At 42.3% G+C, this 134,269-nt stretch overlaps 1 protein-coding gene across 9 annotated transcripts; it reads left to right on the top strand.

Moving 5' to 3' along the window:
* The first annotated feature begins 18,988 nt into the window (after positions 1–18,988).
* EVA1A (eva-1 homolog A, regulator of programmed cell death) lies at positions 18,989–75,987 on the top strand. 9 transcript variants are annotated; one of them, XM_087863615.1, is made up of 5 exons: positions 18,989–19,246; positions 21,348–21,704; positions 52,427–52,549; positions 59,624–59,793; positions 74,702–75,987. In XM_087863615.1, the coding sequence occupies exons 4-5, from the start codon at positions 59,748–59,750 to the stop codon at positions 75,073–75,075; spliced, it is 420 nt and encodes a 139-aa protein (XP_087719741.1). In that variant the 5' UTR covers positions 18,989–19,246; positions 21,348–21,704; positions 52,427–52,549; positions 59,624–59,747; the 3' UTR covers positions 75,076–75,987. The 9 variants fall into 9 exon arrangements, with proteins under 9 accessions (XP_087719741.1, XP_087719739.1, XP_087719738.1 ...); XM_087863613.1 differs by lacking the exon at positions 18,989–19,246 and adding an exon at positions 19,442–20,464; XM_087863612.1 differs by lacking the exon at positions 18,989–19,246 and having other exon boundaries at positions 19,442–21,513; positions 21,608–21,704.
* The last annotated feature ends 58,282 nt before the right edge of the window (positions 75,988–134,269 follow it).

Raw genomic sequence — 134,269 nt, 5'->3', positions numbered from 1 at the left:
AAGTTCTTAAAATACTCACCCTTCATTTAAATTGGGGTTGGCCTGGATGTCTCTGATGCCCCTGGACCAGGCTAATGTGTGCACATAAAAGGAAGGAATCCATTAATCATTAATGTTGTTCACTAAACATTTATGACTTTCTCCCCTTGTAATATAGTAGGATTGCATTTCCTGGATCCCTGTGATAGAGTGGGACCATATAAATAACTCTGGTTAATGAGCAGAAGTGATATGTGTCACTCCTGGGCTAGAGCATTTTATGACAAGTGCAGAACCCTCCAGAATCCTCTCTCTCAAACTGCACTGTGAGTGACAATGTTCTGGATGGTGGTTGTTACGGTAGCACAGTCCCCTGAGTGAGAATGATGTATAGGGCCTCCTTGCTGACCTACAACAGACATATGGTATTAGCAAGAAAAGAATTTTTATTGTTTGAAGAAATTGAAATTTGGGGGAAGACTGCATTATATCATAATCTAGCTAGCCAAATGATAGAGCCAGAGATGGTGGGCTTATCATTCTGAAGCCTCTTCTCTCTGTGTCTCCTGGGAAGGATCATGTCCCATAGCCAATTTGATTTTTTTTGTTTTTCCTCTTTAAAGACTTATTAATCACAGGGGCGCCTGGGTGGCACAGTGGTTAAGCGTTTGCCTTCGGCTCAGGGCGTGATCCCGGCGTTATGGGATCAAGCCCCACGTCAGGCTCCTCCACTATGAGCCTGCTTCTTCCTCTCCCGCTCCCCCTGCTTGTGTTCCCTCTCTCGCTGGCTGTCTCTATCTCTGTCAAATAAATAAATAAAATCTTTAAAAAAAATAAAGACTTATTAATCACAAAGTTCTATTCCCGTTCTTGCATGAATGAACACTTTCCTCGCCCCAGTAAACTTGTCAGTATTCTCAGAACAGCCAGTAAGTGTTGAAAACATGACGTTAACCATTGAAAGGAAATGGCTTTTGTTTGCCTATCATGCAGGACTCTGATAATGATGAATCCTGGGGCATAAACTCATCTAGTGAAAAGTCTACTTAAATGTATAAAATACATTGTGTAATATTATCTTTTCAAAGGGCTGTCTTACAAAAATAAAAAATAAAAAAAAATAAAGGGCGAGGCACCTGGGCCGCTCAGCCGGTTGGGCGTCTGACTCTTGATTTTAGCTCAGGTCGTGGTCTCAGGGTGGTGAGATGGAGGCCCGTGTTGGGCTCTGTGCTGGAGGCTGTTTGGGATTCTCTCTCCCTCTTTCTCTGCCCCTCCCCCTGCCTCCCTCTCTAAAAGAAATTAAAAAAATAAAATAAAAGGATGTCTTACAAGGCATGTTTCTTGACTTTTCTGCAAAGCCGCTGGTGTGAGATAATCTTTTTGTCAGTGAAATGAATGTGGGTTTCCTATACTCAGCAAAGCTGTGCTCTATGTTAAGACTTGATCTTCAGAGATCGTTTCTCTTTTGTTTGGTAGTAGAGAAGCTGAGAACCCCACTATTCAAAGAGAGGCAGTGCTGCCTTGTCTCCTGAGCCAGCACGTCGTGCCGCACGTAAGCAGCGGCAACTGGCCCCTCATCCGTATTCCTTTCCTTAGGAGGAAAACGGGAACCTGGTAGGTGCTTTCTTTCATCTTGTTTGCAAAGAGTGTCCAGTGAGTCTTGGTATCCTAGGTGGTGGGTTTATATAACTGTTTAACAAATAATTAAGTATCTCCTTATTTGATCTATTTGAACTTGCTTTCTGAATTTAGAAGCTTTAATGTTTTATTCAAGGAATATGTGTATATATTCTGTTAATAGATAATTCAATTATTGCAAATAATCCGGAAATCCCTCCTTGCTAACTCCCATTTCCCATCCTCTTTTCCAGGGTGGGTTGCTGTTATCAAAATTATACGTGTATCCCTTCAAGTTTGCATACACGTGTTTACATACATACATGTTTCTGCAAAATTTGTAGTATTTGTGCATTTTACTTTTTTTTACATACATGGACTTTAGTGTACCTACTGTCTGCAGATTTCTTTCTTCACTTAATAACATATCTTAGAAAGTTTTCCATGTCAGTAAAAATAGAGAAATCTAATGGTTTTCTGTAACATGGATGTGCCATAGTATATTCAATAATTACTCTATTTAATGTCTATTTAAAGACATTAAGGTCATTTCCAAGATTTTGTATCCCAAATAATATGGCCACAAGCATCTTTATATGTGATTTGGGCACATATGTGAATGTTTCTTTAGCGTTCATACAGAAAAATGGAATGGTTTTGTCAAAAATTCTGGAACTTTCAAAATTTTTTGGCTTATTTATTTATTTAGTTTCAGAGGTAGAATTTAGTGATTCATCAGTTGCATATAACACCTAGTACTCATTACATCAAGTGTACTCCTTAATGCCCATCACCCAATTACCCCACACCCCCACCCATCTCCCTTCCAGCAACCCTCAGTTTGTTTCCTATAGTTAAGCCTCTTATAGTTTACCCCCTTCTCGATTTTCATCTTATTTTATTTTTCCTTCCCTTCCCCTGTGTTCATCTGTTTTGTTCCTTAAATTCCACATATGAGTGAAATCATATGATAATTGTGTTTCTCTGACTAACTTATTTCACTTAGCATGAGTTGGAACACCTAGTTCCAACTACGTCATTGTGAATGGCAAGATTTCATTCTTTTTGATGGCTGAGTAATATTCGTGTGTGTGTGTGTGTGTGTGTGTGTGTGTGTATACGCCATATCTTCTTTAGCCACTGATCTGTTGATGGACATCTGGGCTCTTTCCATATTTTAGCTATTGTGGATATTGCTGCTATAAACATTGGGGTGCATGTACCCTTTCGAATCACTGTGTTTGCATCCTTTGGATAAATACCTAGAAGTGCAATTGCTGGGTCGTAGGGTAGCTCTATTTTTAACTTTCTGAGGAAACTCCATACTGTTTTCCAGGGTGGCTGCACCAGCTTACATTCCCACCAACAGTGTAAGAGGGTTCCCCTTTCTCCACATCCTTGCCAACATCTTGGCATTTTAATAGATACTTTTCATTTTAATAGATACTCTTCAATTTCTCTCCAAGTGACCAGATCATTACAGGAGAAAGGCCATATCCCACTATTTTTGCCATCATTTATATTAAGAAACTTTTATCTCAAAGGTGAAAATGATATTTTATTTGCACTTCTCCAATTAACAGTGAAATTAAACTTTTTATATTTTTATTTCTCTAAATTACTTCTTTAAATCTTTTCTCATTTTCCTATTGGACTGCTTATCTTTTTCTTATTGATTTATTGGCATTCCTTATATTTTCTGCATACTCTTCCTTTATCTGTCATATTCATTGCAATAATTTTCTGAGTATTTCTTTCAACGTTGTTTGCAGGGGTTTTTTTTTTTGTTTGTTTTGTTTTTTCTGGATGCCTCATTCCCTCACTTGTTCATTAGTCAGGTTCTTGTATTCCTTGAGTCTGGTGGCTCTTTTTTTTTTTTTTTAAGATTTTTATTTATTCATTTGACAGAGAGAGAGACAGCCAGCGAGAGAGGGAAAACAAGCAGGGGGAGTGGGAGAGGAAGAAGCAGGCTTCTGGGATCATGCCCTGAGCCGAAGGCAGACGCCTAATGACTGAGCCACCCAGGCACCCCTGGTGGCTCTTTTTGAAGGTGTAGCTTTCCTCCAGTGTTTGATGTATTGTGACTGTGAGCAATTCTGTGTAGATGCTCTTGTTTGTTAACTGCGATGTGTGCGTTATCTGCTTCCTAGCCTGCATAGGACAGGGTGAGAGGTAGGAGAGAGCGTCACTGCATGCTGCTTGCCGTGTTCATACTTGAGCGTGCCTACGGCATGCCCAGGGAGGAGCAAAGGTGTGTTACCTTGATAGTTAGACTCTTAGGCAGAAGTGCTCCTCATACTTAATGGGGGCTGTGAGTTGCCCAAGGCGAGAGTCTGCTTCTCTCCCCAAGCATACATGCTCATTGCTCATCCATAAGCACAGAGAGCTCTGTTGTTTGCTGTCTGATCTGGTGGATCCATCAAGGTGGGAGGCATGCGCGGAACAAGGGAAGATGGAAGGAGAGGAAGGAGGAAGGATTCCATACGTTTGGTGGCTCTTACTGTGAAAGCTATGGACTCTGGGAAACAAACTGAGGGTTTTGGAGGGGAGGGGGTAGGGGGATGGGTAACCCGGTGATGGGTATTAAGGAGGGGATGAATTGCATGGAGCACTGGGTATTATACGCAAACAATGAATCATGATGGAACACTAAAAAACAAAACAAAACAAAAACCAAAAAAACCCTGTTAGTGATTGTGGGACCCTCCTTCTCTACCCGCCTGGTAGGTTCTTGCTTCACCTTTTGCAGGTGCCCTCTCCTGTGTGCATTTTGGTTGTGGTTTTCTTCTTCAATCCAATCCTATCTGTATTCCCTGTTTTAGTGACTTTTTTCCTGATTTCTGGTCCACTAATGGTCCATCTTATTTTTCAGAGTGGACAAGACCTTCTAAGAATTCAGGGTGAAAGGTTGCCATGTGAAATCTGTCAGCTGTCTTGAATTAGAAGATCAGAAGTCATCCTACCTGATTTATATGGCATTATTCTGTCAGATACTTCTGAAATGGTAAATGCTTCTCTCGCACACAAGAGAATGGGGGAAGATGGGAGGGTTTGTCTCATTAATGTAAATATTCTCATCTAGCCGCCCTTGCGCTAGACTATTTACATAAACAAAACAGTGTAGATAGAAGGAAGGAACCCAGACAGTGTTAAAAAAAAAAAAAACAACCCAAGCCTATCTTCAGATTTATCTCTGACAGTATTGTCTACTGGAATTTCCCCAAAGGCCCTATCCTGATTTATGAGCTGCACGTGTCCATTGTTTTTGAATATAATTTACATATTCATATCCTAGTCAGTGTTCAAGTTGCAACACATCTACAGCCCTCACTAATAAGTCCCCTGGGAACAAAAGTGTCCTCCAACAAACCTGGCGGAGTGAAGTGGAAACGAACAGACCGTAAAGCTCCCAGAGCAGCCTTGGCTTTGTGGCTTGTGGCTGGGGGCAATATTTTTGTAAGTTGCTCATGCCCATGACAAGTATGTGCCCTTGCAACTTTTCCTCGACTAGGCCTTGCCTCTGGTGACCAGGGAAAATCCTGCTCATGGACGGTGGGCCTCGGCAAGCAGCCCTTCCTCTCTTCTTTCCCTCGTCCTCCTTTTCCAGAGCCCTGGCTCTGTGTTCCCTCCTCTCACCTATGAGCAAGGGACAAGATGAAAAAGGACCAACTCTGTATCTCAGTGAATTTCAATGTGTTATTTGATCGTGGGTGACACTGGGTTTTGCCCCTCCCTACCAATCTACACAATCTTTTGGGAAAATACAGTTCACGTGTCACAGAGGGGCCACTACAAGGAAAAGTAGAACTGGCATCTACATTTATATTAGAAGAGAAGGTAGGTGACTGCAAGATAGTTCCCATTAATTTATCTGGAAATTTTCTCCTGTGAATGTTGGTATCTGTGTTCTTACGTGATGAGAAAGAGAATATGAACATGAACAAGGCTGACTTTACTTCAGGACTGTAGTTTGAGAGATATTTGAATAAGTTGAAGCAGAGAATAAAAGTTTATTTTATTTAATGTAGTCAGAAGAGGTTAACTGACTTTGTTCTTAGATGACCAGTTTGAGGAAATTGAATATATCCTGAGAGATCCCATTTATCAGGCTTTCAATGGCTCAGAGAATTTTACATCCTTGGTGAAATGACAAGACATAACACACTAACCTTGAAACTGCAGGGAGAAAAAGTCAAGAGGACCTCTAATTTATTGAAGGAAGTAAAGATTTAGATTCAAATTGGACATATTTTCCTTTATCAAACTGCCCTGAATTCAGAAGGAATACAGATTTGTGGAAAGTGCAGATATTTGATGGAAATGAATTCACAGTATTAAAGGAAAGTCTCAGGTTTTTAAAATGCATATGAATTACCCTTTATGTTTCTGTTGCTGCTTTTGGAATGGAAACTTCAAGATATTCAGAACTACTGAACATTAGCTCCCAGCGTCTGACTGTTTGGGGGTTAAAAGTGTATTGTATCCACTGGGAAGGAGTCATAATCATGAAGTTTTGGAGACAAAGATATACATATTAGGCTGAACTACAAATATATTCCTTAGGTTTGATAACAACTAGCCTATTGATACCAGTTCCATAATTAACAGGGATGAAATTGAACTCACACTAGTAACAGGCCTTTAAATGTTTTATGGGAAACAAAATTTATTAAAATATGTTTTGAGGGAAAAATATGTTTTGAAGGGCACCTGGGTGGTTCAGTTGGTTACATGACTGACTCTTGGTTTCAGCTCAGGTTGTGATCTCAGGGTCCTGGGCTCTACCCTGCGTTGGGCTCCGTGCTCAACAGGGAGTCTGCTTGTCCCTCTCCCTCTGCCCCTCCCCTGCTCCTGCACTCTCGCTCTCTCTCAAATAAATAAATCTCTAAAAACTAAAGATTAAAAAAACAAAATATGTTTTGGTTCGTTTTGGTATTAGAACTAAAAAGCCCATATTCCTGGCTAACAAATGGATTATCAGTAACACTTGCAAGCCGTTCACATCCATCTGTGGCCCATCAGTGGGCAAAGAAAGTGCCCAGCTGGATGGGGTCTCTTCGGAGGGATTCTGACTCATGGCTGCTCGCCACAACAGTTTCAGGACTACTAAATGCCCAAGGATGATTGTGCAAGAGCTGGTATCATTTGGCCAGACTTTTCCCCATATAAATGGAATGATGCTCTCTTTCATCTCTGTGCCTGAGGTTTGTTTCCATCAGCCTTCTGTAAGGAGCCCGCATCGGGGGAATGACCGGCTCATCCCAGCAAAGGCTGTCCGTGATCCAATGCAATCCCTGCATGCTTTGTGCTCGGTGTTTTGCCTGTGGCATTTCAGCTCCCTGACTTGGATTTTTCCTTGGTCTTTTTGGGATGGTTGCATGACGCATTGCTGGTAATGAAACTTAAATCTTTGTTCTGGATAAATGCCATCCTTAAATATACGCTTTTCAGCTTGGATTAGTGCCACACTTATTTTATAAACATTTGTCTGCCCTAAAATGTAATTTTGGTTTTTTGTCCAAGATCTGTGACAGATTCTAATCCCCCTTGCCCCCGGCTTTGTTTTCCATCTTTATATATGGGACACTCCTCTCCAGTTGAGATATCTTTGGCATACTTTTCTATCTTCCTGGCTCTCTTGCCTCTAAGCCATTTGTGACTGCTTAGAAGCATGCAGACTTTTTTTTTCCAGCTCTAATGGATTAAGCCATAGTTCATGTTCTAAAAAAAAATCCTTAGGAGTGGTTTTATGCTGTGCAATCTTCAGACGTTAATTTGCAGCCCTTTGACATTCTATAGTCAGGCAAAGCCTGGGGGAGAGAGGGGAGAGGTTGGCCTCTAAACTGTTTACATAATGAAACTAGCTTAAAACTTTTTATGGAATTTTTTTATTATGAAAGTAATACAGTACCTATTACAGGAAAAACTAGAAATAGAGAAAAAGAAAAAGAACCCAGTATCCAGAGAAAACGTGTATTCATTCTGAGTGTCTTTTTTTTTCTATTCACTTAAATTGCACAGCAGTTGGGGCTACAACTCAGATTTGTATCCGCTTTTACATTTCATATTACAACATAAATATTTCCTTATGGTAATACTAACTTCATAAACATGTGTAATGGCTTCAAGACATGTAATCATAGAGACATGCCATAATTCAACAGCTCTTATATTATCATTTCCAAATTTTCAAGAGTATATATAATGATGTAATGGACATCTTTGTGCATATGGCTTTTAAGCTACCCTATGACCCAGCAACTGCACTATTGGGTATTTACCTCAAAGATACAGATGTAGTGAAAAGAAGGGGCACATGCACCCCAGTGTTCATAGCAACAATGTCCACAATAGCTAAACTGTGGAAGGAGCCGAGATGACCTTCAACAGACGAATGAATAAAGAAGATGTGGTCCATATATACAATGGAATATTACTCAGCCATCAGAAAGGATGAATACCCACCATTTGCATCAACATGGATGGAACTAGAGGGGATTATGCTAAGTAAAATAAGTCAAGCAGAGAAAGACAATTATCATACGGTTTCACTTATATGTGGAACATAAAGAATAGCATGGAGGACATTAGGAGAAGGAAAAATGAAGGAGGGGAATCAGAGGGAGAGATGAACCATAAGAAACTATGGACTCCAGGAAACAATCTGACGGTTTCAGAGGGGAAGGGGGTGGAGGGACGGGCTAGCCCGATGTTGGGTATTAAGAAGGGCACGTATTGCATGGAGCACTGGGTGTTATACGAAAACAATGAATCATGGAACACTACATCAAAAACTAATGATGTAATGTATGGTGACTAACATAATAAAAAAAATTTTAAAAAAATCTCAGGAAAAAAAAAAAAAGCATGTGACCTTTCTTCCATTAAAAAAAACAAAACAAAACACAACTATGTTCCTACGCTGATAGCTTGCTGCCTAGAACTAAAAACTCCAGAAAAAGTCTCCCCAACATGAAATTCAAATATTTAAAAGAGGAAAACAGGGAAATCTGAATAAACCTCTTACAGACGCACGGTACCTTTAACAAAAGAAACTGACATAGGTGACATACATTGACTAAAGTATAGACTTTTCCCAGATGTCTTTTTTTCTGTTCTAGGGTGCAATCCAGGACATAGCTTTTAGGATTCAACTTTAAAACATGGTGATAGTAGTTTATTCAGAAAAAAAGCTGAGTTGTATATTTTCTGGGTCGTTGCCTAATGCATAATAAACGTCTTCCTGACTGACTCATAAAATGTAGCCTTGTGGATGGGATTCTTGAGTCACAATTCCCTTCCCCTCTCCCCCCGTTTTCCTCCTTTATTATTATTATTATTATTATTATTTTTTAAAGATTTTATTTATTTATTCGGCAGAGATAGAGACAGCCAGCGAGAAAGGGAACACAAGCAGGGGAAGTGGGAGAGGAAGAAGCAGGCTCACAGCGGAGGAGCCTGATGTGGGGCTCGATCCCATAACACCGGGATCACGCCCTGAGCCGAAGGCAGACGCTTAACCGCTGTGCCACCCAGGCGCCCCTCCTTTATTATTATTTTTAAAAGATTTTATTTATTCATTTATTTGAGAAACAGAGAGCAGGAGCAGAGGGAGAGGGACAAGCAGACTCGGTGCTGAGCACGGAGCCCAACACAGGGCTCGATCTCACGACCCCAAGATATGACCTGAGCCAAAAACAAGAGCCGGACCCACAACCAACTGAGCCACCCAGGTGCCCCTGTTTTCCTCCTTTAAATATTTGGATATGATTATCATGTTCCTTTTACATTTCTTTTTCTTCAGTCTGACCCCTCTGAGTCCCTTGAGTTTTTCTCCTATGATCTGGTTCCTCATATGATCTCGCTCCTTGTGTGATCTTCGGCGAGGCTTCACAGCTCTGATTGCTTGCAGCTTCTCAGAATCTCACTGGTGGTTTTCCGTCTAGCACTGAATCGAAACTCAAGCAGTCTCACCGACACAAAACACGGTAAGGTCGCGAATACATCCGTCTTCAGCCCTTGGCTTCCTGACACAGCCCATGGTCACGATCCCTCCTTTAGCAGCTAGATCACTTTGTTGCCTCATGCTGAATGTATTCCAATAAAATGTTAATACCAAATAAAAAGTTGCTAATAACGTGAGGAAATGCTTATGGTATCATATGAGTTTGAATATTGCCTGTTCAAGTAAAATAAAATGCATGGGTTATTGATCTTAACCCCTGCATTCTCAATGGGAGGGATTAGTGGAAAGATCTCTACATTACAATGGTTTGTGGCTCTCCAAAGCTCAGTCTTACCCAATAAAATTTTATTCTTATCTCTTTTAGGGAGAGATTAAATCAAATTAAAATATTTTCCTTAGGGGAGGTGATAATGAAAGCTATACAGTTGTTATCTTCAACGAAATACAGATTTCCCCAACCTGGTAAACTAATTTCAAATCTAGGGAGGCCTAAATGTATAAATATCTTTACTATGAATTGACCCAAACCACCAATAAACAAAAAACTATTAAACAAAGCAGCACCTTGGTCATAGACAAAATTAGTGGCTTGGTACTGTTATTAACAGACCAAAGATTCCTCCTCATAGATAACATGGTATCAGTTTTGAATATAAACATACAGTATAATGAAAGACTTTGCTCTAATAAAATGAAGACAGATTTGGGTATTATCTTGGTTTATCAAATTAATGACCCAACTTAAATAGTAAATGAGATCAGTCTGGAAAAACTATTAATATATCTTTCCCAGTCCTTAATGATCTTTGCATTCTCTCTCAATGCTTATAAATAACCACCACCATCATCATCATCACTAATTTTTATTGAGCAACTGGTATGTGTAGATTTAATGCTTAATGTCTTGCATTTATTACCACTTATAATCTTCACAAAAAATCCTGTGGAATAAGTATTAATAACCTCATTTTACAGAAAAGGAAACTGAGACTCATGGAAGATAAGTTGATTTTCAACTTTATATTTCTCTTAAAAGGTGAAGCTGGCCTTCAAGCTCTGCTTGATTCCAAAACTCATGTGAACAGTGCCTTTCATTTATATTGTCATATTTTTATTTTCATAGTCACTAATAGGTTCTCGACTCCGTCTAATTGGTATCAATTTCCCCCTGTTTTAAAACTTTGGGTATTATCTTATCCATCTCCACTTCAATTTCTTGGGAACTACTAACTACTTCCGTGATCACAGCTTGCCCGTTCCTTCAGCACACTGGCCTGGTAGAGATTTGGGCCTGGAGAATTAACTTTACTCAATGGAACCAGCTTACCATTGCTAGCGCAACTACGACTAGCGTTTAGTATAGAAAGAGTTTGGGAACCATCCAGATTAGGTAATGAAATCCCTTGGGGCTGAGCTTTTGCTAAAGAAAAAAAGCCCCCTTTACTAATCCTGGCTCTGAGGGAATTCTTCTGGGTGAATGCATGTTCTAAGTTTCAGAGTTAGTACGGCTGCGAATTTTATGAATCACTTGGCTCTTTCCTATATGAAGCTCTGGTCAGGTTTTCCTAAATTTTGCCCAGGGATTGACCTGGCCATGGTCAACGTGTGAGGTAGATAGGTTCTGGGGACAAGAAGACTCCTTTAAGGCAGCTGAAGTTGACAGGCTGGTGGCATTCAGCATGGCTCTTGCAGAATGTGGAGGCTTCTGACAACCTCTGGGTCACCAACTCCATTATGGTGGTCTTCTCTTACAACCGGGGCCTTCTTGGTCAGCCAGCTTCAATGCCTCTCAGTGCATCTTCAACATAGGAACATAGGAAAACTTTAACACATTTTGATGGATTCACATGTTCTGATAGAAAGGGCAATAGGTCTTTGATTTCTTAATTGGGGAAAAAATACAAAAGAACTACAGAAGGTGAACATTAATGTGCTGAACTCCAAAAACAAATAAATGGAAACTTTTCATCCTATTTGCTTTAGTTTCTTTTTCTTTTTAAAGAAATAAAATATGGCAATAAAGCTGGACTGTCTTCTGCTCACATCTCCAGTTCCATTTACCTCCTTTCCTCTCCAGAAGCAAGGACTTTCACAAATCTGTCATGCATAAATGTACATACATATATATCCACAAACAATATATAATTGTTTTCCATAAAGTGTACAGAAATGGTCTCGGGGCGCCTGGGTGGCACAGCGGTTAAGCGTCTGCCTTCGGCTCAGGGCGTGATCCCGGCATTCTGGGATCGAGCCCCACATCAGGCTCCTCCGCTAGGAGCCTGCTTCTTCCTCTCCCACTCCCCCTGCTTGTGTTCCCTCTCTCGCTGGCTGTCTCTATCTTTGTCAAATAAATAAATAAAATCTTTAAAAAAAAAAAAGGTCTCATACGGTACACAGTGTTATACAACTTTCCCATTATATTGTTGAATTTTATATTCATTATATTGTTAAAATTTATTTTTGCTGATATATAAAATATATAATTCAGTCACGAATTGTCTTATGATATTTTATTATTTATATCAGTACTTATCTATTTTCCTTCTGATGAACAGTTAGGATGTTTTCGATATTTTATGATTGCAAACAGAGGTCTTTTCTAGAGCATAGGGGCAGGACTTCACCTGAGGTATTAACCTACAGTTAATATGACTGGGTTGCCAACTTCCAGGTTCCAATTTTTACAGAACAATTCTCCAAAGTGGTTGAATCAAATAGTATCTGGGTTAGCAGTTTTGACAATTCCTGTTTTTCTTTATCCTAGCCAACAGGAATATGTCAGACTTTCAGCTTTTGTCCTGTTGAGAAATGTTAAACGGAAGCTCAGTGTTACTTTGTTTCATTTTCCCTGTACTGGTATTTCATATGTTAATCATCCATTCATGTTATTCTGTGAATACAAGGAAGGAACGCTCGTCCCTCTCAATAAAGTGGACTTTATTATACTAAAGCTTTAGTTTTGACTTAATCAAATTAATCAGGCTTCTATGATTTTTGCTTTTTGTATTTTGTTCAGGAGTTCTCTCTTTTTCAAAGGTCATACAGATACTGTGATTTTTCAATCAATCTGGAATTTATTTTTTGAATGCTGTTAAATGGAGATTCAATGGTGTTGTTATGGCTATGAACATTTCCATATGGAAATTAAGTTGTCTCAGTTCCATTTATTAAATACCCTTCCCCCAGTGATTTATAATGCTTCATCTACTTTATACATCTACTTTATACTGAGCCTATTTCTGGGCTCTTTATTCTATTCCATTGATCTGTTTGTCCAACTCTGGGCTGTTACTCTTGCTGTCTTACTTTACAGTATGCCTATATAGCTTCTAAGGTAAGTTCTTTGTTCCAGAATTATTTGGGCTACACCTTGGCTTTTGTTTTTCCATATGCAGTTTAGAAATGGACAAATTTCAATGAAAATGCCTATTGAGATTTTGATTAGAACTGCATAGAATTTATAGGTTAAGTTGATAAAAAATATTGTACCAGATATCATCGACTTCTTCCTTCAAATTCACCCTTTTAAAATAAGTAAAACAGGGTGCCTGGGTGGCTCAGTTGGTTAAGTGTCAGCTTTCAGCTCAAATCATGATCCCAGGATCCTGGGATTGAGCCCTGTATCAGGCTCCTAGCTCAGCAGGGGAGCCTAGCCTGCTTCTCCCTTACCCTCTGCCATTCCCCGCCCCCCAATTTGTGCTCTCTGGTTCTCTCTATCTCTCTGTCAAATAAATAAATAAAATCTTTAAAAAAATAAAACAAATAAAATAAGTAAAACATTACAATAAATTTGAATTCCTTTCTCTCTTACTGTCTTCCTTTGGAAGGCTGACTTTTACTCAACTACCATTCCATTATAAGTTATAGATACCTTATAATAATATATGCTAGCCCTATATATAGGTTATTAAATAAATGAATACAATATCCAAAGAGTTAAGGAACAGAATAATATCCACAACGAAGAACAAGGAATTGTGAAATGAAAACAATTTAGATGAGAATCCTGAACATAAGAAAATCTTGACATAGAAAAAAAAGACTCAGAAATCCTGGAAATGTCAGTACATTCTTTGAAATTTAAAATACAGATCAATACATAGAATAAGCTCTAGACTGGGAACTCTTCAGAGATAATTGATGAATTGGGGTATAGTATGGGAGAAATCATGGAAAGCTATAGAGCTAAAGAGATAAAAAATATGAATGTGATGACACGGAAGGCAGGCAAAAAGGTTCCAACACAAATGAAATAAGATATAAAGAAGTACAAAATAAAGGAAACGTCATATGGCAGAAAATCAATATTAGACACAATAGTAACAGAATGTTAGAACTATAGAAAAATATGAGTATTAAGACTGTAAGAGCAGACAGGGTTCTGAGCAGGATGAAATAAACTCACAACTAGACATATTAAGGATGTAAAGGGAAATTGTTACCAATTAATAGAAAAGTAAAACCCAGTTAGACTGACAAAAGACATTTCATTAGTAGCAGTAGATGCCAGAAGACAGTAACACTTTTAAAGTTATGAAGGAATATTTCTGTGGACCTAGAATTCTATACCCAGTCAAGCTATTGCACAAGAGGAGAGAAAATAAAGATATTTTCAGAAAACTAAAAGGTATGAGCACTAACCTTTCATAGACCCTTGGAGAAAGTTACTAAAGGATGTACTTCAGCAAAAAGACATGGAAATTCATACTGAAGACATGGGATGTAAGAAATGAGGCAAAGCTAGTAAAATTTATTGGTAAATCTAATAAAATAATTTGCGGGAGTTAAGAAGATGAAACTAATCTAAGAAAGCTGTGGATTTCAGTGAGGAGATAAAACAAGGAAGGCCTTTTTCTTCTTCAAGATGTGGATGGGTGACAATCACTTGGAACAAGGCCATAGACATGCCACTTTAACAAGCCACAGTCCTGAGTGTGGTCTCAGCTTCCAGTAGCCTTCGTTCATGAGGTGAGCCCAGCTCTGGTCTCTTGTCAGGCATGGGGTACTTTTAATTCCCATCACCCTTCAGGAGTTGAAATTCCTTGTCTTAGCTCAGACTGCGATGTTAAAACACCATAGGGTAGTGGCCTAAACAACAGACATTTACTTCTCAGAGTTCTGGAGTCCAAGATCAAGGTGCCGGCAGATTTTGCTCCTGGAGAAGCCTGGCTTTCTGTCTTCGGAAGGCTGCCAGCTCATTGTATGCTCACGTGACCTCTTTGTGTGCTCCTGGAGAGACCAAGCACTGGTTTTTCTTCTACTTGTAAGGGCACTAATCCCATTATGGGAACTCCGCCTTCATGGCCTCAGCTAAACCTAATCGCCTCTCAAAGAGTCCATGCCTAATCCTATCACGTGGGGATTAGGGTCCTAACATATGAATTTTGAGGGGATACATTCAATCCTTAACATCCCTAAAGGGGTAGAATTCTAACCTTCTCTGTCCATTTCCGAATCCAGAGGTTTAGGGCTTCAGCCCCTGTTCATTGCTCTCTCATTCATGGAAATGTTTACATTGTTTGTGAGCATACCTTAGCTTACTTAAAAAAATTTTTTAAACTGTTTTTACTGTCTTTGAAGGAGAAGGGAGAATCTCAAGCCAAAATGCATACTATTATGCATGTTTCATTGACAGAAGCCCCCCTCCCCAAAGTTTCCAGAAGACTATCTGTGGTCAACTCAGTGTCACTATCACCTGCTCTCACCCACAGATTGCCTGCATCATGAAGGAGAGGCCAGAAATGACATTCCCCAGAGTTGCCTTCTCTCTCTGATCCCAGGGCAGTGTCAGTCAATGAAAGGCATTGGCATGAGACTGGAAGGCAGAGGAGTGGGGGCGGCCATGCTCACTGGAGGCAGGCGTGGGGTTCTCAGTAGCTGCAGGGTATTCCCCCATGAACGAACCTCCTGGAGACAGTAGTCAGCTGAAATAGCCGACAGTAGCCTCTAGAGAATCTCTTGCTTCAGAGTTGCTGGCCAAGCTGGACGGTAGGAATTTCTCAAAGGTTTCTGATATTTGTAGCAGTTTCCAAGTAAGCTCTTCAGACCCTCTCATGATGGTGATGCAGGCTGAGATCATTGAAAAATAGCCTCCTTGACCTTTGCTCCCTTGTCCTGCGAACAGATGGGAAGGCCTCAAATGTCCTGTTTTAAAGTCTTTAGTACTTAGATTAGATCAAGGAATGTCGTAGCCAGCCCTGGAGACAGCCCCAGTGATTGCGTTCTCCTGGTATTCATGTTGGTGGAGTCCTTGCCAGCCTGAATCAGGGATGGCTCTGTGTGACCCGTGCAGTCAGGTGGGAGGGATGGTGTGTGACTTCTGAGACCAGGCCATAAAAGGCGTTGTGGCTTCTGCCTTGGTCTTCTGGAAGACTTGCTCTGGGGAAAGCCAGTATTCAAGTCATAAGGACACTCAAACAGCCGTCTGGAAAGGACTGTCTGATGAGGAACTGAGCCGCCCTACCAGCAACCAGGAGCAATCTGCCCACCGTGCGAGTGAGCCGCCTGGGGGTAGATCCTCCAGTTCCAGGTGAGTCTTCAGATGACTTAAACCCCAGTCAGCCTCCTAAGAGACCCCAAGCTAGTATTTCCCAGTTGAGCCACTTCCAAATTCCTGGCCCTTGGGAACTGTGACAAATAATAAATGGTTATTGTTATTATAAGCCACTAAGGTTTTTTTTGGGGGGGTGATTATGCAGAAAGAGGTAACTTATACAAATAGCTTCTATTTTCCTGACCAAGCCCTTATTTAAAAACTTTTCAGTCGTGTGCTTCCTAAATTGTCTTTTGTGCCTATGCAGTCACTGAATAATGGAGTTAGACTCACGGCCATTTTTTGGCCTGGATTTTGACCAGCCCACGCAGCTTGTGTGTGTGTGTGTGTGTGTGTGTGTGTGTGTTTTAAGTAGGCTCCATGCCCAACGTGGGGCTTGAACTCACAACCCTGAGACCAAGAGCTGCATGCTGTATTGACGGATCCTGCTAGGCGTCTCGGCTTGTGTTTTTCAAACTGGTTGCCAGTTTCCAGCTCGAAGTGTCGTTTGTATCGCCCCAGATTAGCAGCATGCCAATTGCCTATTCTTCCTGCAGCAAGAAGATGGCAGGTTTGAGGGTGGACAGACCGGACTGGTTGAGTCCCATCTTTACTATTTGATGGCTGTATAATCTTGAGCAAATTTCTAAAGCTTTCTAAATTTTCATTTGTTTGACTTTTAAATATGAATAATAGTACCTAACACACAAATTTAAAAACAGGTTACATTTTAAGACTGTTTTAAGAATTTATAATGTAGTGTCTGGCACATGGTGATCATTTACTAATAGTTTTGATGATGATGATGATGATGATGATGATGACAATGAAGTATATACACTCTGGTGTTTGACAGTCAAGGCCTCCCACAAGTACTTTCCTCTTTCAGTGATCTATTGTTATATAACATACCAGCTCCAAATTTGTATCTAGCAGCAAGGACCATTTTATTGTCTCTCACGATTCTGTGGGTTGACTGGGATCACTTGAGTGGATCTTCTGCTCCATGTGGTATCAACTGCAGTCATCTGGGGGCTTGACTGGGTTGGAATATGCGAGATGGCTTGCTCACATGGCTAGTCTTCATACTGTCTGTTGGCTGGGAGCTCTGTTGGGGCTTTGATCAAAGAGCCTACACATGGCTTCTACAGATGGCTTGGGCTTCTCACAGCATGGTGTCTGGGTTCTAAGAGACAGTGTCTCAAGAGCAAAAGTTCCAAGAAGCAGGAAGCAAAAGCTACTGATTCTCTTACAGGTGAAGTCCCAAACTGGCACCTCATGTTTCTGCTACATCCTATTTGTTAATCAGTCACAGAACCAGCCCAGATTCAAGAATAGGAGAAGTAAAAGTCTACCTCTCCCTAGGAATAGTGACATAGAATTTGCCATCATCATATTTCCCAATTTCCTTTCCAAATATCTCCCAAAATTCCCCTAAGGGGATCCTAAGGAGTGTAAGTCCTAAGGAGCATTAGCGTTTCCAAAATATCTCTGGTTGTTCTTTTCCTCTCTGTTCAGAGCAAGCCCATTCCTCTCCATAAAGCTTTCCCTCAGACACTTCTATGCTCTCGGGGACCCTTAGAACTGACTGTCAAGATCAGGCATTGATTAGTGTCTCCTGTACAGTTTTATGACAACACATGTACCTGTTACTTGACACTTCCAGACGTGAATACTAATGTTGTTCATAGCTTCCCAGTGAGTGGGTTTTTCTACTTTGTGGTTTTCTTCGTCAGCTTGGTACGAGTCTTACCATTATTCAGTGCTTAGTAAGTATTGTCTTATGTGAATGATACACAGTGTGGAGACAGTGGTGGAAGGAACGGACATTTACTGACCACTTAGAGTCAAGCGTGCTAGGTGTACACGCATCACTTCATCCGTGTTCCCTGACTAGCCTGTAAGGTGAGCATTATCATTCCCATCCGACAGACGAGGAACCCAAGTACTAACCTCACTTCACACCGAGGAAGTGGGAGAACCAGAACCCAATGCAAGTCTGTTTGACGCCAAGGCTTGCCTTCAGCTTTCATTGGTATTGGCCTGCCTACGACTCCCTCAAAATGAAGCTATCTGGGAAAAGAGGGGGAAACTATGTAACTACGGACTATGGTTTTGAGAGCATTTGAACCATAAATCCCCACGGCAAGGGCATGTTCTCATCAGCCTCTCTGCGTGCAGGCATTTACCAGGCTAAACATTAACCCACACCAGCTCTGCGTGTTCTCTCCGTTTGCAAACCCTCACGGCTCCCAGTGGCTTTGGTCCTAGACCCTCTCCGTTATTATTCCCTTTTAAGCAGCTTCTGGACATCATGGTGATATGTTTGGAAACACCGCAGCGTATCTGTGGTGATTCAGTGTCACTGAAATGCCTGGACCCTCCGCTTCCACCGGCCTCGCGCTCCAGCAGTACCTGGGAGCCCCTGCTTCTGCCTCTGCTTGAGGAATCTCGAGAGAGTGCTTCGGGCTCCTTCTCCGCAGCCTCGCAGCCTCAGAGGGGAGAAAAAATGCTGGCCACGCATTTCCAGAGGGTTTCAGGGGATCAAAGAGAGAAAAGCAAACACTGAGGGAAAATGTGCTATTTATTCTTGGAACAAAGTTACATTGGCAGCATTCTCCTCGCCAGTAATGCTAGTTTTCCTGAAAGGATTACACACGCATTTGCTTCCTCCCATAGGATTTAACCACCACTCAGCTCCTGACCTGCAACTTCTATCTCCCGCCCCCTCCCAACCATGCTTTCAGTTTTCTCACAGGCTGGGCAAAAATTAAAGAGATTAAAATCATCCATGAGAGAAAGTGGGTTAGTGCAGCTGCTGTAAATGCCCGCGTCAGCAATCCAAGTCAGCAGCTCCAATAAACTTGGCCATGTGAGTGGTGTCCTGGGCCACAGATGGGAGGATCCCAGAGACTGTAGGCCTCCCTCCGGGAAAGGAATCAGGAGGCTTCGTCTGAATGAGGAGGGCTGCCCAGTGGAGGTGTCTTTCTTTGGGAGAGCAAGTTTATTCTTACTGTTTTTCATGGACAATTCTGCTTTTAATTGAGCGATGAAACAAATTCATTGAAGGTTATGTGGCAGAATAATTTATTGAGATATTCTTTTATACATTGTTCTTTTTGCTGTACTCTTCTCTCCTCTGCCTCAAGAAGGTAGGAAGACCCGGGGTGTGCCCTTGTTTTGGGGGGCCCTTGTCCTTGAAAACAGACTTTCCAATAGGAGAAGACATGCTTATTCCAGTTTTTGTTTAGCTATGTTCTTTGAGGGGAATCAGTGTTGTTCTGTGCTGGGCGTGGGGGTGGGAGGATGGGGGAATACGGTGGGGGGGAGTACGGTGGGGGGAGGGGTGGCTGTGAGTTTATGAGGCTGTGCAACCTAACTGGAAGCTAAGGGAGTCCCTGAACAGGAAGCAAAAGATGGGATCACTGGGGTGTTCATGAAGTGTGAACCCACGATGGGTGCTGCTTGGGGCAGGAGGGGTGAGGGGGGTATAGAAATAACTAGACATTCAGGGCTGTGGCCTTGAGAACATCTGTGGGAAAAAATTCCAAAGCCCAGGCCTCAACAGACAGAACCTGCCTCCTGGTTCCATGCAGGCTTGGGCGATAAACCTAGATGTGGGGACGAGTATAGACCGAGTCTGGAGGGCCCTCTTTGCATCCTCCTTATGGTCTAAGTTACCAGGGACCTTCCCCTGACCCTGGGGAGGTGGCATGCCCCAATAACTGAGATTACATATCCCCATGGAGAGAGTAGGAAGCTCAGAGTAAATCAAATTCAATGTAAAGAAATAAAAGAAGTGTGTGATGTCTCTTGCACCCTAATCATGTAGTAGCTCCTACTAGGTGCTAGGCACTGTGCCAGACTCTGGAGTCAGATGGACGAGCACCTACTGTGCTGGCAGGCCTGGGATTCCGGTGCAGCAACGGCGCAGAGCTCACGATGGAGATGTGGCCCCGATGCTGCAGGTTCTTGGGCGGGAGCACTGCCTCACTCTGGGGGCAGGGAAGCCTTCTCAGAATGGCTCACCTTTGTTCTAAGTCTTAAAAGATGAGCTGGAATTCCTCGGGGGAAGATGGGGGTGGAGTCGAGAACATTTTGTACAAAGGTACAGAAGCGTGAAACAGCAATGACATGTTTGGGAGACTGTGAAGAGGCTGATACGGTGGAAGCATGACAGGTTGTTACTGGATGAGTGGGAGAAGCAGGCAGGGGCCGCCCCGGAGGGCTTGGCATCCCAGCCTAAGCAATCTAGACTTCATCCTGGAAGAGGTGGGAGACCGCGCAAGGATTTTAGTGACAAGGATAGATGAGTTCGTGATGAAGCAAAGACAGCTAAGGAAGGTCACAAAGGAGGAAGGATCACAAAGGTAGGAGGGGGCAAAGGAGGTGGACAAGCACGGAAGTGAGAGGGGAAGAGTGTGCAGACGATGGAAGGGGCCAACAGTGGGCAATCCTGCAGGAAGGTCAGCAACATCAGCTCAGGGGCAGCCCCTGGAGTACGACATTTGGGGGCTATTGGTGACGTGCGTGAGGGCAGTTTCAGTGGAGGGCTGGGGACAGACCAGATGTCAGTGAGTTGAGGACTGAATGGAGGTTAGGAAAGTAATGATAGTAAACACACCCCTTTGATTGAGACATTCGGTTATGAAAAGAAACATATGGAAAAGTATCAATGCATGGGTACATAAGGTAGAAGGCTTATCTAATAATAATTTGTTTAAATGACGGGGCAGTTCAGGCATGTTCAGGGTTGAAGGGAAGGAGGCAGTGGGAAGATCAAAAACAAGGGAAGAGGAAGTTGCGTGAGGAAGAAAGTTCTGGCAAGCGAAGACCCCTGACCTGACCAAACTTCCCATGTGCCCAGGGGGTTGAGGTCACACATCTGTGTGGAAGCTCTGTCACCCTGCACATCTCGTCACAGTGCTTCTGAGAAGTGCAGTAAACCATTAAAAATAAAGCAAATGGATCGTATGGTAAATAACATTAATCAAACTCGCTAATTTAAAGAATGCTAGGTGTGGACTTTCAAGTGAAGCAAATGAATCAAGCCTTTCATTTATTATCTCTTCTTCTGTTAGGACCATAATCTTAGACTCCTGTTCACACCCGAAGTAGATCCCAAACTCCATCTGCTGTGCCCAGTCATGGAGGGCTAATGGGTCGCTGGTGGCAGATACCAGTTAATAATGGAAATCACTCTGATTTAAGCACTGGGGTAATGAACAACTGCCATCCCTTTTGTTCGATTAGATCTAGCACACCCGTGCATAAGGACACCATGTTCCAGAACCTGCTACCATGAAATTTATGACCAGAGAATGGATAAAATGGACGTGCTGTGGGCTGTGCAGAAGTTTGGGGCCCCCTCAACCATCCATCTGGCTAGTGCACTCTTTTAGGGGAAATGAATAGTTGGGTACGTTTTGTCGTCTGTCCTGTATTTGCCCATTTATCTTGCAGACCAACTCACTCTAATTTGTCTCTGAATTTCTCAAGCTCACACCTTTCAGTTACAGGAAACAAGTCTTGGAGGAATTTGGAACCACTGAAGGCGGTCTCGTAAGGGAGCACTGAAAAGAGGACTCAGTGTCCAGTTTAGTTATGCTGGTAGGTTGAGTACTTTCATTGAAATTTTTAAAAAATTTACTTATTTGAGAGAGAGAAAGAGAGCGCACATGAGCGGGAGAGGCAGAAGGAGAGGGAGAGAGAAACTCAAGTCGACTCCGAGCTGAGCACAGAGCCGGATGCCAGGCTCAACTTCATGACCCTGAGACCATGACCTGAGCCGAAACAAAGAGTCAGATGCTTAACCGACTGAGCCACCCAGGTGCCCCTTTAATTTAAATTTTATATTTTGTTCGGAACTCTAGTGTTTTCTATTCCTCTAAAAATGTGACTTTTTATTTGTCACATCTGAAGTATAATTTTTTAATAAGTCACAAGAATAAAATTATAGTAAGATGTCTCCTTTTTATAACGAGTCCATGGTATTTTCAATAGAAAAGTAGAAAGATATTTATCTTCTAAATAACTTTTTAGGGTCATATATATTGTGGCCAAAAGATCTAACTTGCGTTTTCTTAGAGATTAACTATTAGCAATTTCATTAGGCATGCTTCATAGTTCCATCTTTTCACGTTTTTATAATCGAAACCTCTCACTTTCACAGGGGCTTCCTATTGCTTAGAGAGAGAGTGTTTGTATGGATGATTTATTAAAGTTCCGTTCATGTTTATTTAACCCCGTTGGCCGAGATGAAGAAAGGAAAGGAGGTGTCAGCCCGTGCGTGAGCATCTCCCTATGGGAAATGATGGGGGGAGAAAGACGCAAAATTTATACTAAGCTATGTTTATAGTTTAACTGGTGGGTATGTTTTGATTCAAGACCCATCATTGATCAGAGGCAAGGCTGTATTGGGCAGCAGCAACTGGCTAGAGAAATATTTTGATTTCTCCTCCAGTACTCTGAGTAAGATAAGCAGTTGAGCCAAGAGCATTTAGACTTCAACTCTCTGACTGGGGCCTGGGAGGAAATAATTCAATGAGAGATAAGCCTCCACTTTGAAACAGAAGAGAGACCATGCTTTTGAGCACATATTTTAAGAAAGGTGGGGGAGGTGATTAGCACGCTGGCGGAACTCATCTGTACGGCTTATATTCCCTGGGTTATTTCGTTCTATTAAAATTTATTTGACACCCCTAACTGGTGTGCCCAGCATCCCCTCACATTCCTGGGTACAGGTAAACTTCACTTGGAGAAAAGGGAGAGGAAGCCTGGGAGCGTGGATATTATAATTTGGTTGTCTACATCTGGAAACTAGAATTTCAGAGAGGACATAACCGTCAACATTGGTTGATTTGGTGATTAAAGGTCTCCATTAGACCTTGTACAAAGTTGGTGAAAGGTTGGCCTATACATGTTCGGTACTGCATTCTCCGACCTTCCGTGTCTGGGAGGTGTTAGTAGCTAATACTATCAAAGGAGTGGTTACATCGCACAGGCTGTCATGGGATGAATGAATTCAAAGGCCAACTGGTTAAATGACAGTCCGTGGGCCTTCACAGAAATCCCATTACTTCGCCAGGGAACGTAATGGCAAAAGCGAGACTCTGAGTTCAAAAGAAAAAGAAAGAAAGAAAGAAAGAAAGAAAGAAAGAAAGAAAGAAAGAAAGGAAGGAAGGAAGGAAGGAAGGAAGGAAGGAAGGAAGGAAGGAAGGAAGGAAGGAAGGAAGGAAGAAAGGAAGAGAAATTGTCCTGCTTCTCCAAACTAACATTTTAAACAAGTACACATTTTCTTTTCAAGCTCACTTTTGTGAGATGAGTAAATATGAAATGACCATAGGGCAAAGAATTAAAAAAAAAAATCTCGGCCTCCCAATTTTCCCGCAGTGACATCATTAATGGTGACGCATTGGTGTCTCTTGTCTGCACATCCATTAGCCTCTCATTGGGCCATGAGGCAATTTCCTTTGTCTTTCATTGTTCGGTTTACATGACTGCCTTGCTCCGATGCTCCCAGAGATCATTTACTACTTCTGGAATTCATAAGCGCTGGGCTTTTGAAGGCTTCTTGTAAATAGCCGTGCTGTAGCAGAAGGGGCAAGGACTCTGGCTTCAGTCATTTGTACTTTCTTGGGATGGAACCAGATTTCCTACCCTTGACCATGTGGGGATGACCTCACTCACTCGAGGTGGAGATAAATCTAGGGATTTTTGTCCGTTTGGCATTGTCTTAACATGCTTCAGACAAGGGAGTGATTTCCATATTTTCTTTTCCTGATGACTTTTAGAAACCATCCACTACTCTACTGAGCTCCTTACTGTTTTGTAAACCTCTCCTCTGTTAGGACCTAGATTTTGTCTCCACATTTCCTACAGAAGTGGTTCTTGAAACTGACTGCATATTTTAATTAACTGTAGAAGTTAAAAAGAAAAAAAAAAAGTCCCACCCCCAGAGATTCTGATTCAATTGGTCTGGTCTGAAGCCCAGCTTGTTATTTTAAAACACTCTCCGAGTGAGGACTGAGTGTCAAGTGTAGGTTGTCTACAGTGTCTGAACAATTTCCTGTGAAGGGCAGGTAGTCTCCAGGAAATGACAGTTAACTGAACTGCATTGATAAATGGGCTTCCTGGGGCCAATCGGTTTGGGGTGAGGACATATCTGGACATACTTCAGTGCAGCTCATTTTGGGGTAGAACCATAGGGGCCTGAAGGTCTCACCTTAGGTCAGCTGGTAGCTTGGCTTTATTTTGGTGTCTGCCTTTGGGTGTTGGGCCTTAGTTTCCTTATCAATAAAACTGGGATAATCAAAGTCTGAGGTCATATTTTTGTTTGAGGCAACACCAGTAGTAAGAATTTGTCACAATGAACTTTGTGTAAAACGGTCATATTGCTGTCATAGAAACATGGATGGGAGTTTGGGAAGTGGCCGCAGCAGGAACGTGTCTGCGGGCCTGGTCAAACAGAAGCGAATTCATGGGGCTCAGCGAGGACGTAGACATAGGGACCCTCCTACACAATCCTGGCATCACGATGTTGCTGAAGGAATGCCACGGCCCCCCCTCACTGATGGTTAAAATGACCACCTCTCCTCTGACCGAAGGGACCTTGTCTTGGTTGTGCTGTAGCCCACAACATCGGTGTGTGGGGTGGTGAGCACCAGCGCCGTGGGGACCCTGCATCCTCCGCAGGGAAGACCAGGCCTGCTGGCAGCCACATCAGCAAGGCGGCTGGAGCCCAGCTCATAGCCCTTGGGCCTGGACCACACCGTGGTTACTTCAGGTCCTGGTTTCCCGGGATGGGAAAACCTTTTTCTTTCTCTAACTCCCACCCCTGGCTGGAGCTAGGGCTGCACACTGTACCTTGCACACGGACTCCCTCCTGCCTCGCCCCTGCCTGGCTAGGCCTCTGAATCTCAACCCTGCCTGTGTCCTCATCCACCTCCACCCTTCAGGCCAGTCCAGCAGACCCTCGGGGACCAGGGGCAGCAGCTCTGCAAGGCAGCCATGAGGCGTCTGCCCTGGCCTGGCACTGGGGCTTGAAGCCCCTTCCTTGAGTCTGATCTTAAGTCTGAAACGCTGTGCTGTGTCATGCTCTTCTTCTTCTTTTTAAAAGATTTTATGTATTGATTTGAAAGAGAGAGAGAGAGAGAGAGCACGAGTGCTGTGAGGGGCAGAGGGAGAAGCAATCCCAATGCGGGGCTCGATCCCGGAACCCCAGGATCATGATCTGAGCCAACAGACGCTTCACTGACTGAGCCACCAGGGTGCCCGGCTGTGATGCTCTTCTTTCATTATGTCCCCCTAGAGATGGAAAATAGAGCTCTTCTTTTATGATAGCTGTGCTATTAGTGAAGTTCTGGATCTTCTCAGCTCGGGATAAATAGCCCCAGTTACTTTCAATTTCTCTTCATCTGTAAGTTATGTCCCCTCACCTCCTCTCAGGCTAAGGGGTGTCAAGCCACACACACGGGACCTTAATAAGAAGACAATCACGGACAACTATTTTACAGGTGGGAAAACGAGGCATAGAGAGTTTTGATGCCATGTAACCATACAATGAATGGGACTTGAAGTAAGGACTCTCTTTTCCCTGGAAGGGGCAGGGTGGGGGGCAGGGGCAGTGGGGGATGGGGACAGCGACAGTAGAGGAGCTGTAGGGACAAAAAGAGCTTCCCTTCATTATGCCTCAGTCTTCTCATTTATAAAAGAAGAAAACAGGAGCACTTCATCTGTCAAGATGCCGTGAGGATGAAAAGAAATGCATGTGAAAAGGCCAGGCACAGGGTCTGGCCACTGAGAGGCTAGTCCACATAAAATGCACGCACATGCAGATGCCCACGTGTGGCCACAAAGCCCACAGCTTCCAGAATCCATTTCCAAGGCTCGGCCATAGCCCATGGGCTGCCTGACATAGCTTCTGGGTGCATCTGTTTCTGTAGGACCCTGGGGCAGTCACTCCAAAATGATTCCTTCAAAGCTGGTCTCTATGCAAGGACGTATGTTCTGGAGAACGACCCACGGAAGATGCCCAAGAGGGCTCTGGAGCCTCCTACATTGAGCTGCACAACCAGAGGCAGGGGGGTGCCTTGGATGGCAGCTCTCATCCCTCGATATCCCTCTATACCTGTGGTGCTGAAAACCAGCTGGGGTGCAGGGGCTCCACAGTACCTTCTTCATTATAGTGAAATGAGGTGATCCCAAGCAGGGTATTTAGACCAAGGCCTTGTGTGCACTAAGTAGTCAACCTATGTTAGCCGTTCTTAACAGCAGTAGTTTTAAGTCCAAAGCTAGGTTCATGGGGTCAGAGCATTTCCAAATGTCCTTCCTCCAGTTTAGGGGGACAAATGGCATTAGGGCCAGAGTATGGTAAGTCTATGCCATCTCTTGGCATCAGTGTACTTAATTATTTATTCGTATATTTGGCACATATTTATTGAACACCAATTATGTGTGTGGCTCTGTGCTCAGCACACAATCCTTGGATACCTCGTGTTCATGCATGGCTGTGCACGGGGCCACCGTACATAATGTTAAAACCAGGACAACCCACCGGTCAATACCGCCTTCCATCTGCCTGCTGATAAAGCTGGAGAGTTAGGAGAAGCTCTGACCGTGGCACCTCGCAAGCCAGGGGGTGGAATATGGAGTTACTCAGGTGTGTATTTTACAGATAAGGAGACTGAAGCCTGAGAGGGGAGTACGTGCCAAAGTTCAGAGCGTAATTTAGGGGCCATCTGAGGCTAGACTCTGCTTTTCTTTTTTTTTTTTTAAGATTTTTTAAATTTTATTTGACAGAGATAGAGATAGCCAGCGAGAGAGGGAACACAAGCAGGGGGAGTTGGAGAGGAAGAAGCAGGCCCATAGCAGAGGAGCCTGATGTGGGGCTCGATCCCAGTATGCTGGGATCACGCCCTGAGCTGAACGCAGACGCTTAACCGCTGTGCCACCCAGGCGCCCCAAGACTCTGCTTTTCTGATTAAGTTTAGGAAACAAAGGCCCTTTCCAGCAGACTACTCGCCTCTTATGAGAGTGAGATAACTAGTCTTTACGTTTTCATTTACACATGGGTATTCTTTTCCTCTCTGAAGAGGTGCATTTCAAGGTTAAAAGAAGTAGCTCTCGAATAAGTCTAGAACAGTGGTTCTCAACTCTGTATTAGATCATCTAGAAAGCATTTCAAAAATACTGATGTTGGAGCCCTACCCCAAACCAATTAAATAAGCATCTGTGGGGGTGCAGCAGGGGCCTCATATTGGTTTTTAAAGCTCCCTAGGTGTTTCTAATACATAGGAGGGGCTTCACAGTCTAATATACAGTCATTCCAGGATACGGTCAGTGGTCTAAAGAGCAATGCTTCCAAAATTCTAGTGCATATTTGAATCTTTGGAGATCTTGTGAAAATGCAGATTCTGATTCGGTAGGTCAAGTGGGACCAGCAAGTCCCTATTTCTAATAAGCTCCCAGTTGATGTTAATACTAGCCAGTCTCTGGAACACACTTGGGTAGCAGCACCAGAAGGCAACTTGGATTCTGTTCATCCACTGGTCATTGGTTATTCCAGCCTGAGGTCTGGAAGTTACGTTCCTTCATCCTCTCCTCATCTGCCCCCAGCTGCTCTTGTCACCAGGTCCTGTCAATTCCACCCCACTGGCTCTTTGCGGCTCCTATCTTTTCTTAACGGACTGAGTCAACATTCTCTTCCCTGTTTCCCCACCACCGCTCCCCATTCTGGCCATGTTCTCTGCCAGACGGCCTCCTCATGGGGCTTTCTCGTTCCTTCTTGCCTCTGCCCATGCTGTTTCTACTCCATAGAACGCCCTTCCAGTCCCTGATCTCTCTCTTAAGAGACCACCACAGCCCTGGACCTCCTCTGTGCTTGTACTCATCACCGACAACGACTGTCTAGCAACAACATGCCCTTCTGGTTCACTGCTGTGTTTCCAGCGCCCAGCTCAACACCTATCAGGCTCTCAATATATAGTTGTTGAATTTAACAAACAAAACCTCAACGCTGAACGAGCAAGGCCAAACAAAGACCTGAGCTGCTCTCCTGATCAAAATGAACATTCCTTCGAGATTATGTATCAGGCTTTAAACATCCCACTGGGAAAAAAAGTTGATCAAATTTAACAGAGTTAAGTACTTATATCCTGTCTGGGTTGGGTGGTTTAATAGGGGCTCAAAGCTGGCGACGGGACAGGAATGAGAGGATGGATGCTGGCAAGAGCTTGGAGATCTGCTTTCAACTCTGGACTCGTCCCAGCAGCGGGAAAAGGCTAGAGCTCTGGGACAGGGTGGAGACGGCCGATGGGGAATCTTCCGGGGCCCTGGAAAGGGTTGGAAGCGCCCGGAGGCAGGCAGGAGTTGGAGAGCGTGAACAAACTTGGCGTGGAGGGAGGCGCCGCACGCCGCAGCCGTTCAGGTTTCGAGTCTTTCCAGCGCCCACATGGGCCGCGGGCTTGGGGAAGGGGGCGGGGGAGAGGGAGGGCAGGTCCGGAGTCGAGGGGGTGGAGGAGGGGGGAGACCGAAGGAAATGAGACAACCTTTTCCTCCCACTGACTCGGGCTCCTCCAGCGTCTGCGGGGCTCGGTGCGACCTCCCGTGAGCGCCGAAGCCAGGACCCCGCGCCCCGCGCCAGCCCCGGCGGCTCTTCCACTGGGATTTCTCTCCGAGGCGTCAGTGCCGGCCCAAGTCCCGGGCGCGGCTTTGCCGCTTCCTCCCCTCGGCGATCGGCTCCGGGTGCCCCGGCTCGGCCCGGCGCGCCCCGAGCGCAGCCCCCGGAAGTGCGCGCCGGCGGCCCCGGCGAAGGTAAGCGGCGCCCGAGAGCGCGCCCTGGGCGCAGGGGCGCCGGGCATCCCTAGCCGACCTGGGCCTCCCCCGAGCGCCCTCTCTTCGGAAACGCCCAGAGCACTTCTGACCTGATGCCGCTGCTTTGTTCCTGACCCCCTGCCCAGGTGTTGTAGGCTGGGTCCTCCAGGGAACTCTGCTTCCCAGCGCTTTCTTTTTTGCCTCTTCCTATTTTCCAGTTGCTTCCCCCGCCCCCAGCTTCTTTTTCTCGATCCGCAAACTTAGTTCTCTGCCTCTGCAGCCTGGCTTGGGAGAGCGGGTCCTGCCCAAATCTCGGCGCTTCTCTCCTCCTCCGCCTCGGGAGCCTGGGCTGAGCGGGCCGGCCCGCGGCAGTGACTGCCTTTGACCCCGGGCCTGCCGGGTGCGGACCTACCCGAAATTTCTGTGGCGCGCGTTGAACTTACGGATCTCGCTCCTTTCGGAGGCACCCAGCTCGCCGTGCGCTTTTGGCGACCCCCAGGACCCCGAAATCAGAGCGCATTGGGGGAGTGGAAAGGCTGTTGGCGCCCCCTAAAGCCTCAGTGGGACGCTTTGCTGGTGGAGAGGGGCGCAGTCAGCTCCTTGCCGCTCTGTCCTGGTTCCCCAGGATTAGAAGGATCCCTGGCACGAGTGAGGCGGGGAGGTAATGAGAATGGCTCTCTGAGGGAGAGGCGGGCCAACCACACGTGCTAGCTTCCCATTTTGCTCTTAATAACTGCCTGAGTTCTCACATCAAGCCTCTGAGTAGGGACTCCTCCCCCTGTTTTACAAACGGGCAAAATGAGAGGCAGAGAGGTTAAGTCAGGTGTCCAGGGCCACACAGCTGGGAAGGGGCCTAGCCAGGATCTGGGTACCAGCTGGTTTATACCACACATCCCATGTCCAGCCCTATAGAGGGTTCCTGGATCCAGAGTGAGCAGGAACCCATCATCTCCCACTGGCTCATACCACGGAGAATCAGGCTTTTTTCTTTTTTGAGCAAATGTATCTTGATTCTATTCAAATCCAAACGATTTATTTACTACTTGCTATCTTCACAGTTCAGTGGCAAGCCCTGACATTTCACCTTTGAACCTCATGCTTTCATTCTTTTCTCATCATCCAGTCTCTCAAAAATATATATAATTCTGCCCCAGAAGGCCGGCCTGAGCTTTTTTCGGAACAGGCAGTTCAGCTCAATGGCTAAAAGCCCAGGCCCTGGAGCCGGACCACCAGCATGTGCATCTGGCTGAGGCCTGTACCTTTCCTTCTGCGGCTGGAGGTCCTCATCTGTAAAGTAGGGATGGGAGGATTTAAAGCAGTTGTTCTCAACTGGGATTTCCATTTTTGCCTCCCAAGTGACATCTGGTAATGTCTGGAAACATTTTTGGCTGTCACCATGTAAGGGGGGAGGATGCTGTTCATCTGGTAGGCAGGGGCCAGGGATGCTGCTATTCAGCCTATAGTGCACGGGACGGCCCCCCACAGCAAAGAATTATGCAGCCCCACATGGCAGTAGTGCTGCGATGCAGAAACCCTGGCATAATGTATCAGTTCATGACGGGTGCTGTTATTCCCAGCTCTCATCCTCTTATCTGCTCCAGTTTGGCCGATTATACCAGCCTCTGTCTCCAAATCTCTCAGTCCAGTGCCAGAATTCTTCTGTTCAAACCACAGCAGGCCATGCGACTGGATTGTCTTAATACCGTCGTTGGCTCCCTGGGGCTGACAGAAGGGATGGGAAGCTGTGTATGTTTTACAAGCCCCAAAGCTAGATCCTGCGCACACTCAGGTTTGAGCATTGCCGTCTTGCAGGGTAACATCCTACCTCCGATGTTGGATGTGGCTGTTCATGGTAGGGCCTCACCTTACCTTCCCAGCCTCGCCTTAGTTCACATCTTGAGATGCCTGTCATACCATCCAACTTACTCTTTTGGTATTCTAGGTCCTGACTTTTTGGAATGCCCTTCCTCCTCCTTCACAAATTCCCCATCGTTCTTTGAGACTAGATCTCCAGTTCCCTGCAGAGTGAGAGTGAAGCACTCTTCAGTTCTCGCAGCAATTCTGTTGCTCCCTGCTGCCCCAGCTCGGGCCCTCCTCTGCCTTTTTCTTCCAATATCTCTTCCCTATGGTGGTGATTGCAGGGGGATCCCTTGCTCATCCTCACACTGGTCTCTGGGTACCTCGAACCTAGCACAATGCTGGACTCATCGTGGTGGTTAAGCTTGTGGGCTTTGGAGCCAGGCTGCATGTGTTCAAATCCCAGCTCTGCCACTTATTAACTCTGTGACGTTGAGCAAGCTGATTCAGTCTCTCAAAGCCTTTTTGGTAAAATAGGAAGAAATCATCTGTCCTCCCTGCAGACTGGTGTAGCGAACTAATGGGATAATACTGACTGCCACTCCATGCCAGGACAGGGTTCAAGTTTAGCATTTTATGTTTTTACTCATTTAATCTTCACAATGAACCTTTAAAGTTTGAACTGGTATTTCCCTGTTTTCTCAACAAAGAAACAGAGGCAGAGAGCGGCTAAGTGGTTTGCGCAAAGTCACACAGCTAATGCGTGGTAGGGCCAGGATTCATACTGACATCTGGACTGTATAGAGTAAGCTCTCAGTAAACAGGAGCTGAAGTTTGTGGTGTGCATTGATAAGAGCCGAAGTCCATCGGATTTCCTACCTCACCACCCCTGTGATCTAAGACTGTGCCATGATTTTCATGGCTCCTGTTCTTTTCCTCTCCTCCTTGCCCAGAGCCCAGACTCAGAGGGACAGCACATTGGGGTCAGTCCTCCGTCACAGCGCCAGGTCAGTACCAGTGAACCTGATGCTAAATGGAGCCTTAAGTGTGCTGTAGGTTAGGGTCAGAACAGCACTAAGGGGGCGCCTGGGTGGCTCAGCCATTAAGCGTCTGCCTTCGGCTCAGGTCATGATCCCAGGGTGCTGGGATCAAGCCCCGCATTGGGCTCCCTGCTCTGTGGGAAGCCTGCTTCTCCCTCTCACATGCCCCTTGCTTGTGTTCCCTCTCTCGCTGGCTGTCTCTGTCTGTCAGATAAATAAATAATATCTTAAAAAAAAAAGAACAGCACTAAGTCTTTGGGAAGGAGGGCATGGAGTCAGTACCCCTGCCTGGGGGAGAGAGATGCTGACTTGGGGTCAGGAACTGTCTGACTCCAGCTTTGTCCTTTCCAAGCCCGTGCCCCTTGCAGTGTGCACCTAGCGCATAAGTATTGGTGACATCCATCAATGAATGTGTGATGTGTGGGTGAATGGCACCAGCTGGGTCTCCCACCTTATCTTGATCAGATGCAGAGTATGCTTTCTCTGCAAGTGTTATATGGACCATTTATATAGTGAAGGTAAAACCTGCTAAGAGAATTTAATGACCCATATGGGGTTTTGGAGAACCAGGTTTGGAACTGGTCACTGACCTCCTATTTGAGTTGTGTGTGATACTAGATACCAAGTTTACAGGTGATTGCTTCACCAACTTGGAATCTTTTATCTCCCTGAATGCAGCACTGCCTTTGAAAGCTGAGCCCCTTCCTTGCTGTTCCCTTGGCCACTTGTTCGATAGGCCAGATGGCCTTGTACAAGTACCTGCATGTTTGTGTATTCTGGCTTCTTCCACAGCTGACCCACACAGCTCTGGTCCCCCTGAGTTTGCTTGTTTTGGCAGGTTGTCCCCCAAACTTCAGCGGGATGAGGTTACCTGGTATGTGCAAGGCCTTGCATTTTGTTAGGGGTCACAGAAATACTCTAATAAGGTTGCTTTTGAGAATGGAGCAGGGTGAGAACCTCCCTGTCCATCAACACGTTAGAGACCACTCAGATCCCCTGTAGCACCGTCTTCCCTCCTTCAGACACCACACTCTTACTGCCTCCTGACATTAGCCCCTCTCTTGGGTCACCAGCTGGCTGATCTGAGAAACAGAGTCCCCTGGGTGCTAATGATGGCAGTAAGTCAGACCCAGGATTTTGGGGGCACCACCTGCATTTTCACTGAGGTGCAGAACATCACAGCCTGCCTGCCATCGTGAGCAGCACCTCCTTACTGACCAGCAGGCAGATTCTTCAGGAAGCTGGCTCTTGCTTGGGTGTCTGGTTCTAGGAAAAGATACCTCCCCCTGTTTAGGTCTTGGGCTGTGTTCCCTGTGAAATCTACCTCCACTGTTGGCCTCTAGGTGAAAATCTGTTTGGTGCTATAAGGGGCATTTGGTTTAGACTAAACTACATGGGATCTTAAGTGTCAGGGTGGGTTTGGACTACACGTGGGGTGAGTGGCTGGTGCTGGCCGCCAGGGACACAAACACAAAGGGGACATGTTCCTTATCATCATGGTCATAGTCCATGATGTGTGAGGGACACATGAAGAGTGTGTCAAGTGCAGAAGACATAAGAGCAGAGAATTGGGGGCCGAAAGGCAACAGCCAATATGGAGTCAGGAGGGGTTTCAGAGAGAAGAGGATATTGGAGTTGGGTCTTAATGGAGAAGTAGGAGCTTGCTGGGTTTGGGGGGACTAGTGAGCATGGGTGTGACAGACAGGAAACTGCATGTACATGGTACAAAACCAGGGAAGGGCCTCACAGAGGCCAAGATATGTGAAAATGGGTGCTGGTGCCTTGGGCAGGGGGTGTGACTAACTTTTCAGCATCCAGGAGTCTCTTCCTGTTTGTTGGGAGACAATGGAGTGGGCATTTTGAGCTCAGGTATACTGAGCTCTTTGAATGACAGCTCTCCCTCCTGTCTCTACTGGCCTGTTTCCTCCAGGGCAATGGGACCAGAGCCCGGGGGCCGTGGGAGGGACACTGTCTCCAGTAAGGGAAGAAACCGCAGTCACAAACAAACCTGCAAAGTTGTGGGTTGTTTTGTTTTCTTTTCAAAGCCCTGGCTGATGAACTGTGTGGAGGGCCCCTCCTGTGTCTGGGCTTTTGAACGTTACCTTTAGAGCATCCAAAAGTCTGAAACAATCACTACATTGCTCTGGACTTAGAGAGGGAGGGAGGAGGAAAGGAGAGAGAGAGGTGGTGGGGGTTTGTTGATCAGCTCTGTTTTATATAAAATCTAGCACGTGGCCTTGTAAATCAACCACCTGGGCTGCCACGTCCTGGGGGGAACTGTCTTCACACTTGCAGTGGTTTTTGATGCCAAAGCCTTTTGCAGAAGGCTCACCACAGGTGATGGGTACATATGCTTGCTGACTGGACCATGGATATAGGTGTTTCTGTAGGTCATCCTAAGATTTCCCTCATTTACTCACCACTCAGTGACCCCCTGGCACGTAGGAGGCACTTAGTAAGTGAGAAACGAGTGAATGAATGTCCTAGCATGCAAGTCCCCTCCCGACCCGCAAGATGCTCATGCCTGAATGGAGAGACAGACAAGAAACCCAGCAACGGCGCAGTGTGCTAGTGCCGTGACACAGGAGACCTAGGGCAGAGGCAGGCTCCATCACGGGCTCAGGGGAAGGTGCCAGACGGAGGGGTGGGCCCTTCTGAGGAGCAGCATCCCTCCAGGGCAAGTGGCTAGTAGGCGATGATGATAGTGGCCCCCAGGGTAGGTGCCGGAACCGCCTTAAGGACTTGACTTGCCTTCGCAGCAGTGCTCCTCACACCCACCTTCTGAGGTGGGTGCTGGAGGAGGAATCAGGATCCCACCCACCACTGACAGGCAGACCTGGGATCCGATCAGGCCCCCAGACTCCGAGCCCTTCGCCACTGCCCCCAGACAGTTTTGGGCCAGTCAGATGATCATCGAAGATGCTTTTAGGAAATACAGTTTGCAAGAAGGCAAGTCCAGGTATGTGGGTTGTGGGGGGTGCGTTGGGGGTGGAAATGGCTATGACTTCCTGATTTTCCCCCCTTTCCTCTCTCCTGCCTGGTGTCTGAGGCCTTGCCTTGTTGGGAGTTTGAAGCAGTTGTGAGCTCTCTGTTCTGGGGCTCAGCACCTCTGTCCTCCTCCTCTCGCCTCGTCTTTGATCATCCGGGCAGCTTGCACTTTGTCCTCTAAGGTGAGAGGAGGCGGAAATGCTGCTCAGCAGAGAAGTAACCATAAACTTGTGTGGGAAAGAAGGCTTTTTACAAAACACCTGCTGTAACGTAAGCCTCTCCCCTTTGCCCTGTGCCCTCCTGTCTGTGTCATTCTGACGGTCAGTAGCTGCAGGGAACCAGATGTCAGGGATCTTGTTTCTGCACAGGGACCCCTGATCAAAAGGGCTGCCTAAAGCTGTTTTCTCCCAGGCACCTCCACAAACACAGCTGATGTGTCCTTTTATTTGCTCACCTTTTTGGGACAGCACAGGCCACGGCAGTCCATGGGAAAGGGTAGGAAGGGTCTCTTACTGGAAGACACGTGCATTATTTTCCAGAAGCTCCTATCCTCGTGCCACTTGGGTGAGCGCCCTCTGACAGCTGCTCCCTTCCTTGCTTCGGTGAGATGAGATGGTGAACCTGTGGGTGGGCAGAATGAGCATCGGAAGGGGAGTCAGCACTGACACTTTTCTGCTGTGTGGACCTGGTTCCCTCCTCTCTCAGTGGGTCAGTTATGTGGGGCAGGGACGGTTGGTCTGGAAATTCTCCAGCATTAGACCCTGCTCCATGTTGAAGGGTGCACTGTGAGGATGTTGCAGAAATAGGGAAAACAGTGACTTGGACATTTAGAGTCTGGAAAAGACGCCCATGAAAGTGAAGGGTGTCCCTGAGGATGTAGGCTTGCATGCCCACAGAGACAGCTTCGTGGCTTTGTGTCTGCTCAGCTGAGGCTGTCAGTGTTTGCTGACACCCTCTGCACCAGGCACAGTGCTTGGCCCTGGGGACACAGAGAAGAACAAGGTACTCTTTTTGCTCAAGAACTCCAGCAGTCCAGCGTGGACACAGGACACTCAGAGATAGGATCCCGGCATTTTGCTATCCATCTCTCTCATTAAAGCAAGTTCTCTGAATGCAAGGCATATGTCTTGTTGAGTCCCAAATCACTGGAGGCTACCCTGAGCTCTGGCAAACAGTAGGTGCTCCATCAATGACTGTTGCGCCACTTTAAACTTCTGAGCTAGACGCACTCACTGAGTGTGGTAGGCATCCAGAGGAGGGGCACCTACACTCAGCTTGGATAACAGGTGAGTCCAAGAGGACATGCATCCAGGAGGCTGAGATGGAGAGAAGGGGACATCATAGAGGGACCAGGAAGAAGTGAGAAGAGAAGGGGACATCATAGAGGGACCAGGAAGAAGTACCGCCCAGCCAGGTGAACAGGCAGGGTGTGCTCCAAGAAAGCCAGAGAGCGAGGGTGGATGGAAGGGCGGGAGGCAGATCTGTAAATGGGCAAAGGGACCACATCAGGAAGAGTCTTGCTGAAGAATTTGGATTTTATTCTGTATGCACTGGGGAGCTACTATAGGATTTCACACAGAGGAGAGACTGGGTCCGAGTTTCATTGTAAAAATAGACCTCTCTGGCAGTAGAGCAGATATTGGAGAGGAATAAGATAGGCGGCAGGAAGACCAGTTAGGTCACCATTGTAGTTTTAAGGATGGGAAAAGCCCAGGATTTGGAGTCAGACAGACCTCCGTCTGCATCGCCGCCCCACATCTTTGCGTCTTTGTGTAACAGCCCATTTATTAAACCTCTCTGAGCCTCCATCTTCTTATCTGAAGACAGGGACTCCCAATTCCTCCCTCACGGATGGGTGGTGTTCAGAATTAAGTAGATAAAGTATGTCAAGTGTCTACTACCGTGACTGATCCATAATCAGTAGGCGATAATAGTGGTGAAAATTATTTTTAGCAGTATTGTTATTTATTGTCATCCAGGTGAGAAATAATGAGGCTCTAAGGACATTGGCCATAAGGGTGGGGAATTGGGCACAGGCTCAAGAAATACTTTGGCAATAAATTTGACAGAGTTTGGTGACTGATTGCGCGGGGGAGTAAGGGAAGGGCGGGAGTCTAGAATGACTCTGGGATTTTGGCCTAGACAACCAAGAGGAAAGATAGTGGGGCTATTCATTAGGAGACTTAATGGTGAGGAGGAGGAGGGGGGAAGAAGAGGAGGAAGTCAGGGAGGAGGGGGGCGGAGGAGGAGGAGGTAGATGGGGGATGGGAGGAGCAGCATTTTCAGGAAAAGATGATGAGCTCAGTTTCAGACAAACTGAACTTGAAGCACCTTAGGGATGGCCAGGGAGACTTGTCTAGTGGGCACATGGTTTGTAGGTTTGACATTCAGGAGAGAAGTCTTAAAGGAGGTTCAAGGGCAAACTTTTTTTTTTTTTAAAGATTTTATTTATTTGACAGAGATAGAGACAGCCAGCGAGAGAGGGAACACAAGCAGGGGGAGTGGGAGAGGGAGAAGCAGGCTCATAGCAGAGGAGCCTGATGTGGGGCTTGATCTCATAATGCCGGGATCACGCCCTGAGCCGAAGGCAGATGCTTAACCGCTGTGCCATCCAGGCGAAGGGCAAACTTTTAACAAGAGGTAATTAAGTCATGGTATGGCTCAGTTGCCCAAGGAGAGAGAGAGCATGAGAAAGGGAATTACAATGGCTAATGCTTATGAGTCTATACTGTGTGTTCTAAGTACTTTATGTGCCTTAATCCCCTCAACAACCATTGCCAGGGAAGACTATGGTTGTACCTGCTTTATAAATAATAAATGGAGGCACAGGGACAGTAAGTTACTTGCCCAAGGTCATACAGCAGTAAGTAATAGACCTGGGATATCAGCCCAGGCAGTCATATCTCGGCCTGTGCTCTCTGTCTGTACCAGACTGCCTCCCAGAGTGGGTGGCCTCCAAGGGAGGGAAAAGGGAGGACCTAGTGAAAGTGACAGGGAGGGGATGGGAAGAGAGGCAGGAGGAGATGGGAGACTGCCATGTGAAAAAGGACAGTGTCCAGGAGGGAGGAATCAATAACATCAAATGATGTGGAAATCCACTAAGAAAAGAAGTGGGATATCCTTGGATTTGGGAATTAGGGAGCTATTGGTGACTTGGTGAGGGGAGTTTGAAAGATGAGGTGGCTTAGGGAACAAATGTGAGGTGAGGAGGTGGTGATACCAAGTATAGGCAATTCTTTTCAGAAGCTTGGCTTTGGAAGTAACAGGAGAGAGGTTTTGGATAGAGGGAGTGTTTCAGAGATGGAGAGACCTGTTACTATATACAAGGGGAGGGATGGAGCCAGAGTGGGCCCCACAGAGTGGCCACTAATGCACTAATCACACTGGGAGAAGTATCTCTATGTTATTTTTCTTTTCCACACAGATTTTTACTATTTCTCCCCATGTTCTGGACAGCTTCTATGTGGATGGTTGGATATCACTGAAGAAGCTCCTGATAGGTGTTTCAGATCTTTAGCTTTTGTTAGGGGGAGTAGAGAAAATGTTTTTCACAGTGCCCAGTGTGAGTCATCATGTGTGGTTAAGTCCAGATCATATCGGATTCACATGAATACATCATCTACTGAATTTGTCTTTGAAATATTCTGAGAGAGCACAGTGTGCTGGGGCTCCACATTGCCTGTCTCTTGGCCATTTCAAAGCTGGTGCCCCTCTCCATCCCCACACGTGCTGGGAAAGGAGACTGTGGATGAAGGTGAATCTGCAGAAGGAGACAGTTGCTTGGGTCTTATAGGAATTGGAAGACACATTATAAGGTGATTTGCTGGGGTGACAACCCTACACTTAGAATGACCCTAGATGATTTGGCTACTGCCATTGAAGTTCTTAGTAATGGACAAGACTGACATCTCCTTATAAATGCTTTGTTACCAGGCTTAAAGGACACAGGTCCAACAGGCCCTGAGAAGATAACATTTATCTAGAGCCAAAGACAATCTCTGTGTTTTAATACACAGGATTTTTTTGTTGTTCAGACCAGAGGTAGATGCCACAGAGGTTAAAAGCTTGATGGAAACAAGAAATTCAGCTCTGCCTTAGTTCACAGTGCTGACATCCCAGAGGCTCAAGGCTAGAATTAGGGTTCAGCTGCCAACTTCATAAATTTGCCTTGGTTGAAATGGCGTCTTTGCTCTTCTTGGATACATCTCAGAGAAATGCACTTACCTTCACAGAAGGCCTTTATGGATGGGGCTTTCAGAGAGACACTGTCCAGAATCAGAAAGGCCACACAGGAAATGGCCTTGGGATATTTTTTTCCCCACATGAAGCAAGAAGCTCAGCTGAATTATTTGCTTGATCTTGAGCTTTGGATTTCAAGAAAAGTGAACAGGATGTCTTTCAAGAGTCACATTTCAACCTTGAAGGTTCCCTTGGTACTAGAGGACATGGTGTGAGTGATCCAGGGAAGGATCATTCCAGCCTAACCCCCTCCCCATCCTGTCCCACCCGGGTCTCACCCTTTGGCTGGGTATGGGTATGATGAACAGACAGGACACTCCTTAGAGACAGAGGGAAAAAGCTCCCAGAGTCTTGCCCATCTTTCCTCAATAGACAAGGAGTAGAGGATGTCCTTCAGGAGGGTATGGCCAGGATAGCATATAGTTCAGTGCAAACATGGACTCAGTAATATAATTCTACATATGGCTTTCTTCCAATTGCCAGAATCTGAATTTACTGATATGGGAAGGGGCCATGTACACGTTGAACACTGATTCCAAGAATGAAGGTTTATATACATGTGCCAAATATCCACAGAGCTAGCAGTGCTGCTGTTGCCCATCCAGCCTTCTAGGCCATGGGAGTACCTGAAGGGTCTGAGAGGCAGGATCCTGCATGTTCAGAAAGTAACAGCTTCGATGCCTTCAGTTCTTTCATTTGTATTTGATTAATTAGCAAAATCATTTTTTTTCATTTGTCTAATCATTTGCTCATTCAACAAACTGAACAACTACTGTGTGGCCGGCTCCAGGCTACATGATGGTAATGTGGTGGTGAACCCAACAAGTCTTAGTTGCCGCCTTCTTAGAGCTCACAATTGTTAGGGAATAGACATTAAAGAGATAAAGACACAAAGAAATGCATTATTATAAACCTTGGTAAATGCTGTGCTGGGAAAGAACAGGGTGCTCCAGGAGAGAGAGAGAGAGGAGACAGTTTAGCGTGGGGGTGTCTAGTGAGGAAGATCCATAGTGCATACAATGTGCCATTTATTGGTGATATCATTTCCAAGGAAGGAGTGCCTTTGGATAGGGCTGAGGGGACAATGCTAGAAGGCTTCATAAAGGAAGGAATATTGAAGGATAGGTCGAAGTTTTCTAAATGGAAGGGGAATAGAGGTATTCTGGGGGAAGGGCACCTGATGTGTTTGGAGGATGCTCATTCAGTGAGGATGGAGATTAGGTTGCAGGGGGGAATAGTGAGAGGTGAGCCAGGAAAATAGGGAAGGGCCAACTCACACAACATAGATTTTCTCTTGGAGGCAGTTCACTGTAGGGAGTGGTGACTTACCGAGGGGAGTGTTCTTGAACAAGTTACCAAGGGTCCAGCAAAATTATTCTGTAAAAGACCAGAGAATAAATATTTTAAGTTTTGCAGGTCATACAATCTGTGCTATAACTACTCACCTCTGCCAGTAGAGTGAGTGCAAAACAGCCATAGACAGGACATAAACGAGTGGTGTGGCTTTATTCCAATAAAACTTTATACACAAAAACAGGCAGTGGCCTGGATTTGCCTGTGAGCTGCAGTTTACCAATCCCTGCTCTGGAATGATCATTCTGGTGGTTCACTGGAGGTTGGACTGGAGGATGGGGAGAGAATGGAGGTAGGGAGGCCAGTTAGGAGCCATTGCTTTAATTCAGGGCAACTAGATGAAAGAAATGGTTTGTGACATGCTTCGAGGTAAAAGCGACAGGACTACATGACCCATTTGATGGGAACATGTCTCATCATTTCTTTAATGCTCAATGGACTAATTCTTCCAGTGAAGAAAAAAAAAATCTCAGACATTCTGTGTGCATGACTCAGAACCACCCACATGTCCTGGGAGGTCACCTGCTGTTCACAAGACACCATGCTGGGTACATTACATAGATGACCTCATTGTTAAGCATAATTCTTAAGAATATTAAATTGTATTTCCTATTTTCCAAACTGAAGTTTAGAAATCCAAAGTTGTTCGCCCAGAGTCACAGAGCTGGTACATGGTAGAGCTGAGATTGAACCCAGGTCTAGTGTCAAAGCCCGTGCCCTTCCTAAATGTAGTCTCTCCCCTCCTTGCTAGGTGTGGCGTGAAGCCCTACTCCCTAAGTCTCCCAGCTCCCTCCTCTCCGTTCCTTCTGTCCCTGTGAAGACCCATTCCACCCTTTAAGGCTCTCAATTAGCCTCTGGCGCAGCAAGGACTGGATGTGTGTTTTAGCTGCAGAAACTGTTAGGTGTGAGCTGCTTTTTCTGTGTTTGACAAAGGACATGCAGCAAAACTCAAACCCAGACTTGCAGTTCTAGCCTGATGATTTGTGCATGTTCCTGTATGGAGAAGACGGTATGGCATTAGGTTATGGATGAGGAAATCCCTGAATTTAAGTACCTTGATAAGAAGTTGTGGTCCATATATACAATGGAATATTACTCAGCTATCAAAAAGAATGATTTCTCAACATTTGCTGCAACATGGACGGCACTGGAGGAGATAATGCTAAGTGAAATAAGTCAAGCAGAGAAAGACAATTATCATATGGTTTCTCTCATCTATGGAACATAAGAACTAGGAAGATCGGTAGGAGAAGAAAGGGATAAAGAAAGGGGAGTAATCAGAGGGGGAATGAAGCATGAGACACTATGGACTCTGAGAAACAAACTGAGGGCTTCAGAGGGGAGGGGATGGGAGAATGGGATAGGCTGGTGATGGGTAGTAAGGAGGGCACGTATTGCATGGTGCACTGGGTGTTATACGCAACTAATGAATCATCGAACTTTACATCAAAAACCAGGGATGTACTGTATGGTGACTAACATAATATAATAAAAATAATAGTAAAAAAATAAAGTCATGATTGTTTACTCTAAAAAAAAAGAATATTGTCTGATTCATTGCCTGATGTAGATACTCAGGAGACGTTTGTCACATTGAGGTGATAGTATCAGATAAGGGACACCTTGTAGGTTTAAACCCTAGAGGTCAAGGTTAGCCTCTGAAAGGACAAACCTGACAAAGTGTGGTCAAGGAAATCAATTCAGTCACCAGCTCCATCAGGTTGTCTAGAAACCCCACAGATCATTAATTTAGTATCTGTCCAGATTCAGCTAGAGACAGTCTCTGCCTTGAATATTTTAAACAGGACTTTGGAGACAGAGAGATATCTAAGAACAACTGAATTATGTCATGGATACAGCAGTCTTTTAGTGAGACCTAGTGACCGGAATTGGGTCACATGGTAAGTGGAATGGCAAAAGACCACCATGATTAACATGGACCAATCGCATGACCCAGGCCTTGGACCCCGGTGGATAGACACGATCTAAAGTGGGAATCCTGCAGCAAGGAGGAGAGGCAAGTGCCTTCTGGGGATAAACACAGGTGTCTGCTGCAAGTGTTGATCCATTTTGACCACCGGCCTGTATTACTTTGCTAGGGCTGCCATAACCAAGCACTACAAACTGAATGGCCTAGAACAACAGAAATGTATTGTCTCACAATTCTGGAGGCCAGAAACTGTATCAGCAGGGCCATGCTTCTTCTGAAACCGCCAGCGAAGTATTTGTTCCAGGTTTCTCCCTGGCTTCCGGTAGTCAGGTAACTTCTGGTAGCATTTTGTCTTCTACCTGTGTCTTCACATCTTCTTCCCTTTGTGTGTATCTGTGTCCAAATTTCCCCTTTTTATGAGGACACCAGTCATACTGGATGAGGGCCCACTCTAAGGGTCTCATCTTAACTTGGTTAAACCTGCAAAGACCCTATTTCCAAATAAAGTCCTATTCTGAAGTAGTGAGGTTAAGACTTCACCATATCTCTCTCTTTTTTTTTTTTTTTTGACGAACACAGTTCAATCCATAACACAGCCCAGGAGTTCAGAACTGCTTCCCAAGGTCAAGGTGACTGATCCTACTCCAAGGTATCTTCACCTGTGATCATCTTTCTGTTCACTTCCTCTATGTGCTGCTGGGGACATGGATTCTGTGTCTAGTTACTCCTCATTTATCACATTTCAGATGGTTTCCTGTCCTGACGTCTCAGTCTCTGCACTTGGCAGTGTTCTCTAGGCTGTATTCAACTGCATTTGTCCTCTTAGGCTCTGCTTTCCCTACTTTGCCCTTTGCTCATTCGTTTACTGGTTCATATGATGTAAATATTGAGTTCCTGTTGCATTCCAGGCATGACACTAGGCTCCAAAGATGTAAAGATGAAAAAGGTGACAGACAGTTTCTGCTTTCAGGGAGTTCTCGTGGGAGGCCACACAAGCAAATGGAGTGAAACAACTGCAAAGGGAAGTATGTGTGCAGATTCTGAATACTGTGCTGTCCCCAGCATAGCATCTTCTTTGGCTCCCTAGTGCCAACAGGAAAGAGTCCAAGCTCCCTAGCAGAGCACACCAGGCCCGTTCAATAGCATCATCTCTTGCTGTTCCTTTCCTTTCACTTTGTGCTTCATTCCTTTTGATCCTCCTGCTGTTCCCCTTCTCTGTGCCCCCATCCTCTCTTTGCTCCTTGTGCTCCCCTGGGGAACAATACTCCCCTCCCCCAGAGAAACAGTGACTGAGGCTTGTGTATCTCTGTAACCCCTAGCCTCTAGGATCATGCTTGCGTTACTAGGTGCTTAATCAATGAATGAGTGAGTGAATGACTCAATGAATGATTCCTATTCTGTGCTTTGCTTTGCTTACTTCCAGCTGCACTTTTCCTTTGGACTCCTTCCCCCTGCAAGTCATATGTCTGACCACCTCTTCTACCATAGGTCCAGAGACCTCACTGCTCCTGACCTTCTTTCCTTTATGCCGACACCTCAGCTCTGCTGGCCCTGAAGGTCAGTGGCCACAGGTAGCTACCTCTTCACTGTCATCTCTCTGGTCTGCCCTGCCTCAAACAAAGAAAGGCCTGTTTCCTTGCCCTTAGGAAGATGGTTCTTCTAGGACAAGCAAAACTGCCTCCATGGCCTTTTCTGTGTCTCCATTTCCAAAACATCTCCCTTTCCCAGTATTAGGAGTGAGGGATATGCCATTTCTGCTACATTGATTAATTCAACAATCATCTTTTTGAGCCCCAAGTTTGTACCTGGGGCTCTGTGGAAGCACTCCTACTCTCATCTAGTTTCTGCCCTTCTAATGAAGAAGATCTGTTTCTTTAATCCCTTCCTACTGAATATATTGGGTTTCTCCTATGTATGGACTGACAGGGATTTAAAAAAATTTTTTAGCATTAAAACTCTTTAAATGAAATCTTACATGGCATATCAATGAGTGAAACAGAAAAAAACCAATATTTTGTCGTATATGTTATTTTATTTGATAATTGTAGCTTATAATGTACAGGTAATGAATGAAAACAATGAGACTGTTACGATGAATGAACATGAAAATTTGAAATGGAAGGTTTGGAATGACGGTTGAAGCCTCAAAGCATCCTCACTATTAATGCATCCCTGTATTTCGTATTAGCTGTACGGCCTTGAGAAAATTGTGACTGCCTGCCATTGGAAGTAATAACACTTTTAAACAGGATACCTTGCAGATTCAGGATATTCTGATTAAGATGACCCAGAACCTTGAAAGAGGAATATAGGAAACCGGTTTTAATGTTGACTCCCTAACACTATGCGACAACTGTTTGCATTCCTTAATTATAAAGGATCTAATTGAAAGGAATAGATAAACAGGTTCTTCAACCAATTTATATCTTTGTTTGACAGAAAATACTTCCCAAAACATATTGTATCATTATGAAATATTGTTATTAAAATTGTTCTCAGAAGCTTCAGTGCCTGTTTCTCTCTAGTATCACTTAAAGCCTTTAACAAAACAAAAAGGACAAAAAAGAAAGAAAAAGGAAAGGATTAATTTGGCGTGTTGAGCCCAAACTTCATTTATCACTTTCGCTTTGCCAGCTATAGGAGGAATGGTAATAGCGTGGCCCCACATTGCTGATTTGGAATTTTATTTTAAGATTTTATTTATTTATTTGAGATAGAGCGAGAGTGAGAGAGTACAAGCAGGGCAGAGGGGCTGAGGGAGAAGCAGATTCCCCGCTGAGCAGGGAGCCCGATGTGGGCCTCCATTCCCGGACCCTGAGATCAGGACCTAAGCTGAACGCAGATGCTTAACCGACTGAGCCACCCAGGTGCCCTTGAGTTGGAATTTTAAAAGGCTGCCAAGCACTCTGAGAATAAAACAAGCACTAAAGCTACCAGCGATCCCTGGTGCAGCATGTTGTGTGGTCACTCGTTACTGCGTGGTGTATTATTATATCTTTGTATGAGCGTGCACTCAATGGATACTCCTGACGCTCACCTGGCATTTAATTGAGTATGGCCCCCGTGAGCCAGGGTGGTGGTAGCGTCCTTGCATGCATGATTTTACGGCATGAGAAGACTTGCTTGGGTCTGAATTGTTAAAAGACATTTTTGGAACCGTGGCTTTCCTAATTAATTACATGTGTTCCAACATACACATGGTTTTGGCAGGAGAACCTTTATTCTGAAGTGGGCATATTAACCTGCAACTTATGGGGTCTGTGATGGCTCACTTTGGCATATCACACACTTGACTGCTTATGGTTTAAAAAACATTTTAAAAAATATAATTGGACTCAAACATTTGTAGAACCTTTGAAACACATCGGTTGAGCTCTAGTGTATTGGAGTAAGGCATGAGACCGTTGGGATTTCAGGGAGGCTGCGGAGCTGGCTGGGGCAAGCCCTCCTTGTTGCAGTCGGATAGATGTCTGCCCAGCTCAGGAGTTTTCACCTTCCTGATGCTCAGCATTTGTCTGTGGGGACTTGAATTCACATAGAGCAGGTCGTCACTTGTGGCTGTGGAACTAGCTCCCCCTGGCGAAGAGCCATCAGGAGGGTCTCAGGTATAAGCTGCCCATGTCCCCAAGGATCAACACCGTTCTTGCCAAGGAAGGCTGGCACACCCCCTTCCTCAAATTTCTCTTTCCTGCAGCTCCTTGAGGGACTACACTGGACTTCCAGACTCCCTGTCATCAGGGTGTTTGCTCCACCCTTCTGACTTATGCTCTGGTTTTAATAATTGTAGTGGACAGAGAAGTCAGCTTGGGGCCAGGAGACCCAGACAGACCAAAGTCAGATAACTAGGAATGCTTCCTGTTCCCATTTGCGTGCTCCTCGATGCGGCATTGTTACTGTGAGTCCCCACCTTTGTGGATGCTTCAGAGAGACCGGACTTGGGGGACCCCACCGGCGGTGGACCGAAGTCCCTGCTTGAGGAATACTGGTTGGGAATGCAATGGCAAGTGGATCGCCTTTAATGGCCTTGATTAAGAAGCCACAAGTCTGCCAGCCTGTCCGCCCTACTTGCAATTCTCAAGAGAAAGCCACACAGAATTTGGTCAGAATTACTCAAGCACATGTGGTGTGGCTGACCCACAGGGCTGGAATTCTTTTCATGCCCAGTGTGGTACGCATGTAGTGATTCTGTCTGTCCACTTCCTGCCAGTCCCCATGACCACTTCTTCTTTCTCCAGTGGACACTGGGAGGCTGGTTTCCTCCAGAGTTCAGTCATGGGCCTTCTCCTCTCCATTTGCTACGCTCAGTCAGGGCACACATCAGCTGAGGCCTTCCACACACCTGCAGTTAACACTCCAGGATCACAGCATGCCTCCAGCCTTCTTTTCCAATGGGATCCCCCCCAAACTTCTTCACGTGTCCTGCAGTCTGGCCAAACTCAATATTCCTGGGTCTTCCTGTGCCTCCTCCATGAAGGAGAGTATGATGTAAGGCCCCTCTTTTCAAAGCGCGTATAGCCTAGTGCAAAATATAAAAAGCACACACTTTTGGTATATGCAAAAGATTGGCACGCAGGGTTATAGGAGTCCAAAAGAGGGAGCAATTATGTATGCAGGGGCAGATCAAAGAATGTTCTCGCAGGAGGTGATGTGATGTCGATCTTCAAGGATGGGTAGGACTCAGAAATGCAATAATGTGGAGAAGTACCTTCAGCAGAGTGAAACCCAGAGGTAGAAGGAGTTGGGAAGTATACAAGGAAGGGAGTGATTCTGTTTGCTCGGATGTTGGGCTGTACTGGAAAGAATGTGACTCAGTAGGCAGTGATTTTAGGACAGACGAGTGGCATTATTAGAACACTGTTTCCTAGTGCTCAGCCTGGCACCAGTATATGACGTTGGGTAGGGGGTGGGGGCTGGTGGAGAAAAAGGAGGCTTTTCTGAGTTAGGCAAGTGGCAGAGGGCATGGAGAGACACAAGGGACAGGAGGTAGCATTTTCAGGGCAAGGGAGAGGAAGGGACCATGATAGCCCCCAAGTCTGACCCTGAGTGATTGGGAGGCTCAGGCGATTGTGCACACTGGAGAGAAAAGAGGAAACGGGTGGGCGGGGGAATGAATTTAGGACCCGCTGGGCTGGAGAGATCTCTGGCAAATCCAAGTGCAGACTCCCATTTCCCCTCGTCCAACGCAGCATTCCGGACTCCCCTTTGAGGTCAGGCTCTCAGCCCCACTCCTCCTGGTTAGGTCTAGCCCCGCTTTGGCACCCAGGCTTATCTGATCTGAGGCACTAAATACTGACCCTCTGATGGGCTGACCTAGGCCTGATGATGAGCACCTTGGTGTCCATCTCTAGCCCCTCACAGGACCAGGCTTTGCTTGTCTTCTTCTCAAATGCCTGTCCTCTTTCTTATGTTCTTATTCACATCGGCCCTCCTGGGACAGAAGCCCCTCCCCCAGGCTGGTGCCAGGGCCCTGGTATCCTGGTCAGACCAAGCCAGTCTCTACAGATAACTTCCTGGGTTTTCTCTTTGTCTCACCAGCCTAGGGGACACCTTGCTGCTTCCAGTCAGTGACCATTTTTAAGGCCCATAGGACTGGCTCAACTCTGCTGTCCGCAAGGCCCAGTCCTCAGGGTGTGTGTTGTCCTTAGGGCTGGGTCCTGGCCCTCTTTCCACTCCCAGGTGCTACTTCAGGTGCAACACCACACCTCACCAAGTGACTTCTAGGAAATTTGAGGTGTCCAGCAGGTGCACAGCACACTCTGTACCTTGCACCCACCTGGGACCTTTGATGAAAGCATCTTGCATCCTGCCTCCCAGGGTTTGAAAATTCCTTCTGGATTCTCACCCCTCCCTCTGTTCTACCCTGGTTATCCTCCCACAACTGGACACCTGGCCTTCATGCTACCGGGAGGTCTCCACGCTACGGGTGCTGATGTTTCCTGTCTTGGTGGTTTGCCGGTGGTCTCATCTGAGTTCTGGCAGTGCCATCATCCAGTTTCATGGGATCTTTCTCTGTGTGTATGGTTTGGGGCCTACAGAAATAAACTGAAACTGGGGAGGGAGCTGGGAGCATCCTGAGCCTCTGTGACTGATTTAGCCAAACATCTTCAATCACTTTCTTCTCATTCTGAAGACTTCACATAATTAAAACCATTCCTGGCCAACACTAAATAAATTTTGCACATGCTGCTTGAATTACTGTGCAGTCTTACCCGAGTGTGCCTTTCTCAGAGATTAATATTTCACTGAAACTATTCCTCTGGGTAGGCTGAAGCCAGCAGCTGTAGAAATTCAACATTTGCCTTATACAATGAAACTTTAGGACAGGGCTGCTTTTCACATTTCTCAGATATGTAGCTCATTTGGAGGGGAAAAAAAAGCATTCTTGGCAGAGTCCATGTGGCATGAGCCAGATATCCCAGCTTGTATTGCTATATATTTAGATATAAAGTGATGAGAAAATGTCCTTTAAATGCTTATCATATAACATTGGTACACAGAAATTAGAATGACCATTTATTGAGTACCTACTATGTGCCAGGCATTGACATGCTCTGTACCCTCACAAACACCCCAGGAGTGGACCAGACCTGGGCCTATTTGCCTTGTGATCCCTGTTCTGCCCTGGATAGCAGGGGCTGACCTGGAGGCTGCCTTTCTCAGACTCCAGGGTGCTCTGGCTTCCTGCTGGGTTTGGCCAATGGAAGCATCAGTGGGAGGTTAAAGGATAGAGGAAAGGAGGAGTCCAAAGTATTTCTTCCCTCTCTCTCTTCCTCAGGCATCTCCTCTAATAGTGCCCACATTTCTATGGTTCCAGATTCTTCCTGGTGACCTGGCTCCCAGGTAACACTGCCTCCTCCCTTTGTCCCTTCAACCGTCTGCTGCCATGGTTGCTGATCTCTTGGTTGCCTCATCCTTACTCCAACTAATTTCACCTTTTTAAAATGATGTCAATTTGAGAAGTTCTTTAAACTCTTGACTTTATCATCTATCATGTCAGGCTTCATTCCTCAGCTTCTCCATCACCTTCCACCTGTACTTCTATCTTTATCATTGCAATCCATTCCCTGCATTCAATTCCTTGTTGCAAATACTTGAAACAGTTTCTATTTCTCTGCTTAGATGTTGATTGATGGATTGAGGTAGGAATCAGCCTCATTTTAATGATGAGGAAACAGAGGGTCAGGGAAGTCAGCTAACTTGCCCCGTCTTAAAGATAGGGGATGATGGGGCTTGGGTTTAAATTCAGCTTGGGTTTAATTCTGATCAGTTCTGAAGCTTGTGAGCTTTCTCTGACATTAGCCTGTGTTGTTTACTGGCGCCACATGAAACAAATCTAATTTCTCCTGCATAATCCCTTCGTATTCTAGAAGAAGAAAACTCTCACCATCATCTTCTCCTTCCCTTCAACTGTTGCTCATAAGAAAGAATTTTGAATTTCCCCTGATGTCCTGGTTGAGTCTTTTAAATTTGTGCTTCTTAAACTTTAATGTGAAGATTATGATTCAGGATGACTCTGGAGGCAATTTCAGATTTATATGCCATCGTTATAAATAATACAGAGATCCTATGTTCCATTTAACCAGTTTTCCTAAGTGATAACATTTTGCAGGACTGTAGTACAATATCACAACCAGGATGTTGACACTGATGGAGTCAAGATGCAGAACATTCCCATCACCACCAAGATCCCTCTGTTGCCCTTTTATAGCTGTACTCACTTCCCTTCTGACCTCACCCCCTCCTTAACCCCTAAAACCACCAATTGGTTCCCCGTTTCTATAGTCTGACATTTCAAGAATGTTATATAAATGAAATCATACAATACGGAACCTTCTGAGATTGAGTTTTTTTCACTTGGCATAATTTTTTGAAGATTCATTCAGGTTGTTGCATGAGTTAAAAGTTTGTTGTTGTTGTTGTTGTTCTGATTAGTATTCCATGTCATTGATGTACCACAATTTGTTTAAACATTCACCCATTGAAGGAAATTTGGGTTGTTTCCAATTTGGGGCTATTATAAATAAAGCTGCTATAAATAAATATGTGGGTTTTCTGTGAACCTAAGTCTTCATGTCTCTGAGATAAATTCCCAGGACCAATGCAATTGCTGGGTTGTATGATAATTGCATGTCTAGTTTTTGAAGAAACTGCCAAATTGCTTTCCATAGTGGCTGTTTCATTTTACATTCCCATGAGCAATGTATGAGTGATCCATTTTTCCACATCCTTGTCAACATTTGGTGGTGTCACTATTTTTGAAGGTTCTTTATATATTCTAGATACTATTCCTTTTGGCAGATAAGTGATTTGCAGATATTCCCCCCACCCCTGCCTCTATAGTTTGTTTTTTCATCCTCTTAACACAGAAAAAAATGTTTTTAATTTTGATGATGTCCAAATTATCAATTTTCCCTGTTTTGGAATGTGATTTTGGTGTCAAGCCTAAGAATTCTTTTCCTAGTCCTTGATCCCAAAGATTTCCTTTATAAGAAGTCTGAGGTCTCAGAGAGATTCTTTGATTCCAGGGGTGAGAGAAGTAGAAGATAGAAGGTTCTGATGGGAGAGTGGGATTTCTGAGTGTGAGCCAGTCACCCACAGTCATTCAACATTGGCTCTGTGCTTTAACTGTGGGAGGCCCTGGGAACAGAGAGCAGAAGGAAGACATGGTCCCTGCCCTTAAGGAGCACGCAGCCCAGATTTCAGAGGTGGCACCTTTCCAGGTGACAACAAGGTCCAGGATGTGTCCCTGGAAATGGTTTGCTACAGTGGGTTGGAGGGGAAGTTTGGTGAGCAAAGGAAGCCAAGTGGCTGGCAGGCTAGCATGTTGGATGTGTCACCCACCAGTGTTTATCATTCCTGTAGAGAAAAGGAGGTTTCTTTCTACTCAGTGATTTCTCTGAGACCATGTGTATCCTCTTCCCATCCTGTGGTCTGGGAGCTCTTTTTCCATTCAAGCCTTTGCCTCTCACATGCCATGTGACCACATCAGGATCAGCTCTTGCATGGTTTTCACTAGTGTAGAGGGGAGGGTGAGTGGGTCTCAAAAACCTAATTCCATGTCTTGGCGCCTGAGTCTCTAAAGAACTATCGATCCTGTGCTTCAAGTTTCCTTTTAGTTTTTGCCCTTAATTTCTTCACCAGGAAAATGGACATAAGAAGGTGCCACAGGGGCGCCTGGGTGGCTCAGTCGTTAAGCGTCTGCCTTCGGCTCAGGGCGTGATCCTGGTGTTCTGGGATCGAGCCCCACATCGGGCTCCTCCGCTGGGAGCCTGCTTCTTCCTCTCCCACTCCCCCTGCTTGTGTTCCCTCTCTCGCTGGCTGTCTCTCTGTCAAATGAATAAATAAAATCTTAAAAAAAAAAAAAAGGTGCCACAAATCCTTTGTGAGGCTGAGGCAGCTGGGATACGTATCTGTAAGATGTAGAGAAGCAAGCAGAAGTCAGATGCTGCAGGAATCAGCAGGAAGTGCGTGCAGACAAATGACTGTCTGTGTATGCATGGAGCAGGGGACCACTTAGCGCTCCAGGAGCTCCAGGACGGATTTCATTCCTTCTACACACTTTGCAACGAAGCTGGCAACATAAAGAAGCTGTGTGGGATCCAATCTTTCAGAGGTCCCTGCTGGCTTCCCTAGCTGGGTTGAACGTAGCTTGAGGCCTTGAGACTCTGGCTGTGGGAATCCACACATCAGCACTTCTTGGTTTTTTTTGCCTACACAGAGCTGTGTGAGACTTCATTTCATGGCCCATCAGGGCACTGCTATCTGGGAGCCAAATTCCCTCCCTTCCTGTTCCAGAGAGACTGGCCTGAAAACTTCACTGATGAAGGGCCACGTGGACACATCCCACACTAGCTGTCTTGTGGGCTTTGGCTGCAGGGGGGAGGAGGAAGCATGCATCTCTGATCTTTTACCCCTTGCTTCCCTTTCTGCTATGAACTTAGGGGTTTGGTTTCTCTGGCTGGGCTGGTTCGCATTCCATATGAAACTCTGGCAGCAGGCTTTATCCTCTCAGGAGATGCTATCGCATCTTTTCAGAGGTCCAGGTAAACCTCGCCTGGGCTTCTCTGCTAGGTTCACGACGACACTAAGTCTAAGGCATGACGTGATCTCCTGTGCATGTGATGGCTTTCTGATTTTTTTTTTTTTTTGGTGCCATTTCTCTTTTCTTTCAGAGCCTGAGAAGCCAACTGGGGCCAACCAAGTTTCAGAACCTCTACTGCTTGAAACCAACATCACCAGGGATGAACTGTTTTTGCCAGATAATCCTTTGTTCCTGACAGCACATCTCTCCCCAGGTAGCTAAGGGGATAATGAGTTTTTACCACCCTCTGCACACTGTGTGATGAGATAGTCCCCTGCACAGGGGCTTATGCACCAGGGGCTACTCACTGCTGCTACTGAAGTATAAGATGAAATCTGTCATCCTTGGGCACATTTCATTTTATACATTCAGTGATTACACTCAGTATAAATGAGTGGACTCAGGGTTCCAGAGAATATGATTTTGCAGCACTGGGAATGAGGTTACCTCTAAAATGGAAGCCAGTGAGAATAATGTCCGATGCATATAATTAGCCATTCTGTCTAAGAGATGGTGCTGATAGACAGGCTGTCATCTTCATCAAGAGACCAGCATGTATTCAGGGAGACAAAATTATGGGAGGTAAGTGATGGACAGAAGCTGTGTTTTTTCAATTGTGTTGCAGCTTGTCAGTAATTAGTTGAAGGAGCTTTAAGTCAGGGATGAGAGAAAGCTGTCAGAGAGTAAGATTTATAAGAATTGGTGGGTTCTGTCCAAAAAGAGTGCACTATGATGCTGGTTGGCTGGCCCTGGAGTGTCCTCTAAACACAAATTCCCCTAGAGTAGTGTGGGGCTAATCCAATGGATTATCACCAGGAGAAAGCCCTGGCTTTGCAAGTATGCAGCTCTGTAGTTGTAATTTTGTCCTTGCCAAGATCCCCAGGATCCAGTTGTCTAGAAGAGGACCTGATTTAGCTCTGGCGCCAGCTGACTCGCCAGTTATGAGTTAATAAACTTCAATTGGTTGATGTGTTCTCTTGAGAGGCTTGGTTAATGTGAGCTGTTCTCTTGGTTCCTGGGAACATTGAGTTACTGGTCACTTGGACTCGTGTCCTGATCAAGGCCTGCCAAGCAGACCCTCTCCCTGACACCGTCCTAACGTACAGGTGATGCATATGAGCTTCACAAGCACTGAGAACCACTCACACAGGTAAATGAAGTAATGATGTTTGTTTTAGAATAGGGTTTCTCAACCTTGATGCATTCACATTTTGGACCAGATAGTTCTTCGTTGTGAGGGACTATCCTGTGTGCTGTAGGATGCTTAGTATATCCTTCCCACCTACCCACCAGATGCCAGTACTAACCCCCACTGCAACTGTGACAATCAAAAATGTTACTACACATAGCCTAATGTCTCCCGTGGGGGACACACTGCCCAAAGTTGAGAACCACTGATTCTAGGAGCTAGCCAGTAGTAAGCGACTTCCTTGAGGAACAGACCACAAATTGTGGTCTTGGGGATGGATGAATGCTTCATGCCCCTTACTTTTATATTGGTAGGTGTATTGATCAGGGTTCTCCAGAGAAACAGAAGCAGTAGGGTATATATCCTACCACTAGGATATATATGTGTGATTATGGAGGCTGAGAAGTCCCAGGATCTGCCATCTGCAAGCTGAACACTCAGGAGAGCCTATGGGATCGTTCAGTTCGAGTCCAAAGGCCTGAGAATGAAGAGAGCGAATGGTGACAGTCCAAACTGAGGCTGGAGAAGATGGGATGAGATGTCTCAACGCCAAGCAGTAAGACAGGAAAAGGGGGGCAAATTCCTCCTCCCTCCACCTTTCATTCCGTTAGGCCCTGAGCAGACTGGACCATGCTCACCCACATTGCGGAGGGTGGTCTACTTTTGTGAGTCCACTGATTCAAATGCTAACCTCATCTGGAAACATGCTCACAGACACACCCAGAAATAATGTTTAATCTGGGCACCCCAGGGCCTGTCAGATTGACTCATAAAATTAATCATCACAGTAGGAGATGCAGAAAGGTTTTAATGATAGGGCAGATCACCAGTGGGAGGTGTCCGGAGCTACTTGGACTCTTCCATCTCTATTAAGGGAGAGTCGGGGAGAAGGGTTTGGATTTAGAATTTGGCTCTGGGGTTCATCACTCTTCTAACTTCAGCAGTCCATGTCTCATTGGCAGCTGTCCTGAGCAGAATTTCCTCTGCCAAGCCCTGCCCTCTGTCTCGGTGTCCTCACTAAGGTGCCCTGTAACCACCTGGAGAACCTGGCAGGGCCAGTGAGGACTCACCCTCATACCCTAGGTCAGATTTATAAAGGAGGCACTAAGTGCCTCCTGGGCTCGTGCTGTTATAGTATCTTAGTGTTCAGGCTGAAGGGGATCACAGAGGTCAGGTAGCACAATTTTCAAACTCTACTGGGTATTTTATAAAACGGGAATTTGATTCCAAAGGTCTCGGGTGGTGTCCAAGATTATGTAGATCCAACAAGCTTCTGAGTGATGTCAATGCTGCTGGTCCTTGAACCATACTTTAAGTAGTAAGACTTTAGGCCAGAGGTCTGCAAACTATGGCCCATGGACCAAACTGGATCCACCACCTATGTTTGCAAATAAAGTTCTGTTGGAATATAGCCACACTTGTTCATTTACATATTGTCTATGCTGGCTTTCATACCACAATGGCCAAATTGAGTAGTTGAGACAGACTCCATGGCCCCTGAAGACTGAAAGATACTCCCTGGCCCTTATAGTAAAGAGAACTGACCCCTGCTCTAGGCTGACTTGTAGCCATGTGGAGGGACCATGGAGGATCTTCCCGGTCGCTCCTTTGGATGGGCCATCCAGAGGTTGTCTTTCCTTACCCTTGGCCTGTCTTTTTCATCGCTCTTCTTCTCACCTTTAACTCCTGCAACCCTCTCCATTAGTGCCAGGGGCGTGAGGAGACTTGTAGGAATAATTTCTGTGTCTCAGTGAAGTTTCTACCTTGTATGTGATCCTCTCATTGTCCTGACAAAGTGTTCTGCCTGGCGCCCCACTCAGAGCCAGTCAGCCCTGGTATCCGTTGGTCTTCTGGGTGGCTCATGTTCAGAAACACCCTCAGAGACTGTTTAGAAACACCCTCAGAGACTTAATGCCTACAGAACTCATGCCTGAATGCTCTATTTGTTTCTCAGCCAGTCAGCCTTTCCTGAGAACCTTCTTTCATCAGGCACCATGCCAGATTTTTAGGTAACAGGGATACGTCAGATGCCTTTTCAGTCTAGGAGAAAACCTGTAAACTGATCATTCCAATTCCAATATCATGGGTGCAATATTAGAAGAATATTTGGATACTTTGATAGCCAAAGAAAAGGGTCTCAGTGATGTGGAGCTTCACTGCAGTGGACTTCTCATTTTTTCCCCCTCAATCATGAATTTTTATTGAATTTTACACAAACACATTTTTGCATCCAATGGTGTGATATGTTTTTCCTCTTAATTTCTAAATATGATAGATTACAATTATTTACTATCCAATTTTAAAAGTGAAATAACATTTTTTACTTAAAAGTAAGCTACATTTATAGTGTGATATAAATTGGAATTTTATTGACTTCAATTTTAAGGTCAGTATAAAATAATTCTACTACCATTCCTGTTAACTTAAAACCAAAATTTGTTTGCAGGATTCTCTAAATGGAGTAACACTTTCAGAATTCACTGTTGTACCTCATTAACACCTTATTTTTATTATTATTTTAAAACTGTGCTAAAATACATACAACACAAATTTACCAGCTTAACCATTTTAAACTTAGAGTTCAGTGGCATTAAGTGAATTTACACTGTTGTGCAACCATCCATTTCCAGAATACTTTTCATCTTGCAAAACTGAAACTTTGTACCCTGTACCCACTAAACAATAACTTCCAATTCCTCCCTTCCCCAGCTGCTGACAACCACCATTCTATTCTCTGTCTCTATGAATGTGACTACTTTAGGTGATTCGTATATGTGGAATCATACAGTATTTCAGTTCATTACAGTTCTTTTGTGACTGGCTTTTTTCACTTAGCGTAATTTCCTCAAGGTTCATCTATGTTGTAGCATGTGTCACAAATTTCTTCCTTTTAAGGCTGTGAGTAATACTCCATTGTGTGTGTGTGTGTGTATGTATGTGTGTGTGTATATATACACACACCACATTTTGTTTATCCATTCATCTGTGGATGGATACGTCAATTGCTTCTACCATTAGGCTACTGAGAATAATGCTTCATAACAATTGGTGTACAAATATCTGTTTGAGTCCCTGCTTTCCATTCTTTTGAATATGTATGCAGATACAGAATTGCTTGATCTTATGGTAATTCTAGTTTTCATTTTTTGAGGAACTGCCACCCTGTTTTCCTTAGTGACTTGACCATTTTACTCTCCCATCAATAATATGAGGGTTCCAATTTCTCTAAATCATCTCCGACACTTGTTATTTTCTTTCTTTCTTTTCCTTTCCTTTTCTCTTTCTTTCTCCTCCCTTCCTTTCCTCCCTGCCTTCTTTTTTTCGCCATCCTAATGGGTATGAGGAGGTATCTCATTGTGGTTTTGATTTGCAGTTCCTTAGTGATTAATAATGTTGAACATCTTTTCATAAGCTTATTGATCGTTTGTGTATCTTCTTCAGAGAAATGTCTGTTCAGGTCCATTGTCTATTTTTTTAATCAGGTTGTTTGTTTTTTGTTGTTGTTGAGTTTCTAAGAGCTCTTTTTATAATCTGGATATTAACCCCCAATCAGATATATAATTTGCAAATATTTTCTTCCATTTTGTGGGTTGCCTTTTCACTTTGTTGACTGTGCCCTTTGATGCACAGAAGTTTTAAGTTTTGATCTAGTCCAATTTATTTTAACTTTTGTTGCCTGTGCTTTTGGTGTCATATATAAAAAAATCATTGTCAAATCCAATAACATAAAGCTTTTCTCCTGTGTTTTCTTCTAAGAGTTTTATAATTTTAGCTCTTGCATTTAGGTCTTTGACCCATTTCTAGTTAAATTTTAATATGGTATTAGGTAAGGGTTCAACTTCATTCTTTTGCATGTGGATGCTCAGTTTTCTTAACACCATTTGTTGAAAAGACTGTTCTTTCTTCATTGAATGGTCTTGGCACGTTTGTTGAAAATCATTTGACAAGGGCTAAGGGTTTATTTCTGAGCTCTCTGGTCTATTCCATTGGTCCATATGCCTGTCTTTATGTCAGTACCACACTGTTTTGCTTATTGGAGCTTTGTAATAAATTTTGAAATCAGAAAGTGTGAGACTTCCAACTTAGTTCTTTTTAAAGATTCTTTTGGGTATTTGAGATTCCTTGAGATTCTATATGAACTTTAGTACGGATTTTTCTGTTTCTGAAAAATTTCATTGGGATTTTGAGATTGCTATAGGACTTTTGAATTCTCTTTTAAAGGAAACATTTGCCAGACAGATAAGCGAAGGAGGGGGCATTTTTGGCAAAAGGAATAGCATGATCGAATACATGAAAAGATAAAAGAACTTGGTGTGTTTGCGCAACTAAAAGTAAGCTGATAATGTTGAGGCATTAGGCGTACCTACATTTCTGTGTATATGTGTATGGGTGTAGGCTTGAGTAGGAGATGAATTAGGAGCTAAGGTAAGGGTCAGATATTATGGAAGTGGCTGTGTATTGTGCTAAGAAGTGTAATGGGGATTAGCTGAAGGGCTGGGCTATGGAATGAATTAGATTTGTACTTTATAAAGATGACCCTGTTGGTGAGAGTGTGTGCTAGATTGAGCAGGAAGGTGTGAGCAGAAGGATTAGGTGTGGACTGTTGCAAAACATTGAGAAATGAAAGAGTGAAATATGTGCTATAGAATTAGTGGGGATAATAGGAGGGAATGGATCTGAAATAGCTTTGCACCACCACATACTCAGACATTTTCCACGGACTTCACTCTCTTCCTGGGTCCTGAAGTCCTCACATCTGCAGAATAGTCTCTGAACTCAGAGTGGTGGTTCCAACTCTTCACCTGTATCATATAGTTGTGACCTTTTAAGAACTCAGATGTTTGTTGAAAAAGGCCCAGGGCTCTGGCCCAGAAGTGCAGAGTCCCTCAGCAGTAGCCAGCACCTTCTCGGAGCACCTGAAACTCTGACTCCTCATCCTGCTACTCGTGGGCTTCTGGCTGCTCCAAGGACCTTGTGGTCATTTCTCTCTTACCTGTGGGTTGGGCTTGCTTTCCTTGCTTTGGTTTTCCCCGAGCCCATCGGAATCCACCAGGATGTGAGTTGTCATCTCTGTTGCAACCCAGTCCCTTCACCTGCGGAACTGCAGCTCCCCAAGCCCTCTGGTGTGGTCCATGTTATTGAGACCATAACCCACCTGAGAACCTGTTTCTTCTCCAAGTACTGGAATCTTCTGCTTCTTTAGGTTTCCCCAACCGGACATCCCTCCACCCACTGTGACTCAGTTCCCTGTCCTCAGCTTAGAGCAGCATTGAATAGGAGTTGTCAGGGCCTTTGCCACTTCTTCCTCCCTTCATCTCAGCGAGAGCATCACTGAGTGAACTGGGTAATGGTAATGCCAGGTCTGAGCCGTAGCAGCAGCAGCTGGGGAGAGGATGTGCTCCATCAGCCAGAGGCTGAGCTGCCTAACACTGAGATCCCCAGTCCCTACTGTGAACCCTGGTGGGGCAGTTCTGCTGGTAGGCAGGCTATGGCAGTGTGTGTGTGTGTGTGTGTGGTTGCCCATCGTGGTCACAGGTGGAGGCATGGAACTGGGGGCAGACAGTGAGCTTAAGCTCCCAAGCTCTTGTGGGCATTTAAGAACTGGAACCACTTTGGCAGTTCTGGGACTGCCAGCTCTGACCCATTGCCAAAGACACACAATTGGTGACCTGTGGGATGAGGCAAACTGATCAAAGTACACCAGTACTGTCAGTGCTGGAGAAAGCAGAGCCAGGCAAAGAGTGGGCTGCCACTTGGGGGAGTGACTGAAGTGATGATGGGCTGTGCCTCCAAGATGAGCCAGACAGAATGCAATAAAAAGTTCCAGGGAAGGTGAGGGGAAAGTGTTAAAAGGGAACTGGGGAGGAGATGGAGAAGAGAAAGGAGAAAGTCCAGGAAAAACAGAAAAGGAAGGAGTTGCTGCTTCCTTGAAAGTCAAGAAGCTGGCTAGAACAAAGGGGACAAGACCCCGGGTCCCTGGCTGGGAAGTCTGGCTGGCATTTAGGAGACTAGTTCTTTGTTCTTGAGTCCAGTCTACCTGGAACATGGCCTCAGGAAAGGAGAATGTGTTCTCATCACTCACTTTGTGTTCCCAAACAGAAGAGAAGAGAGGAAGGTGCCACCTTGATCCAGCTGAAGCATTTTCGGGAGGCTTCCTCTGGATGCCACGTCGAGGCCGCCCTTCTGCCATAGCACGGAACTGGTGATTACTGAGTGCGTGGACATGGCTTTGCTCAGCAACATCCTAGCGGCCTATTCCTTTGTCTCAGGTAGTTGTCCAATCTTGGCTGGGTCAAGGGCTGAGGGCTGAGGCTCTCTCCTGGGTGGCCATCAGTGGCCTTATTCCCAGGAGAGAAATGCTACTTAGTCATAGCGGAGGGATTTGTCTGTGCTGAATTTTGAGATGAAAGATCTTCTGGTTTGAAGGTTAAGCTTGACATTCTCTAATTTGGCAATGGGTGGTGGTGGTGGTGGTGGGGACTCTAAAAGCTTTATGTTGCTAAAAATGTTTGGTTTCCTTGGGCTCAGTGAGTGAATGAAGTAGCCTGGGGCTACTTTGTATTATGCATTTGACTCCCTGTGAGAGAGGCTCTTGGAGTATCCTCAGCCTGCTCATTTCTGTGCAGTGGTTCTCAGTCCCACCCAGGTGTGTGTGCCTCTGTGTGTGTGTGTGTGTGTGTGGTCTGTGTTTGTGGGACTGTATGAGGTGTGTGATAACCTCCAGGGAGACATGAAGACACAAAGCATGTGAGTCTCAGAGAGGCTGATATTTGTCCTTTCCTTAATTCAAAGTTAAACTCTTAGGAAGATGGCTTACTGTCTCCTCAAGATACTTTCTTGAGAACAGATGCTGTTCATGTAAGAGGAGCCGTTTAAAAATACATGAAAATACACCTCAATCAAGGTGAAATTTAAAAAATACTTGAAAATGCTCAATGACCAAACCAATTTTCTGCTGCTTGAATGAGTTTTACCTTTTTTTTTTTTTGATAGTTTGCTTTCACTATGTTTTGTTTTGCCTCTTGTCTCAGGATGTTGTATAAAAAGGAAGGGGCTGAGGTTCTGATTAGAATTCCTCTAATCAGAGGACTGATTTTACTTTCTGGGTCTCTAGCCAGGGTTGATATGTGGTGACCTCTGAGTTCAGATATAAAACCTGACATTTCTATTTACAGTGGTAAATCTGAGCCAGGGTTAAGGATAAAGGAAGCTCATGGCTTCTCTCTGAGAGAGGATCTTAGATGACATACAACCTGATTTTAGAAAGGAGGACTTCTCAGGGGCGGCAAGATGCAGCATGTGGTCTGCACAGGCCTCAAGGCCAGGCTTCTCCCTTCCTGGGTCAGCAAAGGCCTGGGTCATCGGTCAGCTCCTCACCTCCCAGGGAAGTCTGGTGCCTGGGGCCTCCTTCCCCGGGCACCACACATCAGAGGAATCTCAGCTTTGTTCTTTCTTCAAGGCTGTACTGGCATCATGTTTCACAAACAATTGAATGACGATCCTCTCAACTCTCTAGTGAAGATGTCCCCCAAATGAAGTGGGTGGTGGCAGGGAGGGCCTGGAGGTTCCAAGGCCTCCAAGAACATTTGCAAATCAACTATTGCAAGAACATATCTCGGGTGAGAGCATACAGGCTCCTGGACTTTGGAGTTCTGCTTGGCACAGGAAGTACCTGGCAGTTTTCCATTTCGGCCAGCATGACCCTGAGTTGTGACCATTGAACGTGGTAATTCATTGAATGGTCTGGTGTTTACTGTGTGTCTTGTGATCTTGCTAGGGCTAAAAGAGCACATGTCCCTGTTTTTCTCCCCCCCTCCAACCTTTCTCCTTTCCACCCCATATTCTGGAATTAAATATTGGTTGGGACACAGGAAGACAATGCTCCTTTTAAATAAATATGAGCTGAAATAAAAAGAGAATGCAAGGAAATGGAAAGTAAAGTGGCTAAAATAAAATGGGTTAGATCCAGTAAATAGACCTGCTGGCTGAAAATGAATTCTGAGTGTGATGGGCAACAACCCCTGGCTGTAAAGAAAATGAGTTAAGAGAATTTACAATATGAAGGTGAATATAACAGATACAAAAATAATTGCTTTAAAAGAAGAAAATGGAACAAGTGGATTGAAGGCAATAAAAAGTATGTTAGAAGAAAATTGTAAAAAAATGTCCTAATCTTGTAGCTCGCTCATGTTTTCATTCAGCTATATCTGGTCTTCAGTTACACAGGGGCCCCTTATCCCTCCTAATTTCTTCCAGAGCATCAGTTGCCTCTTATTTTGTCCATGTGGCCCATCATTTCAGCACCATATTTGCTAATGCACACAACTCCCTTCTTCTTTGTCCAGCTCCTGATTAAAACAAGAGGCAAAACACTGACTCTAGGTAAATCCCACTTTCTCCCCTTTCGCCCTCTGCACTGAAATAACCAAATGCTGCTGCGGTTTTGCAGATTGAAGCCATTAGAAATTCATGGTATAAAACCTCAGCTGAGCCTTTCAAGTAGTACTTCAGTCTCTATTTGCTTTTGGAAACATCTTGTTCCCATGCTTCACAATAGCCATTTCAAACTTTGACAATTCAAATGATTTTAAATACCTGTTTATCCAAATGTACCCTAAAATTAAATGGCAAATGAAAACTAAGAGAAAAATGCAGCATTAATGAAGAAGGGTTAAAGTTTATAACATATAAAGAGCTTTTACCAATCAATAAAAGATCAGATGTCCCAAAGAATAGTAGACAAAGAACAAGAATCAGCAGTTTGCCAAGGAAAAATTACAATCTCTGAGAAAACATACATGGCCCGAATTCTAGCAATTAAACAAATGCCAAATAAAAACAATGAAATTAACATTTTTATTTTATAAATTTCTCAAAGATTTGAGTGGTTATGCATATAATTTCAGTTTTGGAGAAAGTGTGGGGAACTGAGTACTTACCGTGTTATGGGATTGTAAATTGCTATAACCTCTCTAGAGAGTGATTTGGGAACATCTGTCAAAAGCCTTAAAAACATGTATACCATTTAGCCAGAAGTTCCATATTTAGGAATTTATCCTAAGGAAATAACTAGGGATAAGGGCAGAAATTTCACTATGAGGACAATTGATCTTAAAACTGTTTATATAATAAAAAATCAGAAAAATGGGGGACTATTAATTGAAGTAGAAAGATATTTATGATGTGTTTTTAAGTGAATAAAGCCTGTTAGCATATAGCATATGCAGTATAGGGCCATTTATGTTTGTATATTCACATGTATATGTAAGTACATTTTATTGCAAAGTATATCTGGATGCTGGGATTTTATGAGTATGTCTGTGTATTTTTAAATTTCTTTTGCTTAGCTGTATGTTTAAGTATTTTATACTTCATTGATACCACTTTTGTAATAAATAATATTATTTTATTGGAATTTAAAATTTAGAATTAGGGCACTTGGATGGCTCAGTGGTTAAGTGTCTGCCTTCAGTTCAGGCCATGATCCCAAGGTCCTGAATCAAGCCCCACGTTGGGAAATCCCTGCTCAGTGGGGAGTCTGCTTCTCCCTCTCTCCTCTGCCCCACCCCTCTGCTTGTGCTCACTCACTCTCTCAAATAAATAAATAAAAATCTTTAAAAAAATAAAATTTAGAATCATACACATATTTTAAAAATTACCAGTCGCTTATTGTTTTCTGACTTCTAGACCTGTGTATCTAAATGCCCTGAACATTACAATTTGGGTATGCCACAAGCATTTCAAATTCAACCTGGCCTGCAATGGAATATTGTCCTTCTCTGTCAGTTGTTCCTTCTTTCATGTACCATGTAGGGCATCACCTACACCAGAAGTATGATTTCTAGCCTTTGATGTATCTTACTCACTGCACATATTCAATTGCTTAGGGTCAGTCCACATGCCTCTCAATGTTTCTCAGATGTGTCCCCTCCATTTTATTCCCACCATCATTGAATTAATTGATCCAAGCCCCATTCCATTTTTGCTTATCTTGCCATAATAGCATTTTCCATGGTCTATCTGCCTCCCATCTTGCTTCATAGCAAAGATTGTGTTTTGTAGCAAAATGATTTTTCCAAACTGCAGGTCTGATGATGTAATTCTTTTTTATTTTTTAGAATACTTTAGTGAATCCCCATTATGTCTGGGATGAAATCCAAACACTTTTGTATGGTTTAATAATTAGGATTGCTTTCAGCTGAAAATAATAGAAAACCTCAACTTGGTGGCCTAAACACATAGGAGTTATCTTACCTTCATAAGAAGAAGTCTGGAGGTAGGCGGTGCATTGGATCAAAGATGTAGGGACCAGCATCTATGTGATTCTCACGTCCTTTCTTTTATGCTTGTCATCAAATGGCTGCAAAGTGGCTGCTGTTGCTCTTGCCCTCATTCAAGATGGTTGAAAAAAGGAAGGACGATCCAGTAGATCTCATATTTCATTGGCCAAAACTGTGTTACATGACCATCTAGCTGACAAAAAAAAATGACAAAGCTTTTTCAACCTTTAGACCAGTGGTTCATAACCGGGGATGATTTTGTCCTATGGGGGACTTCAGGAAATATCTGGAAAAATTTTTGGTTGTCACAACTGGGGTGGGGGGTGCTGCTATTGGCATCTAGTGGTAGAGAAACATCCTACAATGCATGAGAAACCCCTACAACAAAGAATTAATGGCCCAAGAGGTCAATAGTGCTAAGGCTGGAAAACATGCTGTAGAGGCAAGCAAGGAAAACGAGATTTGGGGACAGTGTGAGTTCTTCAAGCTGCGGTTTCTTATGTGGCTTCTCAGGGCTTTTAGTGTCTGAATTTGACTTCTTGGGGGCTCTCGTTTAGTTGTAGAGCTCCCTGATCAAGATCTCACTCCAATTATTCTAAACCACTTGCTGCACCTTTTCTCACCTTTGCTTTTTGCAGCCATTTCCTTTTCCAAGAATTCTTTCGTTTGGTTGTGGACTGGCTAACTCCCTCACAGTCCTTGGGGTCTGCCGTCTTCTCCCCTCACTTCCCCACCCTGGCTTAGATGCCCGCCTATGCACTCCTCACACACGTTTTGCTCCCTGTATCTCAGTACTGGGATTGGAGCAGTTAACATTTCTTGTTTCAACTCTGTGCAGGCAACCCCTTGGGATCATAATATAATAATTTATGATGAGGATAATAATCTCATTAATAGTAATAACCTCATAAATAACTTCTAATAAGGTTGTTAGAAAGATTAAATGGAATGATTGCTCTTTAATTTAATGTTTTGAATTGATAATACATTCTCCTGATCACTCTTCCATTTCATTTCTTCCTTAAAAGTCACTTTCTTAGTTAGAATCCCCCTGGTCACTATCCACCTGCCTACTCGAGTCCCTCCAGCACACATCTGACACTTCATATCCTCCTTCCTATTTTTACTGTTTTCTTCTCCTTATCACCTTATTACCATCTAACATACAAACTGTTTTATTTGTTTATCTTGTTTATTTACTATTTCTCCCAGTAAAATATAAGCTCCCAGGACCACTGAGACTTTTGTTTTTTTCCTCAGCCTCTAGAATAGTGTCTGGCACCTATTAGGTGCTCAACTAATCAGTGACTAAACATGGCTCAATGATCAAACGATATAAAAAGACAAACAGTGAGAAGTCTTAACCTCAGAGCCCCCTCCATCCAGTCCCCATGTTTGAGCCATCATCAAGCCTTTCTGCAACCTTCCAGAGTTCTTTGTGCACAGGTCAGAAAAGATGAACATTCAGTCTCATCCTCGCCCCTTTTATACACAGGTAGCACATCATACATACTCTTTTGTACTTTGCTTTTTTCACCAAACAATGTTATCATGAATATGTGTTATATCAGTGTATAGAGAGCTTCCTCCTTTCAAATGACTATATACTGTTCCTTTGTACAGATGAACCATAATTTAACCAGTCCTCTGTTGGCCAGTGGGAGTGGTTCAACTTTTTCAAATAGGGCAACAGAGTTGCAATAAAAATAACTGTGGGCACACATACATGTTCAAGCACATTTGTAGAATAAGTTCCCAAAAGTGGAATCGTTGGGTCAAAGTGTGTATAAATTATTAGTTAAGGTCAGTATCACCAAAGTGCCGCTTAAGGAGTTTTACCCATTTACTCTTTTTAAGATGCATAAGAAGGTCCTGCAACACTATTTTCAAACTGTTGGATTTTCGACAATCTGATAAGTGAAAAATAATATCTAAATGTCATTTAATTTCTGTTTCTTTAGGTCACAGGTCAGCAAATGTTTTCTGTAAAGGGTCAGATAATAAATATTTTTGGCTCTGTGGGCCATACAGTCTCTGTTCTAACTATTGAACTCCTGTGTTGTTAGCATGAAAGCAGACATAGAGCATAGATGAATGGGCACTGCTGTGTGCCAACAACAAAACACATGGTGGTCAGGTTTGGCTTAGGAGCCATAGTGTGCCAAGTCCCGCTTTGGGTGAGCAGCTTTTCATACACTGAAGGTCCATTTGTATTTCTTTTTCTGTGAACTCTCCATAATCTTTTGTCCATTTTGTTTATTAGTTGTTGGGTCTTTTTTCTTAATGCTCTTTCTAGGTGTTCTTTATATACTAGCCCCTTGTCTCTGTGGCATATTTCAAATATTTTTCATAATTTTGGCATTTGTCTTTTAACTTTGTTTACAGTAATTTTTTTTAATGCAGATATTTTGGGGGATCATTTATTTTTTTCATTTAACCAATATTCTTTGTTTTTTTAAAATTTAAATTCAATTAGCCAACATAGAGTACAACATTACTTTCAGATGCAGTGTTCAGTAATTCATCAGTTGTGTATAACACCCAGTGCTCGTCACATCACATACTCTCCTTAATGCCCATCACCCAATATCCTTTGAATGTGTAACTGTAAGTACAGCGGTATGAATTATGTAGTAGTCAGCCAGAATTTGAATCACATTTCCTATGAGATTGGCTTGGGGGAGGTGGTCTCTTAGCAGTGAGGGAGCCTAACCCAGCATAACTCAATTGATAGTCACAAATTTGGGGTTTGGAGAAAGTACTATAGTTTCTGTTTCATGTTATTCCCCTTTATACTGTGAAAGTTGAGAACCTTTGTGTCTTTAGCCCCAAAGGCACTGTAGACTATCAATAAATTTTTGTGGAATAAAGAAACCATTTATTGACCTATCAGAACAAATTTTAAAAGTTGGACTATACTCTCCTGGAGAGTAGTACTTTCATACGTAGATACATCAGCTGATGGCAAGAAAATTTAATGTACTAATTTTGAAAAGCCACTGGCAATATGTATCAAGAGGTATAAAAATATGTATCCCCTCTAACACAAAGATTCCTTTTTTGAGAATGCATTGTAATGTAACACATGAAATAAAAAAGCAGAAAAGAAAGTAGCATTACAAGCAAAAGTACTCTGACTACACATTTGTCCAAACCCATACAATGTACAACACCTAGAGTGAACCCTAGTGTAAACTATGGACCTTATGTGATTATGATGTGTCAGTGTAGGTTCCTGAGTTATAACAAATGTATTGCTCTGGTAGGGATGTTAATAATGAGAGAGGCTATGGGTATGTGGAAGTGGGGGTTATGGGAAATCGCTGTACTTCCCTCAATTTTGCTGTGAACCTAAAACTGCTCTTAAAAATAGTCTTAAAAACAAACAAAAGAAGTATGCAGATAAAAATATATAAATTATATAAATACAACCAAGTAAATATAAATAAATATGTACACATTTATATGATAGCAAGAAAGAACAGAAGAAAATTCACTTCACTATACCACACAATGTGTAGTTATATTCAGGTTATGGGATTATGGTGATTTTATAAATTTTTTTCATCCCTTACTCTTTTAATGTTGTACCATTATAAACACACACACACACACACTTATATGTATACACACATACATACACATACATACTATATACATATTTATCCACATCTAATGAATTTATTAACTGGACTTTTAGAAATTGTGTATTCATGATTTAATTCAATAAATATTTGTGAAATACACACAATGAGCAAGGCAATGCACTGGATGTTCTGGAAATCCAAAGTGAATCAGGTGGATTCTGCCCTCAAATTCCTCACTGTTGTATGGGAAAGATACTATATAGCTAGTTATAATACAACTATATAAAGTGCTGCCCAGATCAGAGGGGCTAGTTAATCACACTCTTCCTCCCTTCCAGACTCAAGGAGTCAGAAAAGCATCAGAATAGGGTATCAACTGCAGCAATGGTTAAGCCAGAGCAGAGAATATTCAGGGGCTTGTACGTAGCTCCCCTTAGTCCTAGGACCATAGGTCTTTCCTGCTGTAGATGAAGAAAGGTGAGCAGGGTGGGTTAGGATGATGGGTAAGGAAATGGAAGGCCTCTTTTGGGGGTACTTATGGCCTGGACAGGTGGTAAGGGAAGATGAAAGAGGCGAAAGAGAGGGAGTATACTCCAGAGCCAGCCTAGTGGGGCAGCGATTCTCCCACACCCCCTCTTCCTGAGGAAGAACAAGTCAGGGATGCAAGAAGGAGGGCAGCTTTCTCCAGCATTTCAGAGAGGGCAGAAGTGTTACTGGGAGTTTTTGCTTTTCTATGGGGAGGGGCAGAATCCCATAAAGAGAAATCCTTGCAATGCTCTAAGAGTTTGGAGAAGAAATTATGCTGAATACTCCCTGATTCTACAAAAGCCCCACTACTATCTTTAAAACCTAAAATTTGTTAAACATTTTTCTTTCCATTGGGGAACCTGGGTGGCTCAGTTGGTTAAGCAGTTGCCGTCAGCTCAGGTCATGATCCCAGGGTCCTGGGACTGAGTCCCGAGTCAGACTCCCTGCTTGGCGGGGAGTCTGCTTCTCCCTCTCCTTCTGCCTCTGCCTTGTCCCTTGTTCCTGCTCTAAATAAATAAATAAATAAATAAATAAATAAATAAATAAATAAAATCTTTTTTAAAAAAGGGGATTGCAAGTTTTGAGGCCAAGAGTCGAGGCAGAGGAACCAGTTACACTTGCACGGAGACCAGCTGATCTGGCCTAGGCTGATGCTGCTCTTCTCCTATAGAGGCTGCTGGGCATGATCTGGCCTCGAAGGGTGCAAATGAAATTAGCCCCAGGACCTCCACATAGAGCCTCTTCCTGCCCATGAAAACAATGACCCTGCAGGAAGCAAGATACTGCAATACATTTATTTTTATTTACTGAGGGAAAACAACCGACAATAGCCCTCCCCACTCTATTTCCTGGGCAATTAACAGCTGTCTGGATCTGGCCAAGACCAGGGTGGATCATTGGCCAAGAGGAAGTGACCTGGAGCAGAGACTAGAAAAAACAACCACGATAGAGCTACAGTTTCGATTTTTGCAGAAGCATGATGAAGAAAAACAAAACAAATTATATCAGCTGTGAAAATCAGCTGTGAGTCACCTCCTCAGGAACCAGTGAGGCCCAGTAACCCCCCTTGCCCTCTCTCATTGCTTTTACTGGCTTTTCTGGGAATCCATGTCTGAGAAAGCTGTAGGCAAAAGAGTATATTTTCTGGTTGGAGTAGCAGGATAGGATGCATTAGTTAAGCTAGAGGAAGAATAGTAGTTCCCAAGATAAAGTTCAGTAACCATCTTCAAAGTTAACCTATGTAATGGGGGGGTGGTGAGGGCAGGGTGCAAAAAACATGGAGATGCATTCACAGGGAAAAAAGGATGGGATGAGAAAGGAAGGAAGGGAAGAGGAGGAAAACAGATTAGATGGATGGAGGGATGGATGGGAGGGAGGGAGAGAACATGTAAGGAAGGAAGAAAGGGAAAAGGAGGAAGGAAGAAAATAAATAGACTTATCATTTATTGAATGCCTATCTTTGCCAAGATCTTGGATAATCCCTTTATGCTGGTCATCTGTAATACCTTTAACCTTTACCACAATTCAGCAGGGTAGGTAAGTAGTGTTTAAAAGATGACTGAGGGGCGCCTGGGTGGCACAGCGGTTAAGCGTCTGCCTTCGGCTCAGGGCGTGATCCCGGCGTTGTGGGATCGAGCCCCACATCAGGCTCCTCTGCTATGAGCCTGCTTCTTCCTCTCCCACTCCCCCTGCTTGTGTTCTCTCTCTCGCTGGCTGTCTCTATCTCTGTCAAATAAATAAATAAAATCTTAAAAAAAAAAATAAAAGATGACTGAGATGAGACTTCAAATCGATGCTGGTCTGCCTGATGGTTTTCCACCCTGGTAAAGCATGGATTTGGGTGTCTTTTCTAGAAAGCCTTCTCAGATCCCCATTACTGATCTTTAGCTTTTCCACTCACCTTTGTGTTTCTGGAGATCCCTCTTCATGCCTCTATAGAAACTCTTCCCTTTAGTACGGGAATGGGTAGGTTTGCTTGCCTGCTAGACTAACTCCTCAAGGCAAGGACTTATTTATCTACAGGTTGCAAATTTGTAGCCTTAAATAATACACCCCCAATTCTCTCACTCTCCAGCTCTTATTAACCATCACTATACCCTCTTTTTATGAGGAGGTCTTTTTTAGATTCCACATATTAGTGACATATACAGTATATGTCTTGCTTTGTTTGACTTAACCTCAATTAGCATAATGTACTTAAGGTCACAACACATTTTCTTTATCCATTCATCTGTTGATGGACACTTAGGTTGTTTCCGTGTCTTGGTTATTGTGAATAATGCTGTTGCGAACATGGGAGTGCAGATATCTCTTAAACACAGTGATTTCATCTCCCTGTTTCCTTGATCATCTTAATAGATGCAGGAAAAGCTTTTGACAAAATACAACATCCTTTCATGACAAAATCCTCAACAAACTCGGTATAAAAGGAATATACCTCAATATAATAAAGGCCATATACGACGAGCCCACAGCTAACATCATGCTCATTGGTAAAACATTGAAAGCTTCTCAACTGCATACAAAAACTCCACCATTTTATTCCCTTTATAGTTTTGATGTCACCATTTACCTCTTTTTATATATTGCATTCATTAACAGATTGTAATAGTTATTTTTAGTACTATTTTCCTTTAACCTTTATACTATAGTTTAGTGGTTAACACACCATTCTAGTACAGATTTAGAGTTTTCTAAATCAGACTGCATACTTACCTTTCCCAGTGTGTTGTACACTTTCAGATGTTTTCATGCCACTAATTAGCATCTTTTCACTTCTGCTTGATCCTTTCAGCATTTCTCGTAAGGCAGGATCCCTTTAACCTTTGTTTCACTGAGAAAGTCTTTATTTCTCCTTTCTATCTGAAGAATAACTGCCATATAGAGTATTCTTGGCTGGTAATTTTTTCTTCAACATTTTGACTATGTCATTCCACTCTTTCCTAGCCTGTGGGGTTTCTGCTGAGAAATCCACTGATAGCCTAATGGGGGTTCCTTTATAAGTTATCATCTTTTTTTCTCTAGATACATTTAGGATTCTTTTTCTTTGATTTTTGACAGTTTTCATTATAATGTGGCTTGGAGGTCTTTTTGCATTGAGATAATAGGGTGATCTATTGGTTTTGTGAACTTTGATGTCAAAGTCTGTCCTCAGTTATGAGATGTTCTTATCTATTATATTTTAAACTTTCTGGCCCCTTGCTCCTCTCTTCTCCTTCTGGAACCCTGATTATGCTAGCATTTGTACATTTGACTGAATCCCATAGATCACAAAGGCTTTCTTTGCTCTTTGTCATTCTTTTTTTCTCAGTTTGCCTTGCACTGGGTTATTTGAAAAGCACTGTCTTCTAGGTCACTTATTTCGTCTTCCATTTGATCTACTCTGATACAGATTCTCTCTATTGCATTTTTCACTTCAACCATTGAATTCTTCAGCTCCAGAATTTTTGCCTGGTTCTTTTTTATGGTCTCTATGTGTTGCTAAAGTTCTCATTTTGTTAATGTGTTTTTTTCCCTGATTTCATTGAATTGTCTTCTGTGTTTCTTTGTAGCTCATTGTTTCCTCAAAACAGTTACTTTGAATTCTTTATATGCTAGATTGTAAGATTTCATGCGTTTGAAATGTTTATTGAAGGATTATTATCTTTTGATGATGACATGTTTTCTTGATTCTTCATGTTCCTTGTAATTCTGTGTTGCTGCTTTGCCTTTGAACTAAAGACACCTCCTCAACTCTTCACTAGTTGCCTTCAGATGGGGTATTTTGTTCGTTGGTCCTGCTGTACCTGGGATTCTCTCTGACCTTGTATTTATATACCTGCTCTACACTTCTTGCTCCCTCTTGTGGCAGAATTCTTAAGCTTTTATGACTTTTCTGGATATTACAGCTCACCTGACTGGCTGCTGGAAACCTCTCTTTTGTTTTCCAGAAGGTGGTGCTACAGCTCAAGTTTGTGGGTTCTCTCTTGCCTACAGATCCAGGTCTGTTTTTCTGAGAGCACTACATTTTACCTAATTTGTTTTTGCTGCCAATCTTGGAGCCTGAGTAAGGAGCCACTTTAGAGTGGAAGAAGGTATGGGTTTAGCACTTGGGGTGTTAGGGGTGTCTGCCAGCTGGTAGGAAGATCCGTGGCTGAGGTTCTCCCAGAGGTTTGTGGGTGGACTTTCTCCAGACATCCTGAGCTCAGACAGCATGAACTGTGTCCCTTTATAATGCTCTTTGATATTCTTACTTGCCTCTTTCCCAGTTTCTTCCTTCCACTCAATCATGGAGGTCCTGCTTCAGTACTCTGGATGTTGCTGGAAGGAAATGGGTTTGCTGTGCAGCATCCAGCAAAGCTGGGGTAGCTAGGCACTCACACACTTCTCTCCTTTCCCCCCACAGGGTGGTGCCATGGAATAGTTCAGTTCTGTGCTGTGTCAACTTGGGGGGCACTGCTGGAAGAGTTCCTTCAAATTTGTTTTGTTTGCTTGTTTCCTTCAGTGATGTGCTGGAATTCTGTTTCATCCATGGGTGTTTGCCCAAGTCAATACTTTTCAAAATTTTCCCAAAACACAGCTGTGAAAGGTCAGGGTTGGGGTTGCTAGTTCCACAGTCCAAACCGAAGTCTGTCTGCGGTCTGTCTATTATTGGATGATCTGGTGGGCTGGTGGGCGAAACTCCTCCTGGGGTTTTTTGGCCTATGCTGTTGGATCATAAGACTCCCACAGAGACACTTTTGTTTGTGGATGGCTGCTTAATTAGCAGTTTAAAAAAAAGGGACACAAAAAGTTAGGATATCTTACACCGCCATGATATTGATATCACCCCCCTTTCACCACATTTACATTGTTTGTTAACTACTCTTGTATCTGCTATTAGTGTCTTCTATTATCTTCTCTCCTCTCCTCTATGTACCTATAATTTATATCTATTGCATTCACATCACTGTCATTTTGGTAGAAGTTTCAGAGGGAAAGAGATATCATAAATACATGCATTCGATATGCTGTGTTTAGACTGATAGAACCTTTTTTTGGGTACAATTTAGAATGCATAAAACTTCAAAATGTCCATGCCCTTTGATGCAGTTGTCCTGTTTCTATATAACTAACCTGTAGAAATAATTCTACATGTATATAAAGAGATGTGTACAAGGATACAAGCACGTTGACACTAGCATTGCTCATAATAGTGAAAAATTGTAAACCATTTATGTCATAGTAATAAGGAAATGGTTAAATAAACTTTGACATGTCTATGCTACAGAAGACTATGCAGCAGTCAAAAAGAATGCTGTTGGCATATCTGGAAATCTCACTAACAAATATCCTTAAATTTAAAAAACAGATTAAAAATTAAATTAAAAATTAAAAATAAATAAATTAAAAAACAGATATGTATTATATATGATCCCACTTATATTCTTTAAAAACTCACAAAACAATATATGTTTTGATTCATACTAACCAGTGAATAGAGATTATGGAAAACGAATTTGCTGATGGTAACTCAAGATTAAGTCCTGTCAGACTGACCATGCCTTGGGACCCAAGGCCAGGTACGCCCCTATGTTCTCGTACTTACCCACAAAGGGAAGGCTGTTCACCCAAAGACTCTCATCCTACTGAGCACATCATACAGGGGTCATCACCGGGCCCACGAAACATACTGCACATTCACAGAATGATTATTTTCTTTTCTCGCCAAGGAAAACCTCAAATTTCTTCCCCACAAGTCACCTGATGAGGTCATCACAAAATACCTACACGGGTTTTCCATCCGTGATTGTATGAGTTATCGATTGCTGCATAGCAAATTACCTCAAAACTTAGTGACTTGAAACAACACATATTTATTATCTTGTTGTTTCTGTGGGTCACGCCAGGGCTGCACCAGGAGGGCATGATTCACTTCCAAACTCACGCACATGGCCATTTGCACGAGTCAGTTCTTTGCAGGCAGTTGGTCAGAGGCTACTCTTAGTTCCTTGCTATGTGCCCCTCTGTAGAGCAGCTCAAAACATGGCAGCTGGCCTCGTCAGAGCAAGTGAGTGAAAAAAGCCAGAGAGAAGGCATAGGCAAGTTGGAAGTCAGTCTTCTGAAACCTAACCTTAGACTCACTCATCATTTTTCCCATATTGTTTTTTAGAAATAGATCACTGGGTCCAGCCCACTATATCCAGCCCTCAAAGGGAGGGGCTTATGTAAGAGGCTGAATACTAAGAAATACTAAGAGGTGGAGGGCATCTCAGGAGCTGACTACTGTGTTGACTTAGGCCTGTGATGGTATAGTTACAATACAGGAGGCACTGGTCCTTGGTTTTATTTATGAATTTGTCATCAAAAATAAATAAATAAAAGAAGCTGCTTACATCTGTGATTAAAAGGGTCTTCAAGGGTTGCAGGAGCAAATTCAGAAGCCAAGAATCTTCCGCTATAGGCAAAAATAGGCTTTAAACACATATACACCTCCTAAGCAAATGACATCCAAGTCGTTGGTTGCTTATAATACATCCTAAACAATAATTGTCTTTCTTTTTATCTTCTCATGTTGAAATTATTTCAAATTTAAAGTTGCAGGAATATAGGGAAAAAATCCCATATGCCCTATACCCAGATTCACCATTTGTTGGTAATTACGTTTTGAATACACTATACAGATTGTCACATGGGAAGGCAATATTTGTAACTATCGGAGCTTTGAGGTGTGATGAGAGCTGTGCAAGGGGGGCGGGAGCCCTATTTGCTCTCCGCATATAGGGTCGTCATCTCTCACATGCCTCTTCCTCCTTCTCCTGCAGAAAATCCCGAGCGAGCAGCTCTGTACTTTGTCTCCGGCGTGTGCATCGGGCTGGTGCTCACCCTGGCTGCCTTGGTGATGAGGATCTCTTGCCACACGGACTGCCGGCAGCGTCCCCAGAAGAAGTTCCTGCAGGACCGAGACAGCAGCTGCGAGAGCAGCGACAGCGAGGATGGCAGCTCAGACACGGCGTCTGACATCTCGGTCAGGAGACACCGCCGCTTCGAAAGGACTTTGAACAAGAACGTGTTCACCTCGGCCGAGGAGCTGGAGCGCGCCCAGCGGCTGGAGGAGCGGGAGCGCATTATCAGGGAGATCTGGATGAATGGCCAGCCTGAGGTTCCCGGGACCAGGAGCTTGAACCGCTACTACTAGCGGCAGGAGCCGAAGCCCGCACTCTGCGGGAAACCGCCGGCAAGGGCCAGGGTCGGCAGGGAGGGTGGGCACAGAGCTGAATGCAGTTCTGCGGGAGTCCTGGGGGCAGGGATAAGCAGGCCACGCCCATTTTCTAGCCAGGAGGACTGAGCTTTCCTTTTCCACTAAATTTATGGAAAAGTAGAAAAACCAAGTCAGTTCATCAACCTTTCCAGGTCGTGGAATGGTGCTGAAAAATCCTCTCCAACAATGTGGATGGAGACTAGAGAAACGGGACTGTGGTTTCTCTTGATTTCTGAGGATCTCAGAAGTTTCTGCAGACTTCATTGCTATGTGTTATTCCTTTACAAAAGGAAGATTATCATGGCATGAGGGCTAGGAATAGCAGGGTGAACTTAACCCAGTAAATGCAATTTTCTAAATGACCCGATGCTATGGAGGTGATTCTCATCCAGATAGCATGATTTATGATTATTATTTAAGGCTGATTTTTAAAAATCTTGTGTTGCAATGGCAACCTCGTCCATTTTAACTGGCACCTCAGGGATTAAAATCCTATTTTTTAGTATAGTTCCCACCTCATTCATGAAAATTGGTAGAATTAATGTATTATGTGAGATGTGTCAGTGAGCTAGAAAATATCAATAACCTCAAAGGATGAAGGGTTTTATTTTAAATAGTTTATAAAATATATATTAATGTGCATATTTGAAGATGCTGCATAAGAATAAAAGCTGTGTTCTCCCCCTTTTTGGAGAGTAGAAATTTTGTTATGACTCTAGATAATTATGATTTTAAACATTTTGTTAAAAAAAACAAGTTTGGATTTCCAAGAAAAGAATGGGAATGGGAGATGAGGAATAAAGCCAAAGTTAGGATGACATAAAAAAAATAAATGCTACATAAAATCTTTTTTGTTTCATGTCCATCTCTGTGGTTATACTTACTTTAAATGGCAGACCTTTTACATAGGTGGCTACGGTCTTTTGCCAGGCCCTTTCAACAACTGGAGAACTGGGAGAAATGGAAAAACTAAAGAATAAAGAAAATGGCCCTGTGTGACTTAGTAGGGACCTTTCATTTACTCTGTGTTGCATGTTAACAGTTACAATGTAGCTGAGTGGTTGTTAAGTAGGGGATAGACTTGCCCAAGGCTAGAAGTTAGAAGGTGGCCCCCTATGGAGAAGGGAAGTAAGTAGGGAAGGAAGAGAGCAAGGCTGAACCACATTTAGAAATGGGTTACAGAGAAGGAAGTAGCATCCTCCAGCCTTCTATCTCTGTCAGCTACCTTTTCTTCACATGCAGTGGGTTCCTTAGTCAGCCTGTCTGGACGCTCCTGAGCCTTCCTACTGGGAGCATCTCCATTGGCGTCCATCGGTGTCATCACCATGCCTGAAAGGACGGTCAGGAGACTTCCTCTGCTGGGATCTCTATTGCTTTAGCAACCCACTATCTGTGATAAGGGCTTGGAAGGCTGTCTTAATAAGGGAACAATCACAAATCTCTGTTTGCCCAGGGGGCAATACACTTGGCTTGAAACCTTGGTGGCTGGTCTTATTTTACCATTTTGGGTTGCCTCATTGGCTAGTAATTACTGCCAAAAATCTTGTTAAATCAGTGTCTTTGAATCTGGGTTCCCACCCTTGTGATTTCAGTCCCTAGGCAATAATTGGATGAATGGCCAGCCCGAGGTGATTAATATCATCTTGGTCTCTGTCGCTTAGAAAAGTGAAACAATAAGGTGTTGCCTTCATCCCCAGGATTCATCCAAAGCTGATAACAGGGAAGGATATGACCCTTGTTAGGCAGGGGCTAAGGGGGCTGCAGTGATGGAGGTGTTTGGGAAGTTTCCAGGTCATCTGGCTTTCTCACCCCAGTATCCTAATGCCCTTCTACCAAGTCCATAAAGTTCCCATTTTTAGGGTGGTGGTGGCTTTCCCTAAGGCACAAAATACTAGATAATAGTTTAACCCACTGCTTCACTTCCATATACCAAGGATTCCAGCTTTCCAGCCAAAGATAGGGAGACCTCCACTGTTACATTCCTTATCTTGACCCAAGCACTTCCACATTTAGGTCTGTCACTCTGCTTCCAGTTTCTGCATTAGGTCACTTCATTTGCAACAGAATAATACCCAAATTAAGAGCATTTATTAGTTCATATAACTGGGAATAGTAGGGTCGGATTAGGTTTCATGGATGACGGGGTCTAGATGCTGAAATGCTATAAAAAGTTTGCTCTTTCTCAGCTCTCATCTCTGCTTCTCTCTGTTGCTGGTCTCATTTTCTTCTACTTCATTTGAAACAATGACCTATGTATACTGCTACAGTGCTTTGGATTAATTGCTACTAACCAAGCTCCCATACACCTCACAGGTTGTGTGTGTGTGTGTGTGTGTGTGTGTGTGTGTGTGTGTGTGTGTGTATGTGTGTGTGTATGTGTGTTGGACAGTTTCACAGTTTACTTAGCTCAGAAGACAGCATGGAAAGGATGCTTCTGATCCAACTTCCCTGGTCTGGTTCCTCAGAGAAGCACTGACTGACAGTTAAACATCTGAGAAGATGTTTGAAGTACAGTTACCCTAGGAAGTACAGTTACCCTAGAAGTACAGTTATCCTAGCTCCCACCAACTTCCTTGAAGGGCCTCTTCCAGCACTGTGAGGCACAGGTGGTCACCATCCACCCATGGCATATCTGAACCCCCTGAGCTGAACCTTCACTACTGGCAGGGAGTGCACCCTAGGCACTTTTAGACTTAACATCATTCCAATATAAGGACATGAAGGAAAGAGACCTTGTTTCAAGGTCCAAAATTAAAATCACAGGGAAGGACTATTTGGCCTGGCTTGTATAGTGCGAACTTCTAGGAGTTTCACCATTTCAGATTTTACATTTAAGTCTTTTTAAAAAGGATTTATTTACCTACTTTAGAGAGAGAGAGAGGAGCAAAGGGAGAGGGAGAGAGAATCCCAAGCAGACTCTGTGATAAGCGCAGAACCCGATGCAGGGCTGATGCCACGACCCTGAAATCGCTACCAGAGCTGAAACCAAGAGTTGAATGCTCAACCAACTGGGCCACCCAGGCACCCATACGTTTAAGTCTTTAATCTATTTTGAGTTAATTTTTGTGAGTGGTGGATGATGGGGTTCAATTTCCTTCCTTTGCATGTAAATATCCAATTTTCCTAGCACTATTTATTGAAGAGACAATCCTTTTCCTATTGAGTATTCTTGGCTCCCTTGTTAAATATTGCTTACCTATATATGTGTGGGCTTACTTCTAGACTCTCAATTCTGTTCCATTGATCTATGTGTCTGTTTTTGTGCCAATACCAGACTGTCTTGATTACTATAGATTTGTAATACGACTTGAAACCAAGAAGTGTGATGCTTCCAGCTTTCTACTTCTTGCTCAAGCCTAATTTGACTATTTGGGGTCTTTTGTGGTTCCATATAAATTTTGTGATTTTTTTTCTATTTCTATAAAAAATGCCTTTGGAATTTTGATAGGGATTGCACTAAATCTATGATTGGCTTTGGGGAGTACAGACATTTTAACAATATTAATTTTTCTAATCCATGAACATGGGATATCTTTCCATTTATTTGTGTCTTCTTCAATAGCTTTCATTAAAGTCTTACAGTTTTCCAGGAATAGATCTTTCACCTACTTGGTTAAGTTTATTCCTAAGTTTTTAATGTATTCAACGCTATTGTAAATGGGATTGTTTCCTTTACTTCTTTTTCAGATGGTTCATTATTAGTGTAGGGAAATAAAACAGATTTTTGTATTTTAAATCCTGCAACTCTGCTGAATTTATTAGTTCTAAGAGCTTTTTGGTGGAGTCTTCTTGGTTTTCAATATATAAGATCATGCAACCTGCAAACAAAAACAATTTCTTGTTTCTTATTTGGATGCCTTTTATTTCTTTTTCTTTCCTAATTTCTCTGGTTAGGATTTCTAGTACTATGTTGAATAGGAGTGGTGAGAATTTGGCACCCTTGTCTTGTTCCTGATCTTAGAGGAAGAGTTTTTGACCTTTCACTGTTGAGTATGTTATTAGCTGTGGGCTTGTCATATGTGCCCTTTATTAAGTATTTATTGAGAATTGTTACCATAAAAAGATACTTTTAAGGTCTTATGCTTTAATTGGACTTATTCTATAGTCATTGAGGATATCCATCCATCTCCCTTTGCAATAATTCATTTTAGACTCAAAGTTAACTTGTTTCTGCCTTTCCTCTCTTGATGCTAAGTATTTTCACATTTATTTATGTTTCTCATGGTACTTTTTCCCTTTTATCCTAATATTTTATTTACATGTATACATTTCTAGTATTCACTGTGTTGAAGTAAAATGGCAGTACTTCCTGCCTGTTGCCATAGCTTTCACAGCTTCAGCATCATTCTTATCAGAGTGGCTGTTCTGATAAAAACAGCTATACTTACTCTTCTAATCGCCGTGGGCAGAGCAAAATTAGCCTCATTTATTATGTCTTTCCTCATATTCTCAACCTATATTGAGATAGCACATATTAAAAAATGGACTCCTCTTAAAAATTGTGGTAAAAAAATTGTGGTCAAAAAGGGGTGTCAATCTTCTAATTGCCTGCCAGCCCAAATCAGTCTTTATAGATCAGGATACATTCTTTCTTTGCCCTAAATATTGGATTTAATATTTAACAAATTTAGTACTGGTAAATATTAGGCTTCAGGGTAAGAGTCTCCCCAGATCTTGCTTGAGAATCTGCATCATGACCTCACTTTATCCTAATTGTAGATTTGAAAATTCACAAATTTTTAAGTTTTAAATATATGACTTGCTCTTTCACCCTGGGATAAGACTATCTTCCTTACATTTTCCAGATAGAATCAAATCTTCCCTTGTGTCCCCTCTGTTGCTTGCACACTCACACTCTATGTGATTTTTCTGCACCTGCCTCTGTGCCCTAGTCTTTAAGCCCCTGACAGCTGTACGATACCTTACTCACCTCTGTATTCTCAGTGTGCATGCAGGACCTGGATCATTGTAGCTTCTCATTAGCTTTGAATAATAAAATAACACAAAGCCTCAGAGAATGGGAAATAGGGCTAATTGCAGTTTGCTGTTCTACAGAGCTTCAAAGCCTTAACTGTTTGCAACAAAGATGATTTTTCTTAAGTTTATGAAGGTCTGCTTTATCTGCCTTCATTTATTCTTTCCTGTTAACCATTTTCTTGTCTCTTGCCAATTTAGAATCTCTCCCATTTTCTTTTACATTAACTCAGATGTGACCAGGTGGTAGGGCTCTCAAGACACTTTCCACATTTAATCCAGCACTGAGAGTCGTACAAAATTTTCACAGGTTTATAAGGAATGGGCATTCCTTCTTGAAATTGCAATGGCTATTCTTAACCTCACTGATGACCAATTTTCCAGTCCCTCAGGCTTGAACCAAATAAAGGGAAATTTTTATATTAGGCTTAACCACTGGGAGTGTGCCTCTTGTGCCTCCAAAATCGTTACATCATCTATCCTTTATTATTCCCACTTTCAAGATCATCTTGGCCTCACTTGATCTGAGGGACTTGACCCTCAGATGCATTTTAAAATCTCCTTTCTGTAGGAAAAACCATCATTCAGTCCCTGAGAGAGGGAACTGTCACATGAAAGTCTCTTTCCCTAGCTCTCTGTTCATTTTTGTTTTCTTTCTTTCAGCAGTAGGCAGAGATCAGGGCCTAAGAGCGGCATCAATGGAATTAAAAATGACCTTCCCTTCCAAGCTTCCATCCGAGGAACACAAGGAACTTCTGAGACTCGAAGAAGAAAGATCTCTCTGGCTCAAGGCCAGGCCCCATATTTGGGAGTTTGTTCAGATTAAGAATTGTGCAACCAGCTCCACATAGTCAAAAAGACCAGGTGATGAACCAGAATTTGTCCTTCGTGCTCCCTCAAATTTGTGTTTTTATCCATAGTCTCTGGTTTTTTTCATGGAGAATATTTGATGCTTTAGACTGTGCTATGACACAAAGTCTCGTGTATGTCCTCAGAATGGAAAAACTGTTATCACTCAGGATAATATGTAGATATACCCTAATGAATTCCTTGAATGGGAAGAATACATTTCTGAACCAGGAACTTTTGATAGGAAGGAGAGATACATAAACAGAAAGGTATTTTCTTTTTAGGATATTAGTGTTATTTTGCAGAATTGGACTTTTGCATATCCAGGACTCAAGTGTATGTTCCTACCTTTTTGAATACTTCTCCAGGTAAGCAATTCATCAGTGGGTATTGAGGAATGACCGGGATATCTGTAAGTGACAGAGGCAAGATAAAGTAGAATTGATTTAGCTGAATGGAATGAGTACTTTATAAGAGATTGTAAAGCAGAATTTTGCAAACTTCGGCTCATGGGCCATATCCAGCCTACCACCTGTTTTTGTACCAATCGCAAGTTAAGAATGGTTTTTACATCTTAAAATAGTTACATTTTAAATTGTTAGTTACGAAAGTGCCTACATAATAGCCTCCATGTTGCCTTGACCCACAAAATCAAAAATATTTACCATTTGGCTTTTTATGGAAAAAGTTTGCTGACACTCTTGTAGACGAATGGTCTAGAAATATTGATAAAGAATAGGATAAATGCAGAATTCTATCCTCTCCTCAACTTGTGGCAGGCTGAGTAATGACTCCTGAAAGATATCCATGTCCAAATGCTTGGAACCCATGAGTATGTTACCTTACATGACAAAAGGGACTTTATAAATGTTATTAAATTAAGGAACTAACTGAGATAGGATATTATTCTGTATTATCTGGGTAAACCCAATGTCACAGGGTCCTTATGAGAGAGTCAGAGAGGATTATGTGATAATAGAAGCAGAGTTTTCAGTGATACAACCATGAACCGAAAAAAACATGAGAAGCCTCTGGATGCCGGAGAAAGAACAGATTCTCCATGGGAATCATCAGATGGAACCAGCCCTGCTGACACCTTGATTTTAGTCCTAAGACCCATTTTGGAATTCTGAACTTCAGAACTTATAAGAAATAAATATGTGTTGTTTGAAGCCACTGCATTTGTGGTAGTTTGTTACAGCAGCAATAGGAACAACAGGAAATGATCTGTTTATCAACCCTGTGCTCCTTGGGTTGTAGAAGAATCATAGGCTTCACCATAGAGTCTCAGAAAATATAGGAAATTCCTATAGACAAGCTGGGTATGAGGGAGAGGGGAAGTTGAAGAGGAAGTTTAGCACATAGAACATGTAGCTGATTGCAGATTGATGGTTTTAGAGAACATTTGGCAAAGGCACCCAAGGAAGAGCTCAATTATAATTAGTTAGGGAAGGAAGAACTGCCAAAGGGAATGTGACTGAAAGTCAGGGAGAGGTAAATGATTGGCAGACCTGGGAGATGAGACACAGTTGCACTAGCTAGCCTCAAGTTTTAAATGGCCTCCACCCAGGTATCTATCTGAAATCTAATGATGTCTCCATTGGCAGAAGAAGATAAAGGACCGAGGCCCTTAAAATGATGTGGGTGTGTTTTTATGTCAGCCATATAAGCTCTGTGACTTCTTTTCCAATCAGAACATTTATCTCCACCTGCCTCTTACGTTCAGATCAATTCTCCTCCCTCCAAGAATCCATCTGTTCATTATGTTTTCTGTAATTTGCACACAGTGGTATCCTTGGCAACCAGTCATTTGTCGTAGATACAGCCCTTAGAGTTCAAAATTGGGTCCTTATTTCAAAAACTATTCACTAAACAAAAAACTATTCACTAAACACACCAATATCTGTTAAGATAACTGTTCTCAAATTATGTTCTGCAGTTCACCAATTACCACTCCTTGGACCTAAGGGTCCATAGAACACACTTTGGGAAGCACCTCCTTTAAATCAATAAAACTGAATGCAAAGCACAGATTAAAAAAAATTTGGAGCTCCTGCTTGTATTCCAGGCCTTCAAAGAGCCACCAGTACATAGAATTTCTGAAGCTTTCTCAGAAATTTGGGTCCATACTGAAATCGACCCTACTATTCAAAAATTTTTATGAACCATGTGAATATAAAAGCATGAAAATCCAAAGCTACTTTTGAAGGGTCTCCCAAAATATCTTAGTTTTTAAACTTTTCTGAACCACCTTGCATGTGAGTGCAGTGACCCACGATGTCCCCTTTCCCAAGACGCCTGCAGCTCACAATCACCATTTCCTTCTAGGTGAAGGGGACCATTGGCAAGATTTCTCTAGGGACCAGGAAGGCAGCAGGTGCTGCTAAAGGTGCCCTTGACATACAGGATGCCCAACTCTGCCTTTTTGCCTAACCTAAAAGTGTAGAAAATTATAAGAATGCTGATTTCCTTGGCTGGATTTGAAACGAAGCCCCAAGGATCAACCTTGACATATTGCAATAAAGAGGCAGGCAATTTGTTCATTGAGTTTAACTGCTCTAACATACTCAGTGCTTAAAGGGTATTTGGCAGGTAATTTCTTGTTTAATTGTCTCTCTCCTCCTAGATTCTGGGTTTTATGAGGTCAATAAATCTGTCTTTTCAGTATCCCTAGCACAATGCCATTCCTTAGTATGTGCTCAGTAAATATGCATTGAACGAAGGACTGAATGTTAAGTTTTTAGCATCCAAAAGCTCTTTTGAAATTCAGAGGCAATTTTGATGTTATTGCTATTGCTATATCAGGTGGCAATACTAATTGTGTTGATGTTATTTTCTGCCAGGCTCTTTGAACTGCCAATAAGGGAAAATTTATTCTTTAGTAAAAATGAACAAATAAATAAAATAACCTCTGATTATATCTGAAGATTTTATTAATGTGAGGAAAACCTATGAAAGAGCAGAATGTTTATAAAGCACTTTTTTTTTTTTTTTAACCACTGAGATTTCTTGGCATAGAGTCTGGACTTTCCACTGGTATCATTTCAGCTAGTGTTTACTGAGTACTTATTATGTTCAAGACACCAAGAGAATTGTGTCCTCTATCTTAGTCTTCAGAGGAGGTAAGAAAGTACACAATGGCTGCTTTGCAAAGTATAATATGATAGAAGTAAGACTGAAAGACAAAGTGCTAGAACTTTCCAGCTGCTGGGGAAAATAGCCATGGAGCTGCCTCTATTTCTCTGAAGCATTCAGTCTTAGGGAGAATGAAGACTCAATGACACCAGAAGGAGAACTGAATTCACAAGTTAGATACATGTCCATTAGCCATCTTTCCTTAAAGCAGAACGCCTCCTAGCTTTTGGGGAACAGCATATACACATAGTGTTTGCTTTCTTCTGTGGGAAGGGCAGCCTTATCAGTACATTCCAGTTACCAGTAATACTTAACGCCACATCTTGTTGGTGCTTCATGCACCAGCATACTGGGTTATTTCTTGTTTATCAAAGACTTTTGTGGATACATAAGATGTTTTCATATATGAGAGAATATTATAAGCCAGAAATAAATCATCCAAGTTTAGCAGAAACTGCCCATCTAATCCAGCCTCCTGTCTGTTCAAAATCATTTAAAATGACTACATAACAAATACTTTCTGAACATCCACAGAGGTCCTGGAGTTGGGCCTAAAAGTGGTGAGGATACTGACAAAGGAGAGGAGGGACAGCATCCGGGTTGTAGACAACAGCCAGAGAGAGCTTCAGAGGCAGAATGAGGGGCAAGTGGTAGGGATTCAGTCCTAAAAGGTAGGTTAGATCTAGTTTCCGGAGTGTTGGACTTTGAGAACTGGCTAATAAGACTGGCCATTTGTCTTTAGGCAATGGAAAGGAGAAAGCAAGGAACGATTTATGAACCAAAAGGTTATATGATCAACACATGCTTCAAAAAAAATGAATCTGGGGGGCGCCTGGGTGGCTCAGTCATTAAGCATCTGCCTTCGGCTCAGGTCATGATCCCAGCATTCTGGGATCAAGCCCCACATCAGGATCCCTGCTCAAAGGGAAGCCTGCTTCTCCGTCTCCCCCTGCTTGTGTTCCCTCTCTTGCTGCCTCTCTCTCTGTCAAATAAATAAATAAAATCTTAAAAACAAAACAAAAAAATGAATCTGCATTGGAGAAGGTAGAGTCTTGTGGAAAGGGGTTTAGGTAGAGGACTAATAGCTTGGTTACAGAATCAAGAAGATCTAATAACTGATTGAGTGTTGATGGGGGACAAGGGAGAAAAAGATGAAGTCCAAGGGGGTCTGAGGGTTGAAATCTGAATGATATAAACTTGTGATATCAATTAAATAGTAAGATTAATAGCATTTAAAGAATACAATTTAGTTTAAATAATGTTTTTACATAATCACCTCTTTTAAAAGAAAAAGTGAGTCAGTGGGGAAAACTTGTTTTTGGGGGAGTAGATTATAGTTGACATCTGTTGCTTTTGCCTATCCAGCATATTTTCTCCTTTTTCTCACTTTTTCTATAAAAGACTACAGTTCATGTGACTGAAGCCAATCAATTGCTTCCAAGGACTTAGATCAATAGTTAGCGTATCTCTACATTTCAGTCATGTGATTGGTTACAGGATGGTCAGTGTCCCAAGTTAGCCCAATGAAATTCAATTGTAGGATTTTTGATGGAATTATTGGGAAAGAGAAGTTCTTTCTTTCTCTAGGTTTACTAAGGCAGTGAAAGTAAGCCTGGTGCTTATGGTTAACTAAAATGAACATATTCTAAAAGAGATACCCCGACTTAGAAAGAAGGGAGTGAACACATACACACACATAAAAAAGAGAGAAAAACAGAGACAGAGACAGAGAAACAGACAGAGAGAGGAAGGGAAGGGAAAAAAAGACAAGAGGATGAGATTCAATTATCAACAACACTGAGTTCCTGGATCTAGCTCAGGACTCTTATAGCTACATAAGGAAATATATTCCTCTTTTCCCCGTTTCAGCTTTCAGTTGGATTTCTGTCATTTGCAATACAAAAGACCCTGGTGAATGCAGTGCAAACATATAGAATCTCAGGTTCCAGAGTGGTATCTTGGTGGACTGTAACTCCGAAGAGAAGCCATAACCAGGGATACATATTTGAAACTCACTTGTGTGAAAGCAATGTTAAATCTCTGGGAGTGACTGAGGTCCCCAAGAGAAAGAATGTAAAGAAAGATGGGAGGGAACAGAGGGAGGAACAATGCTTAGCCATAGGAACTGAGACACACAACTGGAGAGAAAAAAAGAAATGGTCCTCAGGGTTAGGTAGAAATTAAGCAGAATGAAGATTGTCACTGGGCTGGCAACTAGCAGTCATTGGCTATCATTAAGTAGGGATCTGTAAGGTCATGGGTCTTAAAAATGGTTATGAGAGGATAAGATTTGGATTTCCCGGGGCGCCTGGGTGGCACAGCGGTTAAGCGTCTGCCTTCAGCTCAGGGCGTGATCCCTGAGTTCTGGGATCGAGTCCCACATCAGGCTCTTCCGCTATGAGCCTGCTTCTTCCTCTCCCACTCCCCCTGCTTGTGTTCCCGCTCTCGCTGGCTGTCTCTCTCTCTGTCGAATAAATAAATAAAATCTTTAAAAAAAAAAAAAAAGATTTGGATTTCCCCCTATATAGTACTTTACTTTATCCTCCATCGCATCTGTAGAAATTTCAGTTAGACGTTATGTGTCTTACCCACCTTTAATAACGCTCTGTGCCTGACAGCCAGTGGGTGCCCAATAAATGAATGAATAAAAAGAAAATGGGCCGATGTATGTATAAAGTGTTTTTATTTAGGAAATGGATTTTTGTCAGGGAAAACATGTTATTTACAATGTGCTTCAAGTTGAGGTCTGAGAATGTGTATCCAGCATAACAGCACCCACAATTTAAGGCTAGTACATAGGATAAATCAGCCTAGGTAGCTGCAGAACCCTATGATATAGTACATGGGTCACAAATACCAGAGTCTTGAGTCATAAACTCAAACATACAAAGCAAAGATTGCAAAAGGATGGAAACATCTTGCATTTATGACAAGAAAATAGAAGAAGATAATTGATCTTACATCATTAGGCTCTTAATGATGGGCAAAGCCCATCCCTAGGTTCATTCTCTATTTTACATTTTCCTCCTTGCTCTAGAAAAGGAAGGGATTTTTGGAACAGGATGGAAAACAGGCCCAATCATGCATGTTAACACCAACCAACTGGCAGTGATAGTTTGGACTGCTAAGAGGATTGTATGGCTCCATGGAAAAGAGTTGATGGTGCTGATTGATTATTAATGTCTGCCATGGGCAAGAGAAGGGAGAAAATCTCTATTTCACTCAGATCTCTGCTCAAATGACACCTCAGAGGGGCCTTCCTTGATCATACTATCAAAAATTATCTTCTTATTTTTCTTTATAACACTTAGCACAATCCAATATTACATCATTTTTACATGTTGGACTGTCCATCTTCTCTTCACTGGATTACAAGATCCACAAGGATTTTGTGGCTGTGTTCCCAGCTCCTAAAACAGCCTCCTCAACATTTATTGAATGAATGAATGGTTTTCATGCTCTGTGTTAGTCAAACTGGACTAAGATAAGCTTCATTTTTGGGACTGGAGAACTCAGAGATAGTATCATATACAGACAGTTGCACCCCTTTCAAATTTTTTACTGTCTCTTAGTGAAAGGAAAGGAGAGTAGAATCCCTATAACCCATGTGTACAAGCACAGACATCCACTGAAAGTTAAGTTTTCGGAAAAGATAAACAAGCATAACCTTCCTTTCTTCCCCTTCTCAGAGCTGTATTTGGAACACAAGGCTGGGACCACCCACAGAGCTGGGGATTTGGGCGGACATATGTGTGTGTTCTATGCTGGCTCTTCCACCTTAATGGAAGAGCTGCTTAAAAGAAACAGTCACAACCTTGAGCGAGAGTTAGAGCAATGAATCATAACATTGTAGTGACATTAATTTAAGATTCAAAGGGCTTGGGAAGCACAACTGTCAAACAGTGGGATGAGCGTAGCCAGGCTTGAAAGCCTTAGTTGTGAATGAGTGAGCACGCATTTACCAAACAGCAGGATGGAAATACACAAAGGGAGACCTTGCTTAAGTTATTTCACTGCTTGGGATGTGGGCCCAGGGCGTTAGAATCCCTGAACCAAGTGAATGTTCGATCTCCCTGGGGGAATCATTCGTGGAAAGGAAGGTGGGACTGATCCCTCTCCATTGGAATGGGTGTCACGTGGTCAGGATCGGGGAGGCAGAGTGAGGCATCGGAGCCACGGAAGAGCAATGAACGCTAACCTTAGGGGTCAGGGTAGAGGTGGGAGCCAGAAACAAGGTCAGCAAGGGGAAATCAAGGCAAATATGAAGGGAATGAGAGGTTCCAGGGGCAGGTTGGTGCCTGCAGTGAATAGTAACTATGGATTATTATGAGGACTGGGGAAAGGCCAGAGAAGGGGCAATGTAGTCAGAGTGAATGTTACGGGATTGCTGTATGGGAGAAAATGGACACATGTGTTTGATTTATTCATAATTTATGTCTGTATAAAACTTCCAAAAAATTTAAGGCAGCTTTCAAGAATAGACACAATTGCACCACAGCTGTTAAAATAAAAGAGAGAAATATTTTTTAAAAAGGAGAAGTAACAGGAAACAAATTTACTAAATGCTGAGGACAAATCTGGTTGTTTTAATTGGACTTTGACTTTAGCTCTGAATGTCCTAGTAGCCAAGGAAAAGAAGAAGACAATTTTCATAACTGGCAGTCAAAGAAAAGAAAGCAGGATTAAATTCCAGTTTTCTCTTTTATTCAAAATGAAGAGAACAGAATCTGCCTGTAGGAACAGATGGAGTACCAAGTGAAAGGGAGCGGGAGAAACTAAGGATGAGGTGGACAGGACCACACCATGTCGGCTGCTTGCGGCTTGGGCCCCTTTCTCCCTCTCATGCTGGCTCCACACCCCCGCTGACTTCTGGCCATAAGATTCTCACCCACTGTCTGTCTTCTTTCCACCTGCCTAGCTGCTTGTGGCACCAGGGAATGAATGCAAACCTTTCACCCCATTTTTGCTATGTTCTGAAAAAGCCCACCCCCTCTTTCACTTTCTGGCTTTTACTATTACTTTGGGTGAGGCTTCAGATGCCACAGACAGTGGAACAGTTTCCCACCTCCTGCTGACATTGAAACAGACTTCCGTCCTTACCAACTCATTCCGTGGAGGGGGTAGAGCTCTTCCACACCCTATCGCATCCCTCTTTTATTCCCACAGGGGGCACCCAGCCTGCCTCCCACCTTCGCTGTCCTCTGAGTCCCTTCAGGTCTGACTGGCTGCCTGAGCTCTCATGCATCAGTGCCGGGGAGGGGGAGGGAGCCAACTGCACCTGAAGGATAAAGAAGGAGTGTTGGACCTTGCCCTCCCTTCTGTGCTCCCTGAGTCACAACCCCAAACCCTGATCTTATTCTCACCACCCCTGATCATAACACTCCTTACACTTTATTGTAATTGCTTGTTTAGTCTCCAGCCTGTCTGCTGCTTGCCTCCCCCTATCCCAAATACCAGAAGCCAAGAAGGGAGAGGCTCAGCCTCTGCTTGTCTGGTTTCCTGTGGCAGGCGTAGCACTTAGCCGATGCTCACAAAGTGAGCGTTCAAAAAACATTTCATTTATTTAACAAATGTTTATTAAGCAACTGCTACACAAGTGGCACTCTTCTAAGAATCTGGGATACGCCAGTAAGCAGACAGACACATCACCTTTCCTTGTAGATCTTACATTCTCATGGGTTTTAGTAAGTGAATGACTAATGTTATGGAGGCAATAAGGATCTGTCAGTTAAAGAGCCAGGAAAGGGTTCAGGACATTCCGATAGTGGTTCTCAAACTGGAATGTGCCTGAGAGCGCATTGATAAACACGGAGATTCCCAGCCCAGCTCCAGGGAGTGCAAGGCTGGCGTGCAGCAGGGGCTCTCTCCTGTGGGTGGTCTCAGACCACACTTAGAGCCATCTTGCCTGGCCTCCTGGTGGTAGAAACTTGAGAGCAGAATATTGATGAATGGGGTCAGGTTCCACGGTGGTCGGGCCAAAAGCGACATTCTCGACAGAGCGCCAAATTGTGGAACAGTTTAAAAAAATAACAAAAGCAGGTGAGGCTGTCTTTTATCACAGGTGAAAGACTGGCCGACTTCTGCCCTAAATCAGCACAGCACGTCCGTCCTGCTCTGAGGCATTAATTAAAGTGCACCTGCACCACCCCCTTTGCTGGCGTAAAGAACCCAGGTATCGGAGAAGGCTCTGGGAGGACACGGGAAGAGGCCTATGCCATATTTTACTGAGAGGCCAGGGTGCCCCTACAAGCTTCTGGCTCAAACTGTCTGCCTTTTACTCATATATGAATATAGACATACTCATACAGTGAGTAAAGGGCAAATCTGTTTTCTTGCTGTTCACATTCTTTGGAATTTGGGTGGGCAGCCCAAAGGCACCATTTTCCCCTGGGCTTTCTCTACCTCACACAATTTCCCTGTCTCACCCTAATTCCTTCCTTCAGTTCTTGGAAAGAAGGCACGTTGGCGTTCTGGGGCTGAAGGACAGAAGCATCCCCTGGGGCCCCAGGCAGCCCCCACCTCAGCTTCTGCAGGCCTGATGCCAGCACCTGGAACCTCAGCCTAAACTAGCCAGGACAAAACCGTGCTCCAGAGCCCCAGGGATCTGTAGGGCACCAAATGCCTCTAAAGCTCGCAAGGCAAGCCCCCGGGTGGGCTACACTCTCCTGGCCTCTAGGTCCTGCACACCTCCTACTTTCTTTTCTCTCACTTCCAAACTTTCCTACACCGCCTTGTGGATGCCTCATTATAAGGTAAAAAAAGAAGATTATCTTATATTATCCACCTCTTTCCTGAGGGTTTCCTCCAGATCTTGTTTTAATGGAAACCTGACTTCTATGTATGCGTCACTTCTCCCTGCGGCCCTCTGGGTTGGAGGCTGCTTGTTCCCCCAAGTTCCATGAAGTGCAGGACAGGGAAGAAGTCCTAGCATCTTCCAGATATATGCCATCTGCTGTGTACCAGTCTGGAGAAACCCAACTGCTTTTCTTTCTGTTCTAACATATAGGCCCCTTGATGAAAACAAAAATCATCCAGTGTGCAGAACGGCGCTTCTACGGAGCATCGTTTCCCGGTGCTGTCCTGCCATCTCTGAGATCGCCACTAGTTCTCTCTCTCTCAGTTCTCCAAGTTCAGCATTTCAAACATTTACCAGACTGGCCAACCTGCCTCCCTTCACTCCCAGCAGTTGAGTTTATGCCGTACTGCGAGGTAGGGCCCTGGAGTCCAGCAGGAGCCAGCAGAGATCAGACGTAGGATCTGCCTGGCTCTGAACCTGGGCCCCTCTGCTTCTTGGCTACATAGCACCAGGTTAAAAAAAAAAAATTCTTCTCTGTGCTTCAGCTTCCTTCTGTAAAATGAGGGTGATAACATTTACTTTGTAGAGCTATTATGAGAGTCAAATGAGTTAATGCATAGGAAAATAAGAACAGAATCTAGAATATGATACAAACTCAAGAAATATTGCTGATAGTCTCCTTTAATATTTCTAGGACTCCTCCTTTCACTAAGAGTGTAGGCTTCCAGACAGAACCTTCAAGGTGGAGGGCAGAGATGGGTCATGTTCGCAGAAGAGGAGGAAGCTTTATGGATGCCTGCACTTATCATAAGAGCAGGCAATGTGACATCTCAAGTCCAAGTCAAAGGACATTTGCACAGAAGTTTGTGTAGCTTATAACCTCTCTCCCCATTGCCCAATCCCCTCCCAGTTTAATCTTTGCCTACTAACAACTCATATCTCTTTATTTAAAAAAAGTCTATTTTTATTAAGTTTTTAGTTTTAATTCCAGTATAGTTAACAACTCATATCCCTTAATAAGGGGAAGAGGCACTTAAGAAAAAGCCAGAGTTGTGTCTATAAATGCGATCTCTGCCCTGATTCAGAATTGTTTGCCCTCAGGGGTGTAATTTTGGCATTTTGTGGCATAGAGAACCTGTTCATGAGCACTGGAATATCCTTGTGGTGGATCCAGGGGATTCTAATGTCTTGGTAATGGCAGTATTAGAAAAATCTATCTGAGTCACAAGAGGAGAACATGGTGCATAGCAAACAAGCCATCACAGAGGCTCTGTTCTAAGTGGTGGATGGGGTTATCAAGCGCAGAAGATTTGGCTCTCGATACCTAACATAGTTCACCTTCACCCCAAGTGCATTTGCATTTGTTATAAATCTACCTAACATTTACAGTTTGTTTTCATAATAAAAGACTTAGGCTTCCTCTTCTATATGCCCAGATGCCCTTTACATTGAAGTGCAATAAATTCCAAACACTCCAACTTGGCCTCAGGGAAGACCACAGTGAACCACAGTTAGGCACAGATCATGGATGTGGGGATGGTGCCGGCCCTACCACACACACAAGCTGATGTTCCCACTGGCAGACTCACACAGAACACCTGAAATCAAACAAGCCCAACTTTCCCAAGATGAGAAATAGCCCAAAATACCAGATCTGCAAAGGGAGTCCCTAATCTCTTCATAAAAAACAATCAGAAAAAACAAGAATAAGGAAAAAGTCTTATTTGAAAAATCCCTCCTTACCACTTTTCACATAATCTCAGATAATTTGCCATTGCTCTGCCTCTTGTCATGGGCAGTGTAGAACCACTTTCTTTCCTCTGTCTCTTCAGGCCAGGTTTATTCCAACTTCCAACAGTATCAGAAGGTTCCAGGACCTAATCTCCATCCCCAGGAGTTCTGAATCCCATTAGTGAGAAAGATCTTCAGGTCTGCCTCAGGTACAGCAGGACAGATACTGAGAACCTATGGTCACAAGGCAGTTTGGTTTTCATTGAGGTGACCTTCATCAGGGTTTGCCCAGGACTATCTTGGACTTAGTACTGAAACCCCTCAATCTGAGACATACCAGGACAGTTAGTCACCCTATGATACCTGGGAACTTTATAAAAAACACTGATGTTGAAGGCCCCTCTCCAGACAACATCTTTTAATTGACCTGGGATGGGGCTGTGCATCAATGTTGTTCAAACGTTCCACAAAGTGGTTCTGATGCTCAGTGAAGGTTGACAACCACACCTCTAAGAGATAATCAGTCAGTTTGGATCAGGCCAGTGAAAAAAGGCTTCTCTTAGGCCATGATGTGTCGTCTAATAGAGTTCTAGCCTGACCCAATTTTTCAGAGGCCTTTGAGAATATGGTACTTACGGTTTAGCACTCTCCCAATCCTCAAACAATAAAAAAGTGCCAAACAGGGAAATGAAAATATCCAACAAAGTCAAATATCTAAAATCATCATAAGGATACACCTGACATTGCTCTTCAATTCCCCCGACAATTAGATGAGGACAATTTCTAAGAGACCATGTATCTTACACCATATCATCCGGTTCCTCAAGAATCCAATGCCAATGAATTAAAAATTCAAACTGAAAAGGCCACCACTCAGGCTCAGCTGATGCCCCAGTGGTGAGCACCTGCCATTGCTGACTATAACATATCCAGCTAACAACCACATTCTTCTTATATTCAGATAGCCTTTCATACATGCAAAACTGAATCTGGAAACCCTTGGCAAAATCTGAGGATGCTTTTCAAAAAGAAAAATCAAATTAAATTAAAAAAAAAAACAAATGAACCAAACCAAACAAAAAAATTAAGAGCAAAAAAATATTAAAAAATTATTTAGTACTTCTCAATAAACTTTGCTGCAGCATGGGTGAATTTTCTCTCTGTAATTTTCAGCTTACCCTCTTAGAAACCCAGTAGGAACTGGCATGAGGCCTTGGGAAAGGAGTCCACTTTGGCCTGCCTCATCAAGACAGCAGGATATCTCTACCCAATGACCAAGGCTGGATTTTGACATGAGGGTTTGGACTCCAGTAATGAGGAAGTATTCCTTGACCTGGCATTGTTCTCACTGCACTCCTGGATGCTTCCTCATCAAGGCTAGGAGAGAACACGGCCACCATGTTCCTGACCCTGGGTCCCAGCCCTTTTTTTTTTTTATAATGATTTTTTATTATATTATGTTAGTCACCATACAGTACATCCCCGGTTTTCGATGTAAGGCTCGATGATTCATTAGTTGTGTATAACACCCAGTGCACCATGCAATATGTGCCCTTCTTACTACCCATCACCGGCCTATCCCATTCCCCCACCCCCCGCCCCTCTATAGCCCTCAGTTTGTTTCTCATAGTCCATAGTCTCTCATGTTTCATTCCCCCTTCTGATTACCCCCCCTTTCTTTATCCCTTTCTTCCCCTACTGATCATTCTAGTTCTTATGTTCCATAGATGAGAGAAATCATATGATAGTTGTCTTTCTCTGCTTGACTTATTTCACTTAGCATTATCTCCTCCAGTGCCGTCCATGTTGTAGCAAATGTTGAGAACTCGTTCTTTCTGATTGCTGAGTAATATTCCATTGTATATATGGACCACAACTTCTTAATCCAGTCATCTGTTGAAGGGCATCTCGGCTCCTTCCAGAAATGGACCCTCAGCTCTTTGGGCAACTAATATTTGATAAAGCAGGAAAAAACATCCGGTGGGAAAAAGACAGTCTCTTCAATAAATGGTGCTGGGAAAACTGGACAGCTACATGCAAAAGAATGAAACTTGACCACTATCTCACACCATACACAAAAATAAACTCCAAATGGATGAAAGACCTCGATGTGAGACAGGAATCCATCAAAATCCTAGAGGAGAACATAGGCAGCAACCTCTACGACATCGGCCAAAGCAACCTTTTTCATGATACATCCCCAAAGGCAAGAGAAACAAAAGATAAAATGAATTTATGGGACTTCATCAAGATTAAAAGTTTCTGCACAGCCAAGGAAACAGTCAGAAAAACTAAGAGGCAGCCCGCGGAATGGGAGAAGATATTTGCAAATGACACTACAGATAAAGGACTGGTATCCAAGATCTACAAAGAACTTCTCAAACTCAATACACAAGAAACAAATAAACAAATCAAAAAATGGGCAGAAGATATGAACAGACACTTTTCCAATGAAGACATACAAATGGCTAACAGACACATGAAAAAATGTTCAAAATCATTAGCCATCAAGGAAATTCAAATCAAAACCACACTGAGATACCACCTTATGCCAGTTAGAATGGCAAAAAATAGACAAGGCAAGAAACAACAATTGTTGGAGAGGATGTGGAGAAAGTGGATCCTTCCTACATTGTTGGTGGGAATGCAAGTTGGTACAGCCACTCTGGAAAACAGTGTGGAGGTCCCTTAAAAAGTTAAAAATTGAGCTACCCTATGATCCAGCCATTGCACTACTGGGTGTTTACCCCAAAGATACAGACGTAGTGAAGAGAAGGGCCATATGCACACCAATGTTCATAGCAGCAATGTCCAGCCCTTTTAAAATATTAATAGTGGAGACCCATCCACAAGAAGGGACTGATTGCAAGTGTATATAACGAGACTAGAAAATCATTATGTTAAGGCAAGAGATGAGGATGGGTTATGACAGATACCTGCAGATTTGAATTGATATAAGACTAGTTATCAGTAATAAGTTGCTATTTAAAGTAGCAGAACTGTTAGAGCTCTGGTATTCACAACAAAATTGTGTGGATCTAACCAGAGTTACCTGAAGAGTGGAGAAAATATGGATTCTGTGGCCACAACTGTATAGATCTCAAATCAGTAATCTGGTATTAGAATGTAGAACTCTCCATTTTTCAAATTTTTGCTCACGCTTGGTCAATGAGCTAACTCTGTAGGCCTTTTTACTTCATCAGCCATGTCTCTGAGAAAATTAGAAGACTACAGACTGATGTTCTAATCTGACATGATTCTAAAAAAAAGGTGAGAACCTTGGGGGTCTTCAGTTTTCAGATAAAAGATCCATTGAAGACTGGCTACTACTATTGTTCTTCTGAATTTCTCTTTTTCCAGCTCTTCATTCATCTAATGAGCCCCTCTGGCCTTACCAGGCAAGCCCCGTATCTGGTACCCATCACCTGCCAGGCATAGCAGCTGAAGGTGCCTTATTATCAGGTGATCATATCAGTGATCTTTTGAAAGTGAAAGGGGGCACTATTAATAATCACTCCAGCCAATAGGCATAGACTGGGACTGTCTGAGACAAATCCTGATGGGTGTCAATCCCGTTATTTCTTACTAAGCTCCTACCACAACATGGTAGACCCTTGTTCCTTGAATCTGTTGATTAGTGACAAAATCTGTCTGAAACTTCTTCCTCCTCCACCTACTACAAAAGCTTTGGACATTCTGCTGTTTGATTGAAGGTTTGTAGCCTTACATCTAACCCTAGTCTTCTTTTAAATTCTCTTTATTACAACATATTTCCCTCATACACAAAAGTACATAGAATTACAGGATAAATAGCACCCAACCTTATCAGATTCCCGATAGAAAGAGGTAGGACTCCTCATATTCCCTTCCCCTTGCCATCCCTCCTTCCTTCACCAGAAAACCACCATCCTGAATTAACTTTCCTAAATTTATTATTCATCTGCATGTTTTTTCACTTTACACAGAGGCATGAAACCACAAATAATGTCTGGCATTGTTCTCCCTATTTTATTTATTTATTTATTTATTTATTTATTTATTTATTGAGAGAGCACAAGCACATGCACAAGCAGGGGGCGGGGAGGAGCAGAAGGAGAGGGGCGAGAATCTTAAGCAGGCTGCATGCCTAGTATGGAGCCTGATGTGGACGCTGAGTTTATAACCTGAGCCGAAATCAAGAGTCAGACACTTAACCGACTGAGCCAGCCAGGAGCCCCTATTCTGCCTATTTTAAAACTGTATGTATTATTCTACAATTTGCCTGTTCTCACTAACATTATGTTTATAGAAACATCTCACTCTACTTCATCTACTTTAAACACTGTGTGAAAGTCCATTCTAACAGACCACGATTTAGGTATCTATTCTCCTATTCATGTACATTTATGCACATGCAAGTTTTTTGCTGTTACAAATAATGCTGCTATAAAAATTCTTCCATATATTTTCTTTTGGAAAACGTATGAGAGTTTTTCTAAGGTATATTCCTAGAGGTTGAATTTGGGGTCATAGTTCTGTGCCTCTTCAACTTTAGCAGATATTGCTAAATTTTTCTTTAAAATGATTGTACCAGCTTACACTCTCAGAATCTGCCCAGAAAAGCTCCCCTTTCACCCCAACCTTGCCAACACATGGTATTATCAACTGTATTACTTCTATCACTCTGGTATATTAAATAGCACTTGGTTATTTTAAATTGCATGTCCCCGATTATTAGTGATGTTGAACATGTTTTCATATATTTATTAGCCATTTAGGGTTCCTTTTCTACGAAATACTCATATTCCTTGCCCTTTCCCCCCACTGGTTGTTTTACTTGCTGAGTTGTGGTAGTTCTTTATAAATTCTGGGTATAATCCTTCGTTGGTTATATGCTTTGTAAATCTCCTTGTCTGTGGCTTGAATTTTAATTTTGTTTTTGGTGTCTCCTGTTGAACATAAACTTTTATTTTACTGGAGCCAGTTTTATCAGTCTTTCCCCTTATGATTTATGCTTTATTTGTGTCTTATTTAAGATTCCCTCCCTCCCTTGAGAGCAAAAATATATTCTCTTATATTTTCTTCTAAAAGTTGAAAAATTTTGTTCTTCATGCTTTCCTCATGTTAGAATTGATTTTTATTGTTAAGATGAGTTAGAGATCTAACCTCATTCCTTCCCCCCCAGGGATAACCAATTGTGCTGGTATCATTTATTAACTAGTCCATTCTTTCTCCCCCTTCTCTGAAAGGCTGTCTATGTTACTTATTAGGAATGTCTTTTCCTCTTATTTTATCCCATTGATCTATTTGTCTAACCCTACACCATTATCACAGTCTTAATTAGCATAGCTTTATAATCAGTTTTGAGATCTGGTAGATAAATATCCTTAGGTTTTTCCTCTTCAGAATTGTCTTTGCCTTTCTTGTTAGAGCCTGGAATATTTGCTATCTGGCCTTTTGCAGAAATAGTTTGCCAACCCTTAGTCTAGCAAGGCTGTTATTTGGCCAGGGAGGAAAGGATGGCGCTTGCACAGAAGCCCCAAGTGTGGGCAGTGAGTTCTCTCCCATGACTCTCTGCTACTTTATTCTCCAGGGCTCCACTGAGGCTGGTGGGGCTTGGAGGGCGTGGGGTCAGAGCCACTTTAAGACATTTGAAGGCTCTAGCCCCTCCTCTCTACTACATCAAACTTTACTAAAATGTACTTCAGTTGACCCTTGAACAGGGGGTAGGGGTGCTGACTCCTCACACAGTAGAAAATCCACATACACTTCTCGACTCCCCAAAAACTTAACCCCATATAGCCTACTGCTGACCAGAAGCCTTACTGATAATGTAGTCAATTAACACATATTCTGTATGTTATATAGATTATATGCTGTATTCTTACAATAAAGTAAGCTAGAGGAAAGAAAATGTTACTAAAAAAATCATAGAGAAAAGAATGTACATTTATAGTACTGTACTGTACAAAACCCATGTATAAGTGGACTTATGCCATTCAAATTTGTGTTGTACAAGAGTCAACTGTACATTCCTCAGTAAATGTAATTTATGTACAATTATAAAAGTTAAGTTGGAAAGCAGATTTCTAGTCAACAGGATGATACATTTCGTAGATACTAAAATTAAAGATGTATTCTTTAGAGAGGTGTCCTGGCTTAGAGATCCAGAATTGAGGTCAGGAACCAGATGCTTGGGTTCAAATCCTGGCCCTACTACTTACTAGTGGAGTGACTACTATGTGCCTCAGTCTCGTCAGCTGCAGCACGGAGATGGAAATAGTACCACAGGGAGGCTGAGCAACAACACATGAGTTAGTATGAGAGAAGTGAGCGCTCAGAACGGAGCCTGGGGCATACCCAGAACTAGATAGGTGTTTGCTGATATTACTGTTTCATTTTGTAGCTTTCATATTTCATAGGCTATGTCATTTTAAGTTGATTCTAAAGCACTTTTAAAGAGAATAAGCACTTGAAAATCCATTAGGCCTCAAGCACTATCTCTACAGCCCCTAGTGATTTAGATAAGCTCCACCCATCTTTAGGGAGCAGCCAGTCCCTGCTACTCTGGGTGTGCTTTTTTCTCAGGCTTACCTTTTGTTTGGCCTACATTTATTTGCCATCAGAGAAGCAAGACCTCGAAGGCTAAATTTAGGGTTGAGCCCTTTGGGAGAAAGGACCAGGAAAACCACAAACCCTGTTTTGGTTCTAAACCTTAGCCTGGGACTTCATGAAGTTAGCTTAATTCATCAGGATACAGTGTGAAAGGGGTCATATGATGAGGGTAGAGGAGAACCTGCCTTTGTTGGGCCTCTTCTTCATACTGGATGTGGTGTGGGTTGCATAGGTCCAAAATCCTGGGTGCTAGCCAAGACATCATTACTCAAAAATGTTTATTCACAAGATCTATTCTATAGTAAAATAATGCAATTGTCCACACCAGCCCTGAATGTAGAAATCCTCTACATCTAACTAGCTTGAACTTCTTAGGGTGGATTCCCTGAGTCCTTTGTTAACCATTCTGTTCCCAGATGGGGCTATGTGTTAATATCTTTCCGCAAATCAGACAGCCTGGACTGAAGAGAACTTTGCAAGAATCTCCAGGAGCTTAGTTGCTATGTTGTTCTGTTTCCCTTTTCTGTCTGTTATATTTAGGCAGATTTCAGACCACTAATAACCCTGGTTGGCATGATTTTATATCAAACCATTTTATAAGTTCTTATTCTCATTCCCCGTCCCCCCATATCTGAGCATTACTATGTAATGAATATTGTCTTTGTAAGTTGGTGAGAGACCTCCCTCTACTGGGCAGACACACAACTGCTGCCCAGACTTACAATGAGTAATACTAATCTTCACATTATATACTGAAAAACAAAATAACTTTTCTCTTGGTTAAAAAAAAAGTTTAATAATGCAGTTGATCTTGACCTAGTCTGACCTAAGATGAATTGTCACCAAGTCTCTGTTTCTTCTGCTTTCCTCCGTCCTTTACCCAAAGCGGCTGAATGAGTGCTGCTGTGACCTGCCGTGGTAATGGCTGAAACAACACCAGGCTGTTGGCAGCTTTTTCACTGCAGCGGTGTGAAAAACTGATGCAGAGCCAGCAGGCAAAACCAGAGTACTTTTAACTTGGTCCTGTATTGGAGAAGTTTACTTTAAAGCCAATTCTATTGAAGATTCAGGCTATTCACCATTTTGACACAGAAAGGTACTAAGTTCTGAGGCTTCCTAATGCAGGGCAGTGTTTCTAATGCCTTGTCTGGGTAGAAATTCTGTAGCCTTTCTGCAACTGGTTCTCATAGCTTCCCCCCCACTCCACCCCTGCAAATCCTTCATTCATTCTTATTTTTCTTTTTTTAAGATTTTATTTATTGATTGATTTGTTGATTTCACACAGGCAGAGGGGCAGAGGCAGAGGGGAGAGAATCCCAAGCAGACTCTGTGCCAACTGTGGGCCCAATGAGGGGCTCAATCCCACAACCCTGAGATCATGACCTGAGCTGAAACCAAGAGTCGGATGCTCAACTGACAGAGCCACCAGGCACCCCGCTTTGTTCATTCTTAATAAACAGGTACTGGCTGGGCAGATGGGGCAGCATGTTCATGGGGTGAGAGATAGGAGTAAGCAGGGTCTATTGTGACTGGTTTCCATGAACTCAGAAAAACTAGAACACTGGGAGGCAGATGTAATGGTGCTGGAGTGGTGAGCTACGGAGAGATTGAATAGGTCTGTGATGCCGACTTGCCGACTTTAGACTTTATCCTGAGACAAAGGGTCACAATCTTAAAAGCCTTCAGGGGTAGGTAGATCTGAAAGTCACTGAAACAGCTGAGTAGGGACAGGAGAGAAACTGACCCATTCAGAGAGGACAACTACAATTTTTCCAGCCAAAAGTTGCCATGTGCAAATGATTTTTCCCCCAAGTTAATCTGTACTTAAAAAGTTCAGCAATTAATTTTTAAAAACTCTTAATTTAGGCTACCTTGTGAAACAAATTAGTAAGATCATGGAACAGAAAAATTATGAGAGTCTGGACCAAGATTAAGTCAATGAGAATAAACCCATCTCTGTTGTTTTGTCCCTGGAGTCATCATTATCTGGCTGGTTCTCTTTATAGCAAATTCTCAGAATGATGAGGGTTGAGTTCCTAGTCTGGTAAAAAGCTATTCAGCTTCTCCACAATATGCCTTGTCTAATTCATAGAAGTAAGTCTAGTGTTTATGACAGACCCATTTATTAGCTGACCATGGACCAGTGACTGTGCTTACAGTAGGTGCTTACTTCACACTAAATAAATAAATGGATGCAAGAACGTTTCAGTTCCTCTCACAGAAAATACAATTCCCTGGATTGGAAGAAATGCTATGTCCTCCATAATTGATAGCAGATAGCTTTATTATAGGGTTATAAAATAAAAACTTACCGTTTCCAGCTCATGGTTGACTTCGTTATATGCCAAAATAGGGTGCTGAAGCCTATTACTTTTATGTGAAAAGTGTAGATGCTAAGGGGAAATTTCAGGATATGTAGCCTTTGTAGGCCCTTAAGAATAGACTTTTAGTACTAGAGTACTAAGTACTACAGTTGTAAGTACTAAGAGCACTAAAGAAAGTAAATCTTCCAAGGAAAGTGAGGGAGATTATCCTCCAAAAAAGGAGGTTCCATTGTTACACCAGGGCCACTTGTGGGGACACTTTTCTTCAATCACTCATTCAACATCCTTTATGAAGAAAATACTCTTTATAGGGTATTGGGAGTAGAGCAGTGAAAAAGACATCGCTTTGGCTCTCATAAGCAGATAATCACAACACAGAGTTGACAAGTGCATGGAAGGGAAGGTGCAGGGTGTTTGGGGAACACTTAGGAACATGGGATGGGGATCCTGAGGGTGTTTTGTGGAAGTGATGCCTGTATGGATAATTATTAGATGAGTGGAAGTAATCCAGGAGAAGATACATCTTTGGGGGCTGGGGGGGATGGGCAGGGGAGAGTACCAAGAAGAGCTTACTCAAAGCCCAGGAGGAGAGAACAAGCTTAGTATGTCACTAGAAGGGAAAGAAATTTATTCTAGCTGGAGTTTAGAGTGTGAAAGTGAAGTGGTAATATCTCAGTCTGGAGCCATAATTAGAGGATAGACAGGGCCTTATCTTTCACGTAAGAACAAAGGGAAACCATAGAATTTTAATCAAGAAACTCATCAAGGGATTCGCATGATCACACTTACATTTTAGAAAGGTCACTTTGAGGGAAGGAGAAGGATTGAACTGGAGCAGACTTGAAGCAGAGGGATCAATTAGGAGCCTGTTGCCATAATCCAGGAGAGAGGTGACAGTGGCCTGGAGTGGAAGAAGGGCAGTGTGGCCGGAGAAAACAACGTAGAAGTGAGAGGTCCTTAAGAGTCTTCTCTCTCTCATACATGCACAAGTCCCTCAAGAACTGATTAGTGATGGTGGGCTAAGAAGAAATTGGGGATGAAGTTGGCTGTGTTGGGCCCACTAAGATAAGAGACACGAGGGGGAGTAGGCTAGAGGTGGGGAGCAGTGGGTGAATATGGTTTGGGATATTGGGTTGATTTTTTGTATACCCAAATGGAAGTATTCAGTAAAAACTCTCCTAAAAGGGTCTTAAAGTAGGAGATTTGGGAGACGTCACCATTTTGATGATAACAGAAGCTGTATAAGGGGTGCTCTCTCATTGGTTGTCATGGGGACCAGCACGTGGACAGGTAGTCAAAATTTTGGCTAAGGTCAAAGACAAAAAGGCCACATTTGTGTGTAAAATGGTCAAACATTTTAGGTTGACTTAAAATGTAAATACATTCACATGGCAATCTTCAATATAAAATTATGGCTTTTAGGGGCACCTGGCTGGCTCAGTCTGTGGAGCATGTGACACTTGATCTCCGGGTCATGAGTTCAAGCCCCACACTGGGTGTGGAGCTTACTTAAAAAAAATAAATAAATAAATGATGGCTTTTAAAAAATTAGATTCAGTGATTAGAATTCTACCCGGTCTTTTTGCTTAGATCACACTTCGAATGCACCACCTGGGATTTCCAGTTTCAGTTTCTATAAAGTGGAATGAGAACCAAGAGTTGCTTGCAAAAACCTTTGTATGTATTCTCTCTAGATGTTCACTTTTCCTTTTGGTTATTTATGGTTGTCTCAGTCAAACTAATTTATTTTTTAAAGCCATTTTTCTTTATTGACTCTTTCTAAAGCATTAACCTTTTTCTTTTTGAAATCACATTTTGTCAAATTATGGAATATTTCATTACAGTGGATATAAAATAACAAGTGGAGTTAGGTGAGGAACAAAGATGCCCGGTAAGTTCACAACTCAATGGGTGGGGGCATTTTACAAAGTAATGGGGCAGTGTGAGCATGGGTCAGATCGTTTTACAAAGAGAATGGGGAATATTGGTCTAGCTATTGATTCGTTGAGAATGTTTAAGAGAGCTATAATATAAATCTTATGAATATAAATATAGTGACATTTATTTTTAAGTCCTAAGTTCTGTTTTGCAAAATCAACTTTTAAGATAAAACGTTTACCTCTCCATCGATCAGAATGGCTGTTCTTGTCTTTCTGCTTCATTACAGGAGCAATAAGGCATACACAAGTCAATCTTTTTTTTTAAATTTTTCAAATAAAATATAGAATTTCATATTAAAACAATGATCTTAAGGTTACACCAAGTCTTGGTGACCAAGAACAAAGTTCATAGTCAATAGGAACTTGCCTTTCCTACTGTTTCTGAAATGTTTTGAACTTTTCCAAACCTGATCTTATGCACGGATAGTGACTTGATTGCTGCATTTTTAAAAATCACTCCTGTGAGCTTCACACCATCGGCCTCTTTTAACAGTTTGTGTTCAACCTGGGGGGCTGATCATCATCAAGGTGGCATTGTCCCTCCCTTACTGGCTGCCCAGGAGTGTTTCAGACAAGAAGGCTTTATTTCCCAGTCAGCTAAAAATTCACTGGGTTCCTCATTCTGCCTCTCTGAGCTCCTCTTTCTTTGTTTTCTCTACATGAATTACAAGGGATAAAACAAGGTGTGCAGAGCACTGCTATGTGGGCAAAATAAAATTCCTACCCCAATGACAGACCTCCCTACCGATTTATTTATTTTGTCTCCATAGAGGAGAGAAACAGCTTCCCTTTTGAATTCAATATTTCTCATCCCCCAGACTCTATTGGTCACTACCTATTCAATTCTCTCTTCCAAATGTGTCTTCCCAACTTTGCCCTTCCCTCATTCTTTCACCTGGATTACAGCCTCGGGCTCCTAGTTGACCTTCTTCCCATTAGATTCAGCCCATCTTTCATCAGTCATCTACACTGCTGCCAAAGTGATATTTCAAAAAATGCAAAAATGTGTATATCATCTGTATATGTAAAACTCCACTCAGCCACGCATTCCCTGCAGGACAAAGTCTGTGGATTCCCTGCAGTCCAAAGTCCCGCACCCCTGCGTGTTCCAGACTCCTTGAGTTCTCCAATGCCACTGCACTGTGTGTGTCCCCTCGGTCTAGAGACCTTTCCCACTTGGAAGCATGGCAAACTCTACTCATCCTTTAAAACCCATGTGTTACTTTCTCCCAGTAGCTGCCCTGTGCCACCTCTCTTTTTCCCTCCTTCCTTGGTGTCTCTTTGGAAAACTGGTCTGCCTCCAATGTGCAGACATTATCAGAAAGTCTGTTTCCCCATATAGCCATGAACTCCTTGGCCATTGTTTCATTCATCTTGGCTTCTAGCAAAGTGCTAGCTGCACTGAAGAAACCAAAAATGTCTTAATAGTTGGTGTATAAGCTATCCAGCAAACAGGCAAATGAATGCTCCTAGCAGAGTTCCCTTTTCTCCTTTGTACTACTGGGGAAAACAGCAGTCCTGAGTAAGGGATAGTTCACCGCATCTGGCTCTAGTGGAATTAGAGGCGGCATAGAATAGATCTCCATGAGGAATAAAATAAGCTAGTTGGATACCCCAGGTCTCTCACACTTTTGGGTAGTAGAAAAGAAGGATAGCTGGTCTGTATGAACACTGGGCTTCCCTTACCCCACGATCTCCCTGGAAGGAAACTCCACCAGTAGGCTTGTAACATGGGATTTTTCTGGCATGCTTTGTGGAAACCACCTCCCATAAGGTCAGCTAAACTGTGTATAACAGTAAATGTCACTTAAAAATGCCTCCGATTTTAATACGCACTCACAGCATTATGTGGCGGCCTTAGGGAGAGAGGCTTTTGGGCAAGGGTTAGGGCTTCATGAGTCAGGAATTTGGAATGTGGGTTTTATTATCCATGTAGTAAAACCTGTCATTGCTGGGGTGTCGTTGTCTATGAAGTAGACCTCCATTTACCGTGAGGCTTGTGGAGAGGGAAGCTACCCTCTAGCTCCATAACAACGAATGTGACACTGAGCCAGTGATTCTGATTATATTAGTTAGGATTCCGGATCGCTGATGGAATAGCCTAGTTCAATGAGCTAAAGTACAGAAGAATTTATAAGAATGTAAATGTGTCTCACGGAAGCCAAGAATACGAACACAGTCACCAGGAGAACGGGACCCAAAAGGACTCTGGTTTCTTTCTTACACTTTTTTTGCCTCTAAGCAGTTTTAATGTTTTCTACTCTCTACCTTTGGTGGATCAGCCATCTCTCCTTGCAAATGAGAAAGGTTTTCATTTCAGTGGTTAAAAATCGTATTTTAAAAAGTACCATACAGTCAAATTGACGTTTTTCTTTATGACTTTTGCAAATTTGAATACACATATACATTTGTGTAACCACTAACACCATCAGAACACGAGCATCTTCACGGCCCTCAAAACTGCCTCATCTCTTGCTTTGCAGCCATGCCCTCCTTCCACCCACAATAACCCCCGGCAACCTCTATCACTGTCATTTATCTTTTCAAGAATGTTGTATAAATAGAATCCTACAGTATGCAACTTTTTGGCCTGGCTTCCCTCCATTGGCATGATGTCTTTGAGATGAACTGGAGTGGAGGTGTTCATCAGTAGTTTCTTCCTTTTTACAGCTGCCCAGCATTCCATTGCACGGATGTACCAGGGTTTGTTTATCCACCCATCTACTGAAGAGTGAGATAATGTCCACACCTACCTCCTTAGCTGCCTGGAAAAGATGAGCCAACGTTCATGGTTTCAAGTCCAGAAACCCCTGCGAGGCACTCGGAGGCCTGGCACCGGTTAGATTGCCATCCCTGGAGACATCGACCAGGAGTGGGGATAAGGTGTTAGGATCAGCCACTTGGGTCTGCACTGAGCCTCCCGGGGCATCATCTCTGGCCAGGAGTGCAGTCACGGAGAGCAGGACAGCTGCCACAGAAACCCTGGGGATGGAAAGGGAAAGGAATGAGTGGGGGAGAAATAGGGCATTTCTAACTTGTTCTCCCATGAACTTGTTCTTCGTCTTTTCCCTGATACATTGGTCTAAAAGGTATGGTTCCCCAGCCTTAATTCATAAGCTCTCAGAGTGCACTGCAAACTCTGTGCGGTGGGAACAATTACGTCCCTTCATCATCTGGGTGGTGACAGACGGGTAGTGATTCGCTACAGGGTGCGTGGCCCAGCCCATTCACCTTCTCTGCACTGGACCTCCTCTCTCAGCACTGTGACTTGTTGGCTGTCCTCAGCAATGGTGAGGATTCAAGCCGAAGATTAAAGAAATAGAGTTTAAGCCCAACCTGGGGCAGACGTTTTGCTTCCAAGTCATGTTCTCAACTCTCATTTGTCTTTTCTTTCTTTGAAAGATAAAGGCTTCTTTTTCTGGCTTTCCTATTTATGGCATCTTTCTAATCAGTGCTGTACGGCTTTCAAAATAACATTTACTCTAGTGGGTGCACAATAACGGCTGTGATGGGCTACGGGCTGAAACCAGGCTTCTGCTCAGCTTTGTCTGACACCCGCATATCACATGCATCAAACAGAGCTGCCTCTGCTTAAATCCCTAAAGCCAAGGAAATGAAAAGAGAAAGCCAAATAGTAGTGGTTCTCCCTCTCAGAGGTGCCTTGGCCTTTGTTCCTGAGGAGGGGGAGAAATAAAGGAGGGGGACCTCATGCGTAAATGCAGCGGGGGGGGGGGGGGGCTCTGGACCTCCTATCCCTTCAATCAGAGCAATGCTCCTGTTATCTCTGTTGTATGCAAGGCCTTTGTGTAGATTTTCTTAGAAGAAAGGATTCTAATGCTAGGAAAAAAAATCTGACAACCACCCCCCAGCCAAACACAGAGACACCGAGAGCCCTCCCACATGTATGTGCCAGCGGTCTTGCTCCCCTTTCATCTGTGTTGCTTTTCTCTTGAGGACTTTTCTTATTTGGAAGTTGATTCTCCAGGAGCTACCTAGTACAGAATCTAGTTATCCCTTTTTGGTGGATTCAGGAAGATTTTCTCTTTTTTTCACTTTTTAATAAGTTATTGATGTAACCAATGTTCACTGTAGAAAATTATAAAATGTATAAAAGAAAAAAAGAGGTGACTAACAATTATCCTTCAGTTCCACCACCCAGAGACAGCTGCTTTTACCATCCATTTCAACACCAAATCCTATCACCGTACATTTAATGCATTTGGAAAATCTATCCCTTTATTCCATTTCTACTGCCACCGCTCTAGTTCAATTCCTTAACCAGTCTCTTAATCTCTTAAAAATAGTAATCCAATTTATCACTTTTTTTGGTTAAAGCCTTTCAGTGGCCTCCATGGACAAGTGAAACACTATTCCTATGAGCCGCCTGCTCTGGCTCTGGGAACTTCTTTCCCTCGGGAACTCCACCCCATTTGCTCTGAGGGGCTCATGTCAGTCCCCAAGGACGACTCCTGCATAGTAAGTCTGAGTAAGTCCTTCAGGTGTCTAGCAAGGGTGGGCACATTAAGAAAGTGCTAAAGCAGGGGCGCCTGGGTGGCACAGCGGTTAAGCGTCTGCCTTCGGCTCAGGGCGTGATCCCGGCATTGCGGGATCGAGCCCCACATCAGGCTCCTCCGCTATGAGCCTGCTTCTTCCTCTCCCACTCCCCCTGCCTGTGTTCCCTCTCTCGCTGGCTGTCTCTATCTCTGTCAAAAATAAATAAATAAAATCTTTAAAAAAAAAAGAAAGAAAGAAAGTGCTAAAGCAAGCATCAGAGGGGTGTCCCAGGTGACAATGAGGTTTTATAGAGATACTCATTCTTCCACCTCTGATGTTGGGTCTGTTATTACCCTCACAACCAACTTACAAGCTTATTTTCTAGTACAATGATGAATTTGGCTATAGGATCTCTGTGGTAGACTTCACAGCCCACATGACCTCTATATAATAAATACCCCGGACCATCAGCTACAGCAACAGCATGAGAAGAGTTGGCCTTTGGTGAAGGGTTTTACTGACTGCTATGGACTGAATTATGTCCCCACCCCACCCCCAAATTCATACACTGAAGGCTTAACCCCAATGTGATGGTATTTGGAGATGGGGCCTTTGGAGGTGGTTAGGGTCAGATGAGGTCATGAGGATGGGGCTCCCATGATGGGATTAGTGTCCTTATAAGAAAAGACACAAAGGAGAAGGCTGCTGTTTACAAGCTCGGAAGAGAAGCTCTCACCAGAAACCAACCAAAATGACATCTTGATCTTAGGCTTCCAGCCTCCAGAACTATACAAAAAATAAATTTCTGTTGTTTAAGCCACCCAGTCTATGGTATTTTGTTTTGGTAGCCCAAAATGACAAAGACACTGGGCTAGCTCTGTTCCTTAATCATTGATACTCTCTCCTCCTTGACACATTTCCATCCCAAGTCTCCTGAAGAAGAGGAAAGGCTTATAGAGACCTAACTTGTCATGGATCATCAGTCATATTAATCAAGTCTATACACTGTCTCCTCACAAAGAAACAAAGTTAAATGAAGCAAGCTAGATGAAACAGTAGTAAAAAGGAAACAAAACAGAGTACACCCAAAAAGTTCTAATCAGAAAACTGAACACAATAAAAGAAAAAAGAAAAAGAAACAAAGGTTAGAAGCATAAATCTCCTGGCTGAAATCTCTTACTTGGGGGCAAAGGAGATTTTTTGAGCAGTTAGTGTCTATGACTTGGGACCCCCAATGGAAGACTTCTGTGATAAATAATTAAGGAACCAAAAGTGATACCTGAAGCTTCTTCCTTTTCTGACAATATGTACTGGCAACTCCTACTCCTGTAAGTTCATGGTTCTAAACTGCCTGACAAGGAATAGATTAACCCTTTAGCAGGTAACTTGTCTTGTGACCAGTCTTCACTCACATTTCACACATCAGTCTACTTTTGTATGAATATGTAGCCATCTAAACATTTGTGAAGTAATATATATCATTACAAATGATTTTCACATGCATTACATAATTCCAATTCCTAAATTCAAGCACAAATTAGTCACATCTCAGGAATCTCCAGTCTTGAATCTCTAATATCAAGATTTTCAATAATGTGAATTTAAATGCTAACATGGGTCATCTTTGAGCATCCTACTTTCTCTTCCTATACGAAAAGACTCCATTCTCCCCTAAACTGACCTGAGGTGTTTATTTGACAAAATGCTCAGTGTGAGCACAGTGGGTTGATAAATATTTCTTGTGTGAATAAGTGAATGAATAAACACATGAATATTGCTACATTTATTTTATTTTATTTTTAGAGAGAGAGCATGCACACATCCATGCATATGGGGGGTAGTAGAGGCAGAGGGAGAGAGAGATGGGGAGGGGAGAATCTTAAGCAGACTCCACACCCAATTTGGAGCCCAGGGCAAAGCTTGATCTCAAGATCCTGAGATCATGACCTGAGCCGAAATCAAGAGTCAAACACTTAACTGACTGAGCCACCTGGGAGCCCCGAATATTTCTACATTTAAATTAATAGCTTAATGTATTTTCCTTTTTGTCTGTGGCTTCTCAGTTAGTTCTCCCTTAGATTCATCCCCTTTGTCTACATCTCCTTCATATCCCACTTGTCTGTGTTGAAATCACAGCAAGCAATGAATTGCCCACTGAACGTGACAAGCACTTTCCCTCTTTAGCATTCGCACTCAAGCTTCTCCCTCTATCTGGAATGCCCTTCTCTCCCACACCCTTGTCTGACAATGAACTCCACTCATCCATCACTGCCCAGTCAAAATACCATGTCTAACTTGTGGATTTCTCACTCATCCTCCCAGTCAGTATTAATTGCTTGCCTCCACTGCACTTTATAGATGCTTCTACTGTAGAATTTACAACACCGAATTATAACTTCTTTTATGGATGTTTATCTTTTTCCTAGACTTGTGAATCCCAACTCAGACTACATGACAAAATCACCTGGAGAAATTTTATTGAATCAGAATCTCTGGAAAGGAGCCTGGAGACCTTTATTTTTATTTAACAAGGACCTGAGTTGCAATCTTTTGCAACTCTTTGGGCTGGCTTTAGGACATCTTAGCTTAGGCTATATGGTCCTTAAATAAAGGGTTGTATTTTACTCAGCTTTGTATCTGAAGCTTAGCATAGTGTTGGTCTATAGGAGTCACTCAGTAACATGTTTATTGACCCAAAATGAATTGATTGGAATTTCCTGCCTGCAGCCCTCAAATTCCTGAATTTAACAGGGGAAGGGGAAAGATATAAAGGGGGAAAATTGCTATTAGTGAAATTTCCACCAGCTGTTTAGAAGATATTTGAGAGCAAAGCAGTCTTCCTAATGATTGTCTATGTGACTCATAAATAAGGTCCTTACATAAAGGAGGGAGTCTCTCCCCACCCCCTAAACTTAGTAGAAGCTCACTCTGACTTTGGTTACAGGTTGTACGAACTAGCTACGGGAATCATCTCCATTATGGATGTGCATGTCAGCTTCCTCTCATTTTATTTATTTATTTTTTTTGGTTACCATATAGAGTCTCACCAAGTTTTAAATTGATCACCAGAGGGCAAGATGGCTTATTGCTGCTGATCAGGTTATAAAAAGCAGTAAGACATCAGAAAGTGAGTTCTGTCTTGCCACACTTCAAAGAATTTAAACTAAGAGCTTTCAATAGTTCTTTGCTGCCTTCTTTGTTCAAGAGCAGCTAAGTTTCAAGACCAACAGCAAAGAATTTATTGCTCTAATAAAATGAAACAGTAAAAAACAGCTTGAGAGTATTGGCAACTCCTGAGATCCCCTTATCAGAATAGCTTAAAATCACTTTGAGAATATTAGTATTAGGACCACAAATAACCATCAAATCTTCATATCTACTCAGATTATAATTAATTGCTTCTCTTGGACAAAATATTGAATTTTTTGCTTCATCACACATTGTAAATATTATCAAGTTCCTTAAAGGAAGGGTATATGTCTCATTTCCATTTCTACCTATCTTAGAGCTTTGCCCAATGCAGCTGACCAACAAATGGTGAACTTGTTATATAATACCCTTTGCTTTTATTTTTCATTTTATTTTTTTAATTGTAAAGGTAATACAAACTTCTAAAAAAAACCCCTCGAATGTGTATAAATATATCAAGTAAAAAGTTAAAGTCCATAAATAAAGAGAGAAGGCTGGAATGACCCTGTGGTGTCATTAACAAAAGGATTTTTGTAGCCATGAGACGTTTGCCATGATTAGCTTGCTATTCACAGCTATATTATATATTAGCTACCAGTCCAAAACAAATAAAATGAACACACAGTCCCCCCAGTCCCCTTTGGCTTAGAAGGAGATATACATCTTTTTTTCTGCCATAGAGTCTTCCTTTCCTCTCCCTTCAGAAGTTAGTCTTTCTTTTCTGTCTCTCTATTGTTCAACATCTGACTTTTGGGAAAGGTGCAAGTCTCACCTTCCATACTGATTGGTCATTTTGAACATTATATGGTTGGAAGAATGTAAATAGGAATTCCAGGAACCAGGAGCTAAAGTCAATGTGGGGCTGAGGAGATGAAGCAGGGCTTGGGCACAGAGCAGGCAGAGACAGAGGGAGAAGGCGGCAAGAGTGAGAGTATCCAGGAGTGAATCCAATCCTAGATTTCAACAGTTACATCTCTTATGTGAGGCAATTTGGCTCCTGACTGCCCCCTATGATGCTGCACGCCCCCATATACATATCTGAAAGCTTCCGCCATAGCATCTGTAAGAAGTTCTCAGGTTATTTTTATATCTGCTTCTCAGCCTCTGTATTTTTTTCATTTAAGTCCCTAAGGCCTGAATAATACCTAGAATGTAGGAAAGAACTTTACAGGCATTGGTCGAATAAGGCATTGTCTGAAAAATGGTTGGAATGGGTAGTCTATGAAAGTGCTCATAACCTAGGTATATTATGTGAGATTAGATCACACGTATCCTTTTTTTTTTTTTAAAGATTGTATTTATTTATGTGACAGAGAGACAGCCAGCGAGAGAGGGAACACAGCAGGCGAGTGAGAGAGGAAGAAGCAGGCTCCCAGCAGAGGAGCCCGATGTGGGACTCGATCCCCAAACGCCGGGATCACGCCCTGAGCCGAAGGCAGACGCTTTAACGACTGCGCTACCCAGGCGCCCCAGATCACACGTATCCTAATACACAAAATGTTGTTTTATTGGGTAGCTGGGATTCTTAGTGGTTAAGGAGAACATAGTTTAGAGTCTACACATGACCAAAATTCTCCCCAACACCTGTTACAGGCACTAAAACAATTTTGAACCAAGGATTTAATAGAAACCTGAGGACAATAAGTCATTTGATCATTTGATGTCTCATTTGAATCCCAATTTCATCCCTTATTAGCTACATGACCTTGGGCAAGTTACTTCCCATCTCTGAGCCGCAGTTTCCACATCTGTAAAGTGGGGCTATAAAGTAACCTACATCATAGAGGCTGCAGTGAGGTGTAAGTGAGTTGTGACATGTGTTAAGAATAGAGACTGTTTTAAGGACACCAACCACATGCCCATGGTTCATCATCCAAGGTACACCCCATTGCCACCAACTTCTCCCAAGATGCCATCCTATCTGCTTCACTTTCTTCCTTGCCAACCTCTCCAGTTTTGATAACTTCCCCCTTCTAATCATTTTTACTATGTTCCGTGTATGATTAAAATAACAGCAAACCTTTATAGAGCACTTAACTTAGATACTAAGTGCTTTCCATGAATCCTTTTAATCTTTCTCACAATCTTATGATTTAGATACCCTTATTAGCTCCAATTTGCAGATGAAGAAACTGAATCAGGGACTAGGCAACTTGTCCAAGATCACATAACTTGTGACTGATAGAAATTCCAATAAACTCTGCCTGTCTTCATTATCCTTACTCTCTAGGATGGCAAAGAAATTTTCTTCTCTATTCTCTTCACATGGTACTCCTTGCCCTCCCACCAGGATCCTCTGCTTCTTGGGTTCTACCTCTCTGGGGGGGACACTGCCTGGATCCATCCATCCAAAGGCTACTTACTGCTTGGTAATACCCAGTTGGATCTGGCCCCTAGAACCTACCCATCCCTTGAGATGGGTTGAGTTTCAGGTCCTGGGTTTGATAGTCTTTCTAGTTGTGCTTAGATAACAAGGTGGATCAGAAACAGGAAGCCCTCTCTAACCTACTCTTATCCGTACAGATTATACCCTTTCTCTGATTCTCCCCTTTCTGCAGAATCTGTGCTCTGCCTTTTCAAAACTGACCCCCACATTTGTATCTTGTATGTTTGATGCTTTCTCCACTTATATACCATAATATATACTGCAGAGCCATGACATATTTTTTTTTGTTTCATTCCATTCAGAGCCATCTCCTCAAAACAGGAGCCAGCTGGACCTGGAATCTCTATTCTAACTTTGTGATTTGGGGCATGTTATGTAACTTTTCTATGCCTCACCAATTATATCTATATAATGATAGAAATACCTACCTCATAAAGTTGTCATGATGGTTAAATGAGATAATGTGCTTGTAAAAGGCTCTGCTTGGCATAGAGTTAGTGGTCTCAGCATTGTCTGCCACTCCTGGCACCAACCCACTGAGTTGGGTGACAGGCAAGGCTATACATGCTGGGTACACCGTGACATGTACTGAATGCTGGGTGGCAGCTTGAATTGTGGGCCAGGTTGAGATGCGTCTCTGCTCCAGAAACTTCCTTGTCAGGCTGTGTTTGGAACTATGGCTGTTATTCTGACTTCAGCCCCTCTTTGAGAGTCAGGGAGAACATTTCAGCTTCTCAAGCTTTTTGGCTTGTGTTTTCCATATTAAACTGATCCCTTCAGAACGTAAGGTAATGGTGGAGTGGTACTGTCATTTAAAACAAAGTTGATTATGCTACCATCAATTTCTAACATGGGTGGGATTGCATCCCAATCAGAAGCTATTGTCCCCCACAAACTGCGATTGAATGTGCACCTGTGTGCTTCTCACGGGCTGTGTCTCATGGCTGAGAGACTTCAAAGCTGTGGGTGAGGGCACTGTCGGGGGGCCTGATGCCAGTCAGCTTGGAGGCGTTCACAATCACGTACTGAAGCATCTCTCTGCATGAAAGGAAGATGCCGCTCACAAAACCGCTCCTTGTTGTGATCTGGGGCACCATGAATAGCCAATGATTGCATTCTCCTGGAGGTTCTCGCCGGGTGGTTTTAGTCAGACAGGGAGGGTGAGAGTACACAAGGAGAAGAAGGCAGAGGAGTTCAGGTCTGCAGTAATGCAGAACTTAGTCACGCCCATTGGGGAGGGACCTTCCGCATCTGCTTCTAAGGGCTAAAGATGAAGTAACTTTTTAACCTCACCATACAATGACAAGATTGTACTCTGCATCTTTGGGTTCTTCCCCTGAACCTTTTTTTGAGGGGGCTGAAAGCACACCTTGCACAGTTTGGCTTCATTGCCCAAGTTGTGGTTCTCGGAACAATAATGAGATAAATGAGTAGCAAGGGGCTGAGTAGTAAAAAAGGAATGCTCAGGGAGAACAGCCTGGTCAGTGGTTCTCAGATGTGGGTGCTCATAAGAATAACTAAGAGAGTATATTACAAAGATACATTCATCCATCTCACCCCAAACCTGTTGAATCAAAATTGTTTGGGGCAAGGGGGTGGTGCCTGAAAATCTGAATTTTAAATATAAATGTAACACTGAGGATAATATAAGCTTTCAATCCTTACATAGTCATTGCTGTGTGGCAAGCATTGTCCAAAGTGTTCATATTCATTAACTCATTTACCATTCACAACGATCCTGCGAACAGGGTGCATTATTCTCATTCCCAGTAGCAGATGAAGAAACAGAAGGCAAGTCACCAGCTTAAGGTCACATGGCTAATAAATGACTCAGCTGGGCAAGCTGGGGACTCAGGTGAGTCCTGGGCACAATACTGAAGGAAGCACTCACTGTTGGGATCATGCAAGTGCCTCTTAGGAAGTAAGGGCCTCCTTAACTGTGCTCTGGGAGCCTCACTGGCTTTACTGGAGTTTTGGCCTTGGAGCTGGGATTGAACCCAAGGAGTGTCTCTTCATAGCACAGACTCCTACCTGCAGTACATGCAAATGTCACAGAGAAGGATCTAGCAACGGAGATGTCTCGCCCTTGACCTCCGTGTGACAGCCAAGAATCTCCCTTCAGGAGAAGGGAGTACAGGAAATGCAGTTGGTGGACAGTTTCCAAAGCTGCATTTTAGTATCTGTCATAGCTTTCATGGCAAGGCTGTGTTTTCCCAGGGCTGGGGGCTAATTTTTGCTGGACCATTCCTGCTCAACAATAGGAATGAAGGGGCACCTGGGTGGCACAGCGGTTGAGCGTCTGCCTTCGGCTCAGGGCGTGATCCCGGCGTTATGGGATCGAGCCCCACATCAGGCTCCTCCACTATGAGCCTGCTTCTTCCTCTCCCACTCCCCGTGCCTGTGTTCCCTCTCTCGCTGGCTGTCTCTATCTCTGTCAAATAAATAAATAAAATCTTAAAAAAAAAAACACAATAGAAATGAAGCTCGTTCTGTCTTCTCCTGCTCCCTCTTTCTTCCTCCACATTGGTTCCACCAATAAGTAAATTAAATTATTCCTGCATGGCTAATTTTATCAGGGTGTCTACTTCTTGGAGAATCTGGACATACCACATCTCTCTCTCTTCTACAACAGTAGCTTTGAAATATTTTTGACTGAGACCCACAGTAAGGAAAAAATGTTTCATCTTGTCACAGTGTGCATGCACGTGTGTGTGTGTCCATATATATGCAAATATACAACACATATATATGGAAAAAAGCTTCAAAAGCAGTACTTACCTTTCCTATATGCAATGTATGATTCTATTCTATGTCATTTTTTAAAAAAGAGAATTTGGTTACAACCCACACAATTGCATTCAAGACCAAACACATACCAGAAATGCCATTTACATTCACCCACTGGTAGCATTTGCTGTGATCACATGGTAGTAGCATTGACATTTGATTGCCCCATCACTGGCCAGTGCAGGAGGCTTCTTGCCCTGTATTGACCTTCCCAATGGTCTGTTTCTTGTATTTTCCTGTGAAATGTAGTCCTGATTTTTTAAATATATATTATGACCTCAAGGAATTGGATACCAAATCAAAAGATTTATATATTTGTTCCAAAGTCAGGAGGATCTGGAAGTCAGGATGCTCTTTTCAGAATACCTTAGATTTGATCAATTTAAGGTCATGATCCACATAGTGTGTGTATGTGTGTGTATTTGCTTATTTAATAAAAACACATTTCTTATGTCCCCACAAATACCAGTTCCTTAATTGTTCATTTGATACTTGCTAGGGATGATTATTAGCAATTCGAGACAGGTTCCTGAGATTAATAAATATTTATTGGATAGTAAATTAAGATTAAGAAATTCTAACCATTTAATTTTTGTTGAACTGGGCAAAAGCTGATTTTTAAAAAAATTTTAGCTCAAAAAATGTTGTTTGTCTTCAGGAGCATACTTTGAGAGGCATGGATTCATATATTGTGCACTGTGTTCCTAGCCCATGTGGTCCACCTGCACATTCTGCTCATGCATTTTAAAGACATCTCAGTGCTGTTTGGTTTAATTCTATTTTGAGATATCTATCCTAGAGAAATAATCAGAGTTACAGAAAATTATTTATGTATAAGGGTGGTCATTATGGTATTATTCATAATAATGTAAAATAGGGACCAACATTAATTTCCAACAGGGAGGGTTCAATAAACCATGATATATCCATAAAAATATGTCATAAAGCACCACTGGTTGGGATCTTGGTGATACTCAGAGCTGAGTAACTGGCAGTCCCTTTAGAGCAAGAAGTCTCCAGTTTGTCATGTTCTCCACTCTTCCCTACTGTGTAATACCCACTTTACTACTTCCTGCCTGACATTGGTAGGCATTGAAGTTTTGACCCTTGGCTGACATGATACTGTCCAAATTCCTTTGTGTGATATAGTAAGCTGATAATGGCTCCCCAAAAGATGTTCATGCTCTAATCTCTGGGATATTCATTTTGTTTGTTTGTCAGTTTGTTTTGAGAGAGAGAGAAAGTGAGAGTGTGCTCGTGAGTTGGGGAGGGTGCAGAGGGAGAGGGAGAGAGAGAATCTTAATGTGGGGCTTGATCTCAGCACCCTGAGATCATGACTTGGGATGGAATCGAGAGTCCAGTGCTCAAGTGACTGAGCCACCCAAGCGCCCCATTCTCTGAGACATTTGAATATGTTAATTTACGTGGCAAGAGAGACTTTGGAGATATAATTAAGTGGGTAGGGCCAGTGCAATCACAGGTGACCTTGTAAATGCAGGCAGAAGGATCAGAGTCAGAGAGGAGATGTGGACAGAAACAGAGGCTGGAGTGATGCACTTTGTTGATGGAGGGAGAGGCCACAGATCAAGGATTAGGTGGCCTCTAGTAGCTGGAAAAAGCAAGGAAACAGATTCTCCTCTAGAATCTCCAGGAGGAACATAGCTCTGCTGACACCTTGATTTTAGCCGGTAAGACCCATTTTGGACTTCTGACGTCTAGAACGGTAAGATAACAAATGTGTGTTGTTTCAAGCCACTAAGTTTGTGCTAATTTGTTAGAGCAGCAATAGCAAATTAATGCACATAGCATTCAAGTTTGTTCAGTACGTGATTTCAACCCTACCCTTAATTCTTATTTCCTTCTTCTCTGCTTCATTCTCTATACAGCATAGAATCTCTCCACACCAAATAACCCCAGGACACCATGTTTCTGCACCTCCATATCTTTGTGTCATTCTTTGTACCTAAAATCCCTTTCTCCTCTTTCTGTCAAGCTTCCAGATCAGAAAAGGGGAAGCCTTCCTTAGTATTGGTAACTAGTAAAGGCATTTCTACCTCCTATAATATAAACAAGCTGAGGTTGGTGGAAGACACCAAGGACCATTCATTAAGTTTCCTACTACAGAAAGCAGAGCTTATTAGGCCCAATTATATATCTTAATTTGGAAGGATTAGGTCTGGAGATGTAAGCATATTGCGGAACAGAATGGGAGTTCTTGGCATGGAAGTACTTTTGGCATTGTAGAGCAACCGCCCCAGGAAGCCAATAGGGTGCAAGGTGTAAAGACAAGCATGAGCATGGCAAATGGAAAGATGGCCAGTGGCAGGACTTCCCAGATACATAGCTTCCTTGTGCCTTTCTGTGCTTCCTAAGTTTTAGTATTTAGCATGCCATGCATTTGTAGTTAAAATACAGTGTTAACTTAAAAAAGAGTTGGGACTGCAATCAGCCTGTTTCAGTTTTACCTATAGAACTGCCAGGCTCAATAGGAAGTGGCTATCTGCAGTGGAACAGATAGAATTGCTCCACCTGACGCCACTTACATCTGCACTGACCCAAGAAGACAGGGAGCACCTTCCTCCACCAGTCCTTCCAGGGCTGCTGAGCACCACTCAATGAGAGTCTTGGCTGGCCTCATTGCCAAGTCTGTTGAGCTAATTTGTTTTCCAAGATCAAAATGCCACCAGTATGACCTATTAATGTTGCTGAGACCCCTACAACAATTCACCAGTCTTTAGGTATGGTATGGACCACTTACGCCTAGGGAGAACACAGATCAAGCCTTGCAATTAGTTCCCAGCATTTTGCAAGAATGGCCTCTATTGCTGCAGGGAGACATTTTCACTTTCAGATCAGATGTCCATTCATGACTCCAGACAGCTTCCTCTTTCACAGGCCGCAATGCCATCTGAGGCTCTCTACCCACCCCATCTCCAACAATTCCTATAACCCTTAAGTATGGCCCATTCCAGCACAACAGAGCTTTCCTTGAAAGCCGCAGGTCTTCTGTGGCACCTCTTCCCACAGCACTGCGTTGGGGAGGCAGGAAGCTGTCAGAGTCCTTACTCCTGTCACTGCTCCTCTGCCCAGTTTGTGTGCTGGGGGCAGCCTGTCGAACAGTCACAACTAGAGAACATTTTAAGTCACAACATCTTAACATTTAAGATGCCAGCTACTAGTATTATTAGTCCACCTAGTGAGTCTCTGAAGGGCTAGGAGACAGTCTTGTAACTCTATCCTTCAACAGCCTTCCAGTTGGCTTCTATGGACTTATGTTTCAGGATTTCTTCACCATAATTAGCCCTTGACATACATTTAGCCTGCTGTTTGGAGGGAAAGATTCTGTCTAAGGATAGGTGGAGATGCGGGGGTGGAGGGGAATACATTGTTACAAGTGCCTCAAAAATCACCCCTTGCTTTTCAGAGATAAAGCAGCATGGATTTTCTGACACTCACCTAGAGCTTTCCAATCAAGACACAGACAGTGGAGGAAAGAGGCCACATTTTCCTCCATTTATTTATTTATTTATTTATTTATTTGTTTATTTATTTATTTATTTATTTTTATGTTGCCAGCTGGTTTGCTCTGTTTCTGATCACAAAGCTTGTGTGTGCTGCCCCCTCCAATTCTATTCCTCTAAGATCTTGAGATAGATTGATTTTCAATTCTAGTTGATGAAATTTTGTTTTTTCCCCCCTTGTGTCCTCACAGGCCTTTAAGTGAAAAGTGGAAACAGGACTGCATTTGAGCGTATCATGCTAAATTGAAACTCCTAGATGTAACTTTTAAAAGGCTCTTTTGTTCCCTTTAAATTTTCCTCCCAGCGTTTGTCTATTTAGCTAAGCCCACTTTATGGATTGTAGAGCAAAGCTAAGTGGAAGTAGTTATTAGACGGAGAATGAGGAGCTTCATTCACTACTTATCTTTCATTTAAGAAAAAAAGTTTTTTTGAATGGGAAGCCCAGAAGCCCTTAGCTTTTACATTTATGTACTTGCTGGATTTTGGTGCCAATTTTTCTTTCCTTTGGATGAGAGATAGGTAATTTGTAGTTCATTGTGCATTTATAATGCAGTGCCTGATGTCTCATTAGCAAACAAAACAATAAATTGCATCACATGTCAGCTAATGACATATCCTTCCCATAGTGTGTGACAATTCTCGAGTACTGAGAACTTGTTTTATTTTATTTTATTTTTTTTTAAAGATTTTATTTATTTATTCGACAGAGATAGAGACAGCCAGCGAGAGAGGGAACACAAGCAGGGGGAGTGGGAGAGGAAGAAGCAGGCTCATAGCGGAGGAGCCTGATGTGGGGCTCGATTGCACAATGCCAGGATCACGCCCTGAGCCGAAGGCAGACGCCTAACCGTTGTGCCACCCAGCGCTCCTGCGAACTTGTTTTAAAATTTGAGGTGTTTTCGTTTGAAATCTAGCTTCCAGTCTATTTCTCTATTCCCCTTCAGTCTTGATCTCTGAAGTAAAAATCTGCTCTTGCTGCCACATTCCCACACCCCAGTCACTCCTTCACTCACTGGATTCTGGACCATCATCACCCCATGACAGCTCATCTCAGAGGTCACTATTGAATTCTTAATGGTCAAATTCAACATCCAAAATTTTCAGCCCTTTGCTCACCTGATTGTAACATCTGATTTCATATTCAATTTCATAGGGAAAATATATGTGAACGACCTTGAACTTGCTCAACTTACTATCCCAAAATTAAGCCTTTCTTGCTCAAAGTTCAAACTGAGGGCTTCAGAGGGGAGGGGGTGGGGGATTGGGATAGGCTGGTGATGGGTATTAAGGAGGGCACATATTGCATGGTGCACTGGGTGTTATACGCAAATAATGAATCATGGAACATTGCATCAAAAACTGGGGATGTACTGTATGGTGACTAATGTAACAAAATAAAAATTATATATAAAAAAAGTTCCATTCTTGATACTATTCCCTTCTCTAGAATGTTACTCAATCAATAGCTCCTCTCTTGTATATCAGTGTTCCTCCATCTACTGGCTCCTTCCAAATCAACCTATGAACACATTCAAGTTCATCTCATTTCACACACACACACACACACACACACACTTCAACCTTGATCCTGTATCCTCCTTCAATTATTAGACCTTTTCTTGAACAACCAAGACATAAACAGTTTCCACTTGCAATCTCCAAATTCTCACCTATTAATTTCTCTTCAAAGTTTCAAATGATTATTTTTGTATCTAATATGATTATGTTTTTTTCTCACCTGATTCTTGGAGTTTTTTTAAATTCAATTTTGCTAATGTTTTATCTGACATTTTGCATGTCACAATAACTTACCCTTATGTTCTCTTCTGTGAGTTTTATAGTTTCAGCTTCTACATTCAGGTTTTTGGCTTTCAGTTTACTCTTAAGTCAAAGTTGGAAATTTATATTTTCCTAGATAGTGATTCTGAAAGTATTGTCCCCAGACCAGTAGCATCAGCACCTCCAGGAACTTTTTAGAAATGCAATGTGTCAGGCCTCAACCCCAGACCACTGAACCAGAAACTCTGGGAGGGGGGCCCAATAATCTGTGTTTAACAGTCTTCCAGGAGATTTAAATACGTCCTCAAGTTTGAAAATCATTATTCTAGAAATGCATCCTTTTCATACATACTTTTAAGTTAATTGGTATAAAACGTTACTTGTTCTTTTTTTGCTAATATTCTTTGACTATGAAATTACATCTCTCTCATTGCTAATATTAGTTTTTTTCTCTCTTCCTTGATGTTGGTCATATTTACCAAATGTTTGAATATATTATTGTTTTAAAGAACCAAATTTTGTTTTATTGATCATCTTTTCTGTTTTTTTATTTTGATTTAATTAATATTTGCTTATATCTTCACTGATTCCTTTACTCTGTTTTATTTTGTGGTCCTTTATCTAACTTCTTGAGTCAAATGCCTTATTTGTTAATTTTTAATCTTCTGTATTTGCTGATACAGTGCACTGTATCCTTTGTGTACACTTTGGCCTTAATCCCATAAATCTAACTTGTAATATTCTCATATTATTGTTTCTCACTTCTGAATAGTTTGTCATTTTAATTTTGATTTACTTTTTTATATAGGAATTTCTTTGAAAGGTTTTAAAAAATTTGAAGAAAGTTTTATTTTTCTGAAACAATATATAACATACTATATATATACTATATATATTTGTATAAATGTACATTTGTTTTGTTGTTAATTATCTAATATGATCAGAGAATTTGGCCCTTTTGGGATTTACTGAGATTTTCTTACGCCTAACAATTGATCATTTTTGTGAATATTTAGTGTGCTTGTAAAGAATGTGTATTAAGTTGAAAGATCTTTCTCTCTCTGTATATATACATATAAATATATACATATATATGTGTGTATATGTATATGTATATATACATATATGTGTGTGTCTACACACATACCCATTTGTAAGATTTAGTTTTTTAAATAGACTTTAGTTTTTAGTTTGGTTTCGGATTTAAAGAAAAATTGAGGATAGTGCAGAGAGTTCTCATATACTCTGCACCCAGTTTCTCCTATTATTACCATCTAATATCATTATGATATGTTTGTTATTAGTGAACCAATATTGATACATTATTATTAATTAAAATCCTGTTTCATACTATTAAAAACAATAAAAAGTCTCCCATATAATTTTTCAAAAACAAACTATAGTTCCAAAATCTATCCAATTTATAGTATCAATTGAGATTCTGCTCAGCTGAGTGTATACAGTGGCTTAAACAAATTAGGGGCAATAGTGAACAATACTGTGTTATATACATGAAAGTTGCTAAGAAAGTAGATCTTAAATATTTTCATCACAAAAATATAAAAGATAATTATGCAATGTGATGGAAGCGTTAACTAATCCTATTGTGGTTATTATTTTGCAATACATATGTGTGTCAAATCATCACTTTGTAACCCTAAACTTACACAATGTTATATGTCAATTATACCATCTCAATAAAAGAGGGAAAAAATAAACATGGGTCATAAAAACCATAAAATCAATCAAAAAAAAAAAAAAAAGAAAAATATTTTTAAAAAACAAAATCCCAAACCAGTAAAAGGAAGGAAATAATAAAGATCAGAACAGAAATAAACAAAATAGAAACTAAAAAAAAAAAAAAAATCAGTAGAACAGATCCATGAAACCAGAAGCTCGTTCTTTGAAAAGATCTAACTGATAAACCTTTAGCCAGATTTATCCCCCCCAAAAAAAGAGAGGGGACTCAAACAAAATCAGAAATGGAAGAAGAGAAATAACAACCAACAGTACAGAAATACAAAAGATTATAAGAACGTATTATGAAAAATTATATGCCAATGAATTGGACAACCTAGAAGAACTGGATTAATTCTTAGAAACATATAACCTCCCAAAGTTGAATCAGGAAGAAATAGAAAACCCGAACAGACCAATTACCAGCAATGAAATTGAATCAGTAATCAAAAAACTCCTCCCAAAACAAAAGTCCAGACCATCTGGCCTCACAGGTGAAACATTTAAAAAAGAGTTAATCCCTATTCTTCTCAAACTATTCAAAAAAATACAAGAGGAAAGAAAATTTCCAAATACATTCTGAGGCCTGCATTATTCTGATAAAGACACCACAAAAAAAGAGAAGTATAGGCTAATGAATATCTCTGATGACCACAGATCAAAAACTCTTCAACCAAATATTAGCAAACTGAATCCAACAATACATTAAAAAAATCATTCACCATGATCAAGTGGGATTTACTCCTGGGATGCAAGTATGGTTCAATATTCACAAATCAATCAATGTGATACATGACATCAATAAGAGAAAGGATAAAAATCATATGACCATTTCAATAGATGCAGAAATAGCATTTGACAAGTACAATATCCATTCATGATAAAAACTCTCAAAAAGTGGGTTTAGAGGGAACATACTTCAAGATCATAAAGGCCATATATGAAAAACCCACACCTAACATCATCCTCAATGGTGAAAAACTGAGAGCTTTTCCCCTAAGGTCAGGAACAAGACAAAGATGTCCATTCTCACCACTTGTATTCAACATAGTACAGGAAGTCCTAGCTACAGCAATCAGACAACAAAAAGAAATAAAAGCCATCCAAATTGGTAAGGAAGAAGTAAAACTTTCACTATTTGCAGATGACATGATACTACATATATAGAAAGCCCTAAAGACTCCACCAAAAAAACTACTAGAACTGATAAATTAATTCAGTAACATCACAGGATACAAAATCAATGTTCAGAAATCTGTTGTATTTCATACACTAATAATGAAGCAACAGAAAGAGAAGTTAAGAAAGCAATCCCATTTACAATTGCACCAATAATAATAAAATATCTAGGAATAATCTTAACCTAAGAGATGGAAGACCTATACTCTGAAAACTATAAAACACTGATGAAAGAAATTGAAGATGGCACAAACAAACTGAAAGATATTCCATGCTCATGGATTGGAAGAACAAATATTGTTAAAATATCCATACTATCCAAAGCAATCTACAGATTTAATACAATCCCTATCAAAATACGAACAGTATTTTTCACAGAATTAGAACAAATATTCTTAAAATTTGTATAGAACCACAATAGACCCTGAATAGCCAAACAATCTTGAAAAAGAAAAATAAAGCTTGAGGTATCATCATCCTAGATTTTAAGTTATACCACAAAGCTGTAGTAATTAAAATAGTATGGTATTAGAACAAAACTAGACACATAGATCAATAGAACAGAATAGAAAACACAGAAATAAACACACAACTACATGGTCAATTAATTTTTGACAAAGCAGGAAAGAATATCCAGTGGGGAAAGAACAGTCTCTTCAACAAATGGTGTTGGGCAAACTGGTCAGCTACATACCAAAGAATGAAACTGGACCACTTTCTTACACCATACACAAAAATAAATTCAAAATGGATTAAAGACCTAAATGTGAAACCTAAAATCATAAAAATCCTAGAAGAGGGGTGCTTGGGTAGCTCAGTAGGTTAAGCAACTGACTTGTGATTTCAGCTCAGGTCATGACCCCAGGATCATGGGATCAAGCCCTGCATGGGGCTTTGCACTCAGTCAGCACGGAGTCTGCTTGAGATTCTCTCTCTCTTCCTCTTCCTCTGCCCCACCCCCAGCTCATGCACTCTCTTTCTCTTTCTCTCTCTCTCAAATAAATAAATAAATAAATAAATAATTTAAAAAATCCTAGAAGAAAACACAAGCAGTAACTTCTTTAACATCAGCTGTAGCAACTTCTTTCTAGATATGTCTCCTGAAGCAAGGGAAACAAAATCAAAACCAAACTATTGGGACTACATCAAAATAAAGAACTTCTGTACAGCAAAGGAAACAATCAAGAAAACTAAAAGGCAATCTATGGAATGGGAGAATATATTTGCAAATGACATATTTGATAAAGGATTAGTATCAAAAATATATAAAGAACTGATATAAACCAACACCCCCCAAAATAATCCAATTAATAAATGAGCAGAAGGCATGAACAGACATTTCTCCAAAGAAGACATACTGAACAGACACATGAAAAGATGCTCAACATCACTGATCATCAGGGAAATGCAAATCAAAACAACAATGAGATATCACCTCACACTTGTTAGAATGGTTAAAATCAATAACACAAGAAACAACAGGTGTTGGTGAGGTTGTGGAGAAAGAGGAACCCTCTTGAACTGTTGGTGGGAATGCAAACTGGTGTAGCCACTGTGAAAAACAGTATGCAGGTTCTTCAAAAAGTTAAAAATAGAACTACCCTAGGAATAAGCAATCACACTACTAGGTATTTACCCAAAGGATAATATCCAAAAATACCAATTCGAAGGGATATATGCACCCCAATGTTTATAGCAGCATTATCTATAATAGCCAAATTATAGAAACAGCCCAGTGTCCATCAACTGATGAATGGACAAAGAAGAGGTAGTATATACAGACAATGGAATATTAGTCATAAAAAAGGAAATCTTGCCATTTGTAATAACATGGATGGAACTAGAGAGTATAATGTTGAGTGAAATAAGTCAGAGAAAGGCAAACATCATATGATTTCACTCATGTGTGAAATTTAAGAAACAAAACAAACGAATAAACAAAAGAAAAAGAGAGAGAGAGAGAGAGAGAGAGAGAGAAACAGACTCTTACTGTAGGGAATAAATTGATGGTTTCCAGAGGGGAGGTGGGTAGGAGGTGGGGGAAATCGCTGAAGGGGATTAAGAGTACACATCACTATGAGCACTGAATAATGTACAGAATTGTTGAATCACTATATTGTACACCTGAAACTAATATAATACTGTGTATTAACTATACTAGAACTAAAATAAACAACTTAAAGAAAGAAATTAAAAAACATATAATAGGCATCCATATAATTTAACATTAATTTCAGACAGAACTCTCTTTAGAAATAAGATGATAGGTGTTTGTTTGTTTTTTTAAGGCGAGAAACATGCATCTACTATTGTGAAATAGTGGTAGATTCCCATTAAAGACATGCACAGAAGGAGGATGGCTGCTGTGACCAGTATTCTTTAACACTTTTCTGGAAGTTTCAGTGAAAAGAAGAGGCCATGGAAAATAATTATGTTGAGGGAACTATTGGAAATGAGACAGCAACATTATAATTCCCATGTGATATTTGCCTAGACAACCAAAGGAAATGAACTAATAAAATTTACTTAGATGATTAGTTAAAAATGGAATATACAACATTCAAGATTTTGTACATACTCAACAATGCAGAACATAGTATTGTAAAAAGAACCCATTGACAATAGCAATTAGAATATGTAGGATTAAACTTAATAAGAAATATTCAGGACCTACTAAAATAAAGCAAAAAAAAAAAAACCCTAAAAAATAATTTGGAAGAAAGATATCATGTTTCTGGATAAAGAATACTCAATATAAAAAATGTCTCCAAACAAACTGATACATTTGGTGAAATTAGTAACATGGCGGATAGTACCTGATACTGATCTTCTAAAGTTCATGTGGCAAATAAAGAAAAAGAGCTAATAAAATTTCAAAACTGATCTTGGTGTAGGAATCCATAATATGAGATACTGAAATAGATAAATTTTTAATAATTAGGAGTGGAGGCTTTGGCTTGCAGCTATGGTGGAGGACCTTGCTATACACCAATGCTCCCTCTAACAAAACAGGAAGAGCTAGATAAAATACAAAAAAATACCCATTTGAAGGTAGTGGTGAGTTGCCGAGGCAGAGAAGATAATAGAATGACATCTTAAGGGTTGGAGAAAATAACTAGAATTCTACACTGTGAGAAAATAATTAAGTGTTGAGTACAAGAAGTGAAATAAGCAGATATTTTCATACGGTTGACTAGAAGCCTGAGATCTGTTATCTACTTGAAGACTCCCTGACTAGAATTATGATCCCTAGGGCCTCAGGGTTAAACCTTTTCCAAAACTCATCCTCAGGGTGGGGTAAAGAGGGAGATGGGCAGGAGAAACCTGAATATCTCCTCCACATTTTCCCTATAGAGGCCAACATTTCTCCTGTTTTTGTTCTTTCCCTAGTTAATCCCAGATACTTGACATTGAAGACTGTAATCCCTGGATTGTGGCCATGTCCCTGTGTGGGGACATCCTCAGAGAATCAGTAAAATCCTTCTGGCTCATGTGTCTACTTCCTTAGTTCTTGTCTCTGCTTCTTCATATTCTCCTGGGGTGAATAACATGAGTACTTCAGTAGATCAACGTCTTTGGAATCACTCTCTACATTTTATTTATTTATTTATTTATTTATTTATTTATTTATTTATTTATTTATTTATTTATTAAATTCAATTAGCCAACATATAGTACGTCATTAGTTTCAGATAGAGAGTTCAGTCATTCATCAGTTTCATATAACACCCAGTAAAATAGGTCAGTAGAGGGCATGACTTACATTTACCCTGCTTCTGACACTAGGTAAGAATTCATTCAGTATTCTTCTTTCTGTCTTGAATTAGGAACAGTGACTTTTACCAGCCAAGGTTATAGACCGGCTGATGTATATGCACCAAATGACAGTATGGTCCTAACTACAGTGCCAGGACTATGAAATGTCCCACTTAGGTGGCACCTCTCAAAAGTGGCCTCTAGATCTTTCCTCAGGTCCCTTCCCATTCCTCCTACTAAGAATGATTCAAGAACAAGCCTGCTCCTTTCTCTCACTCCACCTCAATGGAAGAAGACTTTCCCCCCCCAAGAGAATTGGTTAAAAAGTCCTGCATATTTCAAAGCTCTCTCTTAATTTGATTTCTTCAAAGAAGTTAATGTCTGGGGAAAAAACACTTTGGCTTGAAATGACAGTGCTCCTGGCTGCTTGAACATATGCATTTACCCTTTGAATTGGCAATCCCAACTCTAGGAATCTGCCCCAAATATATAATTGTAAAAATATGAAAACATAATAGCATAAGGCTATTCTTTTATAGCATTTTTTAATGGCAAAAGACTGGAAATAATACAAATGTTCATCGTCTTGAGAGGGAATTAATACAGGGAAATTGTTATAAAGGTATTAGAAGAGCTAAAGGACAAATAGGATCATGGGAAACCCATAGATAAGCAACAGCAGGCAAATGCTACCATGTCCAGGGCTAAAGGGACAAAAAGAAAATATGGCTTTATCAGCTAGAGCTTCTCAGTGGGGCTAGCACCTTGTAGATGATATAGCCAGACACACAGCCCAAAGCAGAGGAGAAGACAAGCTTCTCTTCTCCTGCCTGCCTATCTCCTACAGGTGCCAACCCATGGCTGAACGTGACTGAAGCCAGTTAGCAAGAAAGCCTGGGTTTGCAGGGGTCAGTCAGAGAAAAGCAGGAGAATGCAACTCAGACCCTCAGAGACAGTTTCTATTGGCAGCTCTTCCCTCCTAGCCCCCATCCCTGAATATGGGTCACACTTTCCTTTTCTTTGTATATCTCATAATTTTTTATTGAAAACTAGACATTTTATAATATGTTGTATTGTAATACTGTAAGACATTTTATAATATATTGTAGCAGCTCTAGGTCATGATTTTTCTCTCCTGATATTTGTTTTTGTTGCTTTGTTTAGTAACTTGCCTGGGCTAGGTCTATGAAATTAATCTCCTTGATGACCGTGTATGTCTGCTCCTTTAAAAAATTATTATTATGGCTGCTTTATTTTTAAGCCTGACTTGCTAGGGGTCACCCCTCTTTCTGTGTAGCTTAGTGGTCAGCAGTGATTAGACAGAGGCTGTACTCCAAACTCTTAAGCCAGTGTGGTTTCTGTTCTCTGCTGATGATCTCTGCATGGGGAGAGTACCACATTCAACGTTCAAGCTGTTTTAAATTCTTCTCCTGATTTTTTTTTCTCCTTGCCTCTTTTGCCTCTCTTCTGTGCAGGTGTGGTCTCAGTGCTGGTCAGGAGTATGTGGAGGGCTTGGGCCCTCACTGGTCTGAATGTGGATGCATGCGGTCTCAGCTAATATTACACCTGTCCCAAGCACAACCTCAGGCTGGCAGAGGCACTGGCCCTCTCCATTGGTCCACTGCTGAGATTGTCATTTCCCCAGACAATATTGCTGGGCATGGCCCATCTCTTCAAAACAAGTGTGCCAATATGCCACAGCAGCAAAACTGCTGGTTGTCACAGCTTGTCATAGCATCCATATCAGCTATGCTGGGTGGAGGATGGGAGCAGTGCCAGTAATGAACACCATAGGCTCCCACTAGTCTTAAAAACTCTGTAGCTTTTCAAACATAAATGCTTCTTAAATTATGGTAAACCTTTCATAGATTTCCAGAGCATGGGAATAGTTGTTTTTGTAATATTTTGGTTCAGTTTTATAGTTGTTTTTTGAGGAAAAGATTTGCTAACCTACTAACCTAGTTATACTCTAAAGGTTTGCTTCATTCATCCAGTAAATATGTATGTAACATTTCCTTGGAAAGGTATTTTTCTCGGAAAGGTATTTTTCTCAGCACTGAGGATATCTCCATAAATAATACAGATCTAATTCCTGTTCTTATGGAGCTTATATTTTAGCAGGGGAGATAATGAATGACTATATAATGTATTACTTAGTTACAAATGTAGTGAATGCTACAAAGGAAAAGCATCACACCTTTGTTTTTGTATCATGTCTCACCGAATTAGTCATAACTTCTACAAAAGCTTTCTTAGTAATGGTGATGATGTGTATAATTTTCTTGGTCCTGATTTCAATAGATATGCCTTTAATGTGTAACCACTAAGGTAGATTTTTTTTTTTTTAGAAATCATGTTGAAGAATTACATATTTATTCCTAGTTTTCTAACATGTTTTCCCCTCAAAAATGTAAACAAAATTTATCATATGCTTTTCAGCATCTCTTGAAATTTTCATATACATTTCCATATCAAACCTATTTGCATCATACTTTATGTTTCAAGATATTCTAGTAGTAAAGTGCCTTGCATAATTGAAGTAAAATAGACTAGCTGGAGGTAGGTCATCATTTAACTTACCCGGACTTCAATTGCTGCTACTTTATTTAGTGTTTTATTGAAAGTGAGATTGGGTTATTATTTTGGTTCCACCATTTTTCAGTTTTTTATTATTTTATATTTTTCTTTGTTTTTCAGTTGTTAATATAAGATGTTTCTTAAAAGTGTGGAGAAATTTAAACCAAAGGTAGAAAAAGAAACAAGGCAGTTTTCACATACTGTATCAGTGAGGGCAGGAATAGGACCTAGACCCTGGACTCACAAAACTGAAGCATTTTATTACTATATCTTGAAAGGGCATTTTTTTTTTCTTTAAAAACAAAAAAATAGTCTCTATTCTCCCCACCCCACCCCCCAAAAAGAGAGGACTTTAAAGATTACCTTGTTGAAATTATCAAGTCCTCTAGCCCTTAAAAAACCCTATGTTCTTAGAAGTTACTCTGGCTGGCTTTTGCTCAGTGACTTTGAACAGAGTTCTAAGTTACAGTAATGACATGTCCATAGGAAGGGAGAAGTAGAGAAGTCCCACTGGGGAGAAAGTTGGGATTCCCATAGCGCCAGTAAATATCTTGTTTACAGCATTTACCACACTGAATTAAAATTATTTATTTACATGTAGATAATCCCCACTAGCCCACAAAACCCTTGAGAGCAATGACAATTGTTTTTTTTTAAACCAAGTCTCTGTCTGCACATCCTGGTGTAGCTCCCAGGACATATAATTCTTTATAAATTTTTATTATATGAAGAAATGAATGGGGCCATAGAGGGTACATCTCAATCTAAAAGCCAATTCCCACTGTTCCAATGTTTTAATAAAAGACTTAAGTAAGAGATTTTATAGGGGTATGGAGATGGTTTAAAGATAAGGGTAAAAGAAGAAGGACATGCAAATGTCAAGGACTTTCACCAATGTATGAACAGCTATTAAAATGTACCCAATGCTTCTGCTAAGATTTCTTACCAACAAAAAAAGGCAGCCTGTTTTCATGCCACCGATGTGATGTCGTTTAGCTCACAGAGACCTGCGCAAACTATGTGTTCCCACAAGGGTCCACATTTGGCTCCGTGAGCTCGGGTGAACCGGATCTCTGGACTTTCTGGAACTCTGTCTTCCTAGCTGTAACATATGAGGGTGAGTAGGCCTTTTTGGGAGCCTTTTTTATACACACATTTTGATTCCGAGATGAATGAAAAACAAGCAGGTGGTTTTCTGAAAGAATTTTTTTTTAAATAAAAAATCAGATCACATTTTTACAGTAATAAAAACGAATTGGAGATTGCCAAGCCACTGACTGGTTTCCTGCTCATCCCCATGAGCTGGAAATTTTTACTAAAGGCAACAGAAACTCAATTCAGTCCCAAAATGTCAAGACTTTATATCTGCCAGGAGGAAAAATTATTGTTTGCTCTTTGTGTTGTCGGACAGTTATCAAGTCAAATAAGTTAAATAGGTTTGTCTTCCCAATATTTGAGGCATGGATCTTGCTTTCTTATTTCTGCTCTGGGAGTGTTTGATATGGTGTTTACCAAAGTGGGGGAGAGAAAGGGAGAGAGAAAGAGTTTGAGAGAGAGAGAGAGAATGAACAAGCAAATTGTAGCCACTTTTCTTCCACAGCCACAGGCTGTGATGTCAAGAAGTAAATGATGGAAAATGTCAACTCTGCTATCTGTAACCTCATACTTTGCAGTTTCCCTGAGGCCCCCATGCACTCTCACAGCTTCTTAAGCAAGAAGTAGACCAACAAAAAAATTTAAGTGCATTTTGCACTGGTTACACCACAGACTCACACACAGTTGTCTTAAACAGAAGTCTTGACAGAAAATTCTGACACTTTGTTTTTTGGCCAAAGAACAGTGTCTCCTTCAAAAATGCTGACCTTTGGAATCATGGATATTCTTAGTAATTCTCTGTTGGAAGGAGGAAATTGGTGTCTTTGTTTACATACCCTCCCACCCAACAGCACTTGAGAAGGAACAGTATGCCCCACAAACAAGTACTGTTAGAGGGTGGGTGGAGAGCAGGAACAAGGTAGAAGAAGGGGAGTGAGGGAAGAGAAGAAAGGTGAAGGGAAGAGAGCTGAAGTAGAGAGACCAGAACAATCAGGAAGCACCCACGAGCACTGGGGGATGGGAGGACCCAAGGGGGAGGGGAGGTGAGAAGGTCCCCAACTATAGAGAGTTGGGGATTTGTACAAATTGTGTGTTCTCATGGGGATCCAGAGTTGACAGCTCTGAGCATTTCATGGTGCAAACTGTGGGACATTGACTAATACTGGCAAAGTTCTTTAATTTCTTCCAAGGAATAGCGTATACAGGAATTTTTTTATTACACAGATCAATCATTAGAAACAGCTTAGATGATATTATTCATGCAGTTAACCTGAAATAAGTATGGTAATAGTCGTAGGAAACAAGCAAGAATTACCCTCATAAACTTGGAGATTAAATTAAATCTTTTTGTTAAACTCATTTGTTGAAAAAATTATTGGTTCTCCCAGTAATAATGTGATTCTGTGAATTGAATTTTATGTTATTTAGGGACTTCAGAGTAAAATTATTCCAAGGCTTATTTCTCTTGGATGTGAGGCTGTGGAATCTCATTTACGATGTAGAAAATTATAATTGCATAAATTACTCAGGGCTTATGATATGAGATTTTTAAGACAAACAAATAGATCTTTTGCCTTTAAAAATTCATGGAGAATGTGGCTCCCTGACGAGATCACTTTCTTTTCAACCTCAAATCAGCTTTATTTCTTCGCTCTTCCTCCCTGTGCTACAAGTATTTCTAAGGGAGATTGTGTCACGTGTTTTCAGATTCTGCCAAGAAAAAGTGCTCCATTGCTCACAGATGCATTGATATTGTAAAGGTAGTTCTTATAATGGAACAGAGTTAAGGGAAGAGGACAATGCTGAGTTCTTACTAACAGTGTATCTGTGAATCTTGACTCTGTACCTGGATTGGTCTTCCAAACAGATAGACTAAGCAGCCAAATTAATGTCTGAAATTCTTTTTTAAAAAAACAGATAAAAGTCTCTTCTCACAAGTAGAAATTGTCTTAGTCTAGATGTCCCCAATATGTCAAATCTAAGACAAGATCTTGTACGTTGATAGTTTATTTGGGGAAATGATCCCAAGGATAGAAGTAAAAGACAGGAAGAAAGGAAAAATAATCCAATGGTGTGTTATCAGAAGTTCATCACTACAGGCATCTAGGGCTCTTTCCACTTGGAACATCTGAAGAAACATTTATAATTCACCTTAGAATTATTCACTCCAGGGATGAAAGAGGGGAATATTTATCAAGCAACTTCTATTGCCATTGGTCAATGCCCAATGAGGTAATAACTCCTGCTCACTTTTAGGCTTGTCCATAGATTGGAATGCCTGAGTAAGT

Source organism: Ursus americanus, chromosome 7, assembly GCF_024610735.1.
Source record: "Ursus americanus isolate L20-20 chromosome 7, mUrsAme1.1.p, whole genome shotgun sequence".
Taxonomy (NCBI): Eukaryota; Metazoa; Chordata; class Mammalia; order Carnivora; family Ursidae; genus Ursus; species Ursus americanus.
The sequence above is the reverse complement of the archived record's forward strand: the minus strand, read 5'-3'. Positions and strand labels throughout refer to the sequence as shown.

What these genes read in the sequence shown, in the direction of transcription:
- EVA1A (XM_045788380.2), top strand. Translation starts at nt 28,407, where the DNA reads ATGGGGAATCTTCCGGGGCCCTGGAAAGGGTTGGAAGCGCCCGGAGGC. An exon ending in CGCACGCCGCAGCCGTTCAG is followed by an intron (nt 28,522 to 28,673) that starts GTTTCGAGTCTT and finishes GGGCTCCTCCAG; the next exon opens with CGTCTGCGGGGCTCGGTGCG. An exon ending in GACAGCACATCTCTCCCCAG is followed by an intron (nt 52,550 to 74,701) that starts GTAGCTAAGGGG and finishes CTTCTCCTGCAG; the next exon opens with AAAATCCCGAGCGAGCAGCT.